The 144,179-nt window shown below is 36.6% G+C and overlaps 2 protein-coding genes across 2 annotated transcripts in view; one reads left to right on the top strand and one right to left on the bottom strand.

Moving 5' to 3' along the window:
• Positions 1–4,811, bottom strand: part of LOC103226819 (hyaluronidase-4-like) — a 13,716-nt gene extending 8,905 nt beyond the window's left edge. The window contains exon 1 of the mRNA XM_007982789.3: positions 3,891–4,811. Coding sequence (XP_007980980.3) covers positions 3,891–4,811 — 921 coding nt within the window. The remainder of the gene's footprint in view (positions 1–3,890) is intronic.
• A 61,381-nt stretch (positions 4,812–66,192) lies between these two features.
• WASL (WASP like actin nucleation promoting factor) lies at positions 66,193–132,694 on the top strand. Its single transcript, XM_007982787.3, has 11 exons — positions 66,193–66,714; positions 105,968–106,102; positions 108,665–108,751; positions 109,013–109,109; positions 110,750–110,773; positions 117,992–118,160; positions 118,888–118,930; positions 119,879–120,032; positions 121,877–122,397; positions 125,604–125,712; positions 130,086–132,694. The coding sequence occupies exons 1-11, from the start codon at positions 66,598–66,600 to the stop codon at positions 130,145–130,147; spliced, it is 1,518 nt and encodes a 505-aa protein (XP_007980978.3). The 5' UTR covers positions 66,193–66,597; the 3' UTR covers positions 130,148–132,694.
• The last annotated feature ends 11,485 nt before the right edge of the window (positions 132,695–144,179 follow it).

The following is a 144,179-nucleotide window of genomic DNA, read 5'->3' as shown; positions in this document are numbered from 1 at the left end:
AAGGAATGCTTTTCAGTCTAATGGTTGAGACAGACATATAAACAAGTGACTACAATATAATAAGATAATTTTTATATTAGTAGTACTCACAAGGAATATATAAATTAGAAGTGCTTAATACTTCATGGAAGAGTCTGAGAAGGCTTCCTTGAACAGGTTAAATTTCAGATGACTCTTGGGAATGAGAATCAGTAGACTCTTGAGAATGAGTATGAATTCACAAGACAGTCTAGAGAGAGCAGAGTTTTATATCCACAAGGAAGAATAAGAGCAGAGACTCAGATCCGGGCAAAATCACCGTCCATCCGGAGAACTCCCAGCACTTCCTTGTGGTAAAGCGTACAGAATTTGGTAAGTAAGAACATATGAATTTCTATGTATAAACAGAATCCAAAACATAAAAATGCTGTTTTAAAGTGTTAAGACAACTGGCCAGGCGCAGTGGCTCACGCCTGTAATCTCAGCACTTTGGAAGCCCAAGGCAGATAGATCACTTGAGGTGAGTAGTTCGAGACCAGTCTGGGCAACACGGTGAAACCCTACCTCTACTAAAAATACAAAAATAGCCAGTCATGGTGGTGCCTGCCTGTAATCCCAGCTACTCGGGAGGCTGAGGCAGGAGAGTCTCTTGAATTCAGGAGGCAGAGGCTGCAGTGAGCCAAGATCCTGCCACTGAACTCCGGCCTGGGTGACAGAGTGAGACTCCATCTCCAATAACTAAATAAACACAAAAATTTAGTGCTGGAAAGACACAAACTTGCAACTTTGATTCTTTTTTCTTTTTGCATATAAAGAATGCATTGGAGGCCCGGCATGGTGGTTAATCCCAACACTTTCGGAGGCTGAGGTGGGTGGATCACCTGACGTCAGGAGTTCGAGACTAGCCTGATCAACATCGTGAAACCCCATCTCTACTAAAAATACAAAAATTAGCCAGTGTGGTGGCACACGCCTGTAATCCCAGCTACTTGGGAGGCTGAGGCAGGAGAATCACTTGAACCAGGGAGGCGGAGCTTGCAGTGAGCTGAGATCGCACCATTGCACTCCAGCCTGAGTGACAGAGCGAGACTCCATCTCAAAAAAAAAGAAAGGAATGCATTGGAGGGGAAGGTCAAGATAGTACAGGCAGGAACACCAATTAGGAGGTGATAGAAATTGTTCGGTGAGAAATGATGATGCCTCAACAAAGGTAGTGTCAGTCCTTGTAAAGCAGAGGGAACAGATTGAAGAGTTATTTGGAAATAAAGATGGGTAAGTTTTAGTTACCTATTGGATAATGGAAAGAAGAGAAGGGAGGCAGCCAAGTGACTTTCAAATTGGGTGACTATGTAGATTACAGTTCACCAAGATAAGAAACTGAGGATGTTATGCTAAAGAATATAGGCCAAGAGCAAAGAAGTAGGAAATAGGGAGAGATGGGAGATAAAGGGGATGACAGATGGAGCAATCTGCATTCTTTTCTCCCCTACAAGGTATGGAGAGTCAGAGATCCAGTGCAAAGGTGGAGTGCTCACAGACTGCAATGAGTCAATTGTCACACCACTGTAAGCTGTCCTGCGTGGTAGGAAGGTTTCAGCAATACTGGTATTTATGTTCTGCAATTTGTCTAAGTAATACAACAAGAAATGAAATCATTCTTCCATTATACTGACTAGTATCACATTCCTTAAACCTAAATGTAGTCACTTATTTTAATTGAGACACTCCTGAAGGCAAATACCAACCAGAACTGGTTTTTAAAACATGCATTGGAAAGTTATGTTACTTAGACAAAAGATGAGAAAAACCCATACTGTTTTTTGATATGTGATACATGGAAGGCAATAGGAAGGCATTAAAACAATTCAATATAATGCTCAGGTGATTCTATATATTTTGGTGAGTGAAGAATGCAGTCTATTGATTTCTAAAGTAGAGCTCAGAGGTGACACTTAACCTATAATTTACTTTAAAAGTCTAATGTACCCACAAAAATTAAAAATAAAAAAGATTAAAAAGCCTAAAAGCACAAAAAATAGGAAAGCAATGAAAAGCTTTTATGAAAATGTGTCTCATCTCATTCTCCCGTTTTCTCTCAAGGTGAACTCTTTGACTGCATGAATTATTATTATTTTATTATTATTATTTTCTACTGTTATTACTAATAACATGTAATTCCTGACACAATGTAGGCACTCAGGAATTTCTGAATGAATAAATATAACTCAGGTTTTTTCTGAAAAGGATTTAAGAAAGTAAAACGATTTGAGAAAGCTGGCATCACTTGAGGAATATCTTAGCAAGAAGACTTTGGTAGGCATGACTGATATCCTAGAATACCTGGACAACTGGCTTTTGAAAGAAGGATTTGATGTATTCTGTGTTGCACCAGAAGGTAGAATTAGAACTAGTGGTATGAAGTTATTGGAGGCAAAGTAGATTAAATATACTCAAAAACTTTCTAGGAATTAATATTTCCCCCAGATGCCAGTTTTCCTTCTAATGTAAGAAGCGCCCCCATCAAAAAGTGTTAAAGTAGAGGCAGGATGAGAAAGGGCTTTTATTTAGGTAGGAGATGAGTTAAGTGTCCATGAGATTCTTCCAAATTTTTGTCATAATGCTATGATTCTTTTCCTTCTAAACTTATTGAATGATACTGAGTAATCCTGCAGTGTCAAGTCTAATCAATAATATTTGGATTTTATTCTGAAATATTTAGGAAGAATTGCTACTGCTTCTCAATGGTTTTAAATGGCCTTATCTCAAACCTAAGTGGTCTACGTAAGCTGTGTATTGTCTATACAACAGCTTTGCTTCTGTGTTGGGTACTGCGATAAAGAATTGTTAGCTGTCAGGTATGGATGGAGATTTGAGGATTTTCTTATCTAGCCACCCATCCAAAGATTGAATCCTTACGATAATGTCCTATGTGACAATCTAGTTAAAGTTTGAACACTTGCCATGTCTTCAAACTTACTATCTTCTAAACAAGCTCATCCCCACATCTGTAGGCTTCCAGCTTTGTGTTCAGTCTAAAGACAGTATCTGTCTCCTTATATAAACCAGTTTTAATGCCTTGACAATAACCACTAGATTGCACTGTAGACTCTTAAAGACAAAATAAAGATAATCTATGTAATTTTTTCAGTTAGCCTAGCTAATTAAAACATACAAATGCAATATAATGAGAAATGTAGCTGGTTAATAATTTACCCCGAGCTCTATGTTGTACGTTTTTGATTTGGAAAATTGCCTTTTCATATTAAGAAGTTTGTTCTAGGCCGGCCGTGGTGGCTCACACCTGTAATCCCAGCACTTTGGGAGGCCGAGGCGGGCAGATCACGGGATCAGGAGATCGAGACCATCCTGGCTAATATGGTGAAACCCCGTCTCTACTAAAAATACAAAAAAAAAAATTAGCTGGGCGTGGTGGCGGGTGCCTGAAGTCCCAGCTACTCGGGAGGCTGAGGCAGGAGAATGGCATGAACCCAGGAGGCAGAGCTTGCAGTGAGCCGAGATCGCGCCACTGCACTCCAGTCTGGGCGACAGAGCGAGACTCCTTCTCAAAAACAAAATAAAAAATAAGTTAGTTCTAAAATTTCTATCTGGTTAAAATTACTCTATCTGTTACATTATTTAAATCAAATTTAACATCTGTTCTGTAGGAAACTCCTGTGAATGCTAAGCTGGTAAGAATTGTTATCCAAAAGTGTTAAGTGCACATCTAATTGTCAGTGACATTTTTCAGTGCTGAGTTGACATTTGAAGAAATATACATGCTTAATAAGAGAATAGCATTGTATTGCTAAGGGCAAATAAATATCCTAAAACATTTATGTGGAGGTTTTATATAGTTATTCTACAAAATTTCCATTTTTTTAAAAAATAAGTGAGTGACTGCTTTTCCTTACCTGTGATAGAGCTTCAGTACTATGCAAATAAAATGGTCTGGAAAAAATAAAAACTGGCAAAACATAGTCATGTCTAGCCATTTCAGCAATCCTCATGGCTTCTCTCACCCGATAGTGAACAAATTTCAAAGCATTTAAGCTTGACTTCAATATTTTATCCAAATATATTGAAGGATAAAGCGCTGCACTTTTCTCCCACAGCCACAGGAGTTGGTCATTGCGGAGAATTTCATCATTCGGACAATTACCTGTGTACGTCTCTGGATTTATTCTGTAATCATAATTGTAGCAGTCTGGGTAGAGATAAAAGCCCCATAAACATTTTGGTCTCATTTCTAAAGCCAATGTGAGAGTAATGTTCATGAAATTTTTTCCAGCATTTTCAAATTCCTCTTGGGCAACTGTTTCCACTTTCATTTCTGACCAATAAGGATGATGGTTTCTAGTGAAGGCTAAAGAGTGGTTTTTATATATTATTTGGCTGCCCCGATTTCTATCCCATTGGGGTTTCCAACTTTCCCAGTCAATAACAACAAGTCCTTCTGATCTCCACCAAGGGACAGCTTCTCCAATGTCATCAGCAGCTTTCCTAAGATGTTCAGAAAGGCTCACGTTCTGCGGTATTCCTCCATTAAAGGATTTTCCATCTTGAGAGAAGTAAGGGTAATACCCTAATTCGTTTGGATAAATTATGGCAATTTTTGACCCACTCTGAGTCTCTAAAGGATTTGATATAATGTTAAATGCTTGAAGATTTATATTCACGTTGAAGAAAGGCATACAGTACATTGTTGGGACTGCCCAGAAAATGCTGAAAGGCTGGCTCTCGATCACCGGAGGCATTGCTGGTTTGAGGGCTGCCTGAGTTAACAGGATGAAGAGTGGCAGCACTCCTAACCACGCCACCCATGGGTTACACATGGCTTGAGGTTTTCAGCATTACAGCAGTCTCCTTAAAAATAATAAGCAAAATATCATGCATAATGGAGTCAAATGTCCCTTAAGTTTTGTGGTATACAGTGAATAGACCAAATATTTTAAAATATCTTTCAGGTTTATTAATATCTAGGCCAATATAGATATTATAGTCTATATATGGATATTATAGGCCAATGTAGTTTCATCTGAACAAGGGAGGATGAGTGGGGCTTTTTTTTTTCACTTGAAATGTGAAAAAAAATCAAGTCAATAAAAACTATAAAAAGTTTCACACGTTCGTCAGCTACGCAAACTCTAGCTGCCAGCCATTCTGGTTTTAATTTCCTATGATTCTGAATATGCTAACCCAAACCTTCTTGCACTGACAAGCCTTTGCTGGCTGTAAGAGGAACTAGAAAAGAAAGGCTGAATGGATTGTCATATCTCCTTATTGATTACTCACGAAGTGACTCCAAGAACATGCCCACTTGAAAATTAACAAATATTGGAATTTTAACTAATATTAAATAGAACAAAAAGAAATAACTAACTGTACTAACAGTAATACTTTACATGCAATTTAAAATGCACTGGCCTCAGATGTTTGTTTTTAAAACAGAGAGCAGTTACCCTTGGAACCAGCATAGGCTGAAATAAAAAAAAAAAAACAAGTAGAAATGTAATTACCCTTTGTTGATTATGGATTTTGGTGCTATCATCTTCTCTTAGATATATAAACACGCCTAAAATCCTATTCGTTCTTTAACTCCAGTGGTTTTCCTATAAAGAAACTGGATTGTATATTCAGCAGTTAAACCCTAAATAAACCTTGTCTCTTTAGGCCCCTCTAACTAGTCCGTTGGGACAAAAACTGCCAAAGAATCTTCCCAGAATATAAGGACTATCTAATAGTTGATGCATTCCAGCCAACAAGATCTCATCCTGAAAGCAATATGGTTGCAGTTACATATCAAAATTATCTTATCATATGGATTTTTTTAAATAAAGGAATTTATTTTAAACAGATTTTTCTCTGATATAATTAAACTCAGTTTCTTTTTAAGAGTCATACATTGTTTCTCATGTAGTTCTTGGTGTCTTCATTTAATGTACTACATTCAGGAAAGACACCAACCAAAATTGTACGCTAACTCTCACAACATAGCACCCAAAGTTTGTAAAGAAACTTGAGTAAGTCGTAGGCTCTCTGTACACTGAATTTTTAAGTTGACAAATGTGAATGATAATTTACTCTTTTAAATAAACTGGATATTACTGAGACAATTGCCTTCGTGTGGAGTGTGTATGTACCAGATGAATCTCTAAGCTATCAGAGATGGTTTCTCTTCCATCACTCTTCTCCAATCATGAGATCTTAATTTGACTCCCATTCACCCACAAAAATATATAAGCAAATCTTCTTCATTCTTTATTTGTTGTTCAGGGAAAATGTAAGAATATCTACTCTCCATAAATATTATTCTTTACCTCCCTCTGGTCATGACTGCACATTGGGTACATATGCCTAATAAACTGACACCCTTGGGAAAAAAAACACCTTTTTAAAATGTCATATCACAATAAATTTTTTAGAGTCAAAGGGCCTAAAAATACAAAATATCGTGCTTTAGTAAAATACAGTTACAAGTTTCATTATGTTTTCCATGTATATAAATGATACACAATTATCTATTTTTGTAGCTAGCCTATGGAAAAATTATTTTGGCATTATTTTGGTCCCTAGTCTACATTGTATAACAAACTTCTACTACAGTAACAAAAATATGCATTATAATTGTATGCATTTTTAAATATAATGAATTCTTTCTACATGCTACTTACTGAGATTTTATGTTTTTCTAGCCATTTCTATTATTCAAGGTATAAAACTAGATCTACATTTTTCCACTTATAAAATGTATATACTAATACATACATATACATATATACATACATACATAGACTTGAATGTTTATTCAACAAATCTGATATGTTTCAGGCAAGTAGCCAGGTCTAGCGAACCAGTGGAGAAAGCAACATAATTTTACACATTGTAAAAAGGTATAGATACCAGCCAGACGCAGTGGCTCATGCCTGTATTCTCAGCACTTAGGGAGGCCGAAGCAGGCAGACCATGAGGTCAGGAGTTTGAGACCAGCCTGGCCAACATGGTGAAACCCCATCTCTTCTAAAAATACAAAAATTAGCCACGTGTGGTGGTGTGCACCTGTAATCACAGCTACTCAGGAGGCTGAGGCAAAAGAATCGCTTGAACCTGGCAGGCAGAGGTTGCAGTGAGCTGAGATTGTGCCGCTGCACTCCAGTCTGGGTGACAGAGTGAGACTCTTTGTCTCCAACTATATATGACATTCTGGAAAAGAAAAAATATGGAGATAATAAAAAAAAATTAGTGGTTGCCAAGGGTTGGGAAGAAGGACAGATGAATAGGTGGAACATGGTGGATTTGGAGAGCAGTGAAACTATTTTGTGTAATACTTTAAAGGTAGATACATGCCATTATACATTTGTCAAAAGCCATAGAATGCACAACACGGAGAGTGAACCCTAATGTAAACTATAGACATTGGATAATAAGAACATTTCCATGTATCAGTTATAACAAATGTCCATGTCGTCAGCTATAACAAATGTACCACTCTGGTGGGGATGACAATAGCAGGGAAGGTTGTGATGTCAGGGAGAAGGGCGTAGGTGACAAGTGTCTCTGCTTTCTGCACAGTTTTGCTAGGAACCTAAAAGTGCTCTAAAAAGTAAAGTCTATTTGAATGAAAAACGTTATAGATACAATTGCATTCACTGCTACTATGTTTGTAATAGAAAATCCTAAAAACAATATCTATGTGATCAACAAGAAGTTTCTTAAATATACTGTGAACTATATTATGGTAATTCCACCAAATACTATAATATGAAGTAACGTGGTTTTTTTCCCCCGTTTCTTGTTGTCTTTCAACTTTTTCATTCATTTTGCCATGAAACCCCTCACAAGAAGAAAGTCAGCTTTAAAGAGCCAATTTCAGATTGACACCTGTCAAGTAAACATTTTCTGCTTCTCTTGCAGCCACTGATATCCACACTTCAACCATGCAGGAACCAGAAGCAACCTAGTATTTGGGAAAAAGTACTTGGCAAGGGATAGAGAAGTGAAACACACCTTGTCTTTTCTCCTGGCAGATTTTCTTCCATCAGATTTAATCCAGAAGAACGAAAAAAGAGTTAACTTTTACTAAACTTTGAATTTAACTTTATAAACTTAATTAGTGACCAAAGTGCTAAAATCTGGTTGTTGAGACTAAGGATCTGTAGGTGACATAATTTTGAGGGGTTTGGTCTGCTGTTCAGTTTGATCTGATGGCATATGCTTCAATAAACTGGAGTTGTTCAATAAATTGTTAACAGGAGGGACACTTGCTCCCTCCCTGTCCAGTGGGATGTGACAGGTGAGAGAGAACACAACTAGCAGGTAAGAGAGATGCAGAAGAAAAGGTCCTAGAGATGGATGGTGGTGATGGCTGCAATGATATGAATGCACTTAATGCAAGAAAGAATGTTGCAAATGCTGGGTGCAGTGGCTCACACATGTAATACCAGCACTTTAGGAGGCCAAAGGGGGCAGATTGCTGGAGGCCAGGAATTCTAAACCAATCTGGGCAACAAGGCGAAACCTTGTCTCTACAAAAAAAATACAAAAATTAGCCAAGCATGATGGTGCGTGCCTGTAGTCCCAGCTACTCGGGAGGCTGAGGTAGGAAGATCACTTGAGCCCAGGAGGTGGAGGCTGCAGTGAGCCGAGATCATGCCACAGTACTACAGCCTGGACAATGGAGTGAGACCCTGTTTCAAAAAAAAGAAAGAAAGAAAGAAAGAAAGAAAGAAAGAAAGAAAGAAAGAAAGAAAGAAAGAAAGAAAGAAAGAAAGAAAGAAAGAAAGCAAGCAAGCTGCAAGGGAAGCAGTGTACCTGGAGGACAACCAGTTTTCTATTATAACAAGAAAATACAGAGAAAACTCAGAGAAGATGTATTTGATCTAGGGGATTCTCTTGACTGGAGATTTTAAGTTACAAAGAATATAATGAACAGGTTTCCAGGGTCAGGGGGTGGCATGATCTTGGCTCCATTAGAGGGTGTAAAGAAGAGCACACAAAAGACAAATGATAACCTGAGAATTTGGGCTTCATGTGTAAAAGGCATGATGGAATGAGTTCTGATGGATTCCTCAAGGAAGATGAATAATTGATTTCAATTATATCCTCCTTCTTGTCAGTGGTGCTATGGTCTTAATGTTGGTGTACCCTCAGAATCATATGTTGAAACCTAATCTCCAATGTGATTATATTAACAAGTGGGCCTTTGGGAGATGATTTGGAAGGCTCTGCCCTCATGAATAGGATTAGTTCCCTTATTACAAAGGCCCCAGAGAATGGCCTTACCCCTTCCACCATGTAAGGAGACAGTGAAAAGGTGCCATCTATGAACCGAGGAGCAGGCCCTCACCAGACACCAAACCTATTGGGACCTTGACTGTGGACTTCCTAGCCTCCAGAACTGTGAGAAATACATTTCTGTTGTTTAAGCCACCCAGTTTAAGATATTTTTGTTATAGCAGCCTGAACAGACTATGACCATTGGTATCTTAGACATTCTGTAGTAGGAAGATCTACAGAGAAAGGGCATCAACTTTCTCTCTAGATCTTTCAGAGTTCTATGAGGTCTCTCTTCAGTTCTGCCAAGGACAGTGTCCAAAATAAGCATGAGGTTTTACCATGCTTTCTTTTCTTTATACATTTTCTGCAACTGAAATGTGAACCTATTGAGATGGTCTAAACCAGAAAATACACACACACACACACACACACACACACACGTGATAATATATATAAAATATGTGTGCGTGAGTGCAAGTGTGTGTGTGTGTGTGTGTGTCCATATTCCTGTGCAACTGGGAACTTCATTCTTTCCACTCAAGAATAGCAAGTTTTATCAGGGAAATACATTCTTATGTACTATGAAATCATCAATCACTAAGTTCATTATGATAAAACATTGTTAAACCTAGGACCCAATAAAAAAAAATCACATTGGAGTTTGCAACAACTTTTAATCAACAAAGGTATATATATACACACACATATGTATACACACACATATATACACACACACATATATATACACACACACATATATATATATGTATACCATAAAGCCCTTTGTAATGTGTTATGGAGCATTCCAGGCAAAGACGAGAATTTCTTTCATGGAGGGTCTTGTTTGCATGAAAGCTTAAGCCCTGGCCGGGCATAGTAGCTCATACCTGTAATCACACCACTTTAGGGGGCCGAGGTGGGAGGATTGCTTGAGCCCAAGAGGTTGAGACCATCTTGGGAAACACAGTGGGAGTCTGTCTCTACAAAAAAAATTAATAATAATAATAATTAGCTGGATGCGGTGGCATGCACTTGTAGTCTCAGCTATTTAGAAGGCTAAGGCAGGAGGATCACTTGAGTCTGGGAGTTTGAGGCTACAGTGAACTATGATTATGTCATAGCATTCCAGCCTGGATGACAGAATGAGACCCTGTCTTTAAAAATATATAAAAAATAAGCCAGGCGCAGTGGCTCACGCCTGTAATCCCAGCACCTTGAGAGGCCAAGGCAGGTGGATCACCTAAGGTCAGGAGTTCAAGACCAGCCTAACCAACATGGTGAAAACCCGTCTCTACTAAAATACAAAAATTAACTGGGTGTGGGGGCACACACCTGTAATCCCAGCTACTCAGGAGCCTGAGGCAGGAGAATCGCTTGAACCAGGGAGGCAGAGATTGCAGTAAGTTGAGACTGTGCCACTGCACTCTAGCCTGGGCAACAGAGTGAGATGCCATCCTCCCCCCCCCCAAAAAAAAAAAGAAAAAAAAAGTAAAACTAAAATTAAGCTAAATTTTTTTTAAAAAAAGGAATGTTGAGCTCTAATGATGATATCCAGCATCAATCAATTTTTTTCAAACCTGCAGATTATTTACGGTTTTAGTTTTCTCAAAGAATAGTAGTAGCTTTCATGAAAAGAAAAAGAAGAGAACAATTGGTTAAAGCAGACTTGATACAAAAAAGCATTTTGTTCAAGTTTGCCTGTATTTTAAATTTCTGACGAGGTGACAAGTCAGGTCAATTCAGATTATTTATATTCTTTTCGAAGAAATAAATTATTCTCTAAAAAGCCTATGAGGTTTATAACTCCTTCAGAAGTAAGCATGGAATTTGCCATATATCATATAAGCTTTAAATCTGGGGAAAAGGAATGGTATGCAGTAACGTGATTTTCCTCCAAAACGTACAGGAGCTGGGGTAACTGTAGGACATCCATAAGGATCAACTGAAGGACTTCCTGTGGAATAACTAGGCCAATCTGTCCCTTCCCGTTCTCTAAGTACTAGGAGTACCTGGCTGAGTGAAGCTTTTTCACTAGGCTGAAGACTTGAGCACTGCTTTCTAAAAAGTGGTATGTCCATCTGGAGACAGCTAGTAGCCTGGCCACTGAGGTGAAAGGGAGAGAGAGGAGACGGAAGGAGTACAAGAGAAAGGGAAAGCAAGGGTCGGGCGTGGTGGCTCATGTCTGTAATTCCAGCACTTTGGGAGGCTGAGGCAGGCGGATCACCTGAGGTTGGGAGTTTGAGACCAGTCTGACCAACATGGAGAAATCCTGTTCTACTAAAAAAAAAAAATACAAAATTAGCCGGGCGTGGTGGCGCATGCTTGTAATCCCAGCTACTTGGGAGGCTGAGGCGAGAGAATCGCTTGAATCTGGGAGGTGGAGGTTGTGGTAAGCCGAGATCGCGCCAAAGCAAGATTATGGTTACATCAGACTGCCACACTAAGTAGTAAGGGGGAAATTGGCAGTATTTCCCAAGAATGAGATACACTAAATACACTAAAGTATCCATCGGAAAGGAAAACCTTCATTACTTTGGCAAGGTTGGGGCTTCCTTCCTGCCTACGTGAAGCCCACCTACGGAACTTACTTTGGTTTCAGCACGCTCCTTTCCCCTCCATGTTCCCAGGCCAGCTGCTCCCAGTGCAACACTCTCATCTTATCAATAATTTGATTGATCTCTGTATGTACCATTATGCCAGCCTCATCTTCATTATTTCAGTTTTGTTGATGAGTCTTGAAATCAGATAGTATATAAATCTTTCAACTTAACGTTTCTTTTGCAGAATTGTTTTGGATACTCTACATCCTTTCCATTTCCATACACATTTTATTTATTTATTTATTTATTTATTTATTTATTTATTTATTTTTATTTTTATTTTTTTTCGGATGGAGTCTCACTGTTGTCACCCAGGCTGGAGTGCAACGGCGCAATCTTGCCTCACTGCAACCTTCACCTCCCAGGTTCAAGTGATTCTCCTGCGTCACTCTCCCAAGTAGCTGGGATTACAGGTGCCTGCCACCATGTCCGGCCTATATTTTAAAATAGACTAGTCATTTCTACCAAAAAGTCTGCTGATTATTTTACTGCAATGTCTGTCTTTTAACTGGTGTGTTTATGTAATATAATAATTCTATTACATAATGTAACAATTAGTACAGTGGATTTTGTGTCTATGATCTTACTGCTTATTTCCACTTTGTGTCTTCTCTTTTTTATAAAAAATCATGCCTTTCTTGCTCTTTCACTTTATCTACTGCCTCCATTGTTCTATTTCTTTTTTATTATGCCGTTAGTGGTTGTTCTGGGACTGATAATGTAACTTAAATTATCAATGTCTACCTAGCTTCAGTATTACTGTTATTCACACTTTACATTTCATACTTATCACTTTCTACTTTCCACTTTTCAATTCTCACTTCCCCCTTCACATTTTACACTCCGCATTTCAAAAATGTAATGACTTTACATTAATATAATTCCATTTATACCTTCCTTCATTTAAAGACATAAGAATTGGAAAGGAAAAGAATAAAATTCATATCCAACAACATTATTGCTTATGCAAAAATTCAAAAGAATCTACAAATCACATGAAATAATAGGAGAGGTGAACAGATTGTTGGATATGAGTAATATATGAAAGTCAGAAGTATTTCTACTCACCAGAATAATTGAAGAGAAGAAAAAAGAAGATTCAAAACTTGTGCAAGACCTCTACAGGGGAAAGTTATTCATCTTTATTGAGATTATATTATAGGAGACCTAAATAAATGGACTTACAACTTTTTCACCCTTACCCTTCACTACATAGCATAATCTCTTGATTTACACTAATTTAACCTTTCCAAATCCCCTGGGGAAGACAGACTAGTAATTAAGGAAGGGCTTATCACTGAGATCCTGCTTAGGAGACCCCACCTCCACATCTGGAAGTGAGAATAGGTTACATTTACAACCTGTGGAATCATTGTGCTTAAGATGAAAAATTTAAAATGTTCAATAAGAATTCATTGATATAAAGAGATCTACTGAAGGACTTCCTGTGAAATAACTGTGGAATAATATCTAATCTATAGCCAAGGTTTGTAGACAATCTAACATTCAGATTCAACTCAGTAAGTATCAGCAAAGTTCACCACCACATTCATGGCACAGTGTTTGATGATAAAGATGGACACAAAATCCAGCCCAAGAAGTTCAAGGTCTAATGTGTGGGGGCCGTGTGTGTGTGTGCACACATGGAATGTATGTGTGGTAATGTATGTGATGGGAATGGGAAGGAAGGGAACATATACGTCCTATTTAAAATACCAAGGAGAATAGCATGAGTGCTAACTTTTTCTTTTTTTAAATTAGCTGTTACAAAATTAATGATCATTGCACAAAATACTGAAAAATATAAACAAAATTAAGATTAATTTTATTCTTATTACTCAAAAAGTAATCTTTTTCCTGTATACCCTAAAGTGCTGATTAAATGAGAATCTTTTCCCTCCCTTCCTCTAGGATTCTTCAAGATGAAAACTGAAGAGGACAATCAGGGCAAAAGGCCGGACTTCCATATGAGGGGTCTCAGAGCACTGGAATTTGTAGTATTGTTACACCTGTGAATCAGTAATCCCCAATGGTGGGTAAAGTCAAAAAACATATGTGCATAACCACACCCACCATATACTTCATTACAAAAACAGTGTCACACTATATATGCCATTTGCTACTGTGTTTATTCACATAGGTTGGGTGGCGACTTGTGAGAATAATCAGCTTTGTTAGAGAGGGGAGAAAACCTACATTTTCTTAGCATATATAGTATTGTGGGAGTAAATTGCGAACTCTAGTATGAGGATAAGACAATTATATAGATAACCTATATATTATGTGGAGTAAAATCCGTTCCATAAGCTAGACATACCCAGAATGCCATGTGAGTTCAAAACGTGGAGCTATCAAATGTGGTTTAAAAGATCTGGATAAACTTCAAGCGGGAGGTGGTATTTAAGGCTTGAAACACAAGCAGAATTTCAACAAGCTGAAATTGCAAAGGGACTACAGATGGAGGAAATGGCAAGAGGAAAGATGCAGAAGCAGAAAGACAAAGAGCATGTACAAATGGTAACAGACACTGATTTGCGGGTGTACATATCTTCACATACAGATCTGTTGCAGGCAGTTAGGAATTTTTCTAGAAGTATAAAATTGGGCATCTTCTGTGTTGAAGTGATGGTTGATGCAAAGGAGGAAAATATCTACAAAGCAGAGATGAGATAGAATTTTGAGAATCACCTACATTTAAATTGAAAAAGGAAAATGTCCAATAATAAAAGGAAAAACAGTCTTGAGAGAATTGGAAGGACAGTACGGTGTACCTAAAGATAAGGAATACAAACATTTAAGGAAGGCAAGCTGTGGAAGATGAAAACCAAGAAAAGGCAACTTTGCTGAAGCAATTAGATGCTGATTAAAGACATCAGTATACAAGTATTAAAATATTGAAGGGGTTTATGAGTAAATCAGTCTAGTGAAGGTGGCATTCTTTTTTACACTCAAATGATGTCTCTGTGGCCCCCTTCTTAAAAATTTTTTAAAATTTTATTTTACTTTTTAGAGACATTGCCCAGGCTGGCCTCAAACTCCCGGACTAAAGCAATCCTCCTATCTCAGCCTTCCAAGTAGCTAGGACTAGAGATGCATGCCACCATGCCAGTGGAGTCTGTGGCCTCTTTATCTCTCCCTAGAGATCCTTCAGCTAGAGTAGAGAGAGGATTATTTCTCAAGAAGGGAATGCTTGGATGGTACAGCCTCTCAACTTTGTGGTACTTAACTGAATTTACTCCTGAAAGGCTAAGGGAACAGAACAACACCAGATTTAGAATTGTAGTAAATAATCAGGTATATGGAGCCTAGTGTCTTTCAGTCCTGAGACACCAGCAAGGTCAGTCATGACAGATTTTAAGACATAAGGTTGACCTTACACAGTAGTGTAATATAGTAGTATACAATTGCATATGTTTCATAATCTTAAAATATCTATCCTATTTGAAATGGTACTACATCTCTTAAAAATTATTTATTAAGGGCCGGGCGCGGTGGCTCAAGCCTGTAATCCCAGCACTTTGGGAGGCCGAGACGGGCGGATCACGAGTTCAGGAGATCGAGACCATCCTGGCTAACACGGTGAAACCCCGTCTCTACTAAAAAATACAAAAAACTAGCCGGGCGAGGCGGCAGGCGCCTGTAGTCCCAGCTACTCGGGAGGCTGAGGCAGGAGAATGGCGTGAGCCCGGGAGGCGGAGCTTGCAGTGAGCTGAGATCCGGCCACTGCACTCCGGCCTGGGCGACAGAGTGAGACTCCGTTTCAAAAAAAAAAAAAAAAAAATTATTTATTAAGCTGTCTTATTTTTACAAGCAGTTGAAAGTATTTGCTAATACTTTTTAGTATCTTTTGTTTCTGTCTTTAAAATTTAAGATTCAGTGCCATAAAAGATTTATAGGGTGTTAAAAAGTAACATATACCCAAGCTGTATTCTTTTGTAGGGAAGTCTTCAAAAGAAAAGATCTACAATGTGGGTTAGATATTTAAATTTATATTAATAATAAATGTAGCCAAAGAATACACAAGACAAAGTAAATGGAACTTCATTTGTTGTCTAATACAAGCACTGCTGATGTGTGCCAAAAGGCATAAGTTCCATTTAAATCAAATTATCTTGATTTATTAAAAGTTGAACAGAGGATTGTCAGGAACAGAGAAGTCATCCTTGATATGGAAAAATGAGATGAAAGCTCTCCTTTAAAAAGACCATCCTATCGGAAGATTATTAAAAGATTTACAGTAGAGGGGACTATGGTGAGGAAAGGGGTACGTTTAAATTTAACTTTCCAAAAGTCCAAATGGACATTTAAGTTAGAATATGAAGCAAAAAAAAAAACCTTTTCATATAATATCAGAAACTTCTGCAACAAGTATCTGGGGAAATCTTTCTTTTTGGAAGCATCAGGCATTACATTGGTTACTTTGGCAATAGTTGTACTTAGAGATTATATGTTCAGTTTCTTCTCACAAACTCATCAATCAGAAAAGTCACTCCTCCTCCCCTGGAGAGGAATAAGAGAAAAGACAAGAAAAGATAAAAGTATTTTCCATACTATTCTAGAAATTCTCTACCCTCTAGGACCAAAAACCATGGGGGAAAAAAATGCACTCCCCTCACACCTGTTTATAGGTGACCAGGCAGTCTGGTTTGCTGGGGAGAATCACAATTTACACCTGTTGCCCTCGTGTGATAATTAATAGTGCACATTTTAATCCCCAAACTGTCCCAATTTAGACAAAAAATTATATGAGCAGCCTAAATACATAGCAACTGTAGACTCAAGAGATGTATAATACTGAAAATAGAAGTTTCATAATAACTTCTACTTAGCCTACAAAATGGAGGATGAGGATACTGAAAAAAGATTATAAAATCAAACATGAAATAAAATTGATGAAATCAAATAAATAAGATACATTTACTTACCTTATCTGAAGGTAGAGAACGTTTTAACTGCTTAGAAATAAGAGTAGGTTTTTGTATTTTTTTAATTTAACTTTAGAATTTAAGTCATCTTCAATAAGTCAATTTCCACTTTTTCATCCGTTCTCCTCATGAGAGAAAAAGCCTCAGGCAATTTACGGTTTAAGCTAATGAGTACCTTAAAATAGTTTACCTATTTTTGAGCGAATATTAAAGTACATGGATAGAAAACAGATCAGTATTCCTTTTCTGGATTAATAACTCAATGCTATTCCCACTCCCACTCAATTCTACATAAATTTAAAAGACAATCATTTTTAAACATTTTTAGTAGATTTAACAAGATTTATTTAAGTGCCTCAATAAGAAAACCAAAAGTGAATCAGAAATAATATGAATAATGCCTAAATTGACCATATTCTCATTGGTAATTCTTTGTATTTTTAGTAGAGACAGGGTTTCACCATGTTGCCCAGGTGGTTCTCGAACTCCTCCGCTCAAGCAATCAGCCCACCTCGGTCTCCAAAAGTGCTGGGATTACAGACGTGAGCCACCAAGGCTGGGCAAAACTTCCATTTTTAATTAATAGTGATTTCATGTACCAAATAAAATAAATTTTATTTTGAAATTATATTGAGGCTGGGCACAGTGGTTCATGCCTGTAATCCCAGCACTTTGGGAGGCCAAGGCAGGTGGCTCTCCCGAGGTCAGGAGCTCAAGACCAATCTGGGCAACACAGTAAAACCCCATCTCTGCTAAAAATACAAAAAAAAATTAGCCAGCGTGGGGACACGTGCCTGTAATCCCAGCTACTCGGGAGGCTGAGCCATGAGAATCGCTTGAACCCAGGAGGCAGAGGTTGCAGTGAGACGAGATCAGACCACTGCACTCCAGACTGGGCGACAGAGCTAGACTGCTTCTAAAAACAAAAACAAAAAGCAAAAGACCAAAAAAAAAAAAAAAAGAGAGAGAGAGAAATAAATTACATTGAGATTTTAAATGGCTATTACACTAGATGGAATTGTTAAAGATGCAAGAAAATGAAGTGATTGCATTCTAATTAAATCATAGAAGATGATATACTTATTTGATATTTTAGCTACCAAAAGAAAAACTTCTATTTTTTTATTTTTTTTTTTTCTTTTAATTTTGAGACAGAGTCTCTGTTGCCCAAGCTGGAGTGCAGTGGCGTGATCTCGGCTCACTGCAACCTCCACTTCCCCAGTTAAAGCGATCCTTCCACCTCAGCCCCACCTCCAACAGCTGAAACTACAGGCGCATCACTATGCCTGGTTGATTCTTTGTATTTTTAGTAGAGACGGGGTTTCACCATGTTGCCTAGGTGGGTCTCAAACTCCTGCGCTCCAGCAATCGGCCCACCTCAGCCTCCAAGTGCTGGAATTATAGGTGTGAGCCACCAGGCCCAGGCAAGACTTCTATTTTTAATTAATAATGATTTCATGTACCAAATAATGTATTCAAACAAAAATTCATATTGGAATTGAAGTAAATAAGAGACCTTGTTTAAAATGCAGTCATTCCTTGGCAGAAAAACATGTGTGATAAAAAGAACAAAAGAACAAAAAACATGGAACCAAAATGAGTAAATGAAAAATTGTTAACAAAAATGTTAGCAAAATGTTGCTAACATTTAAATTTATATTTTTTTATGTTTAGTAGAGAGATGGGGTTTTACCATGTTGCCCAGGCTGGTCTTGAACTCCTGACTTCAGGAGATTCACACGCCTCAGCCTTCCAAAGTGCTGGGAGTACAGGTATGTGCCACTGTGCCCAACCTCAATATAATATAAATTATGTATATATAATATGTAAACTAATATATATAAAAATTTAGAAATGAGAATAGGTTTTTGTATTTTTAAATTTTAATTTAATTTATATAAATTTATACATAATATAAATTATTATAAATTTATAATTTATATAATTTTAATTTATAATTTTATAAATTTATAAATTACTTTTATAAAATGCCATCCATAGTATTATATTTTCAAAAAGATTAGAAAAATGAGCCTACTGATAAAAGAGTAGGGAACTGAAAATATTGGCTTAAAAGGAGCTATGAAATTAATTTTTTTCTGATTGCCTTTTAACCAGAAAAATTAAAGGGAAATCTACAATGAAGAAACAATAATGTCTTTACATAAGGCTATGAGGAGAAGAAAAAGAGGAAAATATATTAAATATGAATCAGTCAGAGAGAAATGACATTACTTTATCAATACCAAAAGAGTTTGTAATGAGTCTACTGATATATACAGTTAACTCTGATAAATGTGGATGCCCTGAATTATTTAATAACCTCTTACAAGTTTCCCTGCTTGTATGATTGCCCCCTTCAGTCTAGTTGCAAGCGTAGTGTTCTCTTAAAAACTTAAGTCAGATCATGGCACTCCTTTGCTCAAAGCTCTTCAATGGCTCTCCATTTCCTTCAAGGCCCTATCTAATCTGGTCACAGTTACTTCTCTGACTTCCTTTCCTGTTTCCCTCCCCTAGATCATACTCTAGAGTAATAGAATTTTCTGTTCCACACAGTCACTCAGAGACTCAGGCTGCTGGAGCTGCCACCATCTTGTAGCTGCTTAATCCTAAACATGCTGCTTCCTTGGGTATTCTATTAAAGGGAAAGAGAAACTTGAGAAATCTGCATGGACTTTTCACTACTTCAGTCTGGAAAGGACACACTTACATCCACAAACATTCTATTAGTCAGAACTTGCCCTATCCACTCATTTAATTGCAAGAGTGCCAGGAAGGGAGCAAGTGGCATGTTTGATCTGTTTCTGTCAGCCCTTTGAATGTGATTCACACACCCAACTACCTGTCCCACTCCTAGTTTCAGCTTTGTCTTTCCTAAGGTTGCTTTTAAGTTCGTGATAATATGATTATCCCTTTTTAGAGATGGCTTTACATTTTGTGGTTTGAAAAGGATAGTGCAAGATCTTTATAAGTCTTTATTTAGGACTAAATTATGGTTCTAAGATCATTGTAGGTTATCTCTCTCTCTCTCTCTCTTTAAATGAAGCAGTGTTTATGGGATGAAGGAACACACCCACTCTTTGCCTTATTAAGAATAAAGCACTAAGCAAGTAGAAGGGTGGAGGCTCTGATAATTGCATAGTTTCTATAACCACAACTGACCTGTAATCACTTGACCTTACTTCTGGCTTAAATACACAAGAGTGTAAACATCTGACTGTGTTACAACTAGCTCAATAACTACCACTGACAGGTGTCCAATTACAAGATTCCTATTGCATTACAGAGTCTTGAATAACAGAAACTTGCCAATTTGAATATCAACACAGGGTACTTAAAACAATATAAAGATTTCCTTCAGAAGCCAGGCCACATCTTTAGGAAATGTAAGGAAGTAGCACCCTCTGGTGGGTAAAATAAAAGGAAAATTTGTGGAATTGCTTATTGAGCAATGTGTAATTGTGGGCACTTTTTAAAATTATTATTATTGCCATAGGTGTAATTAAGTTTTCAAATATAAGCTTTTTGAGAATTTGGAATTGAGACCTGGGGAACAAACTGCTTTTCTTAGAAAATATTGAAAAATAGAAAGTGTATGACTTTGCAAATTGCCATTTTTGATTGATAGCTATTCATATGAATTCCAGGTGAGTTAAAGCAGAGTCTGGTAATGATGAGAAGGTTATTTATAACCTGAGACTATTATCATCCAGGAGCCACGTGCCTTAGTAATTTTAAAAAGTTTACATATGCTAAGCCCCGGCCTTAGTGTGGGACTCCAGTCTCCAGTTTACTTAGTACTTATGATAAGCAGAGACCAACAGGGGGCCCTTTTCATATCTACTTGATCTATTTGTTAGCCAGTTTCAGAAGTAATAATCTTTATTTTTGTTTTGTTTTTGCAAAGGCAAGAAAAGTAAGTTTTTGGCTTTTCAGTTTTCAAGTATCTGGGCCCCATTTACTTAGCTGACATTTTTGTCAGAACTTTAATATTGCTTCCCTGAGCAATTAAGTTTGGAGTTTTATTTGACTAAAAGGTTACTTAGTTCAACAGAGCAGCAATGTGATGGACCTGTTCTGGAATTTTACCCTGACACTTTATTATAGCTTTTTCTCTGATGTTCAGTAGCAATGAGAGAATAGAAGACCTTTTCCATAAAAAGAGAAGGGTACACGAATAGTCATAGCAAATACATGCTAAAACTTCATAGAACCTGTTACTCATCCATTTATAATTGAGTCGCATTAAGTCACGCTTCTTTTTAACCTTTTACCTTAAGGATACTTTTTACCTGACTTTGCCTCCATATGAATACCAAAACCATATGTATTTTATGGTATGTGAATATATATAGCAAGAAGTCGTAGTCAGTAGGCTTCTGTGATCAAGAAAGATGAGCATAGCCCAGAGATTGAGAGCACAGACTCTTGATCCAGATCCTGACTTTTTTTTTATGAGATCTTGTTGCCCCCTTAGCTATCACCTCCTCACTTCCAAGAAACCACTGATCTATTTTCTGTCTTTATAGATTTGCCTATCTTGGACATCATATATGAATGGAATCATACAATATGTGGTCTTTTCTGAATGGCTTCTTTCACTTGATATAATATTTTCAAGGTTCATCCATGCTGTAGTATGTAGTATATATTGGCACTTCATTCTTTCTCATGGCTGAGTAATATTCCATTGCATGTATATACTACATTCTGTTTATCCGTTCATCTGTTGGTGGACATTTGGGTTCTTTCTACCTTTTGGCTATTATGAATAGTACTGCTATAAACATTAGTGTACAAGTTTTTATGTGGACACATGTTTTCACTTATCTTGGACATATACCTAGAAGTGGAATTACTAGGTCATATGGTAACTCTGTGTTCAAACAGACTACCTGATTTTTAGGCCTGGTTCTGTTGGTGCTTGCCCTATTGTCTTGGGCAAATTATGCCTCAGTTTTTTAATCTATAAATGAAATTGACAGCATCTCATATAGTTGATTTAAAGTTTAAATAATTATAACTTGAAAGGTTCATAGTATACTTATAAACACCATATAAGTGTTTCTTTTAAAAAATATTTTTTCGGCCGGGCGCGGTGGCTCAAGCCTGTAATCCCAGCACTTTGGGAGGCCGAGACGGGCGGATCATGAGGTCAGGAGATCGAGACCATCCTGGCTAACACGGTGAAACCCCGTCTCTACTAAAAAATACAAAAAAAATTAGCTGGGCGTGGTGGCGGCGCCTGTAGTCCCAGCTACTCGGGAGGCTGAGGCAGGAGAATAGTGTGAACCCGGGAGGTGGAGTTTGCAGTGAGCTGAGATCCGGCCACTGCACTCCAGCCTGGGAGACAGAGCGAGACTCCGTCTCAAAAAAAAAAAAAAAAAAAATTTTTCACAGATTCTCTTCTTTAAAGATTTTGAGAGAATCCCTAAATCCAAGTGACAGAAGGAATTGTCTCAGATTTGGCCAGGTCTGGATGACTCTTCCTGTGAGGCTCCACGGTTTTCTGTTCCCATGATGTCTAATCCATGCTATTCTGTGTTTGAATTGTTTCTTGCCGCCTTCAGTGCGTTCTGGGGATTTGCAAATAGTGCTTATTCTTTGCATTGGCAAAAGTTCAAAGTTCACCTAAATACAAGCTTTCAGAGGCTTCATTTCCTGCAATATAGTTTGCAAACAATTGGCTTCCTGCTTTCTCATAAACCCTGAGGAAGGTTTTTATTTATTTGGTTGACCCTATACTCTTAAACCAAGCATCCTATCCTATGTGTCTGTGTCAAACAGTGCTCAAGGAACCAGTTTTATTCTGCTCCATTGGGGTAAGAATCTTTCACATGTTGGGCCCAAGCTATATGGATCCCACCATGATGCAGTACTGTGACTATTCCTTGGTAACTAAACACTCCACTAGTGGCATTTCTGATCAACTCAGTCGTACTTACAACTGCATAGGTTTCATTGATAGTGTATCAGTCTGTTCTCATGCTGCTACTAAAGACATACCCAAGACTGGGTAATTTATAAAGGAAAGAGGTTCAATTGACTTAAGTTCAGCATGGCTGCAGAGGCCTCAGGAAACTTACAATCATGGCAGAAGGGAAAGCAAACACACCCTCCTTCACAGGGTGGCAACAAGAAGTGCCGAGCAAAAGGGAGCAAAGCCCCTTATAAAACCATCAGATCTCATAAGAACTCACTGTCATGCGAAGAACTTGAGGGTAACTGCCCCATGACTAAATTATCTCCCAACAGGCCCCTCCCATGACACATGGGGATTATGGGAACTACAATTCAACATGAGATTTGGATGGGGACACAGCCAAACCATATTATTCCACCGCTGGCCCCTCCCAAATCTCATGCCCTTGCATTTTAAAACACAATCATGCCTTTCCAACAGTCCCCCAAAGTCTTAACTCATTCTAGCAATAACTCAAAAGTCCAAGTCCAAAGTCTCATCTGAGACAAGCAAGTCCCTTCTGCTTAAGAGCCTGGAAAATCAAAAGTAAGTTAGTTACTTCCTAGATACAATGGGGGTACAAGTATTGGGTAAATACACCCATTCCAAATGGAAGAAATTGGTGAAAACAAAGGGGCTACAGGCTACGTGCAAGTCCAAAATTCAGTAGGGAAGTTATTAAACCTTAAAGTTCCAAAATGATCTCCTTTGACTCCATGTCTCACATCCAGGGCATGCTGATGCAACAGGTGGGTTCCCACTGCCTTGGGCAGTTCAGCCCCTGTGGCTTTGCAGGGTACAGCTCCACTCTTGGGTACCTTCAGGGCTGGCATTGAGTCTCTGTGGCCTTTCCAGGCACACAGTGCAAACTATCAGTGGGTCTATCATTCTGGGGTCAGGAGGACAGTGGCCCTCTTCTCACAGCTCCACCAGGCAGAACCCCAGTAGGGACTATGTGTGGGAGCTCTGACCCCACATTTCCCTTTTGCACTGCCCTAGCAGAGGTTCTGCATCAGAGCTTCATCCCTGCAGCAAACTTCTGCCTAGACATCCAGGTTTTCCATACATCCTCTGACATCTAGGCAGAGGTTTCCAAATCTCAGTTCTTGACTTCTTTGCACCCACAAGCTCAAGACCACATGTAAGCTGCCAAGGCTTGGGGCTTACATCCTCTGAAGCAACAGCCTGAGCTGTACATTGACCCCTCTTAGACACGACTGGAGCCGAAGTAGCTGGGACTCAGGGCACCATGTCTCAAGGCTGCATAGAGCAGAATGGGCCTGGTCCAGGAGACCATTTTTCCCTCCTAGGCCTCCAGTCCTGTGATGGGAGGGACTGCCACAAAGGTCTCTGACATGCCCTGAAGACATTTTCCCCATTCTTGGTGATTATCATTCACCTCCTGTTACTTACGCCAATTTCTACAACTGGCTTGAATTTCTCCCCAGAAAATGGGTTTTTCTTTTCTATCACATTGTCAGGCTGCAAATTTTTCAAACTTTTATGCTCTGCTTTCTCTTGAACACTTTGCCACTTAGATGGTCCTTCCACCAGATACCCTAAATCATCTCTCTCAAGTTCAAAGATCCACAGATCTCTAGGGCAGGGGTAAAGTGCCACCAGTCTCTTTGCTAAAGTCACCTTTGCTCCAGTTCCCAGAAGATTCCTCATCTCCATCTGAGACCACCTCAGCCTCGACTTTGTTGTCCACATCACTATCAGCAGTTTGGTCAAAGCTATTCAACAAGTCTGTAGGAAATTCCAAACCTTCTCACATCTTCCTGCCTTCTGAGTCCTCCAAGTCTCTAGGAAGTTCCAAACTTTTCCAAATTTTCCTGTCTTCTTCTGAGCCCTCCAAACGGTTCCAACTTCTGCCTGTTACCCAGTTCCAAAGTCGCTTCCACATTTTTGGGTATCTTTACAGCAGCACCCCACTCTCTCTGGTGCTAATTTACTGTATTAGTCCATTCTTGTGTTGCTAATAAAGATATATCTGAGACTGGGTAATTTATAAAGAAAAGAGGTTTAACTGATTCACAGTTCAGTATGGCTGGGGAAGCCTCAGGACACTTACAATCATGGGGGAAGGGGAAATAAACACATCCTTCTTCACAGGATGGCAACAAGAAGTGTTGAGCAAAAGTGGGGAAAGCCCCTTATAAAACCATCAGATCTCGTGAGCACTCACTATCATGAGAAGAGCATGAGGGTAATGCCTCCCATGATTAAATTGTTTTCCACTAGTTCTCTCCCATGATACCTAGGGATTATGGAAATTACAATTCAAGATAAGATTTGGGTGGGGACACAACCAAACCATATCAGATAGTAATCACCCAAGTCCTGAGATGTTCTATGTAATAACATGACCCAAACAACTTTGGGTCTCAGATTTTATCACTGTAAAAACAGTTAGGCATAAGGGCAAAATATTTAGAGACAACTTTATAGCAAATACTTCAAATTGTTCTTAAGCAAAGAAGGCAAAATGGGTAGCTTATTGTGTAGCAAGTACTAGTTGCTTTAAGGAATATTTTGGACCAGGTTAAGTTTGGAGCATGGCATGAGGCCCTCTGTACATCCTGGATAGCACAGCTTACTGTTATACAAAGTTCCAGAGCTTCTTGACCATCATAGAATGCTTTGAAACACCACAACAAATGCCCAGACACATACCTTGTTTTGCATGGTCTTAGGATAGCTGTAGAAGAGAGCTCAGTCTAGGTCCACCAACTGTGTTAAGGCATCCACACACCAGTCTAGGGGACTGGGATTCTCTGAAAAAGGCTGGCCTGAAGGGACCTCAGAGCCTATGAGAGGAAAAATTCAAATTCTCTTGTATCTGGAGCGTCAAGAAGCTATTCATAACTTTACAGACAATAAATCATTTTCTATTTACATGATGCATTACTGAAGTTCTATTATCATCCTGTTTTTACAGATAAAGAAATTAGACCTTAAAGTTGAACAACTTGCCCATGTTGACATGACTCATAAGTCCTTTTAAATATAAGGAATTCAGGCCTTTCAGACTTCCCAGCTTTATGAAAAACACTGTGGCACTGCTCCACATGTTGTGAAAACTAATTCAAGGAGCCTATCACCACTAGCTGCATAAATAAATTGTTACCAGCATAAACAGAATATATAGCAGAATTTATTCTTTGAAAAAAATACTGACTTATATTCAGGTCAGGTGCAGTGGCTCATGTCTGTAATCCTAGCACTTTGGGAGGCCAAGGCAGGTGGATCACCTGAGGTCAAGAGTTCCAGACTGGCCAACATGTCGAAACCCTCTCTCTACTAAAAATACAAAAGTCAGCCAGGTGTGGTGGCGGGTGCCTATATTCCCAGCTACTTGGGAGGCTGAGGCAGGAGAATTGCTTGAACTCGGGGAGCAGAGGTTACAGTGAGCCAAAGTCATGCCACTTCACTCCAGCCTTGGTGAAAGTGCGAAACTGCATCTCAAAAAAAAAATTACTGATATTGAATTATATGTAGTATATAATATGGTTGGCCATAAACAGACATGTCTTTGAATTTAGTTGGACAGATAGAATATATATCAATAAAGGTACTTTGCACTAAGTTTCAAGAGAGGGTTACAGATAATGAATGCTATAGAAATTTGGGTTGGAATTAGTAGATGGCGCAACAGAAAGATCACCAAATAATGAATCTGAAGACATCAGTTCTAACTCTGATGTCAGCTGTGCCACTTCTAGTGCCCTAAACTTCCAGATTATTAATTTCTCTGTACCTCAGATTTGTCATTTAGAAATTGTTTATAATAATATACTCCCTTCTTTTCTCATGGGATTTTTAATGATTATGTATGCAAAAACATTTACAAAACATAATGAGCTGTGTAAGCAAAGGAAAGACTACTGTTTCCCCGTTTTCATTACTGCCATGTCTTCATGATTCATGACAGCTCTGATGGTCAATTTCATGTATCAACTTGAATTGGCTAATGTGGGTGGGCTTCAACCAATCAGTAGAAGGCCTTAAGGGAAAAGACTGAGGTTTCCCCCACCTCAAAGAATTTCTGCCTCCAAACTGCATCAGACTCAAGACTGTGAGATTAACGCCTGCTAGAATTTTCAGCCTACCTAACAGCCCTTCAAATTTCAGACTTGCCAGCCCCCATAATCGTGTGATTAAATTCCTTAAAATCTCTCTCTCTGGTTCACTCATTCTTGCTCTCGCTCTGGCTCTGACTCTCAGTCTGTCTAACCTATAGGACATATATATACACACACCGACACACACACACACACACACATATGTGTTTGTACTTATGTGTATATGGATATATATACATACATATATGTATTCATGTATACGTCCTATTGGTTCTACTTCTCAGGAGAAACCTGACTAATCCAGTAGCTGAGCTAACAGCCTACTTTGACAAGAAAAATGTGGAAAGCAATTAAAAGGACTTCAGAAAGTACTATTTTACTCTCAATATATTTTCTGTTGGTCATTTTTGAGTATTTATGAGGTAGCAAATAACAGAACATATGTTCCATAATTATACCTTTTGTTATTTCAATAAAATATGCCCATTTTATATACCCAAGCAGGAAATACAATGACACATGACTATTCACTATTGTTTGGAGCAGCTGATTTGCCTGTCCTGGTCGGAGTATATGTTATTGTTCAAGGTGTTCCTTGCATCATGTTACCTCCCTCCCCAGTTACCCCTTGTCCGAATAGATTATAGTCCATTCTCTAAGGCATAGTTCAATGACCCTTCTAAACTGAAATGCTCAATTCCTCTAGCTGAAAGTGGTCACTACCTCTTCTAAACCCCATTTCTCTTATACTATTTATCACTTCAGGTTCTAAATTATAGTTATTTGTGTGTTTATGTTGTTTCCACCTCTAGAAATAACAATCTTCTTGAGAGTAGCATTTCCTGATAAATCACAGCTTTTATCAGAGCCCACTATGGCTCCTGGTGAAGATGTCTTCATAAATATGTGCTGGATAAATACACCTTCATGGGTCATTTCAGTCTCCAGAATTCAATCTCTTCTCTCTAATTTGTGCCATAACAAGTCCTATAAGTAATATCTACCAGAGTGACTGTAATCTTTAATGTATGGTGGTGGTCGGGTGGTGAATATTTATTGGTTAGTGAGAGGATGAAAAGCAGTAGCATGGGGCTTTAGCTATCTAAAGAACAAACTTGAAAATTGGCTTACAATTACATTTTTAATGAAGGAATTTTTTGAACAGAGGTAGTAAAATAGCACAGATTTTGAAGTATGCACTGATAATTGCACAGTAACCAAGGTACTTCCTTGTTCTCACATGAAATGTTCTTGATATTTGTCAGTGATATAAACTAACTGCTAAATATGTAACAAAAGCAAAGTACAAGTGTCTGTGTACCCATCAAATATTTTACTTTCAAAATATTCCTGTACCCTCCATGAACAATGTGTACTTTTCATCTAAATTCAGAACACTTTAGTAACTTCACAATATGTGAAGAGACACAGTGGCACAAAGAGATAGAATGACTTCTCAGGGGTTAAAAGCAGAGCTGAGATCTATTTTAGATCTCAGAATTTTAAAATTTTAATTTAGCATGTTTGATAACCAATACTCCTTGTTCATTTGGGAGCAAATTTATCAAAATGTTATGGTTGGAGAACAGAGATTTGTTCTTGAGTTCTATTCAACTAATTTCATATTTTAATGCATCTAAAAGTTTCTAAGACCAGAATTATTCTAGAAGACACAAATAGTAACTGACGATACATTCAGTTCATTGAGCATTTGTTTTTGAGACAAGATCTCACTATGTTGTCCGGGCTGGGCTCAACCTTTCCTCCCAGCTCAGCCTCCCGAGTAGCTCAGACTATAGGTGTACGCCACCATGCCCAGCTTATTTTTACAACTTTATTTTAGTAGAGATGAGGTCTCACTGTGTTGCCAGGGCTAGTCTCAGACTCCGGGGCTCAAGTGATCATCCTGCCTTGGCTGCACAAAGTGCTGGGATTACAGACATGAGCCACCTCTCCTGGCCATTGAGCCAATATTTATTGGCTGATAACATGTACTATGTTGAGTCCTGAAGACCCATTTATAAAGAAACAAAGCTCTTACCCTCAACACCCATGTCTATTGAGAGGCGGTGGACACACACACCAAACCAACTGGAAAGTTGTATTTGTTGCTTAATGGTATTTTTGGATTTCCCTGCTGTTGACTCACCATGGTTAAAAAAATTATCTCTTTTTCTGTCTTTCATCCAAAGAGGCAAAGTTTGCTGTCATTGCAATTGCCCCTCCTCCACTCAATAAACATACACTGAACTCTTTAGAGACAAAGTTAAACTGTTTGGGATTCAGGTCCATTGAGAAAGATTATGCTTCCTCAATCCAATCCTCAGAAGGGGAGGTTATTGTTTGAAATTGATGATGGGGTTGACTGGGCCATAGAGAGGGTTTCCTAAGGTGGGTAGGGACTTGGGCTTATTCCCACTCAGAATCCCAATAGGTGGTAGGACTGCTGATAAGAAATGCATATAAATGGCTGATGACTCAATATTGCCATGGCCTTGCAAGCTTTGGAGAAGGCTGCTAGGGCTGAATTGGGCATGGAGGAGGGCAGCCTACCTTCAAACAGGCCACACGGGCTTGAGCAATGGGCATGACGTTATGCAACTAGAGTGAACTCAAGAATCCTTTCCTCTCCTCAGTCGACCTGTCACAGAAAAAAAAAAAAAAAAAAAAAATTTAGAGAATCTTTTCTTCCATGATAACATGGAATGAACTATATAATGTCCCAGGGAATCTTAAGCAATGCTAAGGAAGGGCCCTCTAGTAAATCATAGGCATATTGACAAGGAAGTTCAGAGTGAGATACATTTTGATTTTTCAAAATAAAATAATGTAGCTTTTTTTTTTTTTTTTTTGAGACGGAGTTTTGCTCCTGTTGCCCAGGCTGGAGAGCAATGGTGCAATCTCGGCTCACTACAACCTCTACCTCCTGGGTTCAAGCGATTCTCTTGCCTCAGCCTCCCAAGTAGCGGGGATTACAGGTGCCCTCCACCATGCCCAGCTAATTTTTGTATTTTTAGTAGAGACGGGTTTTTGCCACATAGGCCAGGCTGGTCTTGAACTCCTTACTTCAGGTTATCTGCCCACCTCAGCCTCTCAAAGTGCTGGGAATACAGGCATGAGCCACAGCGCCCAGCCAATAATGCAGCCTTTATTCACCCAAGTCTCATGAACCAAATTCATACCCCTTATAGTTTAGATAGATAGATGAAAGATAAATAGATAGATACAGTGTGATACACACCAAAATAGAGAATGTATTATGTGCTAGCGTTGCAACACAACAATTGTGGCAGACAAAGCAACTACCCCATTTACTAGATTTTAAAACTTGTTTGATTACTTTAGTGTTTCCCCATTGGAACATGTCTTAAAACTGATGAATACTTTTAATATTCTATCTGTTTTGCTTTGATTTTCAAAAAAAAATAAAGCTGATGTTTTGGAATCAAGGAGTCATTGTAATTCCCTATAGGGAAATAACAGAGAAAAGAAGGTATCATAGATGAATTGCTTTTTCAAATGGCTCAAAAGATAAGTAGTGAACAAAGTGGAGTAAGGATAGTGTGTGTGGAGGTGGAAATATGTAGAAAAATCATAGTGAGTGCAAGAAAACCTCAGCATCATTGGCAACCAAGTGATTTGACATCTTTTTCACCCGTAGAGTATGAAAAATTATATTAATAAAAAGTTTTACATAGAAACAAATTTCTTTGCTGATTGACTTCTGCTGAAAGTGCAGTCTGTATTTTGAAAAAATATGACCATTTAGTTGGAAGCATGTTCAGAGATTAAAATTTTAAATTAAAAGGTGAATCATGTCCCTATTAAGCAGTATTATGGCCTGCATTTTGGACCTTGGGATTTTGGCTATTTGTAACTGCTTGTGTGCAAGAAAGCTCAGAAAAGAGAGGTGATTCTAGCAAGGAGTTGTAGTTGTTGTTTGTTTGTTTGTTTGTTTTGTTTTCTTGTTTCTACTGAAGGGCTTACTTCTTTTGCCAGGAAAGGAACTGTAAATTTACATTTTGCCTAGGATAGCAAATCAAAGCCTGCATTATCTGGCAACATATTTTCAATGGAATCCATTTTTATAGGTTGGCACTCAGCTGAGGCTGTCCATGTGTCCCATGCCTTAATCCAGTTCTGAGTTCAAAGAACTTAAAGAAGCAAAAGGGAAGTAAAAATGTGTTTGTGGAAGGGATGGGAGATGAATGAGTACAGCAGAGTGCAGCACATTACTATTTTCATGAAATACATGGCACATACAATCTCTTTTGATAACTTGTTTACATTATAGGTATCATCATCCCCATTCTTAAAGATGGTGAAACTGGGACTAAGAAAGTTAACTTGCCTTAGACAAGGTTAATCAAGTAGTAAATAAGTAGAACATTGAGTGCAGCCCTTCTGAATCTCAACTCATGGACTGCCTACTGCCTCATATAAGAGGCGGAGTGGCTAGCTAGCCACATGAGACATGTTTTATTTGCTTTAAGAAATCCATATACTTAGGCCCAGCACAGTGGCTCATGCCTGTAATCCCAGCACTTTAAGGAAGCCAAGGTGGGAGAATCACTTGAGCCCAAAAGTTTGAGACCAACCTGGGCAACATAGGGAGACATTTTCTCTACAGATAATCAAAAAAATTAGCCAGGCATGGTGGCGTGCACCTGTAGTCCTAGTTACTTGGGAGGCTGAGGCCAGAGGATCATTTAAACACATGATGTAGAGGCTGTAGCCTGGAAAGTGGAGGCTGCAGTGGACCGTGATCATGCCACTGCACTCTAGCCCGGGTGACAGAGCAAGACCCTGTCTCAAAAAATATATATATACTTAATTTTTCAATAATTGTTTACGGTACAAGTATTAAGGCAAATGGAAGAATGAAAACAAATTATCCAACTGGTTTCGATCAGAAAAACACCACTTCTCCCTTTGTTACACTCAGCATACGAATCCCCAATGCAGTAGCAGGATTCTAGTTGCTAGTTCTAGAGGTCACACAACTTGATATCTGACTTACTCTAAGATATGTACAGTAACAATAGCAACAACCACATAATCCAACTTGTGACTGCCAAGGTCCTTCCCACATCCTGGAAGGCTCCTGGTTTTCAGCGGAATTGGTAGTGGTGGTGAAAACTAGTAAATTCAAATAAAGCAAATGTGGTTTGTAGAGTTCTTTATAGAGTTAAGGTAAGCAAATTTATTTGTAGCAAAACACACGCAATGAAAGTCCTTTGAGATAAACATTGCTAAATAAAGTTACTGAAACACTGTGGATTTTTAACCACAAAGTAATTCCCTGGTAATCAGTTTTGAATGCTGACAAGCTTGTTTTCTTCCTGGTTTCCTATTTCTGACCTTCTAATTCCTTTCTTTAGCAACAGTAAGAATATTCCAAAATAATTCTTTCCAAGGACTCTGTGTCAGCAGCTGTGAAGCCTCTAAACTTCTGTTTTCCTTTTGCTGGTCATTAAGTGAGGTCAGTGTGAGGCTTCTGTCACATTTTCTAGTTGGATTAAGCAACTTCTCAACTGGAGAAAAATGTAAAGTTCTAGATTATCAATATCTCAAGAGTTTTGAAAACGAATTATATTGCTATTATGTGTATACAAAAAGTCTGTGCTAAATTTCTGACTAATATGTTTGTTAAACATAGTTTGAACTCACTTATCTCACATCTTATTTTAACAAATATACTGAAATTAAGGAGTTTCTTTTTAAATCAAGACTAGATGTACTTTAAAATACCAGGAAAAATATTTACTATACAGATGGGAAACTAAAGCATATTCAAATAACAGGATTAAACTCTCTTTTACAAATATACTCTGTTGCTATTACATGAACACACACACAAACGTACACAGTGACTAAGTACTTTCTGGAGGAAGTTCTTGCTAAAACAGTAAGATTAGATTACAAACACATTTTATGACAATTATTTTATTGAAAGGGAGTGGCCAAAAGCTATTTTATGTGGTGGTAACTTAGCATACCTTTTATTTCTTTGGTAGACATTTAACATACCTATGAAAGTTTCTCATCAGGCTCTTAAAGAGTTGGCTGTCCAATATTGAAGGGTATTCACCAGAGTCATAAAGTCTAGTCATTAAAATCATAGGTCATTTCTTCCTTCTCCTTAAATCATATTTAAAGAGACTTTACATTTGGTTCACAATTATTTTTTTAAACTTATATTTGCCCCCCTGCCATCACCCTAACCTATTCCCAGCAGCACGGAACACGGGCTTACATGGTCTCTACTGGAATTGTTTTGAATTATGCAAAAAACTCTCTTGGCCTGGAAATATTTATACTCTCTCTGTGTCTGTCAGCATTTTAATTTTTTTCAAGGCTCTACTCACATAGGACTTTCTCAGTGAAATTCTTTTCAATGATTCTGGGGAGAACTGAGTAATTCTTTCTCTATGTTTTAATATTGCTTCATTTATGTCTTGTTATATCACATAACTATTCATTCTTAATACAATCATGTGTGTTCTACCACTAGATTAATTCTACTAACTTTCATAGACTGTTGGTAATATGATGAGAAGTAGAAATGCAATTATGAAAACAACCAATCAACACAAAATAGGGAAAAAAGTCCCAACATAGAGAAGGCAAACTAATCCACATTTTCTATGCAACTTAATCCATAAAGGATCATGTCTGATTCATCTTTGCATTATCAGTACTAGCCCAGGGCTTGATGTGTAGGAAGCATGGGATGAATATTTATTGAAATTAACTGAAATTAGCTGAAACTCGGATTTCCTGATCATGAATTAAAGGAAAAAATTTCCTTAAGCAGATACCTGCTCATATCAATGCTACACTTTAGAAAAAGTCAAAGACTTATTATATGAAGATTATATATTTATTTACATAATGATAAAAAAATTGTTATTCCTCCTATGGTAGAAACCTGTTAGTTAAAAACCTGGCATTGAAAAATTCTGAATATGGTAAAACTAATTTTAAGTGTGTTCCATGGGATGTTATATGTGTCACAGGAAAAAAAGGGGTTTCATAATGAAATAAATTTAGGAAACATTGAGTTACACTAAGTTAAAAACATTTATTATATGACTTCTCAGAAGCTAGTATGTGTTGTAAATTTCTTTTTTTTTTTTTTTTTTTTTTTTTTGAGACGGAGTCTCGCTCTGTCGCCCGGTCTGGAGTGCAGTGGCCGGATCTCAGCTCACTGCAAGCTCCGCCTCCCGGGTTTACGCCATTCTCCTGCCTCAGCCTCCCGAGTAGCTGGGACTACAGGCGACCACCACCACGCCCGGCTAGTTTTTTGTGTTTTTAGTAGAGACGGGGTTTCACCGTGTTAGCCAGGATGGTCTCGATCTCCTGACCTCGTGATCCGCCCGTCTCGGCCTCCCAAAGTGCTGGGATTACAGGCTTGAGCCACCGCGCCCGGCCGTGTTGTAAATTTCTAAGAGGGAGGTGGAATATGATTTATTTTCCAAGTTTATTGAACTAAGAAATCCTACCATCAATGAGGATGTTATGAAAGGTGAACCATGAAACTTACTGTCCAAACTGAAACACTTTTGAAAGTGAAAGGGAGAGCTAGTTAATAATTATGCCAGGACAACAGGTGCAAACTGGGATCCTGCCAGGCAAATCAGGATGTATGGTCACCCTACTTTTACAGGATTTTTTAAATACACTTTGAAAAAAAACCTAAATTATTATGGCCAAGAGATAAAACTATTTTATGTCAATACACGTCTGCTATTAGTATATGTGTTGATGATATCAAGAGGAAGATCACTTGCATTTTAAAAATAATGATACGTTTTTATTTTTCTAGCTCAAAGATTCTCACCACTCTTACAGCTTTTTTTCCTGAAACTATAATTTGAATGATAAGGTTGTATGGTTGGGGAAGAATAATACACAGTGGAATTTCTCACTTAGCAGTTAGGAAGATAATTGAAGAATGCTGGCTTCCTGCCTAGAGTCCACCCCACCAAAAATACTAGGATCATATATGTCAATAACCTCTTTTTTCTTTTGTATTATTGATATTGACCACATTGTAAATGATTTCAGCTATGGAAAGGCAGCAGTATCTCAGGCTTTAATGTAAGGGGGAAAAAAGCGTCATATTAGCCCAGGGTGGTGGCGTGCCTGTGGTCTTAGTTACTCAGGAGGTTGAGGTGGGAGGATTTCTTGAGCCTCACGAGTCCAAGGCTCCAGCCTGGGATACAAAGTGAAACCGTACCCCAGAGAAAAAGCTTCATAAAGGAATTACCATTTATGAAGTAACCCAGGTTCTAGACTAGCACTGTCCATAGAAACATGACAGTCACAATTTGATTTTACAGGTTCTAACAGCCACTTAAAATTTTTTTAATAACAGGTAGAATTAATTTTAATAGTATTTTAACTCAAAATATCCATAGTATTATTATTTCAACATACATGCAATATAAAAATATTAAAGAGATACTTTTCTTTTTCATACTAAATATTTGAAGTCTGGTGTGTATTTTATACATACAGCCCATCATAATTCTGACCAGCCACATTTCAAGTGCATATGTGACCAGTGGCAACCATATTGGAGGGAGAGTTCTAAAACTCCTCTTAGATACTTTGTATTTGGCTGTGCGGATGATTTCATATATTCTTAGGTGATGATTCTAAGGGAGCTATACTACTTGGTGAAGAAAAATGAATAATAAAAATAATTTTAACTGTCATTCCTTATACTCTTATGGGCCAGCCAATGTGTCAAGTCTTTTCTGTACATTATCTGAGGTAATCCTTGTGCCTATGAAGTGGATACTTTTTTAAACCCTATTTTATGAAATAAGGAACTAAGGCTGATAAAGATTAAATAACTTAGGCAAAGCACTTAGCTGATAAAGCAATGTAGTGCAGTGGGTAAGAGCAAGGACGATGATCTGGCACCCTGGTTTTGAAATCCTGATGAAATTCTTAGCGAATATATGATTTTAGGCAACTTATTTACTCACCAAAAGTAACTTACAGTATGCCTTAGCACAAAACCTGTCACATTTCAAGATCAACAAATACTGGATTTGTTAGTATTTCTATTATTATTACTGTTATTACAGGTGTTATAAAGTAGGAGAGCCAGAAATCAAACTCAAATTTAACTGATTTTAGGGCCTACAGTCTTAATGAGAATTACACGATTTGCATCCAAGCAACATATACTATATTACAGCTAATTCCAAAAATGCAATAATTTTACTTGTCATTGTATGATAACTTTTTTATGTGTATTTAATATGTTTATTTTTTTCCTTTGCAAACTTCCCTAAGATGTTTCAAAAGACCAAATAAATAGGTGAGTACTCATGTTTTAAAAGTCAGCCAAGATGAATCAGTTTGAACTCTACAGAAGAATGGTATGTAAATCCAAGAACCCATAATTAACAAAATTTTTAAATAATTATAACATTTGGGAAAACTAAGCTTGATTCTCTCCTAAATTTATGCTATTAAAAAGTTTACCTAGAGATGAAACCTTTAAAAAATTTTTTAATTTGAAAATGTTCAAACATACTCAAAATTGAGAGAATTTTATAATGAATCCCCATGAACCAATCATGTAGCTTCAATAAATAACAGCACAATCTTATTCCATCTATACCCTTACCACCACCATCGCCATTATTTTCATTATACTATTTTAAAACAAATTTCAGGCATCATATTTTTTCACCTCTAAATATTACATTATGTACACTATTAAAGATGTTCTATGGAAAATCTCAGGCCTTTGCTAAAGATGCTTTTGTCCAAAGGACAAGCACTCTGGAAATCTCAGTTTCAATTCTCCTTTATTGTCACTGCCCCGAGAAATGTCTAGGTTGTAGCACTCATACCAGAATTTCATTTGGTCTTGGACAGTAGTTCTCAACCTTTTCCTTCTCAAGTCCCTTTTTATTCTCAAACTTGTTGAGGACTTGAGAGAGCTTTGGTTTATGTGGGCTATATCTATTGATGTTTACCATATTAGAAATTAATACTAAGAAATTTTTTTAAATCTTTATTAATTCATTTTAAAATAACACTAAAGTTTAGTTGAAATGTGGAATCTGGAATCTTATATAAGTTTCTTACATATTAACATGGGTAACATATTTGTATGTAAATAGATTTATTTTTCCAAAACAAACAAACAAAAAAGCTAGTGAGAAGAGTGGCATTGTTTTACATTTTTACAAATCTCTTCAATGTCTGCTTAATAGAATTCATTTGGATTCTCATATCTACTTTGGAATTTAAACTGTTGCAATATATTGCTTTGGCTAAAGAGTATGAGGAAGTATAATTAATTCACGTAGGATTCATCATCTGGGCTAAAAATATAGGTAAAAATGTGAAGAGGAATATTTAGATATTTAGATTGTCAAAGTATCTCTCTACTGACTATTTATGAATTACAAAGGGAACACCTGAAATTTTGCAGTACAAAAAAATCTGTGGACACCATCTTAATCAAGCTGGCGTCACCAAAATGGGAAGCTAACATCATGTGCTCCTGAAATGGCGCCTGAGATCACAGCTTCACTTATGTTGTGCTCCTGCCAAAAGATTCATAACCTGCATCTCGTCACTAGGAAACTCACATCAAAAGACATTGTACAAAACAAATGAAAAATTATTTAAATTTAAGAGGTCCACAATCTTAAAAATATTACTGTCATGAAAGACAAAAGAGGAAAAGAAAAGGCTGGAAACTGTTCTTGATTAAAGGAAACCAAAAAAGACACGGCAATTACATGCAAGACATGATCTTGAATTGAACCCCTGTCAATTGGCAAAATTTAGATATGTATTGTATAATGGATACTTGCACTGAATTAGTGTTAAATGTCATGAAATCGATGGTTTTATTATGATTTTATAAAAGAATACACTTAGTCTTAGGAAATGCTCATTGATATATTTTGGAGTAAAGAAGTATAATGCCTGCAACTGTCTCTCAAATGACTCATGAAATAATATGAATAGGTAATAAGTAGATAGATAGATAGATAGATAGATAGATAGATAGATAGATGGATGGATATGGAATGATAAAGCAAATGTGGCAAAAAAAATGATAAATCTGCTTGAAAGGTATACAGGAGTTGTCTTGTGCAGTTCTTACAAGTCTTCTATGAGAAAATTATTTCAAAATAAGTAGTTAAAATAAAAAGAATAATTTAGAATTTTAGAACTTCAGTTAATATTTCTCTCAATTATAAATTAATAAAACCTTATAGAAATAAGCAAAAAAAAAAAAAAAACTAATGAAGAAATTTGCCCTGACTTCTTTCTTAAATATCTTATTTTAGAAGTACAAAACAAGGAGATGGAAAAATAAGTTCATAGTGGAATTAAAATAATTCTGTTATTCATTAGTACATGTTCTGAATTGAATGCTTTTTATAACAATACAAAATTCTGTTTATAATCAAAATGCACTTATCTAGGACACCATCTAAAAGTGGTTCACAGTTTTACGGAAATAAAAAAAATCTTTTTAAATTAATTCAAATCAACGAGTACATAGTGAAATCAGGTGCTAACAGTGCTCAAGCATCTGGAATAATGAAAACTAGAAACACAGAACCTATCCTCAAGGAGTTTACAATTTCATCAAGCCAAAACTTTTTGCACATGTGAATTAAAAAGTAAAATAAGCAGAAATGATTTAGCGCTTAAATGTTAAATATCAGTCATCTCTGTCTAACAAAAGTATAATGCAAGCCACATGTATAATTTTTAATTTTCTATTCGCCACATTAAAATGAAGTAAAAAGAATCATATGAATAATTTGTTATATGTTTTATTTAACCAAATATATCCAAGATATTGTTATTTCAATATGTAATCAATCTAAAAATGAATATTTTACATTCTTTTTTATACTGTTTCAGAAATCCAGTATATATTTTACACTTATAGCGTATCTCAATTCAAATCAGCCACATTTCAAGCAGTCAACAGACACATGTGGCTAGTGGCTATCATTCAGCACAGAGCAAGAATAAATAATGGTAAAAGAATTTCTGCCATAAAAATGGCACAATGGTGGTGGTGTATGGCTTCAAAATGGTCTCATTATCTGGGAGTGTCAAGGAGTTTTATTAACTGTAATTACTTGAATTTGGTGAGCTTCTTATTCTCCTATGCTATTTCCCAGGATAATGGTCTGTTGCAAAATTCCCCTTCACCATAATTATTTTTTGAGAGTTTTCAGGGGTATTTTGCCTGTAGTCACAATCAATCAATCCTTTCACCAACCTTGGCTGAGAAGCCACTTGAAGGGAAGCATCATCACTGTCAAAAGACATGTTTCCTGATACATCCCAAATCTGCAGTGTAAAGATGGAAAGAGCACCTCACAACTCTTTGTGCCAGTGCTGTAGTGTGTGCTGTCCCAAAATGTAGGACATGTCCCTCTCCAAAACTTCATCTTCCCTCATGAAAATGGTGCCTTCAGCCAGGCACGGTGGTTCACACCTACAATCACAGCACTTTGGGAGGTCAACATGTGAGGACAGCTTGAGGCCAGGAGTTCGCGAGCAGCCTACTGCAACACAGCTAAACAGCATCTCTACAAAATATAAAGATAAAAATTAGCCAGGTACGGTGATGCCTACCTGTAGTCCCAACTACTTGGGAAACTGAGGCAGAAAGATCACTTGAGTCCGGAAGTTTGAGGTTACAGTGAGCTATGATCACACCACTGCACTCCAGCTTGTGCAGTGATTCCCCATCTCAAAAATAAAAAATAAAAAAAAAAAACACACACCTGCAGCTTTCACCCAACAAGCCTCTCCCCAAAGGGCGTTGATTTAATACAAGATCAAGAAAGAGACAGCATGTCGCCCTTTATTGCATTGATTTCTAGCTTCCAGGCTCCCATGCATAAAGCTTCCTCAGACTTCCTGCAGTCAGAAAGTCTTCATCTCAATCAATCCATGGAAATCATGCTCTTCTTAGGCTTGTCCTACCAGTTCTCAAATGCCACCCAGTCATGCTGAGTCCCAGCAGTAGGCACAGTACAGTTTAAAGCTGAGATCTTTGCTATATAAGCAGAAGCATACAGAAAGATATCTTACTTTATGTAGTAGACATTTCTTGAAACTTTTATATAAATTGAAACTGTCTAAATTAATTCCTATTTAAAATGGATTATAGATGGCAAGTGTTGGGTGTGCCTGAGAAAATCTTCTCTAATCCAATTCCTCTGATTTTCCAGATGGCTAAAGTGTCCAGGCGAGTTTGAACTTGCAGACTTGAAATACACATGGTCTGCTCTATATTTCCAGATAGCTGCAGGTCTTCCAACTTCTGGTTTAGGGGGCTTCCTGTTACACCAGTTGCCAAGGGTAGTGTGTCATTTTAAAGATTCATCTGGAGAATGATCAAAAAAAAGTAGGGAACTCTTTAGGTGTGTCATTTAATACGGAGGATGAAAAAAAGATGAAACCAAATTCAGAGATCAGAATGAAGAAGGCTACATCAAGTCCATCAAGTCCTTGTCACAAATGGACTGCACTCAGCATTTTATACATGGCACAAAACAGAGTGACTTTGCTGTAGTTTTTGTCTTATTCTAGATGTGGTTAAAATCGTTTCTGATTTTAAATGTATATAGTTTTAGTATGGAATATAAAATAGGAACTCTCATGGCATTTTTTTCATTTTTATTTTTATTTGTTTATTTTTTTTTAAGAGACAGGATCTGGCTCTGTCTCCCAGTATGGAGTGCCATGGCGTAATCACAGCTCATTGCAGCCTCAAACTCCTAGGCTCAAGCAATCCTGTCGCCTCAGCCTCTTGAGTAGCTAGTACTATAGGCATGTGCCACCATGTCTAATTTTTAATTTTTTTTTGTAGAGATGAGGTCTTGTGATGTTGCCCAGGCTGGTCTCAAACTTCTGGCCTCAAGCAATCCTCCTGCTTTGACCACCCAAAGTTCTGGGATTACAGGCGTGAGCCACCATGCCTGACCTCTCCAGGCATTTTTAAAAGACATACAAGTATTCTCTTAAAACATTTCATGAGTGGTCTCATTCAATCAAGTGCTTATTTAGCACCTACGATGCAACAAACTAGACTCCAGGTATCCAGAATGGAAAGGATATTTTCCCTGCTCTCAAGTTTCTTGTGGAGGGACGTAGAACAAGAAAAGAAGAAATTTTAGTACTGTCTGTGGTAAAGGAACACATAGAAGAAATACCTAACCCAGAGAAAGCATCCTGGAAGTAGTGAGCACAAAACTGAGACTTAAATTTGGTTGGAATTAGCTAGGAAAAGCATGGCAAAGAAGGTGAGAGATAAAGTATATCGACATGAAGAGTCAGAAGGGAAAGCGCCTCCAAAGACCCAGAGGTGAGAGAACGCATGTTCAAGGAACTGAACAGGCAGGTGAGATCTACGTGAGCCAGATCAGAAAAAGCCTTGAAGAACGTTAGTAATCTGGACTTTATAGTTATGGAAATGAAAAAATACTGAAGGGTTTTTGAGTGGTTTGAGACAAAGTCTGCTTTGCATTTCAAGGAGATCCTATGACTGCAGCTTTGACCATGAATTAGGGGAAAAAAAAGAGATCCATTAATTAGCAGCTGCTGCTATCCCAATTATAATAGATATCTGATCTAGGATGGTAACAGAGGCTGCTAAGAACAGCAAGGGACAGATTTCACAGGAAAAAAAGGGACAGGTTTCACAGGAAAAAAAGGGACAGATTTCACAGGAAAAAAAAAAGCAGAATTGACAAGATTTTGTGAGAAATTGAAGGTCAAGGCAAGGGAGCATACCACATCCAGTGAGCAAAACATAGGAGCAAGAATTAAGCATGTGACCAGGCGCGGTGGCTCATGCCTATAATCCCAGAACTTTGGGAGGCCTAGGTGGGAGGATTGCTTGAAGCCAGGAGTTTAAGACCAGCCTGGGCAACACAGCAAAAAGCCGTGTCTCTAGAAAGTTTTTAAAAAATTAGCTGGGCATGGTCGTATGCACCTATAGTCTCAACTACTTGGGAGGCTGAGGTGGGAGGATCACTTGAACCCAGGAGTCGAACCTAGGAGTTTGAAGCTGCAGTGAGCTTATGATCAAGCCACCGCACTCCAACCTGGGCAACAGAACAAGATTCTACCTCTAAAAACACAAAAATAAAAAATTAAATTAAATTAAATTAAACATGCAAGACCATGTCTCACTCACCCTTGACCCCCCACTGCCTAGCAGACTGCCATGCATAACAGAGTGTAAAACAAATGTTTGATGAATGGATGGATGCATATGGAATTCTTGACTGATTGACTAAATAAATTCATTAAGAAGCAGGAAACTTGAGGGAGAGGTGAAAACAAAGAATGAGCATTGCCTAAGAAGAAGAAAGTTCAATTTGAAAAATTTAAAAATTCCCATCTAGATTGAGATATTTTTTGAATTCTGAATCATGAGCTTGAGGGATTTAATTAAGCAAACAGTAAAGGTCTGACTCAATGAGTTGGTTGCTGTACAGAAAATGCACACAAACGTACATGCACATGCACACATATACCCACCCCAAGGTAAAACTGAATTGTTAACAGCTAATACCATGTAAAAAATGTACATTATGTAAAAACATTCTGTGGGATTAACATCTATCCCTAAAGTATGTAAGTACCCTGTAGTTATTCTTGTTTGAACTAGATTAAATTGAGCTGGTATAAATTAATATGAAATTTTAAAACCAATAATGTAATTTCAGGTAGTAATTAATTTATTCTTATCTTAATCTTCCATAAAAAAACAGCAAATAGTTAAGGAAAATAACAAAGCATACTTATTATTCATAAACAGATAAGTATTAAATAAATGAAATAGTAAATATTTACTTTTTTAAAATGTAGAAATAGGTTAAATCTGACAAACCACAGTTTATATGTTTTTTCCCATATAAGAGCACAAACAGGAACTCATACAAGAAGAGCACCTGGACTATTTGTTGCATTAACAGCGAAAACTCCTTAATTAACTATAAAATACAAAGAAGCAAAAACTAAGTGTGAATAAGAATCAGGGAAAAGCAGACTTCCAGTAGCTTTCATAGGCAAGATTAGACTTAAACCATCAGAAAAATATTCTTGTGGAATATAAGTTCCAACGACATAGGAAAAAAAAAGGAAACAAATCAAGGCCACCACTGAATCTTAGGAGAGACAATGTGGTGTGCCATGAATAGCTGGCACTATCAGTTCTTTTTCATGGGTGTAGTCTGGTCTGACATCAGATTCTGTTTTTTAACTGTAACATCTGCTAACAGTGTCCTTGTTCCTCACTAGGTGGATGGCCCTCTGCAGTCTTTGATCTTTCAGTCCCACCCCACTTCCTTCTGACTTGAGGCAAAAGGCACAGAAGCAGCTTTCATCAGGAAGAGCCTGGCTTTAAGACAATTTTCTATAATTCCATTTCGAAGATGCTTCACTTTCTACAGGTTTCATTTACTATTCCACAAGTCACAATTTCTACACCACATGTATCAGATAATTGGATCGCTGCTTTGTCTCTAATTCTTAGTTTCAGTCTCAGTTTTTTGTGTACTTACTCATTCCTACCACTAAGATGAAGCACCTTTTTGTCTGTTTTAACTTTAGCCTCTGTGTTTGAAATTTTGTACCAGAAACATTGTTTTCAATGGTTGGAAATCCTGTTATTTGTGCACAAGCCTCTCAGATGACAAGTCCCATGTGCCACGTGCCTAGATGCCAGAGTGTCACACGCCTCAGATACATGGGCATTATGATTATGCTCTTGCCACCCACTGAGATGCCCACTATTGCCTGAACCACGACTGGATGTTGCTGTTGCCCAGGGAATCTATCCACCAATCACTCTGCTTCCAGCCTTAGTGACTTCTATCCAAATCCAAGTATATAAGTCAAGGTTCTCCAGAGAAACAGAACCAGTAGGAAATGTATATATCAGAGCTTTGAACTTCCTGGGTCTCCACCTTTTGATATATAAAAAAGGAGATTTATTATGAGGAATTGGCTCAAATGATTATGGAGGATGAGAAGTCGCATGATCTGCCATCTGCAAGCTGGAGACTCAGGAAAGCCGATTCAGTCAGTCTGAGTTCAAAGGCCTGAGACCCAGGGGAGCTGATAGTGTAAATCCCAGTCTGAGGGCTGGAGAAGACGATGTGATGTGTCCCAGCTCAAACAGACAGGCAGGAAGCAAAAGTGGTTAATTTCTCTTCCCTTTCCCTTTTGTTCTACTCAGGCCGGCAACAGATTATATGATGCCCTCCATTTTGGGCAATGTACTTTACTGAGTCCATTAGTTCAAATGCTAATCTCTACATGGATGGGTAAGTTAAAAAAAAAATAAAAAGACAACAACAACAACAAAAAACACACAACAAAGAAAACCCTCAAACCAAACAAACAAAAAACAAGAAAACAAATGCTAATCTCATCCAGAAACACCTTCACAGACACTCTCAGAAATAATGTTTAACCTAGGCACCCCGTGGCCAGTCAAGTTGACACACTAACCAACAAGTCAAATAATTGGTGTTATGTACAAACTACCAATAACAAAAATGCCAAAATATCAAACAACTAAAAGGTTTTAAATTGCAACAAGGTGTTAGTAAGGAGATGAAACACTGTGGAAAAAATATATAAGATTGCCAATGTATGTGAACGATGAGCTGAAGAGAATAACAAGCTGGGTAACTGAAATCAGATACTAGATGCTACTGGCATCTAGTGGGTAGAAGCTAGAGAGGTTGCTAAACATCCAATGCACAGACAGTCCTACAACAAAGAATTACACAGTCTGAAATATCATTCGTGCTAAAATACAGGAACTCGGCCGGACATGGTGGCTCACGCCTGTAATCCCAGCACTTTGGGAGGCCGAGGTGGGCGGATCATGAGGTCAGGAGATCGTGACCATCCTGGCTAACACGGTGAAATCCCGTCTCTACTAAAAATACAAAAAATTAGCCGGGCGTGTGGTGGGCGCCTGTAATCCCAGTTGCTCTGGAGGCTGAGGCAGGAGAATGGCGTGAACCCGGAAGGCGGAGTTTGCAGTGAGCTGAGATCGCGCCACTGCACTCCAGCCTGGGCCACAGAGGGAGACTCCGTCTCAAAAAAAAAAAGATACAGCAACTTGTACATGTAGTTTTTGAAATCTGTATCCCTCATTTTGCATGATACCATGTTGACTGAAATTTGGAATTGGTGAATAGTGAAGAAATAATTTCAATAAATATAAGATTCAGTTAACATCGTACCAAGCAAGATGAGGACTGCCTTTATTTATTTGTCAGTTGAAGCTCAACTATCCATGATATAGCAGGAAAGGAAAGGTATTTTTAGAAATAGATCTTCCCTTCAGCCTGCTCTTCCCAGGGAAGATTATTTAAAGTTAGGATGCTTAGCACTAACTGGACATTTTATCTTCTTCTAAAACCTATCTCCTCCTCACTTCCTTTTTCTGTTAATTAAACTACCATTATTTTTTCTCTTTCTTCTCCTCAAGCCCTCCAGTAAATTGCCAAGCTCTGGTTCTATTCCTATCGTATTTACATTCATTTCCTCCTTCTTATTCTCAGTACCCCATCTCTAATTCACAGACTACGACAATTGCTTCCTTTTGCCTCTCACAGGCTACAACAATTGTTCATAATGAGACACAGAATCTCGGCCATGTAATCCATTTTAAGCATATGTCATACATAAAACCTTTTTATTGATAAATTACTTTTCTTAAAGCACAACTCGGATTATGTAAATTCTTTGTCCCAAAATCTCTACTACTTCCTATTGTGTGCTGAATAATCTGACCCCAATGTACTCTAGTTTCATTTCTCAACACTCCTCTCCATGACTAATGCTCCCCTGAGCAGGATTACTACACTTCATTGTGTGATTACGCCCTGTTCTTCCGCATCTCTGAGCCTTTGTTCACACTGTCCACTCAGCTAGAAACCTCCTCCCTGACTCATCTTGTTACCTATCTTTCCAGGTTTAATGTTACCTTTTCTCCCAGGTCTTCCCTGGAACTTCCAGGGCAGGATTTTTTTTTTTTTTTTTTTTTTTTTTGAGACGGAGTCTCGCTCTGTCGCCCAGGCTGGAGTGCAGTGGCGTGATCTCGGCTCACTGCAAGCTCCGCCTCCCGGGTTCACGCTATTCTCCTCCCTCAGTCTCCCGAGAAGCTGAGACTACAGGCGCCAACCACCGCGCCCGGCTATTTTTTTTTATATTTTTAGTAGAGACGAGGCTTCACGGTGTTAGCCAGGGTGATCTCTATCTCCTGACCTTGTGATCCGCCAGCCTCGGCCTCCCAAAGGGGCTTTTTTTTTTTTTAATAGCCCACTTACGGGTAATAATTTCCAAAAGCCGGTTCACAAACAAACCATCAGTGACAAACTTTTCTCCTGTCCGTGATGAAATGAAGAACTATGTAGGTGAACGTTTTATAAAGGAATATTTATTTAGTTTAAATTTTATTCTGATGTTATGCTCAGCCTTTTATTATTAAAATATCCTCTCTTTTTAAATATTGTTTAAAAAAAAAAAAAACCCTTGGCAAAAATAAAAGCTGATAACCACATGTTTGTTATTTTAGTTGTTGAGAGAAATTTCACTGGTCTGTGAAATCCAAGAGTCCTATATCACATTTTACCCAGGATTAGTAAGTGGTCAACTTCTGGTTTCGTGGTCTTTTTTTTTTTTTTTTTTTTTCCAAGTCTCTTTCACTTACAGATTTGAGGCAGTTATTTTTACTCTATGAGGTTATTTACAAAAGGACTATTTAAACTAGAGCAGACAGATGTTTGCATTGTGCAGTCTGTTGCATTTGATGGTGAATTGCAGTGGACACTGTGATGCATCACGCAGATCCTCCTTCCAGGAGGACTTGTTTCCTCCGTGCTGGAAGGGCTGTTGACAGAAGCCATCAGCTGCCAGCCTTTTCGGGATTGCTCCAATTGCAGAGAGCCACCTCAGTCAAGGTCATGCCCCTTTCTTGGCAGCTCATACCCAATGACTAATTTACACAATGTCAGGAATACTCTGAAGGGTCATTCTAACCCCAGAGGTTTTCCTTGGATCAGCAAAACTGTTGCTGGGTCTGCTCCAAATTTAACTTTTCCTTCTGCCTACTCCTGCTTCCTCCTTCCCCTCTCTCTAACAGGTACAGGTTCCATAAACACTCCTATACACAGCCTAACTGCTAAACTCCATCCCAAAGTTGGCTTCCTATGAAACCCAACCTTCTTTATTAACTCATTGAAATCCAGAACTGTGCTTTTAATCTTTACACCTTCCCAAGAGCCTTATGTTGTGTCTTGAACATGTACTTGACACAATTAGAAAGGTTAATTAAGACAGATCCTCTTGCTTGAACCCGTAATTCTACTTAGGAAAAAAAAGAAGACTAAACTTACATAGGTAATGAACTCGCTTGTGTTTCTCTCTGTGACGATATCATAAAAATTCTACTTCAGTACTGGTAGATTCTTATGTTGAATTTATAAGCTGACATGAGAAACACAATTTAAAATATCAAAATAATGTTACCTTTACTTAGAAATGCTCATGGGTCTCTGTAAACAGAAACAGACTCTGGTGTACAAAAAGGAAATTATTAAAAGGCTCATACAAATATTAGGACAGAAACAGGGGCAACGTCATTTGCCCAGAATCATAGCAAAAAAAGGAACCAATGGACAATCTCCTCAGCTAGCTTATCCGAATGAATCAGCTCCTTTTTTGGCTCCAAAGTAATTCCTGTTGAAACTCAAAATTCAGGGAGAAATTGTTTGCTTGGCCTGAGTTGTGTCACATGTTCACCTGGTCAAAGATGGCAGGACACTGGACTGACAATACTGCCAAGATTACATGCAACAGGAGATGTACCTCCTCAAATGGCAACTGAAGTGCTGCCATAAGGGTGGTGCAGATGTACAGTGTACACTGACTGAGAATCGGCCTACCTTATACAAGTCTCTCAGATGTCATAAGCAAAAAACATCCAGAGACTCTGAGTCAGAGGAAGAATCAAGACAATATTGTAGTAGCCATTGCCCAATAAATGTAATCAAAATGCCCTGTAGTTGCACTTCTCAGGAGGGCTAAACAAATGGAAATATCCTAATAAGATAGGTCTTTACCAGATAAACCAGGAAGTACAAAATATAGATACTTCAATTATGTCAACCAAACCTATGTAAATAAAGTGAGGACAGGTTGCTTAAATTATTGAGATCAAATTGTTGGTTTTTATTTTAATAATGGAAATTTGATTGTAAATGTTATTTATTTTTACTGCAGTTACGTAGTACGGTAGTTACGTTTATAGCACCTATGATTCTGGATGGATGAAGTGGTTGCCTAATATGAGATTACTTATTTTCCTATTCTTTTAAAGTTAACCTTAATCTTACGTTTTTTAAAAATTAAATTTATTTACATACCTTTGTGATAGGTTTGCCAGATGAAATACAGAATACTCACTTAGATTTGAATTTCAGATAAATAATAAATAATTTTTTAGTATAAGTAGTCTCAAAGGTTGCATGGGACATATTTATACTAAAAGTTATTCATTGTTTATTTGAATTGTAAATGTCCTCAGTTGTCCTGCTTTTTATTTCCCCTCTAAATCTGGCAACACTACTTTGTGATGCATACCTGATGTTTTTTATTATCTGGCATTCATTTTCCCTACCACTGGTAACCAAACCTCTCTTTTCCTTTAAAGGACTATCCACTCTACTATTAATATATGTGTGTGGGTGGAACTGACCCATCTCTTATAGGACATGATTCAAACTGTATCAATCTAACTGCAATGTCATGCCATGGTGATTGGTTCAGTAATGGGGCCAGGACTCTGGTCAGGACAATGAGAGCCAGACCTAAGACTTTGCTCTTTGTAGAAAATAAAAGAGTTTTTTTGTTTATTTGTTTTGTCTTGTGTTGCTTGTTTGTTTTTCCTGAAAGTATTGCTAAGCTTGTTGGTGATATGTCCTGGAGCTGCAGGGAGCCAGCGCATGGAAAGAGTCTGTCCAAAATAGTGACTTCATAAGATAAAGCTGAAAGATGAAGAATAAAAGACTGAGACTTACTGATGTCATTGAGCCCTGGATCCAGCTAAGCCTGAAGAGGTCTATCTTGGACTTTTCCACTGTTAGAACAGATAGATCCAATTCACACACAAAAAATAACCCATAAGCTAGTGCACTTAAATTGTTGCCACCTGCAGCCAAAAGTTTCTTTTAGCAAAGACATTTTGAGGCAATGAGAGGCATATACAATAAAGGTATTAAATAGAGAAATCAGAACCAAATATATGAGGACAAAATAAGCCAATCCTAAAAGTTAACATAATTTAATGTTTTCTAATATATGTGTACTACCTATAGTAAGAAGATTTTAAATATATATAAACAATTTTTTATTTTGATAGTTTAATACTATTTCAATGTGAATTAAATACATAGCTAGCACATCATACCCAAATGTTCTTATAAAAGACATTTGCTAAAGTAAAAACATGATTTGATTAAAATTAGAATATAAATTATTCTTATGGAAATATAAGGATATGGCAAACATCGTGAAAGTATCATGCAAGGGTCCAAAATTTTGAAAGCATTGACATAGTTAATGTGATTGTATATCACATTTTGCTTTGAGTAACCTAGCAGTCAGGGTTGGGGCAGGAAATGGGGAGAAATATGTTATTTTATAACTATCATCAGAAAAGAAAAATCATGCCAATATTTCTGGAAAACCTATTTATTCTCTGCAGTCAAATTCCAAAACAAATTTCTCATTTAGTACTTATATGAAGACTGTTAACCTTTATTACTTGAGAATATTCTCAGCAATAGTTTTATAATCAAATAAAACCATCAATGTAAAAGGAAATTTTTAATGTTTTCTCTTATAACAATCTTTCATTAAAGTCAACAGTTTTAAAGATATACTGTAGTACAGTTGGTTCTATAAAATTTAAGTTAATATGGCACAACCTTGTAGCCTTTCAGGGATCTAATTTAACGAAAAATAATAATAATAATAAGCTTAGGTTACCTAGGGGTTTCAACGAAGAAAATTTAGACTGAAAACTTTCATAAACCCCACATCTCTTACTGGGTTTTGAAAGTAGCTGAATAGCAAACAATTAGCTATCTGAGGTGGCTTTAGAATCGTGGTGCTATATATTGCTAATGGATTCATATGCTTTGAAAATCAAGAGAACAAAAGACAAGTATTATTAATGAGAAAAAGAAAAAGGCTTTTGGTAATTCAAAGAATTCTGTAGCAATTACAATTAGGAACCTTTCATAATAGGTAAGATACCAGCATAATGTCCCTCAGAACAGAATGTACATTGTTAGAAATCCAAGTGTAGTAGGCCTTTTCTATTAGGAATTATAGGAATAGGAGTTGGCAAGTGGGAAATCAAGAATAGTTTTTGAAGAAAGAATAAGTAATATAATGGAATGACAGCAAGAGAAAAATGAGAGAAAGATATGAAGTTAGGCTTTCTAAAGCATATTTTGGAGAGGAAATTCAAATAGCTTAAGGAAGAGTAAAACAATAATAAATGAAACCTAATCTCACACGAGAGAGTGATAGAACACATCCAGAGAATAAACATATCCAGGGAATAAATGTCCTTGGGGCAATGGTTTCTCTTACTAAGGAAGCAGGAAGAGTATATTGTTTGCTATTTTGGAGTATAAAGTAGTTTCAGTCATAGCCTTGGTTTAATAATATGAAGACTAAGATAAAGAGGTGCACTCTGTTGGTAGTAGATTAGTTGAAATGCTGACGACAGAAAGGCAGACTACAAAAGCAGATGCTCCTTTAAGTGTTAATTTCTAATAAAGTAAATATTTAAAAGTTATTTTTTCTTTTATTGCATAAATATTTGCCTTCTACTGGATTAATTTTGAAAATACAAACTATTCATTAGCAGATTTTACTTCTGAAAAGTTTATGAAAACTAAGAAGGGAATTAAGGTCAGATTATTAGAGTAAAGACCTTGAAGTCCCTTTCATATCACATTTCCCATAGAGGTAAGAGATACCTAATATTCTAAAGAGTGAGGATTTCTCTACCTAATTAAAGGTTACATTTTAAACTCTTTACTTGCAAAAATCTCTAATGTATACTTAATTGTATACTATTTTTCTTCTTACCTACACTGACATGAAAACTCTTCCCTAACCCTTCTTAGAAACTTGCTTAGAAAATAAGATTTTTCTGTACAGAAGAACCATCTCTCCGTTATCATCTTATCATCTTTCTTCACTCTCAGAGTGACAATTTATTTTTGTTATTTATCGCTGACAGCTTTGTTAACTCAAAAGAGTTAAAATGCAAAAACTTCCAGCAATATATTTTTCTTTGAGAAACTGACTTTTTAAAAAAATTAATACATATTTTGAATGAATAAAATATCCAAAATAAGTTACTCTTAAGTACTTAATGTTGCATTTTTTTGTAATAGAAATATCTTTAGACAGACTATTTAATTATAATATGTTATTGCTGTGCAATCTGACACTTTGATTGAATATATTTCTATCATTAAGCATCATTGCCACTTTCAAAAGAAAATTTTGTTGTCTTTGCTTATCAGATTGTTATGGATCAAGGGTGTCCATAAAAAGGAACTAAAACTGGAGTGGAAGCTGGTAGCTGGCAAAAGATCTTCCAATGAAGGTGGGAGAATTTTCAAGGCACTTACCTGGCTACAAAGGATGACTTTGGCATTTATATCCAAACGGGTGAGAACAGAGGTCTTAGCCATGGTTAAAATAAAATATTTAGCATTGGGAGATCCAAGATTATTTAGCAGAAAAAGAGATAGAGAGCTACAAGGAAAGTTTCTTAAAACTCCGAACCATCTTCCTCGCTCTGTCACCCAGGCTGGAGTGCAGTGGCCGGATCTCAGCTCACTGAAAGCTCCGCCTACCGGGTTCAGGCCATTCTCCTGCCTCAGCCTCCCAAGTAGCTGGGACTGCAGGCGCCCGCCACCACGCCCGGCTAATTTTTTTTTTTGTATTTTAGTAGAGACGGGTTTTCACCGTGTTAGCTAGGATGGTCTCGATCTCCTGACCTCGTGATCCGCCCGTCTCGGCCTCCCAAAGTGCTGGGATTACAGGCTTGAGCCACCGCGCCCGGCCAACAAATTCTTATTGAGACCCCCAGACTCTGTGCTAGGCAGTGGAGGATCATCTTCATGAAAAACACATATACAGGGACATATACTTGTAAATGTCAGGATCCATCTCCTTAGAGTCAAATGAGGGGCTGTCCCCTCATTTTATTTGTACTTATAAGTACAAATAAGTTCAATTCATTTTAAGCTGTGAGGGGATTAGATGCAAGTTGCAACGTGGGCACGGAGGAACAAGGGATAATTCACCCAGGAAATTCAGAGAAGGCGTCTCAAGATGGTAAACACCTGACATAAACATTGAAGGAGGCCAGGCACGATGGCTCATCCATATAATCGCAGCACTAGGAGGCTCAGGTGTGAGGATTGCTTGAGCCTGGGGGTGCAAGACCAGCCTGGGCAACACAGTGAGATCCTGTCTCTACAAATAATTAGCCAGGCATGGTGATGCACACCTGTAGTCCCAGCTACTCAGGAGGCTGAGGTGGGAACATCACCTGAGCCCAAAGAGGTCAAGGCTGCATGAGCCATGATCTCGCCATTGCATTCCAGCCTGGGCATTGGAGTGAACCTCTGTCTCAAAAAACAACAACAAACTAATTAATTGAAGGAAAGCTTGCCTGACAGACAAACTTGGGGAAACAGGAGAGAAGACATTCTAAGGAGAGGGAATAAAGTGTGAGAAAAGTGCGGCCTGTTCAGGGAACTACAAGTACTGACAGAGTATAAAGTTTGAGTGAGGGGTTGGAGGTGGGAGGAGCAGCTACCAGAGGATGAGGCTTCAGCTGTTGGAAGGAAGAGACATTAAAGGGCCTTACATGTCATGGTAAGGAACTCAAATCTTATATTACAAACAATGAGGAGCCTCTGAAGAATTTTTAGGAGAGAGAGTAACATCATCAGATTCTCACTTGCATGCTGGCAATGATGTGCTGGATGAATTGTGAGAATAAAACCAGGGAGAGAAGTGAGGTGGTGAAGGAGGCTTGATTTAGGGCACAGGCAGAAGAGATGAAAAGGAAGTAGTAGGGGAGGGCTAATAGGAGGTAAAATTGATGGGAGGTGGTGACTGAAGATTAGAAGGCAGGAACAATGTGAGCAATAGGAGAAAAAAATGGTTTTTGAGGTTTCTAATTGGAAAAGAGAGTGTGCTGGTATTAATCACTAAGATAGGAAACAGAAAAGATTTGGAACAAAGATCATGAGTACAGATGTGTACACAATGACTTTGAGGAAATTACCAGTTGTAGCTATAGTTCCAGGCCTCAGATGAGAGGTTTGGATAAATATTTGGGAATCACAAAGAGGGCAATAAAAGCTATCGACATTAATAGTGTCACTGTTAAGGACATAGGCTCTGCTGTCAAAAGACTCAGATTGGAGTTGGCTCTCTCATTGACCTTGTGTAAGTTTCCTAAATCTGAAACGTGCTGTTAATAATATCTCTTACAAACCACTAAAGAATTAAATGGAAGTGTATCTAAAGCATTCAACATGGTATTTGGCATGTAGTAAGTGCTCGGTAATGCTACCTTATATTTTTCTGATGAATCGGATTAGAAAATTAAAATTCACCTGGCTGGGTGCGGTGGCTCATGCCTGTAATCCCAGCACTTTTGGAGGCCGAGGTGGGCTGATCATGAGTCAGGATATCGAGACCATCCTGGCTAACATGGAGAAACCCTGTTTCCACTAAAAATACAAAAAATTAGCTGGACGTGGTGGCGGGCACCTGTAGTCCCAGCTACTCAGGAGGCTGAGGCAGGAGAATGGCGTGGAGGCAGGAGAATGGCGTGAACCCAGGAGGTAGAGCTGGCAGTGAGCCAAGATTGCCTCACTGCACTCTAGCCTGGACAACAGAGCCAGACTCCGTCTCAAATAAATAAATAAATAAATAAATAAAGAGAAAGAAAATTAAAATTCACCTATTCGCTAAATTTTCTGGGGACCCCTGCTGTATTCAAGGCCAAATAAATGAGGCAAAATGATAGAACTCTTGGTGGAATTAATATTTAAGATGCAGAGCCATAGAGAAAGGCAAATGAGTTATCATATAAGCGAGATAGAGACACTTGACATAGGACAGATAGACACCATATTGATTGATGGTAGAGAGCTTGCAAAGAAGAAAATGTCCGATTCACATTTAGTTATGTGACAAAAATGTCACACAACTAAAGCTTTCAATGTTTTCGGGTGTTTAGTAGTTACTAAGTCATTGGCAACTTTAGTCATTAAAATATTGGGGGTGGAAACAAGCTCACATTACTTGATAAGTGAAAGAGAAAGGAAAAAATGTAGACAATGAGTATAGGTTACTCTTTTTAGAAGCTTGGCTGTGAAGAGGAAAGACATGAATTAGTAATACTCAGGGTATTTATTTATTTATTTAAATTGATTGTTTTAATGAAGGTAGTTTTTATTTTAATTTTGAGAGATATCTGAACATACTTATACATTGACCAGAAAGAGCCAATGGAGAAAACAAAACCATGTATATAGGCGAGAATCGCTGATGGTGCAAAAGGAAACAGGGAAATGTAGAGCGCAGCAAAGCAGAAGGCCTTAGGAAGAGCAAAGTGCTTCACTCAGTGAGTACAGAGATGCCAGACCTAATGAATGCTTGAGTTACCTTTATTGCCACTTGAAGAATTCCACGACCATCAAAGAATTACTGAATTCCACGTTGAGAGAGTGCTAACTACAGTAGGATAGAGAACACTATGAGCATCTGGGAAATAATTGAAAATCATTTCACTGCTGGGAATGAACAGAAACTGGTGGTATGTGCAGCTTCAGGCACTGTGGAAAAGTTCTGGTTCAGAAGGCAGATCTTAGCATTGGGGGAGATGATGATCTTAACAGTGGTCACTGTAAAGGAGCTCAACATGAAATAACAGTGTTTAGAATCAGGGCACAGAGGAATTGGAATTACTTGGAAATCTACGAAATCAGCATCAGAAAAGTCCTTCAGCTGGTAGAACTGGAAGAGGAGATCTATCCTCTTAGACCAATATTTTATAGGCACAAAAACCCTTAACAGATTATCAACAAATGGAATTAAGCAATATTTAAAAAGGGATAATATATCATGATCAACTTGGGTTTATCCCAGCAATGCAAGCCTGTTTCAACATTTAAAAATCAGTGTAATTCCAGGAACAGAAAACCAAACACCGCATGTTCTCACTCATAAGTGGGAGTTGAACAATGAGAACATATGAACACAGGGAGGGGAACATCACACACCAGGGCCTGTGGGGGGCAGTGGAGGGGAAGGGGAGGGAAAGCATTAGGAGAAATACCTAATGCAGACGACGGGTTGATGGGTGTAGCAAACCACCATGGCACATGTATACCTATGTAACAAACCTCAACATTCTGCACATGGATCCCAGAACTTAAAGTATAATAAAAATAAAAATAAAAATCAGTGTAAATCGCTGTATCAACAGACTAAATAGGAGACAAAATATAAGTTTATTTAATATAAACAGAAAAAGCATTTGACAAAATTTATGAGGAACATTTCTCAGGAAGATGGAATAGAAAAGAACTTCCTCAATTTAATAAATGGCATCTAGCATCATATTTAATGATCACAGTCAAAGAAATAGAAAACTGAAAACCATAAAGAACATCAATGATACCAGAATAAGTTTCTGTAAAACAGCCAATAAAGTAATAGTAAAACAAACAAGAAAATTGTTTGTTTACCCTAAAATATTAAGAAAATAGTTTTTAATGCACACAATGTGATTGAATATGCTCCATAGTTTTTGAAAATTTGGCTTAACACTTTTTGACGTGAGATCCAAAGGTTTTTCTATAAGGTGAGTTTTATCTATACTATATTTTAGTGGCCATTACTGAAAAGGACACTTTACAAAAAACATGAAGGTACACCCACCTGGGAGAAATACACAAGGGTTTGCTTATTTAAGCACAATACTTATGTTTTTCAATTGTATTCACCTGTTATAAATTTGTTAAAATTTTGCTAGTAATTTTCTTGCAAACTGAGAAGTATTTCATTTCCATATTTTTAGCAAATAAGAAAACACCAAAACTTTTTTACTTGGAAAAATTTTAAACAGGTATAAAGACTGTTTTTAAGTTTAGAAATATGTTTTTACAGGTGACGTATTTTATCATTTTGAACTTTAAAGTCACATAATGATGGACAAGATTCCAAATGACTCTTTTCAAAACATGCTTTTGACAACGTAAGTTTCTTTTGAAAAGTAGTTACTTTCTCACTATGGTTAAAAATCTTGAAGCAACATAGTAAATGTGTACTTCCCTTTTCTTTTTTTCAAAGATATCTACTAACAGTGATTTGTTGTCACTGGAAAGATCAGCACACTTGAACAGTTGTCTGTTTTGTTTTTTTTAAAACAAGTATCATCCTAAGTTTAATGATTCTTGTAAGAAATTTACACAAAGATAGACTGTATGTCTTTGTTATAAATTATTTTTGTGGTCATCTCCTATCTCATTACAAAGTATTTAAGATACTTTAATCCATAAATTATTAGTTTAGCAACCCTGGATCAAATCATGGGTTTCACTTTTGGCTATCTTGGTCCCATAACTATCAGGGATATATTTTTTTTTCAGAATTATCATAAAATATCCCTGAAGCAGGCTATCCTCAGAGGTAACATTCATTCATTCTTACTGGTTAATTTATGTAATGCTATCTCACAATTCTTGAATTCCTCACCCTTATATTATTCGATGGCAAAAACTATGCAGTTACCTAAAGCAAGGGTTAGCAAACTTCTTCTGTAAATGGCCAGATAATAAACATTTGAGGCTTTGCAGGTCATAAGGTTTCTGGTACAACTACTCAACTCTGCTGTTGTAGCATGAAAGCAGTCATAGACAATACTGAAAGAATGAGCATGGCTGTGTCCCCCCAAAAAGCTCTATTTACAAAAACAGGCAACAGGATAGGTAGAGTATAGTTTGCTGATCCTGGCCATAAAGCTTTCTAGAACCTCAGAATTTTCTTGATCCTAATAACTAGAGGCAGTAATGTAATTCTCAGTTGTCTGATGCTAGTTTCCCGTCTTGGAATATGAATGAGGGTTTCACCACCTCTTGCCTCTGTATAGCCAGGTAAACAGTGCCAAATGACCCAGTTTTCTGAAAGATCTGTTGCCTGTAACCACCTTCCTGGTACAAGTTTTAGAATATCTAAGGTTTCCAGTTCAGAATCACCTAGAGTTTTTGTAAATAACAGAATCCGACCCAGGCTAGCTAAAGCAAAAGGGAATTTATGGGAAGGATATTGTGAGCCTCACAGGTCAGCTCATTTTTTAAGCAGAGGTCAGTTATCCTAGACCATCTTCCTATTCCACTTGATATCAGACTAGCTCATTGTGCAAAATAACATCATGCTGAAATGACCTGTAGAGCAGGAATTTGCAAGTACACTATGTCCTTGGTCACATAAATGAATGCTGGGGGATATGAATGCCATGAAATATAGGAGCCTGATACCTCACGGATGTTTCTGGGGGCCTGTTATTCTGAGGCATGTAAAAATATGTCCTTCAAAATGAAGGACATGTTGCAATTCCTTTCGTGCCTTTCCAGCAAGAACAAGGCTTGGTGGGCCTCTCTGGATGATAATGACAATAAGGCACAGTTTTGAGTGCCTTGTTTCAATCACACTGTCCAATGATCACAATGCTGCTATCTCTCAATGGAACTGAGAGCAAAAGAAGACTCTCTGGTAAGTTCAGGCTGAGGTGAGGCAATCTGTGAATCGTCCTTTATGACACAATAAATCCAAGGGTGCTTGGAGAGCCTGAGGAAGATTGGGATGTTATATGGACTTCCATTAAAACAGGAAATTGAGACAGGGTAACACATTTTCCTTCTGTGTGTCAGAACATTATAATGTGCATGCATATAGATACCATCATTATGTGGGAACTGAGTCAACATACCAAGTCAGCCCTGATGCTTGTTATAGCTTTCCTCTTTTATCAGTTCAAAGTCCCAATCTAACAGAACATATCATAAACACACAATAGCTTCAGTATCAAGAGGATCAAGGTGAAAGAAAAGTGCCAATATTCTCTTATATCTTCCTAAAAGGAGGAACAAATTGAATGTAAGAAAGCGAATATGTAATTTAATTTTTAAACTGATTCTAAGTAAAGATATTGAACTGAATGACTCCTAAACTAGGAATGAGGAACTTATTCTAATGTGACCATCGACTCTAAGTTGTTTGCTTGTTCAATGTGTTTCTTCCTCTATTAAAAAACAAAAAAAAAATCAATGAATACTACTAACTTCCAGCCACGGGGAACTGAGAATCATGATTGATGTAACAACTATCAAGTATTATGCAATCCAGTTTTGAATATAAATGACAAATATTAGATCAATAATTTCATGAAACCATAGCCACCAATTACCCTTCCTTCCTGCTCTGAGGTAACTAAAAGCAGGATTTTTATGTTGAGGGGATTGTGTTCTTACCAACCCCTCTTTCAATAGAGTAGGCTTATGATAAGGCTTATATATTCATTTTCATACCACCAAAAAAGGATTTGTAATAGTGAAAAAACATGAAATTGTTTATATTCCTTTATGCACTGCCTTTTACCCATTGCTTTTTAAAATGCAGGATTTTTTTTTAAATCTAAAAAACATGGGATTGATTATATAATTTTGAGCTGAAAAGGACCTTAGCAATCATTAAGTCATTCCTTTCATTTTACAAATGAGTAAGGAGAAGTGTGCTGAAGTTGAGTGATTTTACTAAGATTACATGGCTAGTTACTATCAGAACTCAGATTAGAAAAAATATAGGTAATAAATAAATACCTGCTTGCCCTTGCGGCTGTTTTGCCAGGTGTGAACATTGAAGACATTCTACCTACAGACTCTATCCTATCTAGGTCTTAAACTGACAAGAATAAATCCAAGTGGTTCATTACCAGTTCCGTCCCCGCAAAAGAATATGATTCAAACATAGTTTGTGTAATGCCATAAGCCTTATATGCTTGGGAAAGGGTGGAAGGTGGCTGGTGGGGGTGGTAAATTTCATCCCCTGGAAGTCGTCTTGAAGGTCTACTTATTGGAATCACCAGGAGGGCTTGTTAAACCATAGACTGATGAGCCCTATCCCCAGAGTTTCAGGTTCAGTGGGGCCTGAGAACGTGCATTTCTAACACGTTCCCAGATGATGCTAATACTGCTATGAGAACTGCTGGTCAGTCTCCCCCAGTCCATTGGGATGCCTGCCTACTTTTTGTCCTGGTTATTTTCACTTCAGTTTCCAATGCTCTTGGATACTGAGCTTGCTTCCATATGCTTCCAGAGTTGCTTTCTAAGACCAAGTCAAGCCTTGACTTACTGTTTTTGCAATCACATCATGCGCAAACTATTATTCCCAAAAATTCCTAAAATATGACACACATTTCTTTTCTCAGACTAGGCCCCTCGACACCTGAGCTCACTCAGGAGGAAAAAAAAAAAAATCACTTTATCCTCTGTACTTGAATTAGGTTGCTGGGTCATATCAAGTGGAGGTCATTCCTTTCTATTGCTGTTGTCACAAGCCCTGCTCCTGCTCCCATTAGGTTGTGTGCAATTTCTTATGTATCGTGTTTTCTCTCCAGGTGCTCTCAGAATACCACATGCTTAGTACTGTGTGGAAGAGTTTGGGCAAGACTGTAGTTTCTCTTTATTTGATCTCAGATTCTTTGTACCTGATAAAAAATTCATATATTTTTATTTGAATCAAAGGTGGTCGTTTGATCAACAAATATACATTGAATAATGCATAGGTTCAATGTTAAGACTAAAAAGATACAAAGATGAATAAGACACGATACGAGCTCTTAGAGAGCTTTGAGGCTAATGTAGGAGACAAACATTTTAAAAGTAATTATAATTTACAAATGAAAAGCCTGTATATCACTGACTTTGACAATCTATTATATCAAAATGACTTACTTCAATTTTCTTTAATGAATCAGCTAAATAACTATTTATAGATAAATTACATCAACATGTATGAACATATAGTACTAAACCATTCAACCATTGCCAACTTTCTAAGGACAAACCACCTAGTTAATGTGGGGGAAAAAACAATGTTAGTTCTTATTAAAAACTTTGTATGGAGGGAAAAGTAAATAAATACTGCTTACTTCCTAGATACAGAGTTTTACAATTTTATTATATATGTAATATGCATGTAATTCAGTACACAAAAATGCTATCATCTTGATAAAATTGGAAAGCATTAATATTTCATATTATTGTTTTTTTTTAAACAAAGCCCCTCTCCCCAGTCATCAAATGTCCTGAAGTTTCAACTGTCCCCAGTTGAATTCACTAGCTGCTGAGTACCTTTTGAATACCTTTTCTGTGTTCATGGAATTTCTGACCTTATGAATCTGCAGACCCTTAACATTGAGTCTGAAATCTACAGGTCTTTTGCAGCTAGGGTACAGGTATGTGACCTTTCCCTAATCAGACACACCCATGGGCAACTATGACTTGAAAACACATAAAGTGAAGAAGCGTGTTGCATAGGGCAGCAAGGGTGGCAGCAGAAACACCTCGCTTTTAGAATCTCAGAAGAGATTCTAGTTTCCAATTCCCCATGTTAGCAGTAAATTTATAGTATCTCTGCCCGGAGATGACAACCGTCAAGGACTCACTGGAGTAGTTCCACAGTGAAACTTGGGTGTAGTTCCTAATTGTATAGAGTGAGTAAGGAAATCTGACATTTGACCAACAGGCATTACAGAAAGAGAAAAAAAAAAAAAAATTAAGGGGAAGAAAAATATGAAAATAACAAAAGAAAAGTTTCCAGCACTAAAGTACATGAGTTTTTGGATAAAAAAGGGCCTTTGGAATACCCAGTACAATAAATGTAAAAGTATTCCACTATGGTACATCATCAACTTTCAGAATTCCATAAAGAAACAGAAGATTCTGAAAACCTTTAGAGGTCATAAAGAGTCACATACAAAAGATCAGAATCAGAATAACTTCAGATTTCGACAGCAATGTTGAAAGTTTGAAATCAATAAAATAACACCTTCAAATTCTGAAGAAAACTGGTATTCAACCTGAAATTTTCTACCTTGTTAAACTAATCAACCGAGGGTGAGATTAGAATAAAACTATCAGATATGCAAGGTCTCAAAATTTTACTACCTATTCGCTTTTTCTTAGGAAGCCACTAAAGGATATACACTATCAAAACAAGGGAGTACATCAAGATGGATGACATAGATTCCAAGAAACAGAGGGTCTAACACAGAAAGATAAAGGGAAATCCCAGGATAGTTAACTCAATAAAATTCCAGACAATAGCCATGTAGCAACAGTACAGATTAACATGGGATGATGGATGGCTTTGGGAGACAGGTCTCTGATTAAAATTAGTGAGTCTAATAGATTCCTGATACACTTGATTATGTGGAAAATAATATGAGGAAGGACTTTATGGTTGTTAATATAGAAGAAATAAAAGAAAGAAAATTTAAGCAAATTATTGAGGGAGGAAAATCCAATAAAGTTAAAGTGTACAAGAATGTAACTTCTGTTTTATGCTGTTTTAAGTTTTGTACTACTATTTGATTTTTTAAATTATGTGCATTTATCATTTGCATAAAAATAATTGATTTTAAAAACATCATGTGGTAGCAGAGACCATATCCTTGACCCCAATAATGTCAATGTGGTAGTGGGGACATGTGGCATCTTCAAATTTTCTGAAGTATCCAACCTGCCTACTCATTTATAATGTAGATTGACCCTGAGCACATTACAATAAAGGAATCAATGTTGTTCCTGTCTCATTTGGAATAATAATAAGCCAGTGAATATTCATTAAAGTTAAAGAGCAGCCAGAAAACCAGTAAGCAGCATCCTGGGAACTATAACATACTTAGCTCTTCAAATCATTTCTTGATTACAGGTAAGTACTAGGTATTTGGAGACTAGGTCATATAATGGTAGTAACTATCACTGGTAATTTTGTAGCATGAATAAGTGTTTAATTTTCCACTAACTTCAATAAGAAATCAGAATGATTTGTAAATAAACTGTTTATTCCTAAAAAAGAAAGCCCCAAAGAGGTTTGTAGTTGAAATGAATTTAAAAATGAGAGGCAGAAAAAAAAAAAAAATGGTGTGCTAGCTTACTTCTCAGATTTTAGTTGATGAAAAAGAAAACAATTAACATTTAACTTGGGATAACATGTACTAGAACAAATTCTTGTAAGCATTGCTATATGCAACATTTACATAAAGATGTGCAGAGATATTTTACAAGATGAACATTTTAAACACATGACATTTGTGGAGGTTGAATGGGAGAAGTAGCACTCATTGCCCCTGCACTTGGTCTGCAAATCCAGATTTGCAATATTCAGATTTGCTGTTGTTCTGTCTCTATAAATCAGTTCTGCCATAGCCAAGCAGCAATTATGCCTACAATGGCTGCTGAATGCCGTGTGCATTCAGCTACCTTTATATTCCCCCACAGTAAAGGGTGTCACTACATTTTAAATTATTAACATTAGCAAGGGGAATAGGGTGTTTCAGAGGACTTGTAACAGTACATAAATAAAGACATTTGTGAAGAAATATATATAACAAAGAACCATAACAAGAGAAGCTTGCAAAGTACCCATAAGGATAACAGCAGGAATGTATCTGAAAATATGCCCTCATTTCCATAATGAGCTACCCTAATGTTTTCTGTTGAAATGAGGGCTTTACCTTAAAAGATCATACCAAAGAAAGAAAGAAGAAAATGAAGTACTAGTTTACATTCTAGTTGAGGTAAGGAAAGTCGAATGGAAGAAATGAAATGTATGAATTGCCTTTTTTTTTGGTTATATTCATATACACCTTAATAAAGCTTTTTTTTTTTTTTTTTTTTTTTTTTTTTTTCCACAGCCCTCTCCCACTACTCTTTCCTGTCTTCAAAATAGTTTGGTGGTCTACAAGTTCTAAAAGCTGGTATTTCTAGCATATGCATTTTATATGTATATTAAGATAAAATCCCTAGTCTTCTTAACTGAGCTTACAAACTTCAAGATACTCTGTTGAAGGGAAACAGAATGCTTATGTCCTGGATAAAATCCAATCTCTCAAACTGGGTAAAAAGAATTTGAGATAAGGAAATAACTTGCCAAAGAAAACAGACAGAAAAGATGTCTTGTGTTCTGCCAAACAGTGGATATGCTATCAAGAATGAAGGAAAGGACTTGCTAAAACTTTTGAAACAAAAACAGCTAGTACTGCTTGGTTTCAGGATGAGTATGGAAAAATAGAATCCTTTATGTATGGTAAGGGGGGAATCCCCAAATACTGCTTGTTCACAGGCTAAAATGAGTAAGGAAGTCATATTTCCAGTGAAATGTTCATGCTTACATTTTCCACATCAAGAGCTGGAAAAAGCCCAGAGAAAAACAAAAATAACAATGGAGGGTAGAAGACAAGAACTTAAATTGCAATTTTGTGGACAAAGGACTATATTAAAAATTTGGAGAAAAATAAAGAAAGGTTGGACCTGAGGAAAAAAGTCTACTGTGGTCATAATTTTCCATCTCCAAGTCTAAAGAAAACAGAATAAGAGCAAATAGTAAAAGAAAAATTGCATTTAGGTAAGTCATAAAATTTCCTGAAAGAAAAGAAAATCAATAAAACAATAGATAGTCTAGGCTAGTAAGAGGTTGTGAAATGACTGGAACTCAGTGAGTCTCAGAATGAGATAGATTCTTCAAGGCAGCGACTGTCCATTCACCTATCATCGCATGGCCTTTTTTTCCCCCCCCCCACAGTCCTCTCCCACTACTCTTTCCTGTCTTCAAAATAGTTTGGTGGTCTACAAGGTCTAAAAGCTGGTATTTCTACCATAAAATTTGCTAATCTTTCAGTTTTTATTAATTAGAAGCTAATAGGATTCTATCTCTGGATTTACAGTTTTAAAAAGTTTTATTTTGGCATACTGGGATATATGTAACTTATTTGGCATAATATATGGCCTAATCAGAAATTCTGCTATCAAGTTCTTCACTATATTTTTGAAAAATTATGTACAATTGTAAATTTGAAGGACAGTTTTTGAAGAGTCAGACTTAAAACAAAGGTAAGAATACATATATTAAGTCTTTATCCCTTAGCTCAGGGAAAGCAGAACAGACCATAGGCAAGGACTGTCAGTGGCCGACAACTAATACTTGAGTAATCATTATGTATCAGGTACTTTACATGTGATATCTTTTTTTAATGTCTTATAATTTTAGTTTAAAAAAATTTTAATAGACAATAACTGTACATATTTATGGCTGTACATAGTGATGTTGCAATACATATAACGTATAGTGATTAGATCAGGGTAATTAGCATATCTATCATCTCAAAAACTTATTATGTCTTTGTTTTGGGAACATGCAATATCCTTCTAGCTATTTGAAACTACACAGTATTGTTAACTATAGTCATCCTACAGTGCTACAGAACACTAGAACTTATACCTCCTATCTAGTTGTAATTTTGTATTTTACAACTTCGATTGTAGGTGTAATTATCCCTATTTAGACTATACTTGTATGAAACAGAAATTATTTTCATTTTACAGATGAGGAAACTGAGATGCAGAGAAGTAATCTGTCCAAAGTCCACTGGGTTATAAGATTCATAACAAGAACTACAACTTGGGTCTATCTGAATCTTAAACTTCTGGCACTATACTTGCTCACAGGTTTGAAAAGAAGAGCTTTAATTTCTACTATTTCTCAAGAATTTGTAATGCTTTCTCTTGCCACTGTGCTTTCAACTTACAGGGGTTGCAGTTTTGATAAAAGACAAACGGATTTAGATCTAGCTTTGTTAGATCTGTAATTCAGAAGCAACTCCAGGCTTCCATTTCTACTACTGCTTTCTAAATCTAATTATTTTATAAATAGTCCTGTTGCTTTAATTCACTTTTTACCCTAACATTACTAATCAAGTTTAACTTTGAAATCTCCATATTTTATGTGAGACCTCCCAAGGCTATCCACTCTTATTTTCCTTTGTAAATTTATTGTTGCTCAGCCTATTTCATTAAGGACAGCTTTAATTTTAATACTTTATAATTATTTTCAAAGTGCATGATAATGGTTTATCAGTCTGGTTAGTACATCAGAGATTTCTATTGGCGCTATCAGAGATGTTAACATCCAACAATTTTACCAAAGTGTAATTGTTATAGATGTCTTGTTTAACATATAACGTTTTGTTTATTGAAATTAAGCAATTACCAGACATGAATTTATGCAACAAAAATGTTTAATGTGGAGAACAGTGACATGCATAATTGATAACTCACTGCAGTCTGCATCATTGTCTCTAGATTCCAAAATTTCATTTTAAGCCGTTTAGTACTTAACTTACAGAGCAAAGGGGGTTATCTTAGATAACTTTTAATATCCTGGGCTATTTTCCAATTCATGATACAGGGGGAAAAAAATGTGTCCAGGGCCCTTAAAAGAAAATACTTTGAATTTAAATATGACACATACATTAAGCCCACGTGACACGCCAGGCAGGCGGTGGAAGTCAAGCGCATTTGTTTTTGTTACATCCATCAGGGCGATCTCTTTCACAATTCTGGGAGAGGCCTGTTTGTTCCTCCACTCCCACAGTTGAAGTTTGGACAAAGTTTGAGAAAATTCCAGGCACCTGCGGCTCCTAGCGAAGCCCGCGAGGAGCATAGGGGAGTGCACCTCTTCCCCAGTTTTCAGTCCTCAGATCGCAGGCCTCTCCGACCCGCAGAGCGAGAGTCACGCTGCCGCGCCTGAGAAATAAGAGCTATTTCAAGGACGCGCCCTGGGTCCTCACTGACGCTTCGCAAAGGTGTGCGTCCGCCCAAGGAAGGCCGGCGGCCTGGCAGCGCAGCGACGGCGAGGAGTCTCCACCCATCTTCTCTTCAAGCAGCAGTAGCTGGGTCTGGGTACCCAACCGACAAGCCGAGACGCCAGAAGCCAGAGGACGAAGTTGAAAGCCTGCGCCCTGAGCCAACCGGGATTCCACTTAGCTCCGCGCGGTCCGCGCCTCGGCCGGAAGGGGGCGTGGCTTCGGGCCGGCGCGGCGAGGCCCGCCGCCGAGTTGGGGGGTTCCTCCCGGGCCCCGGCCGCGCGTTTCCGGTGCGCTCCCCCGCGTCCTCCGTCCTGTGGTCTCGCCCGTCCCCGCTGCCATGTTGGATTGTGCGGCCGCCGCCGCCGCCGCCGCTGCGGGAGGGTTGGGGGAGGAGTTGGGAGTTTAGCGCAGTCGCTGGAGTGCGAGGACAACGACCATCCGGCCCTATCCTGGCCGGGCGGGAGCTGGGAGCTTCCCTTTCTCAGCGCGGCCCGAAGGTGGCTCGTCGTCGGCGCCTGCGTCCCTCGACCTCCTCCTCCTCCCCGCTCCGGAGGAGCTGCGAGATGTGGCGCCTCTGACTCCGCTTCTCCCCGCCCCTGTCACCGAGAGGGGGAACGAGCTCTCGCCCACTCGCCGGAGGAGACGGCCCTGGACTCCCAACCCTGCCGGCGAAACCATGAGCTCCGTCCAGCAGCAGCCGCCGCCGCCGCGGAGAGTCACCAACGTGGGGTCCCTGCTGCTCACCCCGCAGGAGAACGAGTCCCTCTTCACTTTCCTCGGCAAGAAATGTGTGGTCAGTGGACAAGAACCGCGTCGCCACCCCTGACATTACCTCACGGTCCCGGACTTGGGGGCCGGGAAGTGGGAGTGGGGAAGGAGGTGGGAGCGGCGCGGGGAGGGTCCCGCTTGTCGGCCAGGCCTCCCGCCAGCCCCGGCCCCTCGTCGGCGCCCTCGCCCTGCTCCCTGGGTGCGGGCTGTGGCGGTCGGGCGCCGCCTCCCCGAGCTTCTGGGGAACAAGGGAGTGTCACCTCCGCAGGCCTGTCCTCCAGCCTGGCCGGGCCTCGGTCCGCGCCGTGGCTGCTGGTTAAAACTTTACTCTCAGGCCACAAGGGGATTTTCTTGCAAGAGTCGCTTGGTCCCAGAATCTGGGCCCTTGTTGTAGCTCTCGCGTCACCTCCTCCTGCTGGATCTGGGGGTACCTTCCATAACAATGCCAGGTTTGAGGAGTGGATAGGTCGGGGAAGGAAGGTGGTTTTCACTCTCCCATTAGGATTCCAGGAGGGAATGAAGTCGAGTGCAAGAGCCTGGGCTCTCCAGATTAGAGAGGGTAAAAAAATGTTACTACTCTTCGTTAAAGAGAAACAAGATTTATTTCTCCAGCAACCTTGTCTAGGCCTGGTTTCTACTCTCCTTCCCACTGATTTTTTCCCCCCATTGGTGGGAGGGGGTGCTGCTCTCCCCGCAGCCATGCGCAGGGAAACCTCAATCTCTGGTAGTTCTTGGTTTTTGGGGCCGAGAATGATTCTTAGTTTGGTGCTGTGCGGCCAATTCCAACCCCAGATGGCCGGTTGGGAGCGAGCAGTTCTGCTGTGGGAAGGGGAATGTGTGTTGTTGACGGAAGCATTCATTACATTGGCTGCTGGCACTTCTGGGGGTGGGGAGGTTCTGCTCTGTGGTATAGGCCTTGTCGGAATCATACAGCGGTGACTGGGTTGGAGTGTGGTTTGTTGAAATCTTGGCTGGGTCTCTTTCTCTCCACCTTGTTTGCTAGCACCTGCAGAGTATGTGCCACTGGAACCCAGAAAACACGGAAATTTCAACAGAGCAATACCATTTTATAACTCCTTTGATGTTAGGTATGCCAAACCAGATTTCACCTGCTTCTTTACAAAGTTAGGATTAGACAATTTCTGGAAAGTTCTTGGATTAATTGTTAACTTCATAGGAGTCCACCCTTTGTATCTTGTGCCATCCGGTTGGAGATTGAATCGTTCCATTCAATTTCAGATGTGTTTCAAATTTCGGAACTTAGACCTTAGAGAACATTGAGTTTCGTGATTAGAAGGATGAAACAAGAGGAGTGGTTCAAAACGAGAATTTTGGGTAACAACTTTAAGCCCCTCCCCATTCACACACTTTTTTCAACAAATGAGAAAACGGATCCAGTGAGCCCAAGTCATACAGCAGTTTAACAGTGTAACCAGAAACAGAAAACCGGGACTCCTCATGCCTAGTCCTATCCCATGGTACTTTCCACTACATCATGTTGTTTTAGAAGGGTGTTTTTTTTTCTTGTTACCGATTTATTTCCAAAAGTGGTGTTAAAGGAATAACCACTTTGCCTTTTTCACCAAAAACTAATTAAAATACAAGATTCTTAAAGCACCACTAATGTTTGCATATGTTCAGTTTAGGAAAATCTCCAGCACTTTGAATGTTAGTTACCTCCAGTGAAAAAAAAATTCAGTTGCTGGTTTAGATTAGCTGTGTAACCTGTATCAAAAAGGAAGTAGTCGTACTGTGTTCTACATACCACACACATTAACTTTACGCAGAAAGGACATTACATTGATACACAAGTATAGTAATTGTCCTGTGCTTACCTATAGTTTTACTGGTTTCAAAAAATGGCAGATGGGGAAAAATACTGTGATAGGGAAAAATGATGTTGCACGTTGGTTAGTGTAAGTGGATTGCTGAATAGGCTGTCAGTATTCAGTGCTTAATTTCTTTATGCCATCTTTTATTAGTTAACTTTACCTTTTGCATTTCTGTCATTTAAAAACCACACTGTGTCAGTTGCCTGCTTTTGTGGGATAAGTCGTTGCATATACTAATTTCAAAATTTGAAGTCCCTAGTTAATAGAGAGTGAAGAGTGATATTTTAATTTTTGAAATAATCTTTTCCTCCCTTTGCTGATTATGCAGGGTTTTTTTGTCTTTTAAAACATTACTGAAATACATTGTCTCATAATAAATCCAGCAGTAAGATTTACAGGTCAGACCAAATGTGTTAGGCAGAAGTGTACTCAGAGCTCTATTTAAGAATTCAAGAAATGAGACAGAAGCAGTTACAGTCTTAGCTCTGGAGGAGCTTCATATATTATTTCATTCAACAAACATGCATTGATTAAATGTTGAGGTCAAAATCTAGAAGGGCTGATACTTGTCCTCAGGGAGCTTACCAGGTCTAAAAAGGGAAACGTGTAAACTGATAAATAAGTCAGTGCTTCAGAGTGATGTGTAAGAGGCTACTTTTCACAATAGAAAATGCCTTGGCTTTGTAATAGCAAATATGGGTTCAAACTGGGGGTCACTTTGGACAAGTTTCTTAAGCTTCCTATCCTAGATTTGGTTTTCTCATGTGTAAAACAAGGATACTATCTCATGGGTAGTTGTGTGGATTAAGACTGTGTGTAAATATATGGAAACTATTTTTATAAAGGTTTAGGGGATTAAAGGAGAGAATGGTGGGAGAGAGGTTGAGTAAAAGCTTGTTAAAATGGATAACTGAATATTTATATTTAAACAGGTACTCCCTAGGCTGATGAAAGGTATGAAACAACTTGAAAAGTTAGGAGACCTACTAATAAGTTTATTAGGTTTCTTAGGGAGCAAGGAGGGCTTCTGCTTGGGCTCTCAGATTTAGGTATGCATTGGAATCATTGTGGAGATTATGAGAAATGCATATGCCTAGACCCAATTCCTAGATAATATTCAGAATCACTGGATATGAGGTGAAGCTTGGACATGTCTATTTTTAACAAGCTTAACAGAAGATTTTAAAGTATATCACAGTTTGAAAACCACTGCTGAAGACCACGTTGTCTGATAGGATAATCCTTGAGCACATTGGAAATCTTAATAGATTTTTCTTCAATTTTTGGTCTATATTTTGCAAATTGAAGCTCAATTAAGTTAAATCAAATTCTTTTAGTACAGCATTTCTCTGACCGCTTAAGATATCAGTGTACATTTCACAACTAAGAAGGAGATACAGTTGAGGAAGTATTGCACTCTTTAATGGGGACTCACAAGATCATATTTGACTTAGAAAATTTTCAGGGGAAAGATGGAGGCAGTATAGAACGTGGATTGAGGATTGTGAGGGAAAGACAAGGGAAATCAGATAGTTGTTTTATAGTAGTGCAGGTGAAATATGATGAGGGCCTAAATTAAGAGAGTACTTTGGGAATTCAAGAACAATTAAAGTCTCCAGCAGAAATTAGTCCCAGTTATATATAGAAGGTGAGGGAAGGGAGTTTCAATAAAGGCAGGCATTATAACCACCAGCAGAAAGAAACATACTTTTATTCTCATTCGCTGCAAATATGCCTAAATGTTAATGAGACTCTGGATTGGTGATTGGCTTCATGGAGGAGGCAATCATCAGTAAATCTTTTGTTTTACCACAAAATTCATTTTGTGGAAGTTGAGATTTCGTTGTGATATGTAAATACATGATATGTACTTTTACATAAATAGTTCTGATGCCGTTCATTAGCTGGTAGTATTATGAAGGGAGAACTATTTAAGAAGGTTATAAATAAGATTACTAGGTCTTGTTTTGTAGTTATATCTGTTGCCTTTCATGTAGTGTGATTCAATTAATTTTATATAAAGAGTACGTGTATTTTTGCTAAGTGGAGTTCAGCATGTATAGTCCTGAATAAGTGAGAAACTAAGGATTAAGGAAAAGTAAAACATTAAAGTACGTCTCTACAGCCATTTCTGGTCTATATGGATTGGGGTTGATAATGTTATTGAGCATTATCTTTCCCTGCCATACTCACCTGGTTTGTTTTTTTAAGATTTAGTGATACTTAAGCCATTTTTTAAAATCAACCTTAATCTTTATTTCCTTTATCTCCTCAGCACTTGTTTTAACTTGCTTATTTTCTTTAGTTTTTTGTTTCCTCATTCTCTATATATAATTCTTAGAGATAGACTTTATGCCTCGATAGTCTTCTGTAATTGTTATAACTTCTAGCACACGGATCAGTGAATACTTATTGATTGATTGAATAATTATAATTGCTCACTTTTTTATTTTTTAGGAGCTTGTTCTGCATTTCTTATTGCTTGATTAGGTTGTTAAGCCCTTCAGTTTTGAATGTACATGGTATCTGGACTTTAGTCTTCATTTATTATGCGACCAAAATGGTTTAGTTCTGCTGCTGAACTAATATAGGTGGTAACAGTTGTCTAACAGTAGTTTGTTTCTGTTCTAAATCAGACCTTTTGGGTAGGGATTCTTAAATAGGCATAGAGGGAAGGATATGCTTAGCAGGATCATTGTGTTGATGATGGCCTGAGTAAGGCACTACTGGTGGAAAGTTTAGGCTGGGAATGTATTTCACCTTGAGTAGTAAGGAAAAATAAAAGTTAAAATTCACTGGATTTGGAATATACAAAGATGACAAGATACCCTTGTCTAGTATAGAGGAAAAAGATTAGCACAAAAATGTATGTGATGCAGCGTAGCTATAAGCACAAGAAGAGATTCAGAAAAGTCCAATGGTTGGATTGTGAATTTTGTTTCTGTTTATTCTTAGCTCTATAATACAGGCAAATTTCTTAACTAGTCTCAGCCTTCATGTCTAGATTTGTAAAATGGGCTTAGTCAAGGATTTCAAAGAGTATACAATAATTATGGAAGATGCTTAGAGTCCATGACACAAAGTATTCGGGGAGTTTGGAGGAGCATATGAAAGAAAGTTGTTATTAATACTATTTAGTGCTCAGTTTAGATTTCCTGTTACTGGCAGGGAGGATTTAGAGTAAAATTTTCAACTCTGTATTGTATTTGTTTTGACTTAGGTAAATTAACAATTTTAAAGTCAGTTAATTACAGAGTGTATAAATTAAAAGTTAAGAAACAGCTTGACTGTATCTCTTTGGGGAGTGTCTGGGCAGCCTGAGTCTCCCTGGCTGCTAATTGAAGAGGAAGAAAGGGGTCCTGATGAAAAAGTTAGGAGTTCCTGTATTTTAGTCCATGCTCTGCTACTATACATTGTGAATGTGAACAGGAATTTCTGACCTTTTTTTTTTTTTGAGGCAGAGTTTTGCTTTGTTGCCCAGGCTGGAGTGCAGTGGCACAATCTTGGCTCACTGTAACCTCCGCCTCCAGGTTCAAGTTATTCTCCTCCCTCAGCCTCCCAAGTAGCTGGGACTACAGGCATGTGCCATTACCCACAGCTAATTTTTGTATTTTTAATAGAGACAGGGTTTCACCATGCTGGCCAGGGTGGTCTTGAACTCCTGACCTCAGGTGATCTGTCCGCTTCAACCTCCCAAAGTGCCAGGATTACAGGTGTGAGCCACCGTGCCTGGTCATTTCTCCCTTCCTGAACTTCACTTTTCTAATTCGAAAATGAGCGGTTGGACAAGATAACTCCAGTCTTTCCAGCTTTAATGCTTAATCAGTTTAACTATTCTAGATACCAGGGACTCCAGCAGGGAGAGAACAGGCCTAATGTTAACTCTAGCATGTATGTGTTTTGCACAGCAGAGACTAATATAGCATATATCTAAGCAGAAGGTAGATAATCCTGAATTATTTCATTGAAAATTCCCATTTTTAATTCACCTTTTTCTAAGCATTGTAATTTAATAGGCATTTCACTTTTAAAATAGCAGAGTGAACAGAATAAAAAGGCATTCGTAATAGAACTATCAACTTTTAGCTGACTTAGAATTATTTGTAATTATAATGTATTTTTGGGTTATTAGAAACTGCTTTTTTGATTAAGATGGAGTTATTTTTAAGAATTTCCCTTTTGTTAACCAATTCCGTCTAGAATCCTAAATCTGGATGAAATTGTATTAGTGATATGATAGGTGTTGCACGTTACTGCTTATTTTCCAACGTTAAAAACATAGGTTTTTAGTTTAAGTAGTAGACTGAATAGTTATAGTGAATTGACTTGGTTATTTTAGAGACTGGTTCAAAATTGAGATTACCATGGGGATTCATTCGTGTGATTAAAATAATCTTGCCTTTCTTAAATTTTTTTTAATGCACTAGACAACATGCTGAAATTATGGCTTATTTTATTAGTGAATTTTATATTCCTGAAACCGCATACTAAGAGACACTAGAACCTTTGACAGAACTTTTCTGAAACCCAAATGAATGCCCAAATTAGGCATCCTTTTAAGATGCGAAGGACTGGGTTTTATCTTTTACTGTCTTTCTTGCTTATTTAACTTCTGTTCGTGCTGTACTCTGGGTATTAGAAAGCACAGCTCTTGAGGGAAAGATGTGACTGGGCCCTCTGAACAGTGTCTCCTACACCAAGTTCTGCCAGTCACTCTTTGGCCATCTTTCTGTTGTGGACAGTTGTAGGGATTTTATTTAAAATATCCATTTTTAAAAAAGTTATCTTTGAATGTAAAAATTGTATCTGTGAGTAAAATCAAATTGTAAAGTCTAGAAATAAAGTCTTGATTAGAGAGCAGGTTTGATTAGGACATTCAAGATTCCTCATAACATACAGAATTGGAGCTGCTTAAGTGTTGGCCAAAGTACAGAGTAGCCAGTTTCTACTTGTTTTGCTGCTGAGCAACTCCTACCATGTACCTCAGTATTCTAGTCTTCTATAGTAAGATTTTTTATAAGTCTTTATAAAAACTAGTAAGAACAAGATTTTCCTAAGGAAACGCATGCATGTAGTAATCTCGTTTATTTCACTTTTGTCCATATTCTATAGATTTTTAAAATAAATGATGGAAGTATAATGGTAGCCCATTCTAGTTTTGAGTAGAAAAACAAATTTTAAAAGAGCAGGTAAGAGTTGAGCTTTGTTATAATTTATTCTGTCTGGAAGTCATAGTTTTGTTAATAGAGTTCACTCTTACTCTAAAGGTTCTAGAAACAAAACAAGTTATACATTCATAGTCACAGTAATAGGATATACTATAAATGTAATTCTTATAGGTCACCTAGCGTCATTCATAGATTCTTGGAAACTGTGACTTTAGGTGAAACAACACATAATGAAACCAGTTTTACCATAGGGTAATTGATATAAACAAGAGTTAAGTTTCTATAGCATATTGATGGTCACAGAAATATCACCAAATATCTAATAAAGACAAAAACACTTCTAATATTAATTAATGAAATAAATGTAAACTGTAACACATTTAAGAAAGAGTAATAAAAACAAGACAATTATCTACCCAGTTACTTCACTTCAGTCTCCTGGCAGCTCAGGGTACAAGGCAAGAACCAACCCTGGACAGGACATCATCCCATCGCAGGGTGCACTCATACCTACACCCACACCTCACTTGTACACTCACTCATCCTGGGATAATGTAGACACACCAGTGAACCTAATATGCACATTTTTGGGATGTGGGAGGAAATCCAAGTACCCAGAGAACCCAGTAAATATGGAGAGTACCTGCAAACTCCACACAGATAGTGGCCTAGCTGGAAATTGATTTTCTTTTCTCATCAAAGTTAATAATGGGCTGGGTGTGGTGGTTCACACCGCAGCACTTTGGGAGGCTGGGGCAGAAAGATCACTTGAGGCCAGGAGTTTGAGACCAGCATGGGCAACATAGACCTAATCTCTACAAGAAAAAGTAGCTGGTAGTGGTGGGCTCATGTCTGTAGTCCCAGCTACTCCAGAGGCTGAGGCAGGAGGTTCACTTGAGCCCAGGAATTCAGGGATGCAATGAGCCATGATGAGGGCATTGCACTCCAGCCGGGGCAACATAGCGAGACCTGGTCTCTTAAAAAAAAAAAAAAAAAAAAAAAGTTACCATGAAAGGACATTGAACAGAATGATGTTGAACAAAAGGATGCTATTTGAGGACCAGCTGTATTAAGTATTTAGTAATTAGGAGACATTTGGCATACTTAACCATATTCATAAATATAGTATAATACAAAATCTTATTTATTGCGTCTATGTTAGTAGTCTCAGAAGTATTAGAGAGTTATATAATAGCATATAGGAGAGTAAAACTAATTAGGAAACACTATTTTCTCTTTGGAGTTAATGCATTGTAGAGAAATTGTAACCCTTTTTTATAGAGACCAAATAATTGAATATAGAGTAATGTTGAAGAGGTAAATACAGAAAAGCCCCTTAAGAAAATGTGATCAAATGAAAGATATATATATAAGATAATATATATGAGATATATCTGACATATGTATGAGATATATATGTCTTATCAATCAACTCCTTTACTAATACATGCGCTAGTTAGAAACTGAAATGATTTTTATTAGTGAAACATAGTCAGGTCTTGAGGACTTACTGAGCACATAACACCCTCCCAGTATCTTGGATTATGAGGGAGCGGTAAGGAAAATCCAGATTTTACCCCTCAGTTATTCACTGTATAGCTGAGGAAGACAAAAATTATGCACAAAAAGATATATGCTCTAAACCAGCATACACACACACACACACACACACACACACACACACACACATATGTATAAAAGATTTGAATAACAGAGAGGAGAGATAGGTATATCATTGTGGGACTTGAATATAAAAAACCTTAAATAACCTAGAGAATTGATGTCAGAAAAAAGGAAGCAACTTATCAGGTACAGATGCTCTTCTACTTATGATGGATTATGTCCTGATAAGTTGAAAATATTGTAGTCAAAAATGCGTTTAACACACCTAACCTACCAAACATTATAGCTTAGCGTAGCCTTCCTTAAATGCGCTCAGAACATTTACAGTAACCTACATTTGGGCAACATCATGTAACACAAAGCCCATTTTATCATAAAGTGTTGAATATTTTACATAATTTATTGAACACCATACTGAAAGTACAAAACTAAATGGTTGCATGGGTACTCAAAGTATGGATTCTACTGAATGCATATTGCTTTTGCACCATTGTAAAGCTGAAAAATTGTAAGTGGAACCATCATTAATTGGGGAGTATTTATATCGAGAAATGTGTAAACAAAAGTTTGGGGTAGAAAATGTGTATATAATTGTAGGAGGTATTGAGGAGACTTGCTGGCTAGAATTGAGAATGATATTTGCTTGGGCAGATAGTGGATGTTAAGTTTGAAGAGTAAATTGAGGCTAGATTTTGGAAGACCTTTGAACTTCAAAGGATTGAACTTTATTCCCTAGACAGTAAGGAAACACTAAGATTCCTTCAAGAAATTTCAAGATAGGAAGGATCTGGAGAAGGAAAATTGGAAATTATTATTCATAATAGAAATAATTGAGTAATAGTTTATTGTTTACTAAATTTCTTACTAGTTTAGCACATCAGATCTGACTAAGAAACCTGGATTGTGGCAGCTTCTAGAGCAAGCTTGTCCAACCCACGGCCCAGGATAGCTTTGAAGGTGGCCCAACCCAAATTCATAAACTTTCTTAAAACATTGTGAGATTTTTTTTTTTTTGGCAGTTTTTTGTTTTTGTTTGTTTTTTAGTGTTTTTTTTTTTTTTTTTTTTTTTAGCTCATCAGCTATCGTTAGTGTTACTGTATTTTGTGTGTGACTCAAGACAATTCTTCTTCCAATGTGACCCAGGGAAACCAAAAGATTGGACCTGATGTATAGCAAAAATAAAAGGACTAAGTCCTTGATCTGTGTGTCCATGGCAGACACCAACAATCACAGCATTTTTTTCCTACTGAGTCCAGACATGGTCTCTGACTGCCTGTTGTATTCCTAGAGGTGACCACTATCAATTGTCCAGGTTCACGATAGATGAAATCTAGTTGTCATTCCAAGGCTAGATACCAGAAACATGTGAAGAAAAAATTGGCAGTATTTAATTGGCTTGTGAATTCTGGATGACAACGGAACCTCATAGTAGGAACTAGAGCTTTGGACTCTAGTGTTGATTATTGCGGCTGTGGCAGTGGAATTAGATCTGTGAAGGTGAACAGTCTAGCTAATGTTTTACTTGGTCAGCATTGGAAGAGGATGGCTTTGGCTAAGTGCTAAAGTGTTACTCTCTTTAATTTACTAGAAACATGGTATACATATTGTTCTGCAACTTAACTTTTTCACTTTTATTAATATATATTATATATTTCCATGTTTATATCTGTTGCATCCTTTTTATTAATATATTATTGCCTTTATCAAGTTATATTTATGTGTAATTTATTTACCTCTATTAATGGGTGTAATAGTTTTCCCTGTAGACGGTCTCACACTGGTGAAAACATCTTTTTGTTAAATTCATAGTTTTTGGTGAAGTTCAATATCTTTTCATGTCATTTGGCCATTTATATTTCTTCTGTGAATTGCCGCTTCTTGTCCTTAGACCAATTTTCTATTGGATCATTTGTTTTTGTCTTAATGACTTGGAGGAGCACTTTATATGTTAAAGATAATAATTCTGTATTATAGTATTTTTTGTGGTTTGTCATTTATCTTTTGACAGGTATTTGGTTTTGGTCATTGTACAGGTTTAACAATTTTTGTAGTTAAGTGGAATAATCTTTCTATTATAATATCAAGTTCCCTAACTCAGAATTGCAAAAATATTTACTCACATTTTTCTGGTATTTTTATGGTTTTATTTTGAACATTTAATCTTTAATCTTTCTGGAAGTGAATTTGGAAAATGAATATAATAGAAATCCAGCTTTTTATTTTTGTAAATGGCTAGTTGTCCCAACACCATTTATTGAGCAATTTATTTTCTCCCACCCATATGAAATGCTTTTTTTTTTTTTTGAGACGGAGTTTCGCTATGTCACCCAGGATGGAGGGCAGTGGCGCGATCTCTGCTCACTGCAAGCTCCGCCTCCTGGGTCAAGCGATTCTCCTGCCTCAGCCTCCTGAGTAGCTGGGACTACAGTCATGCACCACCATGCCCAGCTAACTTTTGTATTTTTAATAGAGACAGAGTTCACCATGTTGGCCAGGGTGGTCTTGATCTCTTCACCTCATGATCTGCCCGCCTCAGCCTCCCAAAGTGCTGGGATTACAGGCGTGAGGCACTGCGCCTGGCTGAAATGCTGCTTTTATAATTTACTAAATTACTAGGAGTGCGTAGACCAAGCTTTTCCAACCTGTGGCCCATGGGCTGCATATGGCCCAGGATGGTTTTGAATGCAGCCCAAGACAAATTCATGTACAGTCTTAAAACATGAGGGTTTTTTTGCAATTTTTAAAAAGTTCATCAGCTATTGTTAATGTATTTTGTGTGAGGCCCAAGACAATTCTTCTTTGAATGTGGCCCAGGGAAGCCAAAAGATTAGACAGCCCTAAGTCTTAGACTTACTTTTGAAGTTTCTTCTGTTTCTTTCATTTGTTTATTTCTTGGCCAGTGCACTGGATTTTAATTAGTGTAGCTTCATAATGATGCTACAGTTTGATTAGAATCTCTCATTACTCTTCAATATTTTCTGGCTATTTTAATATGCATATGCTTAGTGTTTTTTTTTTTAAAGCTTTATCTTCTACCAAAAAAACATTCGATTTTTTGGAGTAGCATTGGATTTGTAGATTAATTTAGGAAGAATTGACATATTGAGGCTTTCCATTGGAAAGCAAGATTTTATTTTATTATTTTCTTGTTTTCTTCTATGGTTTTATACTTTTCTTATATATACACTACCCATTTCTTTAACATTGTTTTTTGAAGTACAAAATAATACCCAGTTACAGTCACTATCACATAATGGTGTTTCAGTCAGTGATGGACCACATATATAATAAGGTCCCGTAAGATTACAGTGGAGCAGAAAAATCCCTATCCTCCAGTGATGTAGCCCTGCTGGCTATTATGCTGTATTGTTGCCATGTATTTTACTACTACAAATGTTATAAATTCCATGATACATTTTTATAGTTTTTGCTGTAAAGATTCAGTTATCTTTTAGAAACATTTAAATAGTAAGGGAAAAAACCTTATATTTATTCACTTGGTTATCATTTCTGGTACCCTTAATTCATCTGTCTAGATCTAGATATTTCTCTGGTATCATTTTCTTTCAGTGAGAAGGATAACTATTTTTTTCTTTCCTTGTCTTAAAATGTTTCTTGTAGTGCAGGTCTGCTACTTATAAATTCTTTCAGGTTGACATAACTTAAAAGTCTATATTTTATCCCAATTCTTGAAAGTCGTTTTCTCTGGGTATAGAATTATAGGTTGATAGGTTTTTCTTTCTGTTCTTTAAAGATACTGCTCCAGTATCTTCTGGTTTGCATTATTTCTGGCAAGAAATCTGCCGTTGTTTTTTTCTTTAATCTTCCGTACATAATGTATCTTTTTTTCTCTGACTGCTTTTCTGATTTTTCTCTTTACTACTAGTTTGAAGGAATCCAATTATGATGTGCCTTCGTGCAGTTTTATTATTCTTTATCGTGCTGAATTTTAACTAAGTTTACATCAAGTTTGGAAACTTCAGATATGATTTTTTCAAGTATCTACTTCTCTTTCCCCGGCCCTATTGGGCGTGAGTTTCAGATATATTAGACTGCTTGAAGTTGTCCCATACGTTACTGCTGTACAGCATTTTTTTCCTCCCTCTCCTCCTCATCTTCCTCCTCCTTCTCACTTTTTCCTTTTCTGTGTTTTCTTGGATAGCAACTGTTGCTATGCCTTTAAATTCACAAATATTTTGACTACAATATCTGCTGTTAAAACTATCCACTGTATTTTTCATTTCAGACATTGTGGTTTTCATTTCTAGAAGTTTGATTTGTGTGTTTTTTAAATACATGTTCAGTCTTTGCTCTAGCTACATTTTTAAATCTATGGACTACAGATATAACAACTGTTCTAGTGTCCTGTCTGCTATCATCTGAGTCAGTTTTTGTTTTATTCCTATTTTCACTATTGGTCATCTTTTCTGGTTTTTTTGTTTGTTTGTTTGTTTTTTTCCTGCATGTTTGGCAATTTTTGATTGAATGCCAGATTTTGTAAAATTTACCTTGACTCTTTTTATCAGTCTTGAATTTTTGATGATTTTACTTTATTTTCCATGAAATCATTTGTATAATTGCTAATTGATCTATTTTAATAGCAATCTGCTCTTTTGTGTGCTCTTTACAATAATACTTAACGTTTCTGAAGATGCAGATAGATTTTTTTTAATTCCCATTTTTTTTTTTTTTTGTCAAGTCACTTGCACTGTGTATTCATTGTAGTCCCTCTACTCTTTGCTGCTGGTTTTCCTCAGTTGTCTTATTATTCTTGGTTGTTTGTTTATATTTATATTTGAAGGACTGCTTGCTCAATATAGATTGCTGGCTTGCACTTTTTAAAAATGAAATAGTCGTATTTTTTAGAGCAGTTTTACATTTACAGGAAAATTGTGCAGAAAGTGCAGAGGGTTCCCATATACTCTGTCTCCTTCCCTACTCCCTCTTCAGTTTCTTCTATTAATAACACTTTGTATTAGGTAAATTTGTTACAATTGATGATCCAGTATTGATACATTATTATTAACTACAGTTTGTAGTTGACGTTAGGTTTTAGTCTTCGTATTGTACAGATCATTGGGTTTTGGTTTCACAAGTACATAACATCATGTCCACCATTACAGTGTCACACCAGAATAGTTTAACTGCCCAAAAAATACCTTGCGCTGCACTTATTCCTCCCGCCCCTCCCTGCTGAAATCCTAGCACCCACTGAATTTTTTTTTTTTTTAACATTTTCTATAGTTTTGCCTTTCCCAGAATGTCGTATAGTTGGAATCATACAATATGTAGCCTTTACAGACTGTCTCCCTATTTCTGTTGCTCCACATTCACACCAGCATTTGGTTTTACCAGTGTTTTGGATTTTTAGTTATTTTAATAGTTTTGCTGTCATAGCTCAATTCCCTAATGCCATATGATGTTGACCGTCTTTTCGTTTGACTATTTGCCATTTGTATGTCTTCTTTGGTGAGATGTCCAAGTCCTTTGTCAGATTTTTTATTGGGTGTGTTTATGTCTTATTGATGAGCTTTAAGAGTTCTTTACCTGTTTCAGAATCAATTCCTGTGTCTGCTGTGTGTTTCACATGTATTTTTATCTGAGTCTATGGCTTGCCTTTTCATTCTTTTATCAATGTCTCACAGAAAGAAGTTTTTGATTGTAATGAAGTCATCCAGTTCATCAACTTTTTCTTTCATGGATTGATTATGTTTTTGGTATTATATCTAAAAAGTCATCACCGACCCCCAGGTCACCCAAGTTTTGTCTTATGTTCTCTTCTAGAACTCTTAATAGTTTTGCAATTGACATTTAGATCTTTCATCCATTTTGAGTTAATTTCTGTGTAAGTTGTAAGGTCAGTGCCTAGATTTGATTTTTTTTTTTTTTTTTTTTTTTGGCACGTTGATGTCTATTTTTTTACCACTTGTTGAGAAGATTGTTATCAGTTCTTTATTGGATTGCTTTTGCTCCTTTGTCAAAGATCGTATGACTACGTTTGTATGGGTCTACTTCTGGGCCACCAGTCTATTTTGTCTATTTGTGTTTTCTCTCAACAAGGCCACACTGCCTGATTACTGCAGCTTTATAGTAAGTCTTGAAGACAGGTAGTGTCAGTCCTCTGATGTTACTCTTACTCTTCAGCATTGTGTTGACTATTCTGAGTCTTTTTCCTTTCCCTATCTTTCAGTTTTTTGATATCCACTAAATAACTAGGATTTTGACTGGGGTTCTGTTGAATCTATAGATCCATTTGTGGAAAACTGACATTTGAGCAGTATTTTTTTCCTATGTGAACCTGAAATACTTCTTGTTTAGGTCATCTTTGATTTCTTTCATCAAAATTTTGTAGTCATGTAGATCCTGTACTTATTTATTAGATTTATACAGAATTTTTTTTTGGTACTAATATAAGTAGTGCTGTGTTTTTAATTTCAGGTGTTAATTGTTCATTCCTGGTACACAGGCAAGCAATTGACTTTGCATATTAACTTTGGTTATGCTACAACCTTGCTTGATATAAAAGCTTATTGGTTTCCAGAAGGTTTTTGTTTCTTTGATTCTTTAGGATTTTCTACATTGATAACTGTGTCATCTGCAAACAAAGACAGTTTTATTTTTTCCTTCTCAATCCGTATACCGTTTATTGTGTTGCATTAGCTAGAACTTCTAGAATAATATGGAATAGGAGTGGTGAGAGGAAACATTTTTACTTTGTTCCCAGTATTAGGGGAGGAATAATCTACTTTTTCTCCATTAAGTATGGGGTTAGCTGCAGGTTATTGATGGATATGCTTTTATCAAGTTGAGGAAGTTCCCTGCTATTCTTGAATTTTTTTTTTTTATTATGAAGGAGTATGCTTTTACTGTATCTGTTCATATGATCGTTTGGTTTTTCTTTAGCCTGTTGATATGATAGATTACATTGGTTGATTTTTGAGTGTTGAGCCAACCTTGCATACCTAGAATAAATTTCACTTGGTTTTGATGTATAATTCTTATATATTGTTGGGTTCAATTTGCTAATATGTTGTTGATTTTTTTTCCATCTTTGTTCATGATCGAGATACTGGTTTGCAGTTTTCCTTTTTTGTTAAGTCTTTGTCTGGTGTTGGTATTAGCTTAATGCTGGCTTTACAAAATAGTTACAAAGTAGTCCTTCTGCTTCTATTTCTAGAGAAATTTGTATCATGTATTCCTCATATGTTTAGAATTCACCAGTGAAACCATCTGCTATGGTGTTTTTTGCTTTGGAAAGTTATTAATAATCCAATTTTCAAATAGTCGTAGGCCTCTTCAGATTGTCTAGTTTTTGTGTAAATTTTGATAGATTGTGTCTTCCAAGAATTGACCCATTTAATCTAGATTACTAAAATTTGTAGGCATAGAGTTTTTCAAAATATTCCTTGTTAGTCTTTTAATGTCTGGAAGATGAGTAGTGATAGGCCTCTTCTTTTGTTTAATTATTTTTTATTTTTTTATTTTTTGAGATGGAGTCTTTCTTGCTCTGTCACCCAGGCTGGAGTGCAGTGGCAAGCTCCGCCTCCCGGGTTCATGCCATTCTCCTGCCTCAGCCTCCCAAGTAGCCAGGACTACAGGCACCTGCCACCACGCCCGGCTAATTTTTTTTTTTTTGTATTTTTAATGCAAATTAAAATTTTGGTTTCAGCATGTTAGCCAGGATGGTCTCGATCTCCTGACCTCGTGATCTGCCTGCCTTGGCCTCCCAAAGTGCTGATATTCAGGTGTGAGCCACCACGCCCGGCCGCCTCTGTTTTTATGTTAGTGATTTGTGTCTTTTCTCTTTTTTGTTGATTAAGCTGGTTAGAAGCTTATCAGTTTTATTGACTTTCATTTCTGTATTGATTTCCTATTTTCAGTTGCATTGATTTCTGCTATAATTCTTTTTTTTCTTTTCATCTGCTAACGTTGGGTTTAATTTGGTCTTCCTTTTCTAGTTTTGTAAGTTAGATGCTTAGGTTATTGATTTTAAATCCTTTTTCTTTTCTAGCACATTTCTGCTTTTGCTGCGTTGTACTCATTTTCAGGAGTTATATTTTCATCTTAATTTAGTTTAGAATATTTTAAAATTTCTCTTGAGACTTCTTTGACTCATGAATTATTTAGAAGTATGTTTAGAAATATTTCCGAATTTTCCTGTCTGTTACTAATTTATGGTTCAATTCCATTATGATCTGGGAGCATACTTTGTGTGATTTCTGTTCTTTTAAATTTGTTAAGGTGTGTTTTATGGCCCAAAATGTGGTCTTTCTTGATGATTGTTCCATATGTGCTTGAGAAGAATGCGTATTGTACTGTCGTTAGATGCTGCATTCTATAAATGTCAACTAGATCCAGTTGATTGGTGCTGTGCAGTTCAGTTCTATCCTTCCTGATTTTTTGCCCACTTGTCAATTACTGATAGAGGGGTGTCAAAGTCTCTAAAATAGAGGATCTATCTATATTTGTCCTTGTAGTTATGTGGGCTTTTGCCTCATGTATTTTGACACTGTATTGTTAACTGCATACATATTACAGATTGTTATGTCTTTTTGTATAATTGACCCTTTATCATTATGTACTGTCCCTTTTTATCCTTGATGTATGTGTGCATATATATATGTATGTATGTGTGTGTATACATATTTACTCTGAAGCATACTTTGCCTGAAATTAATATAGCTGCTCCAACTTTCCTTCAGTTAGTGTTAGGAAGGTCTGTCTTTCTCTATCCCTTTGCTTTTAATTAATCTCTGTGTTTTTATATTTAAAATGGGTGTCTTCATTGAGTACACATGGATGCAAAGAAGACAACAGCAGACACCGAAGCCTACTTGAGGATGGTGGGGTGGGAGAAGGATGAAGGTTTAAAAACTACCAGTGGGATACTATGCTGATTACCTGGGTTACAATCACCTGTACACCAAACCCCTGTGACATGAAATTACCCATGTAACAAACCTGCACATGTACTCCCTGAACCTAAAATAAAAATTGGAAATGAATAAAATAGGTTTCTTGTAGACTATATAGAGTTGGGTTGTTATTTTTTAACCCATTCTGACAGTCTTTTTTAAATTGTATTTAGACCATTCACATATGATTATTGACAGTTGGATTAATATCAACTGTAACTGTTTTTGTTGTCCTTAGTCTTTTTTCTTCTTCCATTATTCAGTTTTAATTGAGCATTTTATGTGATTCCATTGTCTCTCTTTTTCTAACAGCAGTTATACTTATTTTACAATTTTTTAAGTAATTGCAACCCTGTAGTTTGCAATATGTATGTACAACTAATCTCGGTCTAGTTTCAAATTATACTCTAGTGCTTTGTGAATAGTGGAGGTACCTTAGAACACAGTATTCCCATTTTCTTCCTCCCATCCCTCCCCGCTGTCATTAATTTTATTTATCTAAAAGCTGTAATCACTGAATACTTTGTATCTATTGTTATTTTAATCAAACCATTATCTGTTAGATCAATTAAAAAGAAAAAAAAATATTTACCATTTATCCCTTCTCTAACAATATTTTTTCTGTATGTATGTGTATTCAAGTTTCTGACCTCTATAATTTTCTTTCTCTAAAGAACTTTAAACATTTTTTGCTAGGCATATCGGTAACAAATTTCTTCAATTTTCAATTGAAAAATTATTTCTATTTCATGTTTGAAGGATAATTGTGCTGAATACAGAATTTTAGGTGGTTGTATTTTTTTTCTTTCAGGACTTTAAATATTTCACTGCACTCTTGTGCTCCACTCTCTCCTTGTTTGCATGATTTCTAAAGAGAAGTCCAAGATAATTCTTAACTTTTTTCCTCCACAGGAGAGAAAATTCCTCCAATAGGAATTTTTAGGTTTATTGAAGGCGCACAGAATGAATTCTTAAATTTTTAAGCCTTGTTTAATGCTGCTAATTATTATCTTTTTCCTATTTTTGAGAAAGACGTAAGAAAGTTTGAGAAGCTTTTAACTTTATTTGATTAAACATACACCGAATTATCATAATCTCATATTAAGGGAGCTCAAAGTAATGCTCATAGTATGGTCAGTAACTATTGAATTTAACTGTCAGAAATTCACTGTTAGAAAATCTGGAAATTAGGGATTGGCTTCATGTGTACACCCACATACATATCTGTAGGAAGACTTATTTTAGTACTACATTGTAGTTTGATTTTTATGTTGTATCTCTTTATTCCATAATTTGACATCAACCTGTTCATTTCCAAAAACAAGAATCTTCCATGGAATGCTAGGAACAGTTTGGAGTAATCCAAAACATTATGTAATACACAGCTGTGAGACTTTGGAAAAAGCTCTGATAGCCATCAAGTGACTTATTTTAAAAATACCGTGTCTTACTCATTAAAAATACAGTGCTGATTATTAAAGACTTAGTCCTGCACTGTCCATTATGGTACTTGGTAGCCACTAGTCACATGGGCTATTGGGCAGTTGAAATGTAATTAATTCAAATTGAGATGTTGAGTAAGTGTGAAATACACTCTGAATTTCTAAGACCTAGTACAAAAAAAAAAAGTAAACTATTTCGTTTAATATTGATTACATGTTGAAATGGTATAATTTTAATATATTCAGTATATAAAATTTATTTAAATTAATTTCACTTTTTGATTTACAATTTGGCTGCAAAATAATTGAAATTGGTTATGAGTTTGCATTATATTTCCAACAGATACTGCAGACGTAGGCAGTTCACAGAGTAATAATGATGACAGTGCAAATCATCTATAAACCTTACCACCCAGAAATAACACTTACTAACATTTTTGTCCAAATCCTCCTAGGTTTTGTCTTACATGAATTATTGAATAACTACACATGTATGTACTTACTCTCAGCAAACACACATCCACAGGCACAGACATTAATGGTTTGGGTTTTTTTTGTTTGTTTTTTTGAGACAGAGTCTCCAGACGACTAACACCAGTTATATATAATGGAGTCCCCCAGGCTAGGAGTGCAGTGGTACGATTTCGGCTCACTGCATCCTCTGCCTCCCAGGTTCAAGCGATTCTCCTTCCTCAGCCTAAGTAGCTGGAATTACAGGCACTCACCACCACCATAATTTTTTGTATTTTTAGTAGAGACAGGGTTTCAAATATGTCAGACAGGCTGGTCTCGAACTCCTTACCTCGTGAGCCACCTGCCTCGGCCTCCTAAAGTGCTGGGATTACAGGTGTGAGCCACTGCGCCTGGCCGACGTTAATGTTTCATAGACCTTGTTTCTTGTCAGTAAGTATACCATTATCAGTGGACACATTTATGGAATTAGGAATTTCCTAGAGATGGACAGTTGTTGGGTTGCTGTTTTCCCTTTCTTCTTTTTACTCCGTAACATAATGTTGCAGGCCACACACACATGCTCTTCATCTGTCTTCACCAGACTTGATCTATTCTTTTATGACAATTTCTAAGAAATATGTTTGCTCAGTTTTAAATTTAATTTTTGCCTTGCCAAATTGCATTTTCAAATAATCTGTACCTTTTATAATGACAGTCTAGTGTTTTCTTTGTAGTTCTTGAAAGTGTCCAGTCCCCAGGTAATGTTAAACAAATGTGTTGAGTTTTTTTTTATTATTTAATTCTGTTAAGTGCTCTGAATTTTAAAATGCGATCTTTCTGAACGCTGTCCATGCTTTTTGTAAGAGTCTTAGAGACATGTCACTTTGAAAATGAAAGTAGATGCCTGAGATGATGAATACAGGAGTAAATTTTACCATTAAGCTTTCTTGTCTCCCTTGTAAAGTGAGATACATTTCTTTTCAAATAAAGCAAGTAAGGTTACATTAATATTTATTGTTAATAAGAACTTTCTTTCTAATTTATCTAGCTACCATGAAATGAAGTGTGTCAAACATAAGTCGTTAGTGTTTTTGGTGTTTTGCCTTAATGCTTCATCTTAAGATTCTTTTTTCGCTTAAGAAATTACGGTATAATTTATGTATAATAAAATACATGGATCTTAAATATTAACTTCCATGAATTTTGACAAATGATAGAGAGTATGACCATAGCCCCAAAGTAAGTTTAGAATATCTGTAATACCTCAAAAAGTTCCCTTGGGACTCTAACCAGTTAGGTTCTTTCTAATTCCTGCCTCTCTCCCATCTTCATCCACCTTTTGCAGTCACTTTCTGATTTCTCTCATGATGGCTTAGTTTTGTCTGTTTTGGCCTCTTCACTCAGTATGTTTCTGAGATTCATCTCTGTTATTGCACACATTTATTCTTTTTTTATTAGTCAGCTGGTCAGTGTTGACCATGAATATACCACAATTTGTCTGTTCTTCTATTAACGGATATTTGAGTTTCCTGTTTTTGACTATTAGGAATAAGTCTCCTATGTTCTTGTATACTTCTTTGTGCATATGTGTGTGTCACATATTTTCATTTCTTTTGGGCAAATAGCTCAGGAATTATATTGTCATTGGAAAGATGTACATTTATTTTTATAAGAAACTTTCAGATAGTTGTCTAAGTGGTTGTGCAGTCTTTGCACTTCCACCAACTATGTATGAGACTTCCCATTGCTCCACATCTCCAGTATTTTATGTGGGCAGTCCTTTTGTTTTTGGTCATTTTAGTGGATGTGAAATGGCATCTCAGTGTGACTTTTGATTATATTTCCTTGATGACTAATGGTATTCTTTCTCCCTTTCATGTGCTTATTGGCTATTTGTGTATCTTTGTTTTTTGTGTAGCACTTCAGGTCTTTTGCCCATAGATTTCGTGGGTTGTTTGCTCTTTATTAATGATTTGTAGGGATGTTTTGTATATTCTGGACACAAGATTATTGTTAGAGATATGTACTTCAGATATTTTCTCCCAGTCGGTGGCTTGCCTAATTATTATTATTATTGTTGTTGTTGTTATTATTATTTGAGATGAAGTCTCACTCTGTCACCCAGGCTGGAGTGCAGTGTCACAGTCTCAGCTCACTGCAACCTCTGCCTCCCAGGTTCAAGCGATTCTCTTGCTTCAGCCTCCCGAGTAGCTGGGATTACAGGTACGTGCCACCACACTCGGCTGATTTATCTATTTTGAGTAGAGATGAGAGTTTCACCATGTTGGCCAGACTGGTCTTGAACTCCTGACCTCAAGTAATCCACCTGCCTTGTCCTGCCAAAGTACCAGGACTACAGGCAGCCACCATGCCTGGCCCTAATTAATTTTTAATGATGTTTTTTGATGGACTGGGTTTTCTGGTTTTGATGAGGCTAATTTATCTTTTTTTTTTTTTTTTTTTTTCTGGCACATACATTTGTGGTCTGAGAAATCTTGGCCTATGCCAAGGGGTCACAGTCGGAGTCTTTTGCTTCTTCTAGGAGCTTTGTGGTTCTAACTTGAGGTTTATGATCCATCTCAAATTTTATGTGTTATGTAAAGTGCGAAAAAGGTCATATGAGGTGGTCATATGAATTTTTTCTTTACAGGTTCATTTTTTTGCTTATGTAGTTAATTTGATACAGCACCATTTGGTTAAAAAGCCTTATCTTTTGTCATTGAATTGACTTGGAACCCTTTCTGATAATAATTGGCCTTATGTGTTTGGATCTGTTTCTGGAGTCTGACCTGTTGCATTAATTTGTTTTTCCATCCTTATATAATATATTATTGATATGATTGTATTTAGATTGATTTTTCACATTCATATGCATGAAGAATATTGGTCTAAACATTGGTCTGTAACATTAACAGAGTTAATGCTGGCTTTGCAATACCTTTAAAAAATATTCTTCAGATCTCTAGGTAATATTTAACAGGGAACTTATGTTTGCTTTAAAACACTGATCTGTTTATCTTCTTTTCTTGTGACCAAAATTAACTGTTAGGGATTCTTAACAGACGTAGTGTTGAATAAAAATTTTTTGTTTAGGGAAGGAATTGAAATCCCACCTCCCCCTCTAGAAGCCAGTGGGACGTTTAATTTAAATGTTTTCTGCACTGAGACACATGGTTCACAGCATGGGGTCTGCAGTAAAGCAGATCTAAATTTATAACCCTATTCTTTGAGTTTCTCCCTCTGTGACAATAGGCAAGTTACTAAATCTGTCTCAATTTTAATTTTCTCATATATGAACTTGGTTCCTTCTAGGATTGATATTAAATAGGAAAATACAAGTATAAGTTCTTAGCAATCTGCTTGATACAAGTATCAGTTCTAGACAGTTGTTATTAATATTTTTATTTGGGATTCTAATGAGGAAAAAGGCATATTTCAAGAAATTTTTAAAAAATGTAACCTAATGTAAATTAAAATAGAAATAGGTTTCAGAGGCATAAATTCTGTGTAAAATTACATGTGTTTTCATTTTTATCTTTGCATAGCTTTACAGTTTTCAAATTATATCCCTACTTTTTTAAAAAAAACAGATTATTAACATCTTGAGTTTAAAAGTCCGTTCTGTATTTTCACAGCATAGTAGTGATGGGCGTACATAATATTTATTGGGTAACTTAATAGAACATTAAATTTATATACAGTTTGTGTACCACAACAATGTGTAAAAGATAGAACACCATCTGTTTTTAAGACCATCTTGAAAACCACAAAGTTGTTCAGCTAACAAAATGTACTGAAAATTATTTCGTGCTTCTGTGCTCATCTGACTCACAGCCTTGTTGTACTTTGAGAATTAGTGGGAAAAGTCATTCTTTTTAAAAACGTATGTTGACTTTGGTATGTTGTTTTTTGCCTCAGAAGTCTCACTACTTCCTTCTATTGGGGAAGCTTTGAGAATTGGTAGGGAAAGTACATTCTTTTTAAAAAATGTGTGTTGACTTTGGTATGCTTTTTTTTGCCCCCAAACTCTCACTGCTTCCTTCTATCGGGGAAGCTGTTGTGGAAGCAAATTGTTATGGCATTTGAAAGAGTATGAAGGGGATGCATTAACTGAGGTTTTTCACCATGTCATGTAAATGCTTATGATTAGTTATGAAGTGCCAAGAAGAAAAGTGTCATCATTCCTCTAAAATTAATTTTAATACCACAGATTAACAGTTTGTAATGTTCTGAAAAAATATTTAAGACAATTTTGATAGCACAGCAGTAATCAGTAAGATTCTAAGAAAGGCACCCCTTTCAGTTCAATCTAGCAAATGAATACATGCAAAACACATATAAAATACTGTGTTGGAGGCTAAAGGTAATAATAGTTCAGGAGCATGTAGCCCTTGTCTTTAGAGGGTGAACAGTGTTTTGGTGAAGCAGATCCCACATAGGAACTTATAGTCATTCAATAAGTGCTTTATTGGATGTATAAATGAAATATTATGAGAATATAGAAAGGGAGAAGTATTTGCCTGAGGAAATTGAAAAAAACTTGATCGAGTGTGATATTTGAACTACATATATGGAGTCTGAAAAGTTTTCAACATTGTATTTCAGCAGAGTGAACATTATAAGCTGAGAAGTATGATATGTTTGGGGGTCTGCAGATTATTTGGCTGCTATCTCTGATGTATATTGGGTTCATAACAAGATAGTGTCAAAATGTTGATTGCCCCAGACTAAGAAATAGCTTGAATTCTTGAAAAAGAGTTTGGACTTTATTTTTATTAAATAGGAACCTGTTATGTTTTTGAATATTGATCTGGGTACTAAAAGATAATTGGCAAGCACTTAATGAAAGAATAAAATGGAGGCAGTATCTCCTCTTGGGAGCGGGGAGCCAATACAATACTTCAGACCAAAGTGAGGTATAAATTTCAGATCTCACTTACATACTTGCATATAATAGCATATACATATGATGAAAAAGTGTGTCATTTCTCATTGAATTTCATTAAGATTTCAGAGATATGAGAATACACACAATCTTTAAGAAGTGTATTGTTAGCTAAGCTTCTTTTTGTACAAATAAAATGAACTGATTCTGGCTGGCTCAACCAAAAAGGAATTTTTTGGCTACCAGAGGATCCCATGGAATTCAAAACAATTGAACAAGGAAGTTTCAGGAACAGCAGGAAGCTGGGAAGCTCTGAGAAAAACAGCAGGAGTTATTGGAACTTCTCTGAACTCCAAGCCTCTCTGCTTCCTTACTAAACCCATCAGTCCTGGGTCCCAGTTGAGAATTCTAAATTCCTGGGAGAGGATCTTAATTTAATTGATTGAGCTTAGCACAAGTGCTTGTCCCTGGAGAGAGGCATTGAGTCTCTAACACTTGGAAGTATTGGGTTTGGGTAATGGGTGGTACTGGCAAGGTAGATTTGTCATATTTATACAAGCCAGCAAAAATCCCATTAAAATACACTGCATGATGATTAATTTGGTTTCTCACTGACCTAAACTTGCTTTAGATGCCATTGTTCAAAATGTTTACTCTACTGTACTGAAGTGCTTTTTTAGTTACAGCTACAATCTGAGATTTGCACATAGTAAAGGTGTGAATGTTATCTTTCTTATTTTTGGAAGCCTGGGCTTTTTTTAGATTCTCTTTAATTGACCAACATACTGAAAATAAAAGAAGTATTAGTCTTTTCATTACTAACTTCTGTTGGTTAGTAATAGAGCCTTAAAATGATCTGATTAGAAATGTCACAACTGATGCATCTGATAATATGAATATCATAATTAGCATTTAATAATGCATACAATGCCAATGTTTTAAGTACTTTATGTGTATTAACCCTGTAATAAGGAACTTTACATGTATTAACTAAAGTTAGTTCCATTTTATAGATGGGAAAACAGAAATAGGGTAATTTAGTAATTGCTTAAATCCACATTGCTAATAAGTGGTGGGATCTATCCCGGAGTCTGTGCTTTAAGTCGTAACACTGTTCTTCCCTGGAACATTCCTGATGCTTTGCCCTCACTTGTGTTAGAATTCAGGGCTCCCTTCTTAGCCTTCCCAGAACGCTTCTATTCTTGCTTTCATACTTACATCATACTTTGTTATAATTATTATTATTTTCGTTATATTTTTTGAGACACAGTATCCCTCTGTCACCCAGTCTGGAGTGCAGTGGCGATCTTGGCTCACTGCAACCTCTGCTTCCCAGGTTTAAGAGATTCTCATGCCTCTGGGATTACAGCCGCCCACCACCACGCCTGGCTAATTTTTGCATTTTTAATAGAGGCACGGGGTTTTGCCATGTTGTCCATGCTGGTGTTGAACTCCTGGCCTCGAGTGATCCACCTGCCTCAGCCTCCCAATGTGCTAAGATTACAGGTGTGAACCACCATGCCCAACCTACAATTAGTTTTCTAAACATATCTCCTTTTCTAGGTTATTAACATCTTGGAGGCAGAGACCTTCTCTTAATCATCTAAGATGATTAAGATGATAAATAATTGTTAATTGAATTAATGCTCTGTTCAGATTTAGTCTCTAGGTTAGCCAGGCATTTTATGAGTAAATATGATTTTTAAAATTATTTTTATTAGGAACATTCCTTTGTGTAGTTATTCCAACTTTGACCTTCTCTTGACCTTAGAAATTCCATATCTTGTTCTAATAAGTTATTTGCGTAAGATTATCCCTAGGACTTCCCAGAGCATTATTGTCCAATAGAACTTTTTATGATGCTGTCCAATATGGTAGACATCTGATTATTGCACACTTGAAATGTATCAGGTGTGACTGAGAGACTACATTTTTAACTTTTATTTGAATAGCCATTTGTGGCTAGTGGTGACCTTATTAAACAGTACAGCTCCAGAGAGCAAAAGCAAGATGAGTCCAGAAACTAATGGTACCCTCCCGCCTGCCCCTGCCCCGCAAGCCACCCAGCTTTGGAGCTTACCTAGGGTGGACAGTAACAGTGTAAAAGATCTGTGTGGACTCAAAGTGAAATCATTCCCAATTAATTTATACATTCTAAAAAATAGAGAACATTTAAGTTATTAATTCTCAATCTCAGCTGGCTGTAACCTCTTGTCTCCTGGGTTCAAGCATTTCTCCTGCCTCATCCTCCTGAGTAGCTGGGACTGGGACTACAGGCGCCCACCACCTCACCTGGCCAAATTTTGTATTTTTAGTAGACACAGGGTTTCATCATGTTGGACAGGGTGGTCCTCAGGTGATCCACTCTCTTTGGCCTCCCAAAGTGCTGAAATTACAGATGTGAGCCACCACACCCAGCCTTAAGTCTCTTAAATTGTGAATACAATGTATATCTTAAAAACAAAACTTGAGAAAGGTTTTTGGGTTCTTCAGTGGGTTTTTTGTTGTTGTTGTTTGTTTGTTTGTTTTTTGGTGGGGAAGGTATCTAGCTCTTGTATATAATGTACAGGAGCGTCTCAAATGTTGTAGTCTAAGTTCTTAGGTTGTATGTTGAATTTAAACTGTTACTTGTTACAAAGTTCCTTACCTTTACTTCATGCCTTCAAAAGCTCATATTTAAATAAAATGTCTCACAAATTAACCTACCTTTTGCATGTTTTTTGCCCACCTTGATTGTACATGTCAAAGTCAAACAAACTAAAAGTGCTAATTTCTATAAAATATATGTACATCCCTGTGACTGTCCTTAAATGCTTATTAGATCATTGAATTGCTGAATATAGAATAACAAATATGGAAGACAAAAATTTTTAATTTGCTTATTTTTATTAATCATGTTTAAGAGTTTGAAAGTCTGCAAGTTTGTAAAAGAAATCAAAGACTTTGTCCTTCATTATAGACCGGCTATCTCCCTATTGTAGCCAAAGTTTGCTTTTTATCACTTTAAGTCCCTGTAGGCCCTATAGTATGTTATTCAGCAATGTTTATGTTTAATTTTTTAGGGGGAAGCTAAAGAGCTACTCAAAATTCTTCCTAGGTTACTGTTTCTAGGTCAGAAAGGTGATTTTGTTGTGGTTGTTGTTGTTTCAGACTTGCACCATATTGTGATTTGAGTAGGTCCCTTTTTTTACGTGTGTTTTTTAAAATCAATTTTTAATTTTTGGAAAGCTAAAATATCCACATGGTTTAAAAATCCCACAGTGTGCAGGCGCCTGTAGTCCCAGCTACCGGGAGGCTGAGGCAGGAGAATGGTGTGAACCTGGGAGGCGGAGCTTGCAGTGAGCCAAGATTGCACCACTGCACTCCAGCCTGGGTGACAGAGCAAGACTCCATCTCAAAAAAAAAAAAAAAAAAAAAAGAAAAAAGAAAAATCCCACAGTGTGAAAAGAAAGTGATGTTTCTCATTTATCCAGTCCTTCATTTGCCTAGTCATTTGTTCTCTGACAAAATACATGCCCACACACAGAACATCTAAACAACTGTTACTAGTTTTGTCTCTTTTTCAGAAGGTTCTGTGCATACATAGGCATATGTGAGTTATTTATTCTTGTTTGTGGTATTGTGTACAGATGTTAGTATGTGCTACCCTTCTTTTTACATCTTGCCTTTTATTCAGATACCAGTGTATCTTGTTCATCTTATCATTACTTGAAGAACAACTTGGTTGTTTTGGTTTGTTTGTTTGTTTTTGTTTTTTGCAGCTGTATGGTATCCTATTTGTATAGCTAAACTGTGCTTTATTTAATAATTGGGTATTGATGACCAAAAAAATTCCAGTAATTTTGGATAATTTTAAGATTCTGAAGATTTGAATTAATGATTTAAAATAATGATTTTGATAGAAGTCATTGTAAAGTGTGTTACCCTTTTACCCTGGTTTAGTTAAATAGATCAAACACGTAACTGAACTGATTTTAATTCTTATAAACTAGTTGTTGGGAATCGGGTTTTGGGGTAACCATATATTTTGTGCTAGGTGAATATAGAAATAATTCAGGGCCCTATCTTCAAGGAGTTGACAGTCTGCTGAGAAGACCTAAGTGAACAGATTATAATACAGTAACGTATAGTGAAGGTTCCTAGGCACTATGGGAACCCGTACTGAGGGAAAGGTGAACTGGAAGGTTCTTGTCACAGGTGAGCAGTGGCTAGTGACTATCTGGGGGTAAAAAGAATTTACCAAGACAGTTGTAGGTACAGAAAGGCAGATTTCTTAGAGACAGTATGAAAATATGTTGCAAGGGTGCAACAGACAGGCAAGAGAGGAGCTGACTGCCAGGATACAAAGGCTTGCTAGAGATTTTATAGAATGGTGCTTGTGCTCTGTACTGAAGAGGGCTTTGTGCGGTACTGATAACAAGGTTGCAGTGAGCTAATTTCTGTCAGCCAAGGGTCTGCTAATAGCTGAGCTCAGGAAGATGGTGAGTTATTTGTGCAGAAGGACTGTGTGTCCTGGACCATGAAGAAAGGCAGACTTACAGCTTATCTGCTTTCTCTTTTTGCTTTCCCTGGGTCATCTTGCCAGCTTGACTCCCCTCCCAAATTAGGACTTCACAGTTCCCATGGGCAACATCATAGCTGAAGTTTGAACAGTGACCAAGTAAAAGGAGAGTCAGAGAGGGTACTTCACTTTTGGGAGCCTGGATTTCGACATAAAGGATCAGGATATGAGACAGGGTAATGACTTCTAAGACAGTCCCATGTGACTTCAGCATATGATGTGGTAGATGACAATGAGGCTGCACGTTTCTTTTTATGATCAGAAGCATTATTTCACCAATATTTTGCACTGATCAGACCACATGTAAAATATTGACTTCATTTTAACAAGGGTGACCAAACTACTAAAGGGATTCATAAAAACCAAGTCAGATGAGGTGTGATCAAAATAAATTTTACCTTAAAAAGAGATGATGTGACAAGTAGAGTTTTAGTGGAACATTGCTGTGGAAGTGAAAATATTGCTGCCACTACACAGAAATAAGTATGCTGTAACTGGAGGACGCAGTATATACCTTCAAGTTTTTTGCATTATTGTAGCTACAGTACCTAGCATTATGCATGCCACATAACAAATGCTGAACAGATGCTTGAATGATAGAAAAAAAATTCAAAACCTATGGGTGGCAATTGCCAGGAAAACAGGTTTCGATTAAGTGTTTAAAATTTTCTAACAGTCAGATGTTCTTACTGCTAAAACAATAAGACAGTTTTTCCCTCAAGTTGTGAGTAGCCCATTACAGCAAGCATTTAAGCAAATGTTATGTAATCATCTGTTAAAAATGGGACTGGGTATGGTGGTATGCCTGTAATCCAGCACTTTGGGAGATCAATGCAGGAGGATCACTTGAGGCTAGGAGCTGGAGACCAGCTTGGACCACATAGTGAGACCCTATCTCTTAAAAAATAATAATAGTAATGTTATATGAAGGATTCTTAAAACATTGAATATAGAAGACTCTTCTCCTTCCACATAGACTCATTGTCATTACCCACCTATCTTAGTGTTTTTGTGTTTTTTTGAAGTTGCTTGGGTTTGCTTGAAGTGGATAAGGTCACTATATGTTCAAAAGTTGTTTCATTTAGTTTGGCAAAATGAATATATTGTCTTAGTTGTTTACTTTCTTCATATACAAAATTCTGTTGTTCTGATTGATGCATCATTTTCTCACCCCAAGCAAGGCTAATCCAGGTTTTGAGGCCTGAAGCTTATAATTTGGAGGGGCTCTCCTTAAGAAAAATAATCCAAAGTTAAGTATAAAAGTGAATGTTTATTTGATGTGAAAAAAGATCACAACAAATAAATGCCATAAACTTCACAAAATTTAGACAAATAGCTTATTGTTATTATAACTTACTGTGTTTACTATTAATTAACAGTCCAATATATTATACCTCTTTGGTACTTTTTTTCCTACCTATTGTGGCCATATATTCATTCAACTCTTCTTTAAATGACAGTTTTATATTTTCTATAGGAAGAATCTTTTCCTCTTACACAAGGCTTGACAGAGTACCAACCATGGCCCAAATTCAGCCTGCTTGTTTTTATAAATAAAGTTTTTTGTAGCACAGTCATCTCCATATTATCTGGCTGCGTTTGTGTGCAACAGTGGATGAGTTGAAAGAGATCATATGGTCCACAAAGCCTAAAGTATTAAATATCTGGCTTTTTACAGAAAAAGACCCCTGCTCTAACATATTTGCTCAAAATTTATTTCCTACTGATAGTTATGAAGCTGAAAAAAAAAAAGTTTTGAAACCAGTTACTAGTAATGTAATAGCACATCTGTAATTTCCTTCACTTTACGTAAAACGTGTTTCTTGCCTGGGGAGAACTTTATATCTCCTTTGTTTGGACCACTGCTCCTGACCCCAGAAGTGTCCATGTAGTTGGATCATAGTATGTCACACCCAGCAGGAGCTGGGCAACACTCATGCAAATCTTTGGGTTAAAGATTGAGTCTGGATGCATTATGTGGTCCAAGAGGAATGGGGCATCACTGCTAGGAGCTGGGAGATACAGAGATAGTGCATCCTTGATTTAAATACCACTTTCATCTTCAGGGATAGTTAAAGAGGATCCCCTAGGCATGGGGCTACAGTTGATGCTGGTCCTGTGTCCCAAAGGAGAGTAATCCAAGCCTTGTAAGGGACTCTACCAAGTAAAATATCCTGAAACTTAAACTTAATTAGCTTTATCGTAAGTTCACCTCTTTTCCCCAGGACAAACAACTTAATGTCTGTTTGGAGATTTTTCCTTCATAAACACCTTTTTTTCCTCATGCACCAGCAGTCCTTTACTTTCTACAACCACTAACACAACCTCTCCCTCCCTGCCGTTTTCCCTGCCCCAAAATTAAGGTAAAAAAACAAACCAAAAGGGAACGTTAGAGGAATACAACTATATTAAGGATATATCATTCTTGGAGGACCATTTAGCTGGCATAGGGCAAAAATGTGACAAATTAGGAATTGGGATGAATCACTGATTATGTAGTGTATGTTGAGTATAGAATTAGCAGCTGATTGGGAAATGCATCCAAAGCTGTATAATATGTGACCTCTGACAAATAGATTGAGCTCATCTGTAAAATGAGGGGATTAAATTATATGATTGATAAAATATATGGTGAAATGGTATTAAGTGCTATTTGGCTGTAGCGTTCAGGAACACCCACATCCCACCAGCAACTGCAGTAACTACTTTTCACCCTCTCATCCCAAACTCTTCCCACAGAAGAGTAGTAGCAAAGTTAAAAAACAAAAATCTTTCTCTCCCCCTTCCTTCCTGCCTCCCTCTGTCTCTCTCCCTCTCTCTCTTTCCCTCTTTCTCTCTCCATCCTGCAGTCGCACTCTCCCTCCCTTCCTGTATTCTTTCTCTGTTTTTTCCCCTTATTATCAGGACTTGGGACTCCACTAGTAATGCTAAACTTTGGGCCGGGCACAGTGGCTCATGCCTGTAATCCCAGCACTTTGGGAGGGTGAGGCAAGCGGATTGCCTGAGGTCAGGAGTTCAAGACCAGCCTGGCCAGCATGCTGAAACCCCATCTCTACAAAAATACAAAAATTAGCTGGACATGATGGTGGGTTCCTGTAATCCCAGCTACTTGGGCGGCTGAGGTGGGAGAATCTCTTGAACCTGGGAGGCGGAGGTTATAGTGAGCCAAGATCGTGCTATTGCACTCCTCCACCCTGGGTGACAGCGTGAGCCTCCGTTTAAAAAAAATTTAAAATTAAAATAAAAAAAAACTTAATTGGTGACCTGGGACTCCTAGGGTACCTCCTTTCCAACTTCATTCCCTGAAAATCCAGAACCAAATTTCAAGGTTTACCATAATCCAACTGAATTTGCAAGAAACAGAAGGAAAAGGAGACAGAAGAAAAGAGAGGAAAAACTCCTTTTAAGTAGATCCACTTAAGTTACAGAGTAGGGCAGAAGAGAATAAGCCACACCTATCAGCTACCCTTTAACACAGTGTCCTCACCCGTTTGCAAATATAACCCAGTCTATAATGAGATCGGCAGTCCTCTCACTTTTATCTATATATGATTATCGTTCCAGTAGTAGAAAGTTAAGGAGAATACAATAAGACTTGCCATTTTTAGTTTTAACATCTAATTTTGATTGTTTACTGGTAATGCTAGAGGTCTATGCCACATAATAATTTGCAGTTTTCTAGATGTATGAATTTGAATCATAGGCAGTATGTAAGATTGGTGTGTGGTTGTGAATGACCTAAGCCTGCTGTCTAGCACACACCTTTCCATATGGCTTTTGTATATTAAGTTATTTTTTAAATGGTTCCAAACAGGAATGTGCACTGATAATGAAGGGAGGTCTAAAACTTTTATGATTTGTAACCAAAAATTTGTCCTAACTATACTGGTAGAAATGGAATGGAGGAAGAAGTAGAGCCATTTCTTATAGGTCATATGTCTTTTAGTATATTAAAACAATCCCCTACATCTGTTATCTGTTGTTGCAAACAAACCACCTAATGACTTTGTGACTTAATAACAATATCAACATATTTCTCATTCTGTAGATTGAGTGATTGGTCTGCTGGTGACTAATGTCACCAGAATGTAGGGACTGGGCTCAGAAAGGACAGTTGAAATGAACTAGGGCCTTGCACTCCATGTGGTCTTTGATTCCAGGTTTTAGGGCAGCTCTTCCAAAAGGGCAAGGCTACAGGGTACAAGTATTCCCGCTTCTCCTTCCATTTACCAATGTCTTTTTGGTCAAAACAAGTCACATAGATAAATCCAGCATAAGTGGAAGAAGAGAATATATAAGAATTTGAATCAAGGGCCATTACAGGAATGATGTGCTACTGTACCAAATCTCCAGTCAAAGTTTCCAAACCGTATATGGCTGTTTATCTCTTTAAATCACAGAATTGAGCTGTGTTTTGTATTACTTTAACATTAAATCTGTGTCTTCATTCCATGCCCTTCTTCTCTTTCTTACTCCCTACTCCACACAGTTCACCAAACTATCCTATGGTGGGATGTTTTTTGATGAGTCTGATTAGAATGCCATTTCCTCCATACTTGCCCCCCACCAACCCTTTGTTCACTTAACTCACCCTTTTTCATTCTTAGGTAAGATACCACCTCAGGGAAGCCTTCCTACACTAGTTAGATTTTAATTTTTCTTGCATATTAATTTTTCCTAGTAGCATTTTAATAGTTACTAATGCCAGTCTTCCCATTAACTAGATGTTTTATGAGGACCCTGTCTAATTCATTTTTGTATTTGCTGTCATTTTCATTCCTGTCCTTACCCCCAGTTATCCTAGTCCTTTGAACATAGTAGGTTCTTCATAAACATTTGGTGAACAAATATGTCTGGCTTAGAAATTTTTTTGAAAAGCTGCTAAGATCTAAAAGACTCTTTGTGTTTGGTCCCTGAGATAGCAGCTCTTTTTATCTGGCTCCATTTTTCTTCACTGTTGAGATTCTGTTGGTTACTTTTTGCTTTTGTGGTTTTCCTCCTTCGTTCTTCCAGCTTTGCTTTTTTAAAAAATTATTTCTTGTGGAGTCTTTTGTCACTGCCATATTCTTTATAAATTCTGTACTGTTTTTGTTTGTTTTCTCTTTTCTTTTCTGGTTACTTCTCATTGTAGAAATTACCAGGTGATAAGATCCCTTCTCTCCAAAGTGAATTTTTATGTTTTCTTTTCCTGGATAGTTCTTACTGATACCACTCAGTTGTTGTTCCCTGCCAGATACATTGTTTTGGTTTTTTTTAAATTTATTATTTCAGTATTGGGTTTTTGAGGTGGGCATATAACAGGTGTTGCTACTTTAATTATTTAGAGCATTGCTTCGTGAGATCACTGCATAATAAACTATAAGAATTCAACCAAATTCTTTGCATTTCTTTACTTTTATACTACTTTTTATAATGTATAGATTAAAATTTTACAGTCATATCCTAGTATCCATAGGGGATTGGTTCTAGGACCACCTACGGATACCAAAGTTCACACATACTGAGGTCCTTCAGAACCCACCCATGTGAAAAGTCTGCCCTCCTGTTTTGTGTGTGTCTCATCCTGCTAATAACCATATTTTTCAATCGACATTTGGTTGTGGATGCAGAACCCTGTAATATGGAGTCCTGACTATTTAGTGAAAAAGACCTGCATGTAAGTGGACCCACACAGTTTAAACCTGTGTTGTTCAAGGGCCAGTTATATATTCAGAGTAATAATAGGTCATTTCATGTAAATATATCATCAGAACATCTAGGAATGTGTTTAAATCTTAGCTTTTATATAATGAGAAAACTTAGAATGGATTTTCCAATGTTAGTTTTCAGACATTTGAGGCCAAATACACATTAGGATACATGCGTACATATAAAAGTTGGAGTATTTGACTGCTAATCTGGGCCAACATGATCATAGAAAATGCTTTATTTTGTTAAGTCATATGACTTTCCCCCCACATTTAGTGTATTTTGAATATTTATTGAAAAAATATTTTTGGCCAGACCCAGTGGCTCACATCTGTAATCCCAACGCTTTAGGAGGCCAAGGTAGGAGGATCACTTGAGGTGAGGAGTTCGAGACTAGCCTGCACAACATAGTTAGACCGCATCTCTACAAAAAAATTAGAAAATTAGCCAGTCATGGTGGTGTGTGCTGGTAGTCCCGGCTACTCAGAAGGCTGGGTGAGGTAGGAGGATCACTTGAACCTAGGGGCTTGATGCTGTGCTGAGCAATTTCACTCACCAGTGCACTCCTGCATGGGTAACAGAGCAAGACCTTGTCTCAAAAAGAAAGAAAATATTTTTAAATATTTTCTTTAACAACATTGTATATTTATTAGATTATTAAAATAATTGTAGACAGTTATTCAGTGTTAAGTCATCTTAGTATTTGTTGTAGGCAGTTGATGGCTAAACTCAAGGATCCCTGTGACTCGTAGTATTTTCTAGTCTTTTCCTTGTCTAGCTGATTCTGTAGTCAAAGAAATACCTATTTTCCTGATCTAAAATTCTTATTCTGACCTGTTACATAATGTGGTTGTTCTGAAAATGTGAAAGGAATTTAAACAGTAGAAATGCTGAATGTTTGTGGTTTAAGTCTTACTCAGGATAGAACTTTCAAGAAAGTTGGTATACATATAGAGGGAATAGGAGGAAGTGGGAGTTTTCTTAGTTTTGGGCCATTGCAGCAGTGGCTAACATATATAGAGGTAGTAATGGCTCTGGGGAGAGGACCCCCTTCTCAGGATTGCTGTGGTTGTGAAAGAGAGCTAAGAGTCATACATTTTAATGAATCATTTGTGCTTGTTAAAGTTAGAAATAATTTCATACTTGCAGATACAGTACAAAGAGCTTCTATATATCCTTCATCCAGATTTGCCAAATGTTTATTACATTTACCATGTTTTTTTTCTATGTGTGTATACATGCATGTTATTTTTTTTCTGAATAACGTGAGAATAAGTTGCAGACATAATGCCTCTTTATAATATTTCAGGCTTACATATCCTAAAATCAGAGTCATTCTCTTATTACTGTAGTATTATTATCAAAATCAGAACATGTAGTTTTTAACAAATACTTGTTCATTTGGGGACAAAGTATAGGTGGAGTGGAAATATAAGCTTGCAGAACTAATTTAAGTGCTTATGGGAATTGCAGTCTTTTTAGTGGTTAAGAAATCAATACAGAAAATTATTCTGATTTAGAATAAGACCAGTGGAATAACAGTAACACAAGGTACACAAACAAGTACTTCAGAAATGTGCCCCCCCCCAAAAAAGTCATTTCAACCTAAGGAATCAGAGAAATACTTCAAGTAGACTGTTGCAGAGTCAACCTCAAAAGAGGTGGAAGTGCCAGGTAGAAGGACAGTGGGAGGGAATTCACTTCCTAGAATACATCCCCCGTATTCTTCCTGCCCTTGATCATCAAAGTTCTAAGAATGAATATGTTATTACAGTTATTCAGTACTGAAATATCAGGAATACACAAGAGACGGCAGGTTCTGTTTCTACCAAAGTTGATACAGTACCTTTTTTCCTTTTAATTAGCAGATTTTAACCTTAACATTATTAGGGTAATAAGAAATAGATTTTCCTTCCTAAGCACTTGTTCTTAGGTTGTTTTTCATTAATATCTTCTTAATTACAAAAGGCAAGAAGGAATGGAATTGATTCATTGTAATTACCTAAAGGAATGGAAGGAATGTCTTTAAAAACTTAATTAAGTCACTGTCAATCTAGAGTGTGGGGATTATTATTTTTATATTGTCTAGCATTAATATACTGTATTAAATGTATGCTAGTTATTCTCATATTCACTGTAATTATTCTGAATTAGAAAAGGCTTTACAAGGTACTGTGGTATGTCATTTTCAGACTGAAGGTAAGAATTAATGAAATAGACCCTTAGACTGATAATAAGAGTGTAGCAAATATTTGAAAATCCAGTTACTGAAAATTGCTTTCGAATAGTTGTGGTTTTTTTTAGTTTTAATGTTTATAATGCAATATCCTGTCTGTGAAAAATTATAGCTTTGTTAGTCTTTATTTCTTAAGCAGGTGTTTTAAGAATTAAGTTTATCTAAAAGTTTAAATGTTTTTTAGTTTGGGATTTTTTTGTTTTGTTTTGTTTTGTTCTTTAAAGTTCACATATATAGCCACATGGTGTTTTACAACATGAATATTTATAACATTATGAATATTTAGTCCTTTGGCTAGCAAGGGGATTTTCATAATGGAATTTCAGACCCTATTGAATAACTTTTTTTTTTGTTTTGTTTTTTGTTTTTTTTTTAGTGAGCTGTTACTTCTTGATTTCTGGTAAAAAGTGGGGAGATTTTTAGATCTTCATTTTGGTACATCTAATTTCCTAATTGCTTTTCTTTTTAGAAATGAATGTCTTTTGATAGTACCATACTAAAAAAGACTTTATATGAATTCTCCTTAGAACTAACAAATTTGCTTGTTTGATTTTTGAATTATTCAGCCTGGTATTTGATACCTTTAGATAGTGTATGCAAGACCCATTTTTCTGAAGTTTTCAGTGCTGGCAGCAGGATGCCTATGACGCTGTCATCCTGAGATTGTACACTTGCAAATACAAGTGTGTTTTGAGCAGGCCAAAAAATGTCCCACATTCTTCAGTCTTCTCTTTGAAACCCAGTGTCCCAGTATACACATTTTTTGTTTTTAAGTTATTGTAATTTTTAATGACTCTTGTAGAAATTTTTCTGTTCCTTTGTGTCCTGCTCAGTACTGTGTGTGAAGTTCAAGGTTGAGTTTGGTCTGTAATGTTAAAAACATAACATTGAGGGAAGGGGGGAGGGATTGCATTGGGAGTTATACCTGATGTAAATGACGAGTTGATGGGTGCTGACGAGTTGATGGGTGCAGCACACCATCATGGCACAAGTATACAAGTATACATATGTAACAAACCTGCACGTTATGCACATGTACCCTAGAACTTAAAGTATAATAATAAAAAAAAAAAACATAACATTGAACATTGTTATATGAGCAAGTCTTTATGGACTTTTGATCCTCACAGTATACTGATCTTACATTTCTGACTTTAGTATCCAGTTATAAAAGGTTTGTGCATATAATTGTTCTTTAGAATTCCTCTTACTGAAAGAGGGCGGCACCCCTCAGGCGTAGTTAAGTAAACCTTAAACAGCGTATCTCCAAATCTTAATGTAGTCTATTTTTTATTACAGAGCCCAATTCCATTGAACTAAGATACCATAATTACTTAATCAGCTCCTATTTTAGGTTATTTCAGTTCTTCCTCTTTAAAAAATATATATATTTATATGAAATACTTTATTTTTATATTTACATTAAAATGCAAAGTATATTCTAAATGATTTTCTTAATTTTTAGTTTAGAAGTGAAATTACTGGATCAGAAAACATAATTACAGCTTTCAGAGGATTTGTAAGTGCTTTATCAGTATATATATGTATCACTTTCATAGTAACTGAAGGTTGAATAGTTACATTCTAGTTATAAAATAAACTTAACTTAGGATAAAATTAGTTTATACCTTTTCATGATACAGTCTTGAGACGGAAGGTGGCAACATGGTGTACTGGAAAATCCTAATGCCCTAAAGTGTCCATTGCATGTAACCAGTTGGCTTCCCTCTTATACATCTGAAAGGGTTCTATTTAGGGACTATCCTTGGTAAAATTGAGATCTTTCAGATCTTTTTCATATCCTCAGTATAGCATTAAAACTATGTGGCCCCTTCTGCAAATCACTTAAAATCTTAAACTCACTTTAGAAAGGAGATATTATAATCTGCCTTCCAGGGTGGTAATACTGCTTTCACGTTTGACTCAGTCCTTATCTAGATAAGTGCTTAACTGCTTTATAGAAGTTAGCCGTTACTAATACTACTACTTCATTGCTTAAATGTTCACTTTATTGGGAAACTGTATAATAGGGGGGAGTAAGAATGCTAGGTTTGAAGTCGCAGATTGCCTGAATTTGGAATTTCAGCTCCGCCATTTAGCTGTGTGGTATTAGGCAAATTACCCTCTTTAGTGTCGGGTTTCTGAAGTATAAAATGAGGTTATCATAGTAATAAAAATTAAATGAGGCTGTATTTAAAAGTGATTAACACATTTTCTAACACATTTTAAGCATCAGTAAATGTTTTCAGTAATTATTGTTATGTGATTGTTATATTAGTTCTTTATTACTACATAAGAAATCACTTCAAAAACTAGTGGCTTAAAATAACAATACATGTTTATTATCTCCTTGTTTCTGTGAATCAGGAATTTAGGAGCCGCTTAGCTGGGTGGCTGCAGTCAAGCTGTCAGCAGGGGCTGTGATCATCTACATACTATTTTGAACCTAATGGTTATAAATTTTATATTTTGCAGACTATGTCTTCAGCAGTGGTGCAGTTATATGCAGCAGATCGGAACTGTATGTGGTCAAAGAAGTGCAGTGGTGTTGCTTGTCTTGTTAAGGACAATCCACAGAGATCTTATTTTTTAAGAATATTTGACATTAAGGTGAGCTTTGATTTGCTTTCACTTTAAACTAGGTGATTAGGTTTTCTTTTTTTTTTTTTTGAGACGGAGTCTTGCTTTGTCACTCAGGCTGGAGTGCAGTGGCACCATCTTGGCTCACTGCAAGCTCCGCCTCCTGGGTTCACGCCATTCTCCTGCCTCAGCCTCCGAGTAGCTGGGACTACAGGCACGCACCACCACGCCCGGCTAATTTTTTGTATGTTTAGTAGAGATGGGGTTTCACCGTGTTAACCAGGATGATCTCGATCTCCTGACCTTGTGATCCGCCCACCTCGGCCTCCCAGTGCTGGGATTACAGGCGTGAGCCACCGCGCCCAGCTAGGTTTTCTATATCAATTACAATTCAGTTTAGATTTGATTATCCTATATGTGATATTTAAATTTGTACATAAACTGATATTAGAAGCGTGAAGCTTGGTTTTTAGATATTGACATATGGAAATCATGACCAAATGGGAACATGTCTGAAGCCAGAATGTGAATAGTTTCCTATTTTATCTTTCTACTGCTACCATGCATTAAGCCTTTTTTTTTTTTTTTTAATTACGCCTATTGGTTCTTGTGCTTTCTCTACACTCTGTATTTTTTAAATGATACTCTTTTATTCTATCTTGTTCATTATAGAATAGCATACATAGTCTATTCAGGAAACAAAATAATATTTTAGCTCAGTATGTACTATTATTTAGCCCAGGTTTAAAACATTTCAATATCTGTAAAAATCTGTTTGCTACTCATTTTTCCTTATGTTGTTTCTCATGATAGAATATATTCAGATTTTCATAGCTTTATGTCCCTCACTTCCAATCATAAATCACATTGCTATAGTTTGGATACCTTTTGTTAGATATTCATTTCTTACAGTTGTCATAAAAACATCATTTTGCTAAGATGAAGTCTCCATTATTTTTTAAAAACCTTTCTGTAAGTAAGCCTCCATGGTTAATATTTATATGTGACAATAATGGAATGAGATTTTAATTACAAAAAACTAAAACTACCTCTAAACTATTGGGCACTAATATGACCTGATAGATAACAGTCAAGAGATTTTTACACCCCTGGTCTCAGCTTTATTTGTAAAATCAGATAACCATCTTGGTCTGTTTTGAAGTATTTCATTGAGTTTAAATGAGATCTTAGTTATGGTATTTGGTAAATTGGTGCATCTTTTGTTGTTGTTGTTTTGAGACAGGGTCTTGCTCTTGCTCTATCACCAGCCTGGAGTGCACAGCTTACTGCAACCTTGATCTCCTTGGCTCAAGCAGTCTTCCCACCTCGGCCTCCTGAGTAGCTGTGACTACAGGCACATGCCACCACACCTAGCTAATTTTTGTATTTTTTTGTAGAGATGGGTTCTGCTGTTTTGCCCAGGCTGGTTTCAAACTCCTGAACTGGACTCAAGTGATCCTCCTGCCTCAGGCTCCCAAAGTGCTGGGATTACATGCCTGAGCCACCAGTCCCAGGCTAAATTAGTGCTTCTTAAAGTCTGCTTCCAAGACAGCTGAGAGATATGACATGCTTCTGTCACTAGCAGTGGCTTACTAGTAGTCACTAGCAGTGGCTTACTATGGCAGTGATTCTGGAGGGTGGGGAACACATACAGAGTTTGAAAGAAACCCCCAAGTACTTTGACATATTTCTCATAACCGTTGAGAAGCACTATTTAGAAATGGCATATGCATACTACTCCACTAAGAAGAAAGGAATTCCATTGCAGTGGTTATCATGGGTGAACAGTGTATTGTACATATTTTTAAATTGTGGTCTGGGTAGAACCTTGCATTTCTGAATAGGGCAATGACTATGTTTCTCTAACCACTTATTTCCAATTGCTGAATGTTCATGATTCTTCACCTTTGGTATTAAGATTAAACATATTTTTTATACTATGACAATAGATATGGCAGTCATCATGGCACTCTAATCCATAGTTTAACCTTGATACATTTTAATTATCAGTCTCTTTCTGCATCATGATTAATACTACTTATACCAGTATGTAATTAGAAAGGTACTCTGCAAAAGTTAAGAATTTGAAGATGGTTAATGAGCAGTACAAGGAAGGTATATTTGACCCTCCCACATCTATAAAATTGAGGAAAAGAACATAAAGTATTCCTGCAGTGTTTGATAGTACATTGTCTAAATATTGGTGGTAGAACTGTGCTTTGATAATCAGTTCATGTACAAAAGTGTCCTATTCCTTCTATGTAACATTGGTGACCTAGTAATTATTCTGGTTATGTATTTGACCAAGTAACTGAATTTGGAAATGGTTGGCTAGGGAGATTATATCTTAGCTGAATTAAACTGACTTGATTATGTAGGTTTTATGAAAGACATGTTATCCAGTGTTTACAGTTTTAAGAAATTACTGATTAGATTATGTGACACTATTTATATATTATAAATATGTTGCATGTGTGCATGTAAAAGTTATTTTTAATATAAACAGTTATCTTAATATAAGTCATCTGCTTTGTTTTATTCCTAGAGATTATGTTTTGGTAGTTCTTATTTTAATTTTTGACTTTTTTCTAGGATGGGAAACTATTGTGGGAACAAGAGCTATACAATAACTTTGTATATAATAGTCCTAGAGGATATTTTCATACCTTTGCTGGAGATGTAAGTCATATTTTTCTTTATTACCATCTTTTTTCATTGCTTGCCTTTTCTAATCCAAATTATTTATAGAGCCTTATTGAAAGATCAAATTCAATTTACTGTTTTATTTTTTTGCTGAAGATGAAATAATGTCTTATCTGCTAGTAAAATTAACCTTTCATTCTTTAGAAATATACTTCTTTTGCTCATTGTTTTTATGATATAAAGCTGTTATATAAAGCATAATTCTGTTGTTTCTGCTTTGTGATGAAAATATTTCAGACTTGTCAAGTTGCTCTTAATTTTGCCAATGAAGAAGAAGCAAAAAAATTCCGAAAAGCAGTTACAGACCTGTTGGGCCGCCGACAAAGGAAATCTGGTAACCCTTTTTTTAATTACTTAAATTGGACCAGCAAACTAATGCTCATGGGACAAGTGTGGGCCACTTCCTGTTTTTGTAAATGAAAGTTTACTGAAACTTGGCTATATTCATTGGTTTACATGTTGTGTTTGGCTACTTTTTTGCCACAACACAGTTCAATAGTGATGACAGTGATTATGTGGTCCTCAAAGCCTAAACTATTACCTAAAATATTTACTATTTACAAAAAAATTTGGTGGTCATTACCTTAAAATAAATAATATTTTTCTTGAGAACTGTTTTTTTTAGATTTACTGAAGGACTCATTCCAATAACCTTTTTTGTTGATAAAATGTCATATGTATTGACTTTTAATTTTGCATTTGTGATAGCATTGTTTGTCAAGTTTTAAAAGTATTTTATACTTTGTAAACAAAGACTTTAGGTAAACTTAGAAGCAAATAAGCAGAGTTGCTAACAAGATCTAGAAACATTGCCTTGTCTCTCTATTTTGTTCCTAATACTATATACTATAAAACCCATAAGGAACCTGTTTATTGTGTAACACATATAAAACAATTACAGAACAATGCAGGATAGTATAAAGCTTTAAATTAATTGATATAGAACTATTGTTCGACAGCAGTGTACCAGGCCTTTCTCTTGTAAAGTGGAGAAGGGTGACTAGGAAAGGGGAACCTTTCCAAAATCATCTTAAGCAGATCAGTTTCAGGAGAATGAACATGTGCTTTCATCCAGTCCTGTGGTTCCAAAAACTGTATGCTGATGACTCTCAAAGTTTTGTCTTCAGTACTGACACATCTTCCCTGACCTTCAGACTCTGTCTACTCAAGTTAAGTGACACAATAGCCTTTAGTTAAGCCTTTGTTAAGTCTGCTTCAGACTTAACACGTCTGAGCAGAATATTTGATCCATGTCCTGTATTCCGAACCCTAGCCCCACTCAGACCTGTTCCTATTCTTCTACTAATCTTCCTTGTTTCAGTAAAAGGCATTTGTTCCATCTTATCCCTCAGGCTCACCATGGTCCCTCATAAATCCTATCAAAGTCCTATCAGATTGGCTCTGCCTTCAAAAACTTGTCCTGTCTGACTATTTCTTACCATTTCTGCTGCTACCATTCTAATCCAGGCCGCCATGATCTGTCAGTTGGACTGCTACACTAGCTCTCTGTCTAGTCTCCCTGCTGCTACTTAATCCTTTTTACTATCACTTTTCTATACAGTAGCCAGAGTAAACTTGTAGATTAGGTTATATCACTTTCTCTATTTAAAATTCTGTAAGAGCTTCCTATCATATACACATATAATCTATAGTCCTTAACCACAGCCTAGGGAATCCTACATGATCTAGTCCTGGTCTTTCCTTCTGACTTGTTTCCTTTCACTGTGCCTTTTGCTCACTACAGTCCAGCCTTCATGATGTTCTTTCATGTTGCACCCTCCTTGGGGCCTTTGAATATATTGTTCCCTTCCTTATTTTATTTAGATCTCTGCTTAAATGTCGGGTCTTCTGAAAAATCTTTCTTAGTCACACATACATCAATTTAGGAATAAGACAGTTTAGTGAATTAATTTTTTTATGTTGATGTTGTCTTACATATATTTAATAATATTCTTCTAATTTATTTTCTAACAGAGAAAAGACGAGATCCCCCAAATGGTAAGCTTTTTGACAATTATTAATCGTTTAAGATTTTAGATGACAGTTTAATCCTTGTGGAAACGTGTACCATACATTAGTAATATTTAGTATCTATTGCATCTTAATCCTTGTGAAAACATGTACCATACATTAATAAGTAATATTTAGTATCTGTGATCAAATTATACAGTTTATTGTGTTCTTTTTAATTAATGACTGACAGATGAGACTTAGGAAACAATATTCTTCGATATTTTTCTGACATGAAGAAAGAATACATAGGGTGAAGATCACTAATACTTATATCTTAATTCTGGATTCACAGTTGACTGAGTATACAATCTAGCCTTAACATTTTTCCTAGAGGCAGTAAATTTTGTCTAGCATATTTGTTAATTTCCTACTTTAAGATTTATCTTTCATTCTTATTTCAAAGTATTATTTAACACTGGTTATGTGTTACATGAAGCCCCTTTCAGAATGAACACCTACTGTTATAGTGTATTTAGAACTAATTTAGCTGCATATAATGCTCTTTAATTTGATAATGACAACTTGAAGTATTATGAATTCATTTTTTTAAAAATATTGAATACCAGAGAGTAAAAGCAGTAAAAGATAAAGTCCAGGAGTAGAAATTCTTACCCTAGACTTCATAAAGTCCCTGAAATTATGTGCTAAATATGTTCTTTTCTCTGGAGAGAGAGGATCCATGGCTTTCATCTGTTTAAATGAGGTCCCTGACTCTGTGAAGGTAAAGAACCATTCTCCAGGACCCTTTATTATGATAGAGAAAATGGCTGCTGCTTTTTAAAATCACATCTCAAATCCTTTTATCAGAACCTAGAATGATTATTCAAGGAAAACTTACATAATACAAAGTTCTTAATATCTAACAGCTATTGGTGATTGTTGGGGTTTGTTTCTTTTAAACAGGTATGTTGCTTTTTGATTTTGTCCTTACATTTTTTTTCCTGATACAGAAACATGAACCAAATTTTGCTGTATTAAATTCTGGGTTATTTACCTTATTAATTTTTTAAATGCCTGACTGCCTTCAGTAGTGCTTAACAGGTAACAAATATTGTATAGTTTTGCTTTCTCTTTTGAATAGAAACATTAATACTTTTTAGGGCTGTTACAGGGATTGAAGTAATCAAAGCTTAGCGTAGTGCTTAATAAATACTAGTTATTCTGATGAAGATGATGACAACTATAATAATAGCAACTAGTATTTAATGATCTTTTACTATCTGCCAGGCACTGTTCAGCAACCTTCTGAAGTAGCTCCTGTTATCTCTTTTATAGATAAGGAAACTGAGGCACAGATAGGTAACAAGATCTCATAACTAGTAAGTAGTGAAGCAAGATTCAGCATCAGATGATTTGACTCTAGAGCCTGGCCCCTTAACCACTATGTTATGTCCAAATGATTTTGAAGGCAAAACTGAGACACAGGGTAAATATCATGTCTCAGAATATATAAGCTAGTACTTGTCAGAGGCAAAAGAAACAGAAGCAGCTGAGTTACAGGTTGCTCATCTGTGAACTTTCAATGTAGTATTGGAAATTTTCCTTGATATAAGTCTAGTATTTCAACCTTTCTGAATTTGTTACATTATTTTGAGTTTGGAGAGTATATACAGTACTGAGTACCAATGGAGAAGACTTTCTAGTGGTGCCATGGAAACACTTTAGGGGAAAGTAACCCCAGATTTTAAAGTGTAGATGCTGTAGAAACAATATAATTAAAGTTGTAAATACATGTATACATGTTGGATCAATTCCAGGATCCCCCCCATGGACAGGAAACTTCATTGATACTCAAGTCTGTGATACAAAATGACATAGTATTTGCATATAACCACAGATTCTCCTATATGCTTTAAATCCTCCTTAGAGTACTCATAATACCTAATACAGTGTAAATGCTAGGTACATTTGATCTTAGCCAAAAGGCTGAGAAGCAGTGCTGGGTAAATAGTTGTTATACTGTATTGTCTAGGAAATAATAGCAAGAATAGTCTGTACATGCTTGGAACAGATGGACCCATCCATTTTTATTTTTAATCCACAGTTGGTCGAATCCATGGATGTGGAATGCATGGACATGGAACTGTGAATATGGAGGGATGAACATTTATAAAATGAATTTCTGAAGAGGCACCTAGTTTCCATGAATAGATAGAATTTGAAAATTCTTTATGTAACAGTGGTGTTTCATAATTTTATTATCCCTACTAAGAGACCCACTTAGAATTAAATGTAGTTTCTTTCTCTGAGTTGGCTGTTGGTTTTAAATCTTTAGTTTTAATCACTTGGCTCAGTGGTTTCAGACTTCTTTTATCAAATAAGTGGAGGGTTTTTTTTTTAATAGTGTTGTTAAAGGGCAAAATTATACAGCATGTATTGCCCATACTTGTATACTTATAAAATATACATATAATATGGAATTAATATATTAATATACAATAAAAAATGAAATAAATAATTACCAATACAAGTTGTAATATTTTAAAACTGCTTTGCATTCAACTACCTTGCTTTCACCTCTAAGTGGAGACCACTGTTTGGGAGGCAGCATTATTACTTTACTGTATTTGGTGCACCACTACTAGGTGGCAGTGGGCCCCTGTACCATGTCCTCCAGTAGCCATGCAGGTACTTTGTCTCAGATCCTTACTTAGATTAGATTATCAGTTTACCACACCTTTTCAAATTTTAATTATTAAAAAGATACTTTCTGTGGAATTTACATACATTCCTAAAATGCAATTCAGTATCTTCCTCACTCCTAATTTCTTTATTGGTCAATTTCACATTTTAGCATATATGCTTTCCAATGATTTGTTCCCAGCTTCGTGACTGCTTGACATCAGAGGCCTCTAGGCCACCTGTTTTTCGACTGTTTTATACCTTGATGAGGCTTCTTTGTTTTTTATGTAATTAATGGGAAACTTGAGTTCTTTTAGATTTAAAATTAGACATGTCTGTTCACAAGAACATTTAAAAACATTTTCCTGCAACAGTTGTCCTTAATCAGGAGATAATTTGTCATTTGTTTTCTGAAAAAAGAAGGAAAACAGCCCCCCTTCATTATATGTTTACATAGTAGTTCTTAGGATGAGTGTAATTTCATAAATGGAATAAACTTTACTAGAAATGACTTGAGTACATATTTCTGTTACTAAATCTTTCATATACTTTACATTATTTTAAAAATGACTCTATACCTTAAACAGGTATTCACTTTTTTTAGTGTGTCACTTGAAACAGGTATTTAATTTGGCTTTAGAATACCATTTTAAACTTATTTCCTGACATCTTCAAACCCTAAAGTAAATAACCATTGTCAACAGAAGTAACCAAGTACTTAACCTCTTGAATGTGTAGAATTCCATTTTTTTCTAAATTCTGCAAGTTGTTAGTACATATTTATTGAATAATGAATTGTTGGACTATAGACCAAGAAAACTGATAAATTGGTAAACAAAGAATGTATTATGGCATTTGTAAAATTAGCAGTGTCATCCACCTTGTGGTTCGACTTTTGTGTAAGAAGTAGAATAGTTGGCCAGGCACGATGGCTCACACATGTAATCCCAACACTTGGGGAGGCCGAGGCAGGTGGATCACAAGGTCAGGAGATCAAGACCATCCTAGCTAATACGATGAAACCCCATCTCTACTAAAAATACAAAACATTAGCCAGGCTTGGTGGCATGTACCTGTAGTCCCAGCTATCCGGGAGGCTGAGGCAAGAGAATCGCTTGAACCCAGGAGGTGGAGGTTGCAGTGAGCCAAGATGGCGCCATTGCACTCCAGCCTGGGCGAGAGAGCAAGACTCCATCTCAAAAATAAAAGAGGTAAAATAGTTAATTGGAAGGGTAGTGGACTAGGAACCAAGATACCAGAGTACATGTTTGCTTCTGTCACTAATCGTGTGACTTTATAAAGATCCCCTGACTCTTACTGTCCTTCATTTTCATTAATAAAATGAAAGGTGATTTTGAAAAGAAACTCTTAATTTCCCATCTAATACTAATTTTCTATATATCTCTATTGTATGGATTTTTCTTTATAGGCTTACTTAAAATAATGTTTTAACTACTACTAATGAAATTCATTTATAGTGACTTAAAGAGATAATGTTGATGCATAATAATATATCCATACCTGATTTTTGGGTAGAGGAAGAGGGAAAACACACAGTCTGATTACGGTATGAGTTAAACATTGTTACTCGTTTCACATATCACTTATATTTTGTTCCTATCTTCATTCTTAAATCTTCTTCAGAGACAACTGAATTACTTTCTCTAGTGAGTTATAAATCAAGCTTATAAGAAACTGATTTTCCAAAAATGTAGTAGCTTGGATAATTTAAATCATTAAACTTAACTTTATCCAACTCTGTTTCCATTGCTGATCATCTATAGTATAATAGATGGCTTTTACATAAGCTAAAGTGGCAGAAAATATTTTTGTTGTTTTCTGTTTTTATATTTTACTGGTGAGTCTGATTGTAGTTGCTGTTTGACTATTTAGTTCAGGAAAAGTCATATGAATAAAGAGAGTGCCTAAATCTTTTTTTTTTTTTTTTTTTTTTTTCTTTTTTGAGACAGAGTCTTGCTCTGTCACCCAGGCTGGAGTCAGTGGCGCAATCTCAGCCTCCCAGGTTCAAGTGATTCTCCTGCCTCAGCCTCCTGAATAGATGGGATTATAGGCGCGTACCATCACGCCCAGCTAATTTTTGTATTTTATTAGAGATGGGGTTTCACCATATTGGCCAAGCTGGTCTCGAACTCCTGACCTCGTGATCAGCCTGCCTTGGCCTCCCAAAGTGCTCATTACAGGCGTGAGCCACTGTGCCTGGCCAGGGAGTACCTAATTCTGATACTCCTAATTTTGTCTTAATTCTTAAATTGTATTAAGATATAAAGATAAGAAGCTAAAAGTAATTTGTAGCATCCTTATTGTGGATGGTGTTGCTGATACTGGCTGGTAAAGATAAGCGAGAGGGCAGAAAGGGAAGAATGAGAAGTGAAAGCAGACCACCAGGTAAGTCTGTGAAGGTCTGAGTGTAACCCCAATTCAACCCTCTAGCCCCCACATTCTGGGTATTCTCAGTAAGTCCTTATTTTGTACAACTATGTAAATGCCAAAATCTGATACCTGAACAAATTTAAAAATTCATATCCTATATTCCTAATAAGCCTTTCAGGTCATTCTGTACTGCTTAACTCACCTTTACTTACTGATCTAGTTATTTTTCAGATTATTCCTGGGCACTGAAAAAGCTTTTAATGGTTTTATGCATATTATTCACTAGCTCTCATTTTTTCCAAAAATTATTTCTTATCAATATCAGCAACTTCCTATGGAATTTTTGAATGAAATTGTAACTAAAACTTTAAGATTATTAACATACTATATATAAATAGGATTTGAATATTAAGGGAAAAGAGTTGAATTGTTGTGATATTAAAAATATACCTTTCTAGACTATTTACTTTTTTGATAAGGTGACATGGCTTTCATAAATTTGTTTTAGCTTTGTTTTATCTAGTAGAGTTGGGAGAAAATAGGGTATGTACAATTTACCTGTGTAAATAAACTTTTTTTTTTTTTTCCCAGATAATTTTAGTAAGTAGGATACATTGGTGGTTTGGGGCATAATTAAGGAATTACAGTCAAATTGGATTTTAAGAATCACCTAATATACATTATCCTTGAGATTTCTATTTGCCATTTATTGATTATGTTGGGGATCCTCAAGACTATCCTCAGAGGTGGCGATTCACCAGAAGGATTTACAGGACTCAATATATAAATGTACTCATGGCAAACATTTATTACAGTGAAAACACATATAAAACAAAATCCGCAAAGGAAAAGATACGTGGGATGAAGTTCATAAAAAAAACCACACACAAGTTTCCAAGAGTTCTCCCAGTGGAGTCACAAAGGTTGCACCTAATTCCTCCAATAATTAATTGTGACAACATGTGAAATGTTGTCTAAAGGAAAAGCTTGAGACTTGGTGCTCAGGGTTTTTGTTGGGGGCTGGTTACATAGTTCTCCCCTGCCTTGCACTTACCAAGATTCCAGACTCCCAGAAGGAAAGTAGATGTTCAACATAAACTGCAATGTTAGCACAAACAATTTAGACACAAAAAGCCCACCTTATCAGGGAATAGTGGAAACCCTCTTGAAATCCAACTTCCCAAATGGTCAACTGAGGGCCAACCTTGCAAGTGGTCCTTTCTAAGAAGAGCAGTCTCAAGTGTGCTGTGTTAAATTATTTTCTACACAACGATGATAGTATTTCGTATGTTTTGGAAGTGGTCGTTAATGTAGTCACCTCAGAGAAACTTGGCCTCATAGGAGGATTTGTCAGAGAAACATATAAAAATAGGATCTCTAAGGAACATGCGTTGCTCTGTAGTTGAATTTTTAAGAAATTTTTCAGTTGAATGCTTCACATTCAAACTTTCATACTTTTAAGATCAAGAATTTTATTTTGAATTGTAAGACAAGTTTTGTGCTACATTTAATACCACTTCTGAAGATACTATTAATAATATGGAAAGATGCCTTTGATATTTTTACTGTTGATTCTTGCACAAGATGAGTGCTTTAAGAATTTTTGCATTTTAAGTTTTTGAATTCTATACTTCTGATAGTGAAGGTGTATGCGTACTGGTGGGGAAAAGATCATTTGACTTAAGTATGCCAGTTTTGGAAAAAATGGTAGTTATAATTTTAAGTATCCTTTTTCCTCTTGACTAACAGAGTTGAAACAAAGAGTTAAGCCTATATTTCTTTGTTAAATTTAAAACAAAATAGACACTTACTTTACTTTCTTTATCGTTGTTACAAGATACGTTTCACTTTACCATTGAGCAATGTGTTGGGTATGAGGCTATCATAATCAAAATTTAAGAGATTAGACTAATTATATTTAAATTCTAGCTGGAAGTTCATATTCTTTATGAAATTTAATGGTATAAAAATGTAAGTTTGCTTTGAAATAGTGCATCTACACTAATTTCTTTAAGAACTTACAGATTTTAGAAATTTAGGCAGCACTTTATGGAAAAATATAGAAGTTTAAAATATAATTTATAATGAAGTAATCCTATTTCAGAAAAAAAAATTAAATTGTAAATTATGATTTTATATCATTGTTATCTTAAATTATATCCTTTCTACATAATTTGGTTTTATTTGCAGGTCCTAATCTACCCATGGCTACAGTCGACATAAAAAATCCAGAAATCACAACAAATAGATTTTATGGTCCACAAGTCAACAACATCTCCCATACCAAAGAAAAGAAAAAAGGAAAAGCTAAAAAGAAGAGATTAACCAAGGCAGATATAGGAACACCAAGCAATTTCCAGTAAGACAGTTCTTTTGTTGTTTTTATCTTCACTTTTGATTTATTCATTGCTGTTCTTGATTTTTAACTTGTTAGAAAATTTTCTTTTCTTTTCGGGAGGGTGTGTACATTCATCACTTGGATACTGTTTTAACTATGCACTTTATTGGAGTTTTTTTTTTTTTCTTTTTTTTTAAGGCAGCTGCTCAATAGATGTTCTTGGAATCTTACAGTTTATTTACTTTTTCAACCATGAGAAAAGAAAAATAAGATAAAGTTGCTTCTTCAACTAATTATTGAACATAAAAACGATTTCTCACTTTGCTCTAAAAATAGCATTTAGGAATTGTGTATGGATACTGCCTAGGGCCAGTAAAAACATTTGGTATTTATATAACATATTTCAAACATTTTCATATGCATTATTTTATTAGCTCATTATGAAACCCCTATTCGGTCATATATATAATGCTTGGACTCTTACGCTAATTTGACAGTTAAGTAAATAGATGCTGAGAGAGATTGTACAAAAATTTTAAGTTTCAGTTAGTAGCAGAGTCAGGGCTAGAATCCTGTTCTTCTGACTCTTTGTACGTAGTTTTTATCATAATATGGTTATGTCTGTGAGAACTATTAGTTCAGGCCAAAAATTCAAAGCCAAATGTTGATTGGATTTCATATATATTGTGTTTATAATGCCCTTTATGCATTTTGTTTTTTCTGGTTTTTTTTCTATTTTCTACTTTAGGCACATTGGACATGTTGGTTGGGATCCAAATACAGGCTTTGATGTAAGTATGTTTTCAAATCATGTACATTATAACTCTGTGGAAATGTATTGGCCTATTTTAGATTTTTTTAAATTCATTTTTGTGCTGTCTAGTATCTGTTTGAGTGTGCTTGTGTTTTATGTACGTATGCGACTAAGGTTTAACACCATATTATTGTTCCGTCATTCATGACTAAGTTGCTAAAGACTTAGACCAAGGTTTGTGTACCTTGGCTTTATACGCTGTATAAATAAAATCCTTGTGCTTTGAAAGCCAAGAGAAGAAAATCATTTCTGCCAAGTGATAATTTCAGGGGAATGTATACCAAATTACTAAAAAGTAGTATCTGAATATTCAGTTGTTGAATTCTGTAGATCTTTTCATTCTCCTGTTCTTTTTGGCAGTTTTGCCATTGTTTTGTAGCCCTGTGAAATTGCTGGCAAAAATTAATCAGCGTTTGGATACGTTATTTTAAAGAGGTATTATTTATGATTGGAGTAAAGAATCTTTTTGGTTATTTTTGTCATAACTACAATGTTAACTCTACAAACATACTGAGCACCTCTTTGTGCTGGGCATTATGCTTGGGATTACAGGAAGATCCTTGCTCTCAGATTTTCAAATTAATTTACTTTTTTTGTGTGTGTATTCCTGGTTTTACATACATACTTAGGACAAGGTAGATCACATGAGCATTGGAGATGTCTGAATCATGAATAGGCTAATAGGAATCTAGATAAGATGCCCTCTTTTTGAAGGCAGGGAACAATAAAGAAGAAGAAGAAAATAAGAAATCTATCTGTTCAGTTTTTTTTAAGTAAAATCGTTTAGTTAGCATGTAAGTAATATAAGCATGTTAAAAGTTTAAAAAGGCAAAATAATTTCAGAAGGACACAGATGACCCTTAAAATTAATGGTTTTTTTTAATTGGGATATATTTTTATAGTTAGCAGTTACTTTGTTTTGTAGCTGAATAATTTGGATCCAGAATTGAAGAATCTTTTTGATATGTGTGGAATCTCAGAGGCACAGCTTAAAGACAGAGAAACATCAAAAGTTATATATGACTTTATTGAAAAAACAGGAGGTGTTGAAGCTGTTAAAAATGAACTGCGAAGGCAAGGTAACTTTTATCTCTATTCAGCATTCTGTTTTGTTTTAATCTTTTGAGGTCAGTTTCATGGAAAACAGGTACATTCATACATGTGAACTCTTCCTTGAGTAGAGTGTTGAAGTTTCTGGACAACAAATGTGGCCCATCATACTACGTCTTAACATTGTTTTATTATAACTAAAAACTTTACAAGATTTTGTTTATTAAGTCTTTATTCATAAAAATCCATACAAAATCTTCCAGCTATTCTATTTTAAAGTAAAAACTTATAGTTGCCTAAATGTTTTACTTAAGGAGTCCTATAAACCGCCAGATTTTATTGTAATTCAGAAGTAGTAATTTAAATATAATCACTTTCTAATTAATAATATATTTTCAGAATATAAATAATGTAAACTTTCTATTAATTTTGAAATACAAATCCTTTTTCTTGGATAAAGTATAAAATTTTCTTTTGTAACTGAGAGCACAATTTATAACCTTTTAAGATTTGATATTTCTTTTAAAGGACTTTGTATTTTAGTTTTGTCTTAATAATTAGCACAGTAAAATGCAGATAAAATACTCTAAATTTTCCAGTGTAACAGTCATCTCTTTGCTACCTTGTTCATTTAGGACTGCTTTCTTTTCTTCTTCCTAGCTTTTGCATACTCATAATAGTGTAGTCAAGCAAAAGCTCCAGTTAAAACATTCTTCTGAAGAACTTAACAGTCATTTTAGATTAGGCATTCGGTTTACTTGTGCCTTTTTCACTGCCAGTGTTCATTTCAACTTTGATTGATTGATTGATTGATTGATTCATATAGTTCATAAACATTATGCCAGTACTGGTCTCAATATATTTAGATGTAAAGGATTCTCATGCCTCAGCCACCCAAGTAGCTGGGATTACAGGCATGCACCACTACACCCTGCTAATGTTTATAGTTTTAATAGAAACGGGGTTTTTCCATGTCAGCCAGGTTGGTCTAAAACTCTTGGCCTCAGGTGATCCTCCCGCTTTGCTCTCCCAAAGTGCTAGGATTACAGGCATGAGCCACCATGCTCAGCCATGTTATATCTTACATTTTTACTGATGTAGAATAAGAATGCTAATATCCTGACTGCTAGAATAATAGTAATTTTTGTTAATAACTTCAATTTTGCAGTATATAGAAATTCTCAGTTAATTTGTTAATAACCCGTTAGTTTATGTCTCTGAAATAAGTAATTGAGCATTTCAGCGAAGCAGCCAGCCTCCCATAATGCCATTACTAGAATTGTAGACTATTTTTAGAGATACAGACATTATACTATGAAAGTACAAATGTAAATTAGATGACAAAGGCTTACATTTTGAAAGGAAAGCGTTATATTTGGGCTTTAGCACAGATTAATGTGAATGAATTCTGTTAAGTTATACTGCGCTATAATTCTGAATGTGAATTGATTTTATTTAAAAAAAATAAGTGTACTTGATTCTTTTTTAAAGAAGGAAGGTATTTATTTGTATTAAAATGTAAAATAATGCTAAGTAACAAAATGTTTAATTTCATTGGTATATTTTGTTATTATTTTGTAAAGTAGAAATTTATTCCCCTTACTTTTGGAACTGTACTAATTCCTAAAAAGTGAACTATTCTGTTTTAGCTCATATTTTTTTAAGAACCAATAAGAAAATGATCTTTAGGCTGACAATTCTCAAAAAAATTTGTGAGATATCATCTGTGCTCAGGTATCTTTGTAAAATAAAATGCAAAGATGAGGCCCTTTTTTGATATTTGATTTTTATACATGTTAAAATGAATTACTTTTCAATATGATCTTTATGAGAAGAAAAAAGCTTGCCTTCTGTTTTTCTGTTTGCATTTCAGCACCACCACCTCCACCACCATCAAGGGGAGGGCCACCTCCTCCTCCTCCCCCTCCACACAACTCAGGTCCTCCTCCTCCTCCTGCCAGGGGAAGAGGCGCTCCTCCCCCACCACCTTCAAGAGCTCCCACAGCTGCACCTCCACCACCGCCTCCTTCCAGGCCAAGTGTAGCAGTCCCTCCACCACCGCCAAATAGGATGTACCCTCCTCCACCTCCAGCCCTTCCCTCCTCAGCACCTTCAGGGCCTCCACCGCCACCTCCATCTGTGTTGGGGGTAGGGCCAGTGGCACCACCCCCACCGCCTCCACCTCCGCCTCCACCTGGGCCACCGCCCCCCACTGGCCTGCCTTCTGACGGGGACCATCAGGTTCCAACTACTGCAGGAAACAAAGCAGCTCTTTTAGATCAAATTAGAGAGGGTGCTCAGCTAAAAAAAGTGGAGCAGAACAGTCGGCCAATGTCCTGCTCTGGACGAGATGCACTGTTAGACCAGATACGACAGGGTATCCAACTAAAGTCTGTAAGTAAGCTTTTTTTTTCGTTTTAGATCCTCTATCATGATGAAATTTTAAAGTAATTTATTGAAAGACATTTTTGAAAAGTGTATTCGTTCTTTTTTTTCTCTTGCTAATTCATTCTTAACCCTATAAATTTAAAAATACTTTTACATGCAATGACCTGCACAAGTTTTAATTCAGCTTTGATACATCACTATAGCCATGTAACCCATATCTCTATATGCAATTGTAGGGCATTTCTGTCACCCCGGAAGGTTTTGCATACCTCTTCCCAGTTAATTTTTCCATAAACAATCACTGATCTAATCACTGTAGATTAGTTTTACCTGTTCTAGAACTTCATATGAATGGAATTTTACAGTATGTTTGCAATTCCTTATTCTAGACTTTACTTTCAAATAAAAGACACTTTAAAGAAAAATCCTTATTAAGCTATGAGAATTAAAAATAGCCCTACTTGAAACCAATTTCCTTAGGAAATCTAAACCAGTAGCTTTATGAAAATTAAATCATGTTCCAGAGTTTTCATGTTCTAAAATTTAGATTAGTAGAGAATCAGACTCAAAAAAATTGAAAGAGTTGTAATAGAATTTCTGACAGTGATGGCAAATAAATTTAGGATTATCTGATTTGGATGAGGTAATCATTTAATCTTACAGGTCATTTAATCTTAGAGTTAAGCAAACATTTTTCCATAAAGGATCAGGTAGTAAAATTTTAGGCTTATATAGTCAATATGGCCTCTTGTCGTGACCACTCAGCTCTGCTGTTTTACCGCAGAAGCACCACAGACAATACATAAATGAATGGTCATGCTTGTGTTCTATAAAACTATATTTGAACACTGAAATTTGAATTTTATATAACTTTCACATATCAAAAATACTCTTATTTTCTGTCAGCCACTTAAAAATGTAAAAATCAAGCTTAGTTTTTAGATAGTTTAAAAAAAAAATACAAGAACAGACTGGATTTGGCCCATGGGCTGTAGTTTGCTTCCTCCTATCCTTGAGCCTAACCTGTCTACATTTACATACGTCTTTTGGAGCTTTTATAACATGTTCTCCAGGACTTCAGGCAGGTCATGGATGATAGGGTTTTTTTCTGTGAAGTAAACGAAGACAACAGAGGATGTTTTAATTGAAAATTATTTCCCAGTATAGGAATTAAAGTAGCTTTCTAGATCTCAGAAACTTCGTCTAAAAGGAGAGTAATAGATAGGAAGCACAACTAATTGAATGAAAACGTGTAAACATTAGCATAGATTTAAGAGGACCCTCCATCTTTAAAATATATCTAACTCTTTTCTTTATATGTATTCAGGATGACACTTAAACCTACGAGCAATCATCTCTATTCTCTTTCCCTGTTTAGATCAGACTAAGGATCTGTCAGAAGCAGTTGAAGAACTTTAAAGAGTGGTTAGTGGGGAGAATTAATGTCAAAATGACCACAGCCCAGCTTTTGCCTTGGAATCTCTGCTAGTTCCTGTGTCACTCTCATTCCCGTAACTCCCACTCCTAACCTACCTTTTTGTTTTCCCTTTTCTATTTCCTTTTCACAAACCAACTTTTGTTTCTTTCTCTCATTTAGCTATAATAAGGTGATTTTAAATTTTTAATGAATAAAGTTGTATCCTCATTTATTTTAAAAAGTTAGAGTTAAATTTTCTATTTACTTTCTCCATAACTTTCTCCCATCCCAACGCTCCCTTTCTTTCCAAAAAGAAAAACCCGTTAATTGATGTGTAAGTACCTTTTAGAAAGAAAAATATTTTCTATTCTAAGTGTTGAATGGGGGCCATTTTTATCCTAAATAATCACTTTCCTTTTGATTGCATTTATTGCAATCATAGAGTGCATAGTCAGTGAACTGTTGGCATGTTATACATGTAATCTGAGTTTGTTATTTTTTTAAAAAGACCATTTTGTGGTTGAAATTTCTATGGCTGTGTTTCTTTAAATTTTTTGAGTAAGTCATCAGTTTATTCTGTGATGAATATGATTAACATAAAACTGTAGATTTACTTTACAGAAGTATTCAATACTCACACATATTTTGAATTCCATGGTTTCAGTACCTCAAATAGTACCTTGTTCAAGTAAGCACTTCAAAAAATGTGTTTGATGACAGTGTGCTCACTTCTGCTTTGTGCTCTCTACTTTACATTATCACATTGCTTAAAGGTAGTCTGAATGTCCCTACTGCTGTTGTACCTCTGAGAGCCTTGTACAGAAATACAAAGCTCTGAAACTCTGTGTTATCTTTTTTCATTTGTGGTACTTCTATACTGGAAATAACTAATACATAATGTTTAAAGCCAAAATACTAAGGAATGAATCTGTATCTTAGGGGGAACCGCTGTGAATTGTTTTTAAAAAAGGTGTTTACTCCAGGAAGAAAAAGGAGTATCAGAGGAAGAACTGTACAGATCAAAATGGGAAGTTTGTCTTAATAAAATAATTGTCTTTGGGAAATGATTAAGAATTTCAAATATATATATATTTTATATATATATATGTATTAAAACATAGGTAATCATTTAGTACAGCTGTGCTGTTTCATCTTTAGTGATAATTTTTTTTTTTTTTCCTGAATGCACTTTTGGCACAGATGGAAGTACTTCACTTAGGGATTGTTACTTGCCTAGTGAGGCAGGTACATTTTGAAAGTTGTTCAACTCATCTCCTTAAAAAGAAATTATATACTATGAGAAAAGAGGTTCATTTTGAAGGTATAAATATAACATAAAGGTGTAAAGCTGAATTTTTGTAGGCAAACATAAGTTTCTACAGTTGTTTTTCAATATCTTCAGTGTGCTTCCCACGTAACAACTCGAGTCTAAATATTACCCTCTGTTTATAACTTGAAGTCCCTTGATAATAGCTTTAAAGTTGATCGTCTAAGTCTGTGTGTGCTGGAATAAGCAGAAGTAACCTAGCAAGTATTATTCAGGAGAGGGTTTGTTATCTGAATATAAACATAGATTTAGAAATGTATTGTTGGCTTATACATTAAGATGGAAAGGAAATATTTTTGAATAATATCTTTAAGGCAGCAGTTTGTTTCTTGTTAATTTAGACTTGCCAGTTTAATATCTTTTTTGTCTTTTACGATAATAAGTCATTCTATGAAAGTAGGACTTTCTGGAGACAAAGATTCTTTGCTAAAGATTTATTACTGAGTTTTGCTAACTTTCTTTTCCAAGGTGTCTGATGGCCAAGAGTCTACACCACCAACACCTGCACCCACTTCAGGAATTGTGGGTGCATTAATGGAAGTGATGCAGAAAAGGAGCAAAGCCATTCATTCTTCAGGTAGAGAGAGAGAGCGAGACAGAGAGTGTGTGTGTAATAAATTTGAATGACATTCTGTTATTTTTATTTTAGACTGTCTTTGCTAGCTTTCTCTCTGCTAATTGAGTAACTACTGATATGGGCTCTAGGGTGTATTTTAAAAAGTTGTTGCCTCTGTGACTAGTCTGAGACTTAACAAATGCAACACCACCACAGCCATAGCCATAAATTGAAAGAACAGCTTTGGGAATATTGACCGTTTTGTTTCCTATATCAGGAAATGCTGATAGACTTCCTAGCAAACAACCTCTAAACAAAGCTTGAGATTTTCAGATCTTATTCCTGTGACATTACTGTGACATAAAAGATTCAGGGCCGGGTGCAGTGACTCATGCCTGTAATCCCAGCAGTTTGGGAGGCCGAGACGGGTGGATCACCTGAGGTTGGGAGTTCGAGACCAGCCCAGCCAATATGGAGAAATTCCGTCTCTACTAAAAATACAAAAAAATTAGCCGGCGTGGTGGCACATGCCTGTAATTCCAGCTACTCGGGAGGCTGAGGCAGGAGAATCACTTGAACCCGGGAGGTGGAGGTCACGATGAGCCAGGATCGCACCATTGCACTCCAGCCTGGGCAACAAGAGCAAAACTTCGTCTCAAAAAAATAAAATTAATTAAATAATAATAATAAATCAGGCTATTTACCTCATCTGTGAGGATTAGGACTAAGAATTTTAAGTAATTTTTACTGTTTCTAGAGTTTGCTAAAGAATACTGACCTTTTTAAAACCTTTATCATTTTCTAAAAGGTTGATTTGAATAAACCAGTACCTATTCTGAGTTTATTGTTAAACATATACATACCACCATATAAATGAATGTTGCTTTAAAGAAAGAACAAGAATATGAGTTTTGCTGATTGGAGTGGTTAAGGTTTGCTAAATAGCTTCTCTAACATAATGTGCTAGAATCAGATCTTTCTTCTTATTAGATTTATTTAATCTCTGAGCCTCAGTTTCTTGTTTGTTACATTCAGAGAATTCACAAAGCATATAGATGTGAGAATTAAATAGTATGTCACTAATCAGCAGATTGCCTAGCACATAGTAGGTGCTCAATAAATGTTATCTTCCTTTTGTTTCTCTGTAAGGATGTGCATGTCTTAAGATCCTTGAGCAATGTTTGTTTTCCTTAAATAGGCATATTTGTTCCATTACAGAGACAGAGATAAATATTTATTGTGGAATAGTAATAAAATTTTGACAAGACAACAGAAGTCCCTTCCTTCATCGACATGCATTAGGTCTAATGAGAGAGAGAGAGACAAGCAGTAAACAAAGCAAACTAGAAAAATGTATAGTATGTTAAATGGTGACATGAACTAAGGACAAAAGTCTAACAGAAAAGGGAAATAGGGAGCAGGCTGTTGAGAGAGAGAGAGAGGTTCATTTTGAAATGATAAAGAATGATAAGGGACGATAAAGCCTAACTGAGGCGACATTTACGAAAAGACCAGCAGTTCAGGAAGTGAACCATGTAGAAAACTAGGGAAAGTGTATCCGATGGAAAGAACAGAAAATATAAAGTCTGTTAGGTTGAGAAACAATGAGGAGATCAGGGAGCTTGCAAGAGAGGGAGGGAAAGAATAGTAAGGAATGAAATACAAGAAGTCGTTGGAGACCCCTTGAAGTACACTAGCTTTTATTCTGAATGTGATGGGAAGCCATTGGAGGGTTTTTAGCAGAGGTATAGTAATGATCCAAGCAAGAGATCATGGAGACTTGAACCAGGTTTATAGCACCAATGAGAAGTGGTTAAATATTAGTTATATTTTGAATGTGGAGATCACTGGGTTTGCTGATGGTTTGAAAATGAAAGTTGAAGAAAAATAAGAGTGCAAGATAACTCGAAGGTTTTTGACTTGAAAAACTGGAAAGGGGAAGGACTTAGGAAGAAAAAGTTTGAAAGGGAAGATTAGGAGTTTGGTTTTACATATTAAATTTGAGATACCTGTTAATTCAACTATAGATCTGGAGTAGGCATTTGGTTATGAGTCTGGAAGTCACAGGAAAGGTCTGAATTGTTAAATTGCATGTCAGTAGGATATACATAGACACATGGTATTTAAAGTTAAGGTTATATCTATGGTATAGTCTTCTTCAGCAAACTCTAAAAACAGTGAAAATTGCCTAAATTCTTAGCCCTAATCCTCACAGATGAGGTAAACTGCCAGAATTTTTTATGTCATAGTAATGTCACAGGAATGAGATTAAAAATCTCAAGCTTTTGTTTAGAGGTTGTTTGCTAGGAAGAGATAAAGAAAGGTCTTCATTCATTCATAAGAAATGTAAGGCTTCTGTGAGATACATGATTCTGAAAATGCATTTATTCTATGCTGGTATCTGTGAGTTCTGCTAATTATTTCCCTACAATACGTTTTTTTTCTTAAATACATAATAGTCACGCTAATATAATGAAAATATAGGATGGTTTTTACTTATTTTCAGACCCATTTCTTTTAACTATTAGTATTTCTGTGATAGTACCTGATGATGGAATTATTAGCTACATCTTCCTCTTCATCATAGATACTGATAAGTATCTGTCTTTTGTCACTCTGTAATGCCAGCATAGTCGGGTGTCTTTGATGCTATTCAGGTAAATTTTGTGAAGCATGTCTAGCATAAGCTAGTAGCAAATTATTTCCCTTGCTAGAAAGTAAACACAAAAATTAACATGAAGTCAGTTGAACTCCTTTCCAAATAAATTCTGTAACAATTTAGAGCTGACCATCAGACTTAAATAAATAAATAATAATAATTGTTGTAAAAGTAACAACTTAGTTTAGGGCTAAGAGAAGATAATGTTGCCTCGCTCAGGCTTCTGTTATTCAAGTTCTAATACTACAACTCCAGTACTTCTTCAAATACTACCTTCACACAATCAATTTTATATGGAGAAAAATAGAAGAAAAAGATGGTTCTGTGTTCTGTACATGTAACCCACACGTATGTCACGCAGTCTTACTGGCTCTTTATCATTACCAAGTACAATTACTCAGCTACTGTCTCACTTTATATACTTGGCCTTCATGGGTCCTGTATGTATAGATATATAAATGTATATATATTTACATATAGCATATATATTTATACATATTTTATATATAGGTATATAAAGAGGTTAAATATGGAAAGTCAGTATAATATAGAAGTATGCTTATAAAATCTGATGACATCTAAATATTCCTTCAACAAATATTTATTGAACAACTGATGCGTAGCGCTGTTTTGGTGTTGAGGATACAGTGAAAAATAAGATAGGCAAGGTACCCGCTGTCATGGAACTTAATAGATAAAGTATAATAATTTTAGATATTAGTAAGTGATATGAGGAAAATAAAATGGGATAGGCAGTTACTGATTGTGGGGAAGGGCTGTACTTTACATATGATGGTCAGGAAAGGCCTCTCTGAGGAAGTGGTTTTTGAATGGTTCCTAAATGATGAAAAGATTCAGTTTAACAAAAGAAATAGCTACTGCAGAAGTTCTAAAGCCAGAATAAGATTGGTAAGTTTAAGGGACAGAAAGGAGACCATCTTACTAGAGAGAGTGACTTGAATGGAGAGTGCATTATGAGAAAAGTTTGGGGAGAGGGAGAGACTATATCTGGGCAAATCATGTAGGATCTTGTGGAGGGAGATAAAGTCAGACTTCATTCAAATAGCAGTGGTAGCCACAGGAGGACTTTAAGAAGGGTAGCAACATATTTTTTAAACTTGGAATTTAAATAATACCACTCCATTTGCTCTGAGTCAGATAGACTCTAGAGTTACAATAATCCAGGCAGGATGTGATGGTGGTGTGGAGAGTAGCAGTGAAAGAGGTGAAAAAGAGCAGGCTTGATAATTGGATCGTGAAAAAGGAGGAAGTAATAATAATTTCTAGGTTTTTGGCCTGATTATGTGACAGGATGGTGATGCCATTTACTGAAATGGAGCAGACCAGGATGGAGCAGGAAAAGAAGATTGGGGAAGGAAATAAAAGTTAGAAGTTTTGAACTTGAGAATCCACGTGAAGAGTACAAGAAGGCAGTTGGATTTGTGACAGGTCAACCCAGATGTGATTTTATACATTAACAGGTTGAAATTTGTCACATAGATGTTAAGGAACTAGAACCGTTGTCTTCTGAGCCCTGTTTTAATCTTTAGTTTACTATCATACTCTATAAATATTTTTCTTTAGATTCACTTTAAACTGTTTCAGTAACTGGATTCTTCTGGGAGTCACGTTATCTGTGTTTCAGGAGTTAAATAATTGGAGAAACCACCCAAGAATTATGTAATGTCATTTTATTTATGCATATGTTTTAATTATCTCGATTATTTTCTTCTAGATGAAGATGAAGATGAAGATGATGAAGAAGATTTTGAGGATGATGATGAGTGGGAAGACTGATCTATATATTATATATATATATATTTTTAAGGTGAAATACTAAACACTACTTTCTGTCTGTGGATTCTGTAAAATTATCATGTAAATGTTCTACCAATTTGCTGTATATTTTTGTTGCCTTTTTTGCTTTTTTTTAATCTGTGCAATACCTCATTTAATCTGTAAAGGTTTGTCGTAATCCTCTACAAAGCTACTCCCTGTTATTGTGTGCAAGTTTACACCAGGATGCTCACTTGATTTGTGAATATTTTTCATTCCATCAACAAGGGAGTTTAAATACTATATGTGAGACTGACAAAAACCTTAATGTAATTTACTTATAATGCCAGAAGGAAAACACTATTTTCATACCCTACTTTTTCTGTACCTAAATTTTCTTAAAAAAAAAAAATCTAGTATAGCACTACATTCTTTTTTAAGTGATGCAAACCTTAGTTTCTTTAGCCCCTTTATTTTGAATACAACGCTACATATGAATGTTGAAGCTGATACATTGCACAGTTCTGTAGATATCACTACACCGATGCAGTTTCTCAAATTTTAGCAATATGCTCTACGTAAAATCACTACAGAGATACTAGTGGGGAAGATGAGTAACACACCTCTTACAGCAATACTGCCTGTTATTGGTACAGCAGTGGTATTTGCAGACTGGGATCATAAGGAGCCCTTACATACTTGTTATTGACTGAGTTTATTTTTATGCTGTAGCAAATGTGGCAGGCTCTTTTTGGCAAAATTTGTCAAAATTTTTTTGGTATTACTCTGAAACAAAATTTAAGTTGGAGTTTGGGGGATTTAGGGAGTAGTTTTCATTCTACATGAACTGAAATAATATGATTACAAATCAGAATAGTACTAAAATACTGTGGAATTTTAGCATTTTTATTTTGCACTTTGTGTGGATTGAGGTATTCAGAAATACCAACCATAAAAATCTAATCTAGTTGGCAAAGATACGCATCGAAGCACAGAACCTAACATGCATTTATTTTGATAATTTTTGAGGGTTTTTGTCAAATAGCATGTGAAGGGTTACATTTTTCTTAAGATTGGTGGTCCCAATGTCAAATTTCTTGGAACACATAACTGAATGATAGATTTTTTTTTTTTAAAGATAAAACTTTACAACCTGCACATTTGTTATGCATACTAAATGGTGTGTTAAAAATAGGGTTTCTTTGCCTCTCTACAGTACACTAATCTGCCTAAAGGTGGTTGTTTCATATTTATAATGCTAATTGTCATACCTACCTACTTTAAATTTTAGGTAGAAAATTATCTGATTTAAATACAGACACATATTTTTCTCACATTGAGTCATATGCATAATGTAGTTCCAAATGTATTTCATTACTATAGTCACAATATCCAACTAAAAATTACGCTATCTAGAATTGTACCGACCAAAAACTTTAGTATTGGCAGATCTTGACAGGCTGGACCTGCAAGATGTGGCTTGAATTTTAACCATTTATTACATAATCTCTAGTGATCATGCATCTAGTTATCATAAGAAATAATTTAAAAGGTTTTGTTGCTGAAAGCAGTAAGTGGTGCAGTAAAATAGTTAAGTTATTCAAAGAATGTTATCTTTCTTGCAAGAGTAATTTAAGCACATGGGAAAGATTCTAGACTTTTTGTTTCTTGCAACAACAGTGCCCTCTGCTGCTAGAAACCTTTTTCTACTTACTATCATTTTTATTGTGGCTTTAGCTCAGTGAATCTGGTGCAGATGAGGCTGGACAACTACTAACCAATAAAATCAGGAATTTGTACAAAAGTTAAATGGGATATTATAATTATTTCAAGTAATGTTAATTTAAAATTTTTTTTTTCTTTTTGACAATATAAAAAACATTTTAAATTTCCTAGAAATGTCTTCAGGGTAAGGCCAGTTTAAGATCTCTCTTAACTTTTGGCCAATAAATCCTAGATTTTCCAGCTAACTTTGGTGGTAATAAATATTTATCAGGAGCTTCTCTCAGCAGAGAGTATCCATTCTTTGAATTCGAAGCACAATTTTAAACATGTAAAATGGACATATAATTTGCCAAAGGTAATTGGTTTACTCTTTTTTTCTTAAAGAAAAAAAAGACATTGGTTGTTGTTGCAAAAAGTCTAAATTACTATCGGTTGAAACACAGCAGCTGTGGAGTTCAGTCCAGGCATGAAGACTAAATCTGCTTTACCAAGTAAGGTGTAAGGTTGCATGTTTCAGTCCTCTACCATCCTGCACTGTGAGCAGCACTATACCTGTGCGTTGTCTGAAAGCCTCCTGTATATTCTCCAGCTAAATGGTCGTCTGGTAGCCTTTGCATTTAACAAACTAGCATGAGGCTTTTTATATCTAAATGCTACGTGATAGACAATTTCAGCTAGCCACATATTGTATGTATGAGATTCATAAAGACTTTCAATCATTTCATTTTCAAACAACTGAAATTTTGTTTAGTATGTGAATTCTTTTTTTGAAATGTATAGTGAATAGGATGTTGCACTGGTGGCAATTCATCATGGAGCATAATAAAATTAATTTGACCCAAATAGTATAAAATAATGTGTTTTATTTATTGTCAAAAGAGTCAAATAGGTTTAATTGTTTTTTAACTGTATAGTGAAGGGTACACAGCAATCAATGATAATGGTTGATGTTTTCAGCAGACTGCATGCCCTGAGAGTTAGAGTGTGCCATTAAATAAACATGGTAAGCAGAAGAATGTTACACCCTGTTCTGTTGGGAAACATGACAGCTGCTCAGCAGCTCCCCTAGAAGCCACTGCTGTGGTTTACAGAGCATTCACATTGCAAGGTCAAACTGTTTGGAGCTCTGCCACATACCAAAAATGTTGAAGTTTTCTAAATCATAATGACATTGGAGTTTACTGGTAGTTTCAATAAATGCCAAATATAGCAGCTTGTAATGGGACATAAGTAGCTTTTAATAAATGATATCAAAGAGGGTGCTCGTTTTAAACAGGAAACTGTGTTTTTGATAAATAGAATTTTCTGTTTCACTGACTGGAACAAGTGGGTGTCTGAAGATTAAACTGAGTTGCGGAATTCAGAGTGTAGGATGCTACAAAATTACTTAAGAGCTTTGGCCAAATTTAACAACCATTTCAAGAGTAATACATTCTGTTAAATAAAAGTTGTTTCTGTTGTGCAAATGTGAACACTTAAGAATATATTAGACTTTTAAAAGAATTTTTTAAAGAGAAGTGAAATATGCCTAAGAATTGTTTCTGTCACATCATTTTTATCTAATGAACAAAGGGGATTCCCGAGATAACTCTTGTTTTAGAAACAGAGTTCCTAAAGGACAAGTATAGAGATAAGGCTTATTTATAGTACACTAGAAAAACCTTTATGGAAATGTTGGGAAATTTTACTTTCCACCTTTATTGACATTGTCACATCTCACCTCCAAAACACAGCATTCTTTATAATCTCTTGGTCATTTATTCATGGATTAAAAAAAAAAAACAAAACTTTGCTTTCTAAGGAAGCCTCTGGGAAAGGTATAGTACACTGTTATGAATATGTTAGGGAACATGCTTTACAGCCACCGCCTTTACTTCTGTATGTAATACGTGGCATCCTCCACTGCCGTGAGGAGCCTATTGAAAAATTTGTCTCCGGGTGCATCTGCCATAGGTTTTTCCAAAAAAAGAAAAGCATCAGAGATTGTGTTAACTGTTGATACAGTGTTTACTATTACCCAAGTCCAGTGTAACTCTAAATTGGCCATGCACACCATCAAGATGGACAAGTCAAGAATAGCACACAATTATTTTGAGTAAAACATAATGGATTATAGTTTATAGGTGGTTTCAGTCTAATCAGATATTTGTGTATTGGGGCATTTTTAAAAACTTGAAGTAGTCCCTGAATTATTTAACAACCACAAAAAATCTACCTTAAGATTAAAAAAAAAAAGTATTTAGCAAAGTTCAATTTCAGCAGTATCAGATTGCATATTGGAACTTGAACAAAACACTGTTTTCTGTCTTGAATTGGTTAGCATTTCTTGACCTAAATTTTGTCTTGTCTAGCTATTGCTAGAGGTGTGAAGATTTTCATCAAGGCCTAATTTTAAGGATTTTTAAAAAATCAAAATAATCACATTTAATTATGAACTAAATGTGTAGTGGACATTAAGATACAACAGTGGATAGGATAGGTCCCCACCCACATTTACATCATTTAAATCTAAAATACTTTCTTCATAAATGAAAGACGTTTGGAGACCATTGAGTTATATGAGAACAGAGGCATGTGGACACCACCACGCCTATTCTCTAATTTTGCAGGTGAGAGTTCATTCATACAGTGCTTGTGGGGCTTGCCCGAGGTTAATTAGAAGTATCTTTACTAGAAGCCAGATCTGACTAGTTCAGCTGCTCTTTCTCATGCACCATAATCCTATTGTATGGCTTTCTCTTTTTCTTAAGGATAAACTGCAGATTTCATTTGTTTCTGAAAGATATATGGCTACAAATGTCACCCTTTCTCATATCATCTGGGTGTTGGTAGACGCCGCCAACATCCTGTGTCCATCTCTAACCAGAAAAGCTAGCTTGCTTTGAGGAGCCAGCCTCTGACTCTGATGCATGTGATTGTATTTTGGCTCATTGGTGGCAGTCACCCTACATTGTCCAAGCATTTGGTCATCACAGGGCATTTCTGTCATCTAGTACAGAGTTGAAATGAGGTTGAGCTTTTCATTCTACATCCAAATTATTTTTGTCAAGTTACTTACAGATGTAAATAGGCATTGTTTTTACTTAGACATAAGTATAAGTCTTTACAATCAACTTGTCTGACAGAAAATTAGTTTAAGAATATATTAATTTTCTGAATAATACTTGATCAACAGCTGCACTGTCAATTTAAAGACCGGGAGTTCTTCCAAGGACCACAAGGACAATGTTTCAAATCCAACTTTCTGGCTTTATTATTGATGAGAGAGAAGGAGATCCTAACTTGGTTGCATGTATTTCAACCTTACTGGAAAAGAGGCAGGAAAATAAAATGTGGGTCTTGTATTTGTGAAACAAATACAAGAAACAAATGAAAAGGCATTATGTCCGGGTAACTATGGAAAAGCAAAGCTGTTCATGTCTCAGTTCTATAGTTGTCTTAAAGGCAAGTATAATTTAGCTCACTAAGTCAGTGTCTGGCATAAGTTTTTTTTTTAAGCCAGGGTGGGAATCTAAGGAGGCAGAGAACAGAAAGGAGAGTTTGTGTTTGTAAGCATATTTTGGTGATCTGGGGAATGCTCAGCAAGTAGAATTAAGAATGCAGTTGAATTCTTAATTAAGAATTAAGAAATGCTGTTGAATCTCCGTTTTTAGGGACAAAAACTAGTTCTAGAGGGGGAAACTCATATTTGTGTTTTGTTTGTTTATTGAGCAAGGATGTGAATGCATAAGGGCCAAACCTTTTCTTAATTTTGGTAGCTAAAGCTCAGAACTACACCTGACCATTCAAGTGTAAGGGTTTTTTCTTTTTCTTTTTTTTTTTTAAAGTTTTCTGAATGTTGTGGATACAAGCATAGTCTTAGTATTTCAACCACATTCTTTCCAAACCACCATTAAATGGACCTTAGGATTCTATTTAAGAGGCCTTGCTTTGGCCATGGTTGAATATCTGGATGCTCTAGAACATGCTTATAATGGACTTGCTGCCCAGAGATGTTTAGGAAGTTCAAGTAGATTCTGAGCCAGATTTAGATCTGCACCAGTGCCCTAAAGTTCTATAGCCAACATACTGCATTAACTTGACATGGTTTAGGCCAGTTAGACTGTGCAGAGAGAGGTAGTCTGCACACACTACATGAGCCCTTTAGCACCCTGTTTGCTTTAGCACTTTCATCACTTTGTTTTCCAAAAACTCAAAACAGCAGAAAAACTGATTTGTTATGGGAATCACTGTATTTTTCATGGTTTTTTTGGTTTGTTTGATTCCAAATTGTCTAAATCATACTAACCAAGATCATTCGACCAGCTTAGGAAAAACAAATAGATTGTGCATTTGAGTTCAGTTTTGATTCTGTAAAGACTTTGCAAAGACTACTTCACTAATTATGTACTACTGTTAAATGGTATTTGATAGGTTGTTGGAAAAGATAGGGTAACTTCTATGTACAGAAAAAAAGAAATGTAGTTGCCATTACCACTGCATGGCAGGTTAACACTTCAGTGTAGCCTTATCTTGTATGTTGGTCTTACCTTGTGATATTAGGGTTGTGGTAATGAGCCTACAAGTGAACTGCTTGCCATAATAAACTTTGGGGTATGTTTCAACTTGTGAAAAACTATCGCCCTGTCTTCACATTGGTAAGATTTTCCACAAAATTGAGGGTAGACATAGGCGTTGTAAAACTAAAGGAATTTTTTCTGAAGGTTTTCCCCAGAAAGCTTTTAAATATACACGTTTCTTAAATATTAATGGGAAATGGTGACTAAAACAAGAAAGAACAGAAATGTAAGGAAATGTTCTCTTAATATTCCTGAGTCTTCAGAAATTTCCAGAAGTATGATTTATTTTCAAAGCCAATGGATAAATGCATTTGAATGCAAGTATTACTCTGATGTCGTATACTGAAACAAACTATTTTAAATGATGATTACTGTAAGTTGGAAATAGACCCCAGAATAAAACAAATCTCTCTATGTACTAATCTCTAAGATCATGGTAATACAGGAAATTCATGTGACCATATAATGCTAAGTCCCATTGAGAAATCAGGCTTTTTTTTTTTTTTTTTTTTTTTTTTTTTTTTTCTGTCACTTCCTTAGCAAGTATTTATAGTTAAGTTCCCTTGACACAGTGGGATTTGGGATAGAAATTATGCACGGGGACCAATTGGGAAAGAATGGCAAAAAGGCATGCATTGGTGGAGAAGTAAAGGACAGCTGGAAAAGCTTGACACTCTTGGAGAGGTACATTGGTTGTGTGTGTGTGTGTGTGTACCAACAGCTGAGGCCACTTCCAAACGTGCAAAAGCACAAAGCCTGTGTTAGCAGGTCACTGGAGAGGCCAGTCTTGGAACTACTTCATGTTATTTAGAGATTGTCTTAGTATGCATGGGCAAGAACATTTGTGTATATTGATGTATATAAAATATTTATAGAACCATCGTGACCTGTGGAAATTTAAAACAACTTGCTAAGTACAAGGAGAAGGAACTAATGTATAAATTATTCTGTGGCTGACTCCATTTAGATCGAGAAATAGCTTTTTATCCATAGGTCATGATTCTTGGGAGGTTTACATGACTGCACTCAGCATCTAATCTAATGGAAAAATGTTGGTAAAATAAAAGGGTAAGGAGGAGATTTATATTTGTAATTGTTACCCACAAGACTGATAATGGTTCAGTGGTGAAAACAGGCTAGTTGGAAGATTTGGTGGCTACAGGCTGTTTTATGCAAGATGGTTCATATCAAATTGCTGCATAATTTATTTCTAAATATGAGAGTTTAAGTCACTGATGTAGGAAACACATATCCTTGAATCATTTTGTCAAAGCTAAATCATCTGTTTGTTCTCTTGTAATTGGAAAAAGGGACCATTAACCATGGAATTTTGGACATGCAGAAGTCTCTGTGTCCAACATGCTATTGAGAGAAATGTAGGTGGAGGTGGCATTTTTAGATGAATATCTATTCTGGAAGAACTAGCCTGACTAAATATGCACCTTGGCAATGGAATTAGGCAGCTTGCTAGAGCTTTTCCGGTTCTCTTATGGAGGAACGTAAATCATGCTATATAAAATTCAAAATGTAGAAAACTGTTTTTCTCAAATGTTTGGTTTCAAGACCTAAATTTCCAATGGCTTTTTTTTTTCCCTGCAGCATCTCAAAAGATAGAAACTGCATGATGTTGAACAGGCAACTAGAAGAAACAACAGGTTTCAGAGAATCATGGCATTGCTTCTCAGTCTTCAGTTACTGCTTCTCTTCAAAGCATTGCTTTACTTTTTCTCTGAATATTATGGTAATAACCTTCATTCTGCTTACAACTTGGAGAAATTATCCAATGCAATTTTGTTTTATAGTTTCTGCCATTCTCTCCTATCCCCCATTACAGCAGTGAGTACGAATTTTCAGGTGCAGGTATTAAGAGGGCAGTGGAGGGGGGTGGATATAAAATGCACAGAGGAGGATTTGTTTTTTCATATATGGGTTCTATAACTTGTAAGCGAATAGATACTGGAGGATGGGTGAAACTTTCATGGGCTTCTTGTTAGTAGTAACAAGAACACCTTAAAATATGCGTCCTGCTTTGCAGTGACAATATGTGTATCAGTCCATAGTGGTATTTTTCTAATACACAGTTTCCAGAGGGCACGATTGAGCCACTTAGTTTGCGTTTCTCAGTGTACACTGCTCTCTGACTTCCTGAGGGTGGCATCCTCTGGCCCTGTCTCCTTTCTACAGAGGTGGTGGTATGTGGGCTGTCATCTAGTTTCAAACTGGACTACATTTTCATGATGGTGAAGAAGCCATTTAGAGGGGCTTCCAAAAGTCCCATGGCTGTGCTCACCCCACTCCCAGACCTTCATCACCAAAATGTTTTTCCTTTGAGGAAAATCATGTTGAAAAGAATTCTTGTAATACTAACTAGTATTTATGGGAACACTTATGAAGTGTTGCACGCTACATGAAATGGTTTCTATAAGCAAGATATCCCAATATTTTAGCCAAAGCAAATGAAACCTAGATTAAATAATTTGCACAAATTTAAGTAGCTAATAATAAATGGCAGAGCTGGGCTTCAAAATAAAGTCTGTCTTAATACAAACCGTTCACCACTATAGTACCCTGCCTACCAGGTAGCATTAAGACACCAGAGATGGTCTGGATGCAATGATAAAATGATTATTCCAATTACCTACTTCAAATATGGAGGGCTTGGGATTTTTCTGCTTATGCACATGCAAAGACCCAAAGAAAAATGCTGTCACACTGATTAAAAAAAAAAAAAAAAGCAACAGAAAGGAAAATACATTATAATCATGCAACTAAACCAGCAGCCACTAAGGCAAGTTTTAAGATTAGAACAGCCCCAGATTTTTGGAGTACGTTAATAGAATTTTTAAAATATTTTATCTGGTTTGCTTATCCCTGATCCCCATTCCCTACTTCACCAATGAAATATTTTTTCCACTTGAAATATTAGATTAGGTAACTGGTATGTTTGAGTAATCCCACATGCTTAATAAATGATTACATAACAATTTATTTGGCATTACCTCAGAGTTTTCTTTGTGAATTTAGAGTAATCTCTGCCAATATGTCTTCTTAAGTATTTCATATTTATTTTATACTTTTGAATGAACCCAATGGTGATTTTTAATTTAAGGAGGTCAGGAACAACTTGAATTTGTTGCTTAAAAAATAAAGTTTGAATTTCTTTAAAAACAGCTTTTATTAGTGACAGCTTCTGAGGCAAAAGGATTGTAATCCATCCCAGCAAGTTCTAACAGGTCAAGATTCCTGTTAAATTTTCTATAAGTGTCTCTGCAGACAGTCACCAGAAATTCTTGGCAGCATTTAGAGAAAAAGTTGGTGTTATTTTGCTCCTCTTGAATGTGATATTTTCAGTTGCTGCTGGTTTCCTGCATAGTCACCACAACTCCCAATTGCTAACATGTTGAAAAAGCAAGAACTGCAGAAGATTGAGGTATAACTTCTAGAAAGAAATTCACAAATAGGTATCAATATATTTTCCCTCTGACTCTTCCCCTTAAATGTAATTTAAGAAGAAAAAAAAGAGCTGTATTTTTCCAGTTTTGCCTCAATGTAAAGCATCCCTTTGAGCTGCTATTTGTTGGATAATTTGTTCACAGGAATGTATTGGCTTTTAATCTGGGTTTTGCCACCAACCCAACCCCAGCTTGACAGGGAATTATTTCACAATAAATTCAGGAAAGACAACTTGCAAACTGTGACCTGAAAGTGACTTTAGATCATTTGTTTTGTGTTTATGTAACAGTGATTAATGGATCTTCTGAGATTCTATTTAGGGAGAAAGACATTTAGCAGTTAGTGCTAGTGACTACAGTTTTTAATGTGAGAAGATTGGTATACATTTCAATAACATGTCTAATTTTTAAAATATTCTCAATATATGGCTCAAAAAAAAAAGCTGTGTTGCTAAAAAACTGTTTAACTTGTTCTAAAGGCTGTAAAGCTAATCACACAATGTTTCAATCTGGAACAAGTGATTAGTCATCTGAAAATTCATGCAGCATTGTCAGTGTACAAACAGATATGTCAAAATGAAACCCTCAGCTTTAGATTGCAAATTTGTCTAATGAACTCCAAGAGTTAAGGTTTTAAAGATTATAATTTCACCTCAGGAGAGTTTATTTAGGGAACCAAACTTCCATTTTCCAGTTGTCAACCCTTGGCTTTCCCAAACACCCTCCCAACTGAAGCCTGCACAGCAATTCCTGACTACACAGCCTGACCTCTGCCACCAGCTCTCACATAGAAAAGGGGTGGAGTCTTTGAGGGAGGAGTGTCAGCACAAGTGAATGTAGATATCCTTAGAACTCTGGCCCTAAAATGTGCCAGTGTTAGAGTGAGATGGTAGAATGAAATGCCTCCGTTGGCGGCTCCTTGGTGACATGCTCCTTGGAGCCCTTTAGCCTCCATACGTAGGTCCTGCCCTGTCCTAGACTTTTGGGGCCAATCTTGCCTCTAGAACCTCATTTCTCAACCGCAATCCTTTTTGATCAATGTAAAAATTTTGCATTCAAAATAAATATTTGTAAGTAAAAGCAAAATTGAAGACAAGTGATTTGTTACACACAAGATAAGACTTCGATACGTTCCTTTCCTATTGCATCATTTTCCAATTCCTCTACCTCCACTGGGGAGAGCCTTGTTTCTATAAGGAGCTTTAGGCCATTTTCTTTTGAACTGTCCAAACAGGACCAGTGACGTACTCTTGTTCCTAGACTCCACCCATCCCCTCTGAGCCACTCCTTTAGCTCCCTGCCTGTACTTTAGTTCAGATCTGCAGTATAGCTTCCCTTGCCCTAGTCCTGCCCTGTCAAGGGTGGTAGTCAAGTGCCTTATGCCCCATTGCCAGAGTCTAGGTCACTTCTTGCTCTGGTTGGACCCCATTTGTACATGTCCCACACATCCCCCCACCTCCATCACCACCACAACGACAAGGGCCAGGTGGTAACGACTCTCTTGCCCAGAGAATTGTTCTTTGCTGACTGGATGTCCGCCCACATCTGACCATCCACATGGGCTGTTGGTTTTCTGACTCAGGGGCATTTCTATCTGGCTTGCCTACCACTGATCCATAGATTGATCTACAGATCTCAGTATCTTTCTTCAAAAGGTAGAAGCCATGGAATACAGCAATTCTAGTAGTTCACTTTGGGCACTTACCATGTTACTGCAGAGTGCAGTAATATACTAAAAGTGTCTGAGGGTAAAATACTTAACACCTATCCTCCCTTTTTGGCTTGGAAACGTTTTAGTATGTCAACATGTCATCTAATTGTGTGGTTTTCAAAAGTAAAATATTTTCAGTCATGAAGTTCCAAAAGGGATGACTGATTGGGACTTTCTTTATAGCTGAGCAGCACCGTTCATGTAATATCTAGTGATTGCACAATGGAAAAGCATCCCATACCACTGTTGACCACACTCGAGGAGTGGTGAGAGGGTACTGTCATGATGTTTCTTCATTGTTGTCGAGTAGCTAATTATCTCCATCTAATCAAATATACGTATTGAGACCTTGCAGTTTTTAAGGCACAAACATAAGATATAGTGCCTGATCCCCAGGATATCAATCCAGTAGGATAGTAGGAAGATAAAACGTGGCCGGGTGCGGTGGCTCATGCCTGTAATCCCAGCACTTTGGGAGGCCGAGGCAGGCAGATCACCTGAAGTCAGGAGTTCGAGACCAGCCTGACCAACATGGAGAAACCCTGTCTTTTCTAAAAAAAATACAAAATTAGCTGGGCATGGTGGTGCATGCCTGTAATCCCAGCTACTCAGGAGGCTGAGGCAGAAGAATCATTTGAACCTGGGAGGTGGAGGTTGTGGTGAGCCGAGATTGCACCATTGCACTCCAGCCTGGGCAACAAGAGCAAAACTCCATCTAAAAAAAAAAAAAAAAAAAAAAAGACATGTATACAAATAATATAATGCAATGCAAAATATAGTAGGTACCAAAAGAAAAGTTTGAGGGAAGGACAAAGAAGACTTAGAGGGAAGAATGAAACAAGTAAATTTTATATGAGTGAATCTTGAATAGCTTATTGACCCAAGGAGATGTTAAAAAGAAAATTCTGAACTGAAGAGACACTGTGAACAAAAGCAAGGAAGTGGGGAAGCGGGGATGGTGTTTAAGGAGCAAGAGCAGAGTTTCATGCTGACTAAAGGTGTTTAATGAACCAGAGGCATTTTCTATCAGTCAAATTGTAGCCATTGTACAATATCAGAAATGCAAAATCCTATTATAAAAACTACCATGTGAGCGGTTTGCATTTTCTAGGAGTCATTCATCTATTCAACAAACATTTATTAAATGTCTGTAGCCCTGGAGCACTAACAAGATCAGACATGGCTACTGTCCCTAAACTACTCATGTGGCAAGCACTCTGTTAAAACTCCTCACCAATGCTGAGTGTGTGGAAATCAAAGACAGGTAATTGTCCAGTGGGAAGACAGGAGGGATAGGGATAGATAAGACTGTCCAGTCAGTTATATGCAGGACTGTGGGATATAGCAAAGATTTTGGAAGAGGAAGAGGAGTTCAATTTTAAGTATATTGTGTCTGAGGTGCTTTTCCATTTGGATGTGTGGGTTTAGAATTGTAGGGGTAGATTCTGTACTGGAGTAAAGACTTGGGGGTCATATGGTATGATGGTATTTCAAGATAGAGGCCTGGATAAGGTCACCTAAGGGAGAGTGTGGAGAAGAGAAAAGGCTCTTTTGAATCATGCCTTTTTCCCCATCTCCTTAGGTCAATAAGATACTCATCTTTCAAAGTGTCTTTTGGAAGATGAGTAGGTATTAACCAGATATAGAGAGTGAGAAAGGAATTCCAAACAGGTAGATGATATAAGCAAAGATGTGTGTCCAGAGCTCAATATAGCTTAAGCACAGGGTACCTGAGGACAAGTGATGAAAGATGAGGCAGAAAAATGATCAGAATCATATATGCCACGCTAAAGGATATGAACTTTATTCTGTAGAATATGGGTGACTATTAAAGAAGTTTAAGCAGGTGACTGATGTGATCAGAGTTGAATTTTGGAAAAAATATCACCCTGGCTTGTTGAAGACAAATTGGGGGTGAAAAAAATGGAGACAGAGGCCGAGTGCAATGACTCATGCCTGTAATCTTAGCAGTTTGGGAATCCAAGGTGGGGGGATTCTTGAGTCTAGGAGTTTGAGACCAGCCTGGGCAACACAGTGAGATCCCATTCTCTACAAAAAATTTAAAAATTATCTGGATGTGGTGTCGCATGCCTGTAGTCTTAGCTACTCGAGAGGCTGAGCAAAGAGAATCACTTGAGCCCAGGATTTCAAAGTTGTAATGAGCCATGATCATGCCACTGCACCCCAGCCTGGGTAATAGAGCAAGACTCTGTCTCAGAAAAAAAAAAAAAAAAAAAGATGAAGACAGAGAAACCAGTTAGGTAGTATCAGCGATGCAATAGTCCAATTATGAGTGACTTAGCAAGGGTTTTTGTGGTGACCAAGGAGATATACCATTTTCCAAAGGGAAGAAAATTTTATTCACAACTACAACTTTGGAGTGGCTCCTATTAAATAAAAGATGTATCTGCTGGTCATATTGACCCATTTGGGTGTGCAGCGGTAGAGCTAGAGCTGCCTTTGGGAGGAGGGTGGAGAGAGCTGAACTTGCAGTACAAGAAAGAGTGAAAGAATTTGGGATTCTCAAGAGTAATCTAGGACAGTGGTAATGAAACAGGAGCATGAGAAGAGGAAAGAAGGGATAAACCAGCAAGAAAACAAAATAG

This window comes from Chlorocebus sabaeus, chromosome 21 (assembly GCF_047675955.1).
Source record: "Chlorocebus sabaeus isolate Y175 chromosome 21, mChlSab1.0.hap1, whole genome shotgun sequence".
Lineage (NCBI taxonomy): Eukaryota > Metazoa > Chordata > Mammalia > Primates > Cercopithecidae > Chlorocebus > Chlorocebus sabaeus.
Note: the sequence above shows the minus strand (reverse complement) of the source record. Positions and strands in the feature narration are given on the sequence as shown.

Bases quoted from the DNA above. Each gene is read 5' to 3' on its own strand.
- WASL (XM_007982787.3), top strand. From the start codon at position 66,598: ATGAGCTCCGTCCAGCAGCAGCCGCCGCCGCCGCGGAGAGTCACCAAC. The intron at 66,715-105,967 runs GTCAGTGGACAA...TATATTTTGCAG, and splicing joins TCCTCGGCAAGAAATGTGTG to ACTATGTCTTCAGCAGTGGT. The intron at 109,110-110,749 runs GTAACCCTTTTT...ATTTTCTAACAG, and splicing joins CCGCCGACAAAGGAAATCTG to AGAAAAGACGAGATCCCCCA.